Source organism: Aythya fuligula, chromosome 13 (genome assembly GCF_009819795.1).
Source record: "Aythya fuligula isolate bAytFul2 chromosome 13, bAytFul2.pri, whole genome shotgun sequence".
Taxonomy (NCBI): Eukaryota; Metazoa; Chordata; class Aves; order Anseriformes; family Anatidae; genus Aythya; species Aythya fuligula.
Genome location: NC_045571.1, coordinates 14880121 through 15023352, shown reverse-complemented (window position 1 = coordinate 15023352; position 143232 = coordinate 14880121). Strand labels below are relative to the sequence as shown.

General features: G+C 50.4%; 2 protein-coding genes across 3 annotated transcripts; one reads left to right on the top strand and one right to left on the bottom strand.

The window, feature by feature from the left end:
* Positions 1-49892: 49892 nt before the first annotated feature.
* On the bottom strand, positions 49893-112640 carry PCDH19 (protocadherin 19). 2 transcript variants are annotated; one of them, XM_032196379.1, is made up of 5 exons: positions 110500-112640; positions 107136-107463; positions 87243-87301; positions 83854-84026; positions 49893-53009 (listed from the first exon to the last, which is right to left on the bottom strand). In XM_032196379.1, the coding sequence occupies exons 1-5, from the start codon at positions 112638-112640 to the stop codon at positions 52438-52440; spliced, it is 3273 nt and encodes a 1090-aa protein (XP_032052270.1). In that variant the 3' UTR covers positions 49893-52437. The 2 variants fall into 2 exon arrangements, with proteins under 2 accessions (XP_032052270.1, XP_032052271.1); XM_032196380.1 differs by having other exon boundaries at positions 83854-84023.
* A 22253-nt stretch (positions 112641-134893) lies between these two features.
* On the top strand, positions 134894-142908 carry TNMD (tenomodulin). Its single transcript, XM_032196194.1, has 7 exons — positions 134894-135024; positions 135164-135298; positions 138169-138309; positions 139234-139335; positions 141284-141437; positions 142174-142346; positions 142442-142908. The coding sequence occupies exons 1-7, from the start codon at positions 134977-134979 to the stop codon at positions 142649-142651; spliced, it is 963 nt and encodes a 320-aa protein (XP_032052085.1). The 5' UTR covers positions 134894-134976; the 3' UTR covers positions 142652-142908.
* The last annotated feature ends 324 nt before the right edge of the window (positions 142909-143232 follow it).

Genomic DNA, 143232 nt, shown 5'->3' with positions numbered 1-143232 from the left:
TCGTCTTCTTGACAATTTATTAACTAGGGTCAAACAGTCTTAGGGTTCCTTGGATGGGTCTGTGGGTGGTTTGTATCCATGTCCCCATTCACCTCAGTGCACTGGGGGCAGACCCCACACCATGGTTGCTCTCCACATCACCTGAACCACTGCACGTTGCAGGATCAGCCTGGCCTTGACTGCTCTGCTCCTCCTCATCCCAGAATCTCTGCACGAGGCCAGCCCAGCTTTACAGGGCACAGCAGAAAGCTGCCAGGTATGCTGCTGGGAACTGTCCTCTTGTGCTCAAATGTAGTCAGCCCCAGGCTCTTGCTAAATTATCCATTTCCTGCAGTTACGGTGAAGTTCTCGGTCAGCCCCCTGACAGATCACCCTGCTTGGCCTGGCCTCCCAGCCTGGGGGCTTCCTTCTTCCACCCCACACCAAGCCTTCAGGGCACACTTGGCTGCAGATTTCTGTTGAGGCTCACTCCTTCTCCTCTGCTCCTGTCCACTGCTTTGCAGGAAGCTCCTACAGAAGGGATATTAGCTCAATCCCCTGGTGCCTCTTTTCCAATGCTTATGCGGGGAATGATGCTAATTACTATGTTACATCCTGCAGCTTGAAAGGAATTCACAATGAAGCTGACAGAATTGGACTGAAAGCTGCGTAAGAAAGTGAAATTTGACTGTCAGCAAGGCTGTGAAGATGCTATAGGACATAATTTAGCCAAATGTACCTGCCACACTGGGTTCTTTGCCCCACAGTAAAGGAAATTAAGATTTAGTGGTAAGCTGTAGCCTTACACTGGTAGCAAAAAATACAGCTCCTCCTGGCTGTAAGGGGCTACTGAGGCTGAACCATAAAGGCTTCTACTAAATTACACATGGACAGGTCTCAACCGGGATTATATCTTTCCTTCTATACTCTGTACAAAAGAAAGACTCTCTTACAAAGCCGGAATAGGAAGAAATGCTTCCTCCTTTCAAGTTGCACACAGTCACTAAAGCTTTGTTGTTCCCTTAAATACCTAACATCAAAAATTTTGAAATCAGAAGCATTATCATTTCCCAAAGCTCTCAGGGCTGTTCTACAGGGGTAAATTGCTGGCTGAAGCAAAGAAAGCCAGCAAACCTCAAACCCATTTTAATAGATTCTTCTTCTTTTCCTGCAGCCTTGTAACGTGCATTTAGGGATTAGTATCCAGGGCACCTATCATGGCAGTCTTTAAACAGGATCAATAGAAGGAGAAATGTATAATCAATATATCGATGAGAACAACTTGACCTTTCCACAAGAACTGCAGGGACAAGGAAGCATTCAAAGAAAGTTTTTGTAAGTTTTCACAGAACAAATCTGAAATTTGCAGAAAGTTCTCAGCTATATATAGGTCGGGATGGCAGCACAGACATCAAAAAACTACATATGCAAAGGGCCTCTGGCCAGGTTCTGGTCCAACCTCACCACGCAGCCCTTGTCCCAGCTTATTTGCATGGTAGCCTAAGGTGAAAGATACAAGATTGGAGCAGGGAGAGGGGAAGCTGCCACTGCAGATGCAGAGAGCTGTCTTCAGGCACATCAAACCCCTTGCTGACATAGCGGGGTGGGCAGCACACTCACATGAGATGGGGCAGCTCCATTCCAGCACGCCGCCCTACCTCTGGAGAGAGAGCCCAGGAGGTGCTCCTGCCTCCTTAATGGAGGAAAATGCAGAAATGGAGGCAAAGCTCTGCCCCGGCAGCACTGGAGCTGCTATAGCAGCAGAAAGGCAGGGCTGACCCCGATGTTTCGAGAAGGCGTGCTATCACTGCAGTGCCCAGGGCATCAGCAGAGTAACTCCCTCAGAAAAGTACACAGCTAATTAATTCCCCACTTACTGCACTGCTGAGCAGCCACCATTGCAACCAGAAATTTGTTCAAGAGTAAATATGATCAAGTAGTCAGGAGCACACCCATCTTTTGGTGACCCTCAGCTACTCACCATCACAGCAACACAAGCCTTGATGAGAATTTATGACAAGCCACCAGCCAGGGAACCTCACCTGGTCTGGACAGCACACCAGATACCATGACTTGGACTTTTCCTCGGCTGAGAGAACAGTCGTGCATTTGGCTTTTCTGGGCAAAACCCACATAGGAGTGGAGCCAGAATTCTGGTGGTCTTTATGACAGTAGGTGATGACCTGTGTGAAGCACATTACATCAACCTGGCTACAGTCAGGGGCTTGTGCAGCCGTCTGAAAGGCTTTCCAGGAGATCTAACTGCAACAGCAATCAGAGCGAGGAACTGTATAATCTTCCCCTATGGGTGATTCTGCAAGAAATGATATAATTACTGCTTTCAAGATTGGCATAAAAGTACCATAAAACTGTGCCAAACTGAGCTCAGGACATAAAAACATTTGGAAACCTTTGAGACAGACAAGAGGTGGGATAGGCGTATATCTACTGTGCTGGAAGGAGACTCAGTGACAGAGGTTCAACTTTTTATGCTGCTTCAAATTGCCTGGATGGTAGAAAATATATAATTTTCCCCTGTCTCCAAAACAAGAATATCTTTTTTTTTTAATATTAATTTGCAGCTGCTTGAAGCTGCTGTGCACTGTCCAGTACAACAGGATGTCTAGATATTATAATAAAAACCTCAGCACTAATAAGCATTTTCAATGTGGTACTTGTATGACAGACTCAGACTTTGAAAAATTCCTAACAAATTCAGCAAAGTCTGAGGCTCTGTCTTGCACTGACAGCACATTTGGTTTAAATCTATTATAGATAGATAAATAGATATTATAAAGTATACATTATGTATACATACATGCATATACACAGTTTTTCTTAAAAAAGAAACATAAGAGAGATGCTTTAAAGTGCAATTGCTTTCCTGTGCAAATTCAAACCCAGAACCAGGTATTTTAAAGCAAGGAAATTATGACCAAAGATATAAATACATCTCAGCATAGCCCTGACTGACAACATGAGCTTCATTTTCACGCTTTATAACACTACCTGAATCACTAAATATATTTCTGTTCTTGCAAGACAACATTCCACATAACTTTTATTTGTGAATAAAAGGCAGAAAGATGCATGCACAGTGCTGGAATCAGGAATAAATTATTTTGGCAGAGTCCATTACTCTGGAAAGCAGCCTGAATATCAAGCCTGGGACATAAATACAGACTGAAACAAACGTTATTTCATCACAGGCATTTGCAACACTCAGGTTCCCAAGTTACTCCTCCTGAGCCCAAGTCAAAGCAGCATCAGCGCAATCCTCTCAGTGCCCAGTGGACCACAGACCCTGGGTCCAGCACCCAGGGGCTCCTGCTGCTGCCATGTGCCGAGCAACAGCCTTGCAGCTAGGTCTCAGCCCACCAGCCATTGCCACAAGGCAATGCAGCTGCATGCAGAGTTAGCTAACACCCAACAGACTGCAGTGCCAGCACTCTCTCTACATTACTGGGCACACAGAATCCCTCAGACACCTCAACAGGTGGCACCAGGGAGGGCTGAGATCCCACTGAGATGTAAAAGGCATTTTTCATCACCAGATGCAACTGGGAGTATTATTTAAAAAATCCTAAATAACTATCAAGAGAAGCACCAAAACAATGTTTAGTACTTTTCCTTCCCATCTCTTCTTACTCAGGCCAAGGCTCCCACTGAGCAGAAGTCACCATGTGTGCCACCCAGGTGTGAGAGTTCCCGGCCAGCTCCAGAGCAGCACAGACCATGCAGCAGCTGTGTTCAGACCACAGGACAGCCTCTCTGGCCAGGCTGCCTCCATCTCTTCCCTGAGATTTGGTGTCAGTGCATGGACTGAGCCTGACCCAATAGCTCCTTCCAGCCCCAGGAATACCGTGGACCCCCTCCAGCTTTGATCCTTGTTGAGAGCATCCGGCTTGCATGGGTGTCAGGCACAAAACAGATGATGTATCCAAGCAGTGCCCAACATCGATTAATGACAATGATGTATGGAGTCACATCCTCGCTGTTACACCTGCATTGTAATCTACAGTCATGTTTCATTGCACATGAGAACAAACCTGTCTGACCCACACGTATCATACCAAAGGCGAATGTGGAATGATTTCAGTTTGGTGTCAGCCCTGTTACAGCCAGACACTGAAGGTCAAAAAGGCTACAGGCAATATGTACAGGAGTGCCACCTGAGTTTAAAGAACCTAAGTCCTCTTGTCGGAGGTACTTGCGATCATTTATTTCAAATGCAGTTCTGGTCTTGAGGACTACATAAATAATCATAGCAACTATGTCTGTTCTGTCTACCCACTACTAAATGCATTTTTCACTCCAGTCTCCCCATCAGCAGAGGATACCTTCAGGGTATCCTCGTATTTCTAAATATTCCAGAAACTGCAGATGATTTACTCTCACAGTACTAATGTAGCTCAATCCATTCTCATTTTCTATTCATGACAGCAGTAGTTTGCTAAAGAACATCGGCTCCTATCAGTTCATATCGTTCATGACAACTTTACAGTATCTGATATAATTTCTAATTTTTGTGCCTCGAATGGCAATGCGCGTCCCAGCAGCTGCGTGTTCCAGGGAAGCGCGAAGGCACAGCCTGCATCCTGCCACCAGATGGTACTCCATATGGACACAGCCGAGGAGGACATACTGGTGCTGCATCACCAGTGGCAATCCAGGCCCTTCCCCCCTCACCATATTCTCTCTAGAGCCTGTACATGGTGTTGGGAATCACATAGTCTAGTTCTCTGTTCATTCTGAATGCAACATAGACTCCAAGTGTGATAGAGGCCACTACATGTGGCATTTTTCTGTTTCAGGACCTCGCAGGGGAATGGGGCAACTATATTTGTGCACACCCAAGCTGGTTTTCTGAACTTGTGCCATTTCCACTTCATCTGTAATCTCCTGAGCACCGTCAGTATAGTTGTAAACTCCATGTGGAGATGGATGGCATTTCTCCAGGGACACACGTGTCCCTGTATGGCTTGGAGGCCACAGACTGGCTGCCATTTGGATGGTGCAGAAAACCAAAGCCCTGCCTGCTGCAAGCCAGAAGAAATCCCAGCCCTGCACATTCTGTGAGTGCAGAAAAAGGAATCCCAAAGTATTAGCAAGTTCCCAATTTCTGTAATTACTTATTGACTTAAGTGTCTCCACTCATACCTTTAGGTGGAAAATCTGTCAGCATTCTAGAGCAGAACCATCCAGACAGAGTGATGGGACTGTCACCAAGGAGGTTATTTTTCAGTGAAGTAACATACCCATCCCCACATGGGCTATGGATTTCATGCCTTTTACTGGAAGATGCTCAGTATACTTCCTCAATGGTTACTCACTTCCACAGACAGAAACCAGATTAGTTTTTGACTTTCCTACACAGAGACCAAGACTTGTGTGCCTGGGTTTCTTACAGACCTTGTGCTAAAAAGCACATCCTGCAGCCTTCTTTCTCTGCTTTCCTGCAGCTGATGACACTAAACACAAAGGAATATTGACCTTGTACATTGGTTGGAGACTGGGCTCAGGACAGGGGCATGTCTACTTTTTTTTGTCTCACCTTCAGGAGAGGTCTTGTGAGCCAACAAAAATAGCAACCTGTAAACCACCTCAGGTGAGGAATGGCCCAGGGCTAAATAGCCAAGGTAAGGATGACCTCAAGTGCAAATTTGGGTACCACAGCAGGGTGCACTGTTGTCTTCCCTAGGACATGACGCTGGACCAGTGCCTTTAGCCATCGCTAGCACAAGCATGCCTGGATTACTGCCAAGAATCTCCCCTGCTGGGGGAACTGTTGAGACTTCGGTACCATTGTCCGAAATCTCACCAGGCAGCAAAATGGCCCTATGACTCAGGACAGCTTCCCTGTGAAAAGCAGCTCCCAGCACTGGGTCCTGAGACACCCCCTGCCCATGAAGTGAGCCATCCAGACATCAAATCCCCTTTGATCTTTTCCAAAAAGGAAGGCTAAACAAGAACAGATTGTTTTCCTTGAATGCAGGGGGGAAGAAGAGAGGGTGACAAAGGGGGAAATTGGCCTGCTAGGTTCGTCTCAACCATACAAAAAAGTCCTTTTAACTTCTCTTAATGAGGACTACTTTTTCCAGATACTACCTAATTATTGCAAATTGCTTCATCTTTTAATTGTTACTGCAAGGCAACTAAACATTGTTACGTTGATTGCTCAAGAGTGGATTGTTAATGGCTTTAATCATTTGATAATCCAGTAATACAATCAATGTAACTCTGCACCTTGTAGGAATAATTTTTGGATCCACATGGTAAGGCAGTATATGTTTCCTAGCATATGTCAGCTTTTGCGGGCCGGATTCTGCCACTCTTTCTCAGTTGCAGCTGTACTCCCGCTACAACCAAGATAGGCAGGGGACCCTCTTCCAGGGGCATACAGCTCCAGAGATCAATCATCATAAGTGCCAGATATACTACTTGAACAGCAAGGCAAAATGTTAGGTGGGAGCTGTGTTTCTTACCTTCATGCCTCTGCTCTCACTGTTGGTCAGGACCAGCATGTGATCCTGGCAGATGGGGTCTGATGTAAGCAGATCTAGAGCATCCAGCAGCATCATTCAAAAGCACTGGGATCACTGCTGTATTCTGTAGGGAGTCCCATAGAAGAAAATCAGAGTATGAAGAGACTGCTCTTACACAATGTAAAAATAACAGCATTTGGCTCATTAATAGTATTTAGCCCTTAACAAATCCCTCTGGCTTTTACTTCCTTCATTGTTTTACTGGTAGGAGCCATTGGTTCCCTGAAGCATGGCTGCCCCAGAGGAGGTGGGCTGGTGCAGCCAATTTGTTTGGGCCCTTCGTCATCTCCACCAGTCTGTGTTTCTGGGCCCACTAACTACTTGTCTGTGGGGAAAGCTGAACCCAGCCATCAATACAAGGGGCACAGACAGGAGGCAACGTGCCCCATCCAGAGAGATGCTGAACCATTCAGATGAGCACAGGCACAAGGGACATGCAGAAGATGCCAGCGACAGCATAAGCCAGGAGGAGATCTGCCTGGAGGTCGTGGGGAGAGGTACTTCTGCCCAGCAGACCAGACTTTGTCCAAGCACTTTTGGAAACCGTTGTCCACCAGCAATGCAGGACAGGATGGGACAGGACAACACAGGCCACCCATTCCCCTCCCCTGGGCTGATCCCTGCCAGCTCTTCATGCAAACAGGAGCAAATCTCACTGCGGACCACACAGTCCCCCTAAAAGCAATTTTGAGGAAAAAAAAAAAAAAAAAAAAAAAAAGCATCACAGAAGGGTGAATTCCTCCAGAGCCACTCACAGAGAGTGGAGGAGGAACATCACCTGACACGCTCAGTCACAAAAAGTCAGTTCTGACAGACAGCGAAGAGACTAATAAACTAAAGGGTTGCTTTGATTTAGTCTTTCAGGAAAAGGAGACAATTAAGAGGCTTGTGTAATTCAATAACAGTTAACAGGAAAAGCAGCTGTCATAGGCAGAGGAAAGCACACCGGTGTGCAGAGAACCCACAGATAAGCAAATACCCAGCACAGCCGTGCTCACCAGCAGGGACAGGGAGAACATTATGGCGCAAGAGACCCCCACGGCAGTCCCCAGGACCTCAGAGAGGGAATTAGAAAGGGTACAGGGAAATCAGGGTAATCACATATCAGCTGCCATTTATTATCAACATTTGATGAAATTAAAGGGCATTTAATGCAGCACACATGGGAAGTATCCACCAAAAAAAAAAAGATGGCATGGCATGGTATGGTTTAGCCAAACCCCACCCAGGACAAAGTTTGCCACTGAAATTCAGCCCCATCTTATCTAAAATGCCCTCAGATCAGTAGGGTTCCTTTTTATTAGAGCTTTTCTCCTGCATTATGAACGTTTACCCGTCAGCGGTCATCGGACTGGCTGATGTTTTCCAGCCAGGAACCTGTAATGTCAGTCAGAACCAAAACTGAGGGGTCCCCCCCCAGCAAGCATCAGCCTTAGGGACCTCTCTCAGCATGGAAAATTTAGCAGCACGCAGAGCTGGCAAGCAGCAATCACCTAAAGCAGCAGTGTGAAACATACAGGCTGGGTCTGGCCATCAGAAGCATGCAAATGAATAAGTGAGATTTTTTTTTCCTCCATCACCTCTCCTTTTTCTTAAAAGCAACTTCTATCACTGACAGGGTGAGGAAAAGCTGCTAAACATAAGCTTTTTTTGAGGGGCAGAGTGTCTGGATGCAAAGCGAGACTACAGAGGCGCTGGAACAGCCAGAGGAAGGGTGAGATGTGCCACCCACCCAGGGTGGGGACCTCGTCCATCAGGTTATCCCCTGGCTCTAGGAACCAGCCTTGTCAGCAAATGCAGACTTTGCACAGCCTTGGCAAGCTGCCCACTTGCACACACAGCCAGCCTAGGATGCCATGGGGAGGGCCAGGCAGAGCCCGAGGAATACCTGGATTTTATTCCCCCCCCTCCAAGAAACTACCCTTCAGTGCCTTCCAGCTCTGCGCTCATGATTGATCCAAGTCAGGACTCTGAGTAAGTCGTGTGCTGATACTCCTCCCTGGGGCTGCCAAACACAACCACAATTTCACTCATCAAAGCCCCCAGCCTGCCCAGGGCAGTGGGTGGGAGAACTCTGGGGAAGGGGGGGGTCTTGTTACAGGATCCAGGCCTTGGAGGGGTTTTTTGACTGATATGTTATTTTAACTTCGGTCTTCACACAAATCCTACCCACTGGTATCGGCAGCTCATCTACAGACAAGGGCTCAGAGACCATCGTGTCAGATACCATATCTATCACTGGGCAGATCCTCAGGCAGATGGCTGGAGCTACACGGATCATCATTTTTATTAATCAAAACATCATGCGGCCCTTTACATAGCATAAATAAGATGAAATACAAGAACAAAGACGTGCAGCTGATTAAAAATAGATGCATGCATACCTCAACAGTTCAGGGCCCGGTGGATAGAAATGTTAAGTGGGGTCCTACAGAGTGCCCTGCAAGGTCAATACAATTCAATAGTTTTATTAACAACTTGGAGACTGGACCAGGAGTATGCTAATCAAATCTGAACATTTTACCAAGGTGGGAGGGTGGCAAATAATGCGCAGGACAGAAATAAAATACAATACGAGCTTGATAAATTAAAGAAGTGGCCTGCAATCAATACGAAGAGATTCAGCAGGACAAATGCAGAAGATTAACACATAGGAAGGAATAAACAAAAGGACACAGGCTGTATGGAGATATCTGGCCAAACAGCTATACAACAGAGAGTGGTCTGGGGGGATGATCGATTGAACAGAAGTCAATAACATCAGGCTGCTGCAGCCCAGCAAGGTAATTATTCCACTCTTCACAGCACTCGTCAGGCTGCTGTTTGGAGCAGCATGCCCAGATCTGGACATCACGTCGTAACAAAGACAGACAAGTTGGAAGGAGTTCAAAGAACAACAAAAATGCCAGAAGACTTGAAAAACAAAATCTTTGTGTACGTGTGAAAAATGAACCGCAAGCGTGAGACCTGATGCTGCTTTTGTTCAGTCTCATTCCCAGGGGTCTGCCGAGGCCAGAGGAGTTGCAGCCCTGAGAAATGAGGTTGGTCAGAGGAGACTCAGACAGCACAGGCTAGAGGAATGCAGCGGGGGGAGAGATGTGCTAAATAACAGGAGGCTACAGATAGGCAAAAGGGATGCTACATAGATGCAGGGATTAATTGGGGTTTATTTTGCCCTTGGTGAAATTGCAGGATTGGCCCAAAGCTCCAGCAGAGAAAATTTAGGGGAAAATTGACTCTGTAGTGTTTCTGAAAATTCAGGCAAAGAAAAGCATCTTGGGTGGGAGCTGAGGCCAACAATAACACCAATGAAAAAAAAGGTAGATAAAGAAGAACAGATAGAGTCCAGTGAAGTCTGTAAAACCAGTCCCATTAGAAATACATTACTTAACGCACATTAGGAACAAGCTCTGTCACACTCACCTCCCACAGACCCCTCTGGAAGAGCAAGCAGTGCATCCCATGCTGCAGAAAGCTCAAGACACCCATGAGCTGAGCTGAGCTGAGCTCCCTTCTCTTCCCTTAAAACTCCAAACCAAGTCTCAACCACCTCCCTGCAGAAATAGTGCTGTGCTTACACATGTGCAGCTCCCACTGCAATCAAACCTGGCTACAATTAAAGCAAAAACGAGCTCTCCACCCTTTGGTGATAGCTTAGAAGTGACAGAAATCAAAGCTCCTTGGCTGCAGCTGGAGGAAGGAGCCACAGGAGCTCCCTCTGCCCCAGACAGCTCTCCCAGCACCCAGAGCTGGAGGAAGGCACTGCCTGGAGAGGAGCCAGAGCATCACTCAGTGCTCCAGTGTGGAGACAGAGGTCTGCAACTCCGCAGCACAGTGTACGTTCTCCTGCCAAAAGCCCAATTGCACCATCTGCCAAATTAATATTTCCTATTTTTAATATCTCGTTTAAAGGAAAGAATTAAAGGGAGAAAGGAGAGAAAAATAGAATGCCACCTCACTGATTAGATTTCTAAGCTCTGAAAGGAATTGCACCAGACATTGGGACTGCTTCTTTCCTGTCCTCCTGAGATCAGTCCTCTCTCCAGAGGTGTGCAGGGCTGCTGGGCTGAATGCAAGGAAATGCACCACTGCACACCATGCTGCTGCTGCCACTACCACTTAGCAAGGAGTGGAGAGCAGGGAGGCTGGAGAAGATGAATCAACATGGTTCATTTCTTTGTGAGAAGCTCTTTCCCCATCCTATTTCCAGCCTGGAATCAGCCCCTGCCACCTTGTTTCTCCTGGAAGGCATGTAGTAGGGTAGTAAGGATTTGCATCCTTAAAGTGAAAGAGAAAGGGGTGAAAGCAGAGGAGAGAGGGAAAATCACCCCCCACAAACAGCAATGAAGCGCAGATGCAGTGCTTTGGAAAGGAGGCAGCCCATAGAGCAGGCAGCAGCGTTTGATGCTGAATTAGCATGGGACTGTGAGCAAAAGGCAGATGCTGTGAGCTGCAGCCACAGCGTAGGGACTGCTGCTGGCTGAGGAGCTGGGCAGGGCTCTCTGGCCCCTGGCCAGCTGCGGGGTCCCCTTCCAAAAATGGCACCTCCTGAGGCTCATCCAAGCAGCTCCTGGGCTGAACGGCGGCCACGGCTGCTGATGCTAATGGAATTAAACATTAATATGCTAAACAGAATGAAGACAGAGGGGCTTGGATTTGTCTAGGTAGCAGACATGTCTGAGGTTAATGCCTGCCAATTCTTATTTGCTCTGCGATGTCAAAATCCATGTCCTTATTAGCCATCCCATTAGTCCCCTGAGGCTAGTAGCCCATTAGTCCTGTCCTGGCCCTTGCCAGCACTTAGTGCTTTCAAAGAGCCTTGATGCTGCCACAGGGCAGAGCGATACAACCGTCCAGGTTCCCACCTGGCATCCCCCCGGTCTGTTTTGGGATCAGCTGGTCTTCCTGAGGTGGTGCCGGGCGTTAGGAAGCTGGCCTGCAGCAAGGAGATAAGGGAGAGCAGCCTTCACCTCCGCCACCCTGCTCTGGTGGTGAGTGGGGTCATCCCACCAGGTTCTTGGTGCTCAGAAAGGCGAGATGGGCCTCCTGCCCTTCCTCTTCCTCCCTCTGCTTCCCTCGGTTTCTTCATCCTCCAGAACATGTTGGGCCTGCTCTGATTCTCTCATCATTGACTTTAGGTTATGAGTCCTATGGGAGAGGAAACTTGTCTTCTGTTTGCCTATAAAACACCACTCCATACATAATTAATACTAATAATTAGCGGGCGTCACTATTAGAGACAAAAGACTACCAAAGCACAGCAGACTGCTAGTCCATTAAGCACAGCATCTGTTGCACGTACAGCGGTGGCCCAGTGAGGGACCTCGAGCTGTGGCTCCAGCTGACCGAGTGGCAGCTGTGGCAGCTCAGGGCTCTGTGCGTCTGGCACTTTGCACCAGTGAGAAGTTTCGCTGGCGAGGTTCCCCTTGGCCTGGCCGGGATTTTAGCTTTCCCAGCAGCAAACCTTGTTTCTCTCCCCTACAAAGCACCCTGGAGATGCCTGAACATTTGCCACACAAAGCTGAGGGCCAGGCTCCCAGGCAGAGCAGCTGAGACCCAAGTTACAAGACTCGAGCCTCTTTCTACTGCTTCCCAACGTGAAACAACAACCTGTATAACCACACTTACCACTATAAACAGGGACTTGCTGTCAACAGGTTGTGCAGCACTCTGCTAGTGAGACCTGTATCATCATCCCCACTTTAGAGATGGGGAAACTGGGGCGTGAAGGATATGCAGGGAGTCAAGCAAAGGTACTGGACCAAGGTCAGTCAGCAAGCTGGGAGCATAATTCAGCTTTTCTGCAGCACTCCTATTTCCCAGCTTTAAATTAATCCTAATATAAGATTAAAAGAGTGGAGAGTGCCTTCTTCACCTTCCCCCAAGAGGGCAGTTACTCACTTTTGTAGTTTTCTTACATTTACATACCAGGCCACAGCAGTGAAATAAATTTTCTCTTCCTGCAACTACCAGAGTAAACGGTCCAAGCTCAATTTGGAGCCACGTGTTCAGTGTGGATAACTTCTCAAAGAAAGATTGCTGCAGACATCAGGATGTAGAGAGGAAATTTCCCTTGGATTGCTTCTTCTACCTCTGGAGTAAATATTTCCCCAGAAGTTTCCCCCTTCACAGGCAAGATCCTTCCATTTATTTCTATTCCCAGACCTCAGATTTAGCAGAGCACTGAAGCAGGTACTTACCTTTAATCAAGCACATTAGTCGCCCCATTGAAGTCAATGGGACTTCTCAGGTGCTTAAAGTTAAGAATGTGCTCAGAGTGTGCTGCTAAGCCAAGGAAAGTGGTGGTTGATGAAGACAGAGAAAAAGCAGCCAACAAATGAACCAGAACCATCTGCAAATGACTCCCAACTGGGCAGGCTCCCTTGTATCTCCTTACACTGCTTTGCTTGCTGAAGAATTTTTCATTATGAATACAGAGCTCCTGCTGCTGCTACTGCTTTTAAATGGTGCTTAGCAATGCTAGACCCCGGTGGTACGCCGCAGTTCCAGCCAGGGCCTCCAGCTCGCTGCTGGGGCACTTCCAGCCCTGGTGCGGTGGCTGCAGCAGGAGGGAGGTCAAAGCATGGCTCTGCCTTGGCCTGGCAGGGAAATAATCCCATAGCTGGTGCAGGTGTTGTAAGAGGAAAGCACTGATGGAAACACTCCTACTGGAGTTACACTAGCCCAAAACTGCTTCCAAACCTGCAGGTGATGGTCTCCAGGACTGCAGCTATTTACATTACAGGGCAAACACCGTGCAGTGTTGCATCCCACAACATTATCCCATGTTTGCTCATCCCTGGTAGAGTTGTAGCCCATGTGAGGGCACCTTGAGAAACGCTTCCCACACAGCATTTTCTGAAAAATTCTTCCCCATCCATCATATGTGCTCAAATGAGTAGATTCCTCCTTGCTAAAAACAAATCAACAATTCAGGACCAATGTGTGGTCAGTGGGATTTGTTAGGCAGAATGTTAACTGGAGTTAAAATTCATGTTTTGGGTACAGCTGCAGGAAGATGGTTGTGGACATCTGATATTGTGGCTTTGCAATAGCAGGTGAGCTTGCCCAGCGCCAGTGCTGTGCCTTGCTCAGCTACCCGTAACCCTTAGAATGAGCACCTGCTCTAAACGGTTCTTCCTAAAAGCTCAAAATTCATGTTTTACAAATAAGCCCTTAAAAATTCACCGTTTTCTGCCAGCAAAGAACTATAAAATATTCACAACATTCAAAATGGAGCTAGATGCAAAACAATTCTTTCTTTTTTCAGGTGATAAGTTACAGAAGACATTACCCCCAGCTCCAGTCCTGGGAGGCACAGTTGTTCAGAGTAGCTTGTGTATGTTCTCTATTGCTTTTTAAAGACATTATAGGTGGCAGATTGATTTTTATTAATTATTTCTATTGCAGCAACACCTAAGGCTGATCTGTTGTTGCTCTTATATTGTGTAGGAGTAGCAAATAATGAGATTATCAGATTGTGTACTGCCTCTGAAAGTGCCTTGTTTGGGACTTGTATCATTTGTTGCAATGTACCCTGTAGACAGTATTTATCAGAGCAACACAAGAAGAATCCATAATATTCATCTGGCTGTTGCCACCTCCATGGTAAAATGATGATGGCAGTTCAGATGACAGTTGAAAAAGTTTCAGTGTACTCTGCATAAGGATTGCTTGTAATGACCACCACAGACAGTAAAAAATAGCTATCAGCCTGCTTCAGAATGCTTCCTTGATTGGAGCCATAATTTATGGGCACGCCCTGCTTTGTGAGCGGCTGTCCCCATGGCTGGCTGGAGGCAGCCTCCTCCAGAGGCCATCCTGCTTCAGCGCCAAGTCATCCATCACGGCTCCCAGGGCCAGTGGGGATGGCAAGAGCAAAGGTGACTGCACCAAACCATGACTCCAGACACATCAAACAGCTGGGAAGCAACAGGCCCAGTATCATCTTCAATTGCTTTAGCCAGATACTTGCCCTTATTATCACAGATGCACACGTGCCTGATAAGAGAGAGATATCTGCTCAAGAATAGGATGCACTATGCATAAAGGGAGAGAACTGCTGACAGGGAGAATGTAGCTTACTATTTAAATCCCACTTTAAAAAAAAATGTCTTTTTTAATAAAATTTCCTTAGAAGAGTCTCTCTTGTGTACACAAAGCCATGGGGAAATTTCCCAACGGGTACAGAGGAGATTACAAGATACAGCTTAGGCTGGAACATCAGGGGGTGGATGCTTTGAACTCAGGGGGTTTCTAAAAGCACAGGGGAAATTCTTCCAGAGTCAGAGTATTTCACAGTGTTTTAATAGGGGACAAATTACTCTTTTTTTTTCTGCCCTCTGCAGATCTGCCCAAAGAATCACAAACATTTTTCCTCCTTCAAATCATTCTCTGGTGAGAGTGATAACAATACACCCCTGATAGTCTAACACCACCGGTAGATCTCAAAGCACTTGATAAAGTTGCACAGGTTTCATGAGAGCTATTTTTCAGGGGCAGAGAGAGGTGAAGTGACTTCACTAAAGAGCTAACCTAAGTAGTTGAATCAAAAAAGACCTTATTATAGTAACACAAAAGCGTCGTTTGAGATACTACGATTTGACATCATCCCAAAAAATATAATGCTTTAGGGCATGACTCCATAGCCATTAACGTTTGTGTAAGGCTTTCCATTGACATCGGTGGAAGCTGGGTCTGCCTTTTAAAAGCTATCCCTTCATCCACTCAGACAAGCATTTTTTTTTTCATTCCCATTTGCAGCTGATGTTCTCCAGGCTGTTTTCTGGAAAGCGACAACTTTTCCATTTTCACATAGAGCAACGTTATTTCCATGGTACGCCAGTCTGCTTGGGATGTCATGGTGTGGCTCGCAGCAAACACTAACGTGACATGACAGGCAGATGCAACTCGCTGAGCTCTGCCTTGGCAGGACAAGCCGGGGAAGAAGTTTAAAACAGCTTTTTCCAAGGAAACATGATGGAGAGGGAAGGGAGCACCAAATATCACCTTTCTGCTTCTGGAAGCAGAGCCCCCAGTGTTACAGCCCGGCGTCACTGTGGGCATGGCACTGCTGAGGTGCCACCACCACTAAGAGCCAACAGGGATGGCAAGGGCACCCTCGGCCAACTGTGGTGACCCCAGTGTCCCAAGCTGGGGTGACGTGTCTCTCTGCATGACTGCCCAGCTTGCAGTCACACCACTGAGCTGTGTACAAGCTCAGTTTTGCCTCTCAAAACAGCCAGGAGACATCCTTTAGCAGAGGTTCAAAAAGAATAGATCACGTAGCCTACCCAGACTGTAATACCTTGGAGTTAAGCCAAGGCACCAAGGTACAAATGCAAGTAGCAGAAAGAAGAAAATGTCCCATGTCTTCGATGGCGCAGAGCAGCTTCAGGATGTATGGAAGAGAGAACTCATCACTCAGCTGGGCTAAGCCAGCAGGAGAATCTGCACCACATCCCCAGGGACCCATCTGGAGGCTCGATCACAGCAGGAGCTCAGGGCCTCCTCACCTCCCTGTGCTGCTAGGTGAGGAGCAGGATCTGGCCAGCCCTGGGCAGGTACGAGCAGCCCTCGGTGTACACCAGTGGGGACAGACCTGCTGCTGTGTTCTGGCAAGGGGCTGCTTCAGCAGAGTGCTGCAGCCCAGACCTTGACTCTGATGGTGCAGCAGCCACCGGGAATATTCCTTCCCAGCTCCATCACTTCCTTGTCCTCCTGGGGGTGCTTCCCTGCTGCCCTGAGCCAAGCCTGGAAAACTTCCGGCAAGAGCAAGCATTGCATCAGGAATGAAACAGCACAGTGCAAATTTGGACTAGAGCCTGCTTTCGCAAGGTGTTGTATTCCAGCCACACACCAGACACCGTCATTTGTTGGATGGGGTGAGTATTTATGATGACCCCAGAGCCTGCATTAATTCATTTACCGTGATCCAACGACTGGAAGACATCCCTTTAGCTTCAATAGGATATTGGCTCAAGCCCACATACATCAAATCTATATCTGCAACATCCAAGCTGTCCCCATCTGTTACCCTGACTGTGAAGTTTACAGATGAGAAGCAGGAAAAGTTATAAAATGCAATGTGCAAGCCCTCGTCTTGTGCAGACATATGAGGCATGCTTAACTTCTCACACAGAGTGTAATCTCAGATGTCCCCGCGGACAGCCAATGACGCAGAGACATCAGCACACATGCCAGGCTTTCTGCACGCATTGCTCAGAGCGCAAGCATAATTAAGGGCAGCTCACACCTTGCCAAGCCCCAAACATGTACTTCCAGGAGCTTCAAGCAGGTTGAGGCAATTAATATCAATGGCTAATAATGTCCACTAATATCCACTCTGTAGCCATAGAATGAAATTGCAGAAACTCAAGGAGGCTCTCTCAGCTCTGCCTCGCAAGGCAGGATTGCTTTCTGCCATGCCCTGTGAAGGACTGCTTCTCTGCAGCCCAGGCTCTGGCAGCACCACGTGCCGCGCTGTCCTCTCGCCCCTCCACCTTGACCTCCAAATCTCCCAGGGCAGAGGCTGCCTCAGTGAGATTGATGACTCCACTTGGCTACACGAAGAGCCTCTGATGAGCCTTGGTGGTTTTCGGCTCTTACTGCAGTGGCATTTCCGAGCCTTTTTGACCTCCAGCAGCATGAGCACCCAAGACTGCAGCCTCTGTGGTGCAACCTCCATAGCACAGCCTCTGCAGCACAGCCCTGAAGCCTGCGTGGCAGCGGGGCAACACGTGCCTCCCGAGCAGGGCTGGTGTCGGGATGAACAATGCCAGCACAGCGGCACTGGGAAGCGGCACAGCAGACTTTCAGCACAGAAATTACTCTAGGCATAAAGAAAACACCAACAAAGATCACACTTGACAAAAAGAGGCAGGAATTTCACAGAAAAAGAGAAGAATAGAGACTTTAAAAGCTGCTTTCATTTCACTCCACAGCTCTGTACATGGATAGTCAAGCACCAGAAACGTTAGGGCTCGGGGCACACTGCAGGTCACTAGGATTTCCTCATTTATTGCTTATTTCTTATATAAACTCACTACAAACACAGGAGTCCTCTTCCTCTTTGTATTGTTTGGAAACAGTGAGACTGAATAGAATCGTTTCTTTTTCACTCCTCTTCCTCTTAAGGGCTGCAATAATGAGCTGAGGATATAGTTCACTTCTCTGAGAGGAGGCTATTAGAGCTGGTGCTAAACACCTACATCAGAGAGGCTGCAAAGCAGCAGCTCCGTCCTCTCCTCCTCCGGGAAGTCGCAGCTCCACTCAGGAAGGACAAGGAGGCAGGCACTAGTGGAGGACACTGCGGAAAGGATTAACTCCTGATCCCCAGCACGAGCAGAGCCACTTCACGTGGGAAGCCCACATTTCTCTGCAGGCAGAGGGGTCCCCAGGCAAGCAGGAGCTCTCCAGGAGCACGCCAGCCACCCCCCAGTTTCTCTGCCAAGTGTGGGGTGCCACCAGGGGATGGGCATTGGGTGAGCGCAGAGGCACAGCTGGTGGAAAGGGGCAGCTCTGGGGAGCAGGGCCAAGGGGAAGAGCTGTCTCTGGCAGATGTTGGCACCTGGCCGGATGCCTCCCAACCCTGGGCAGCTCAGGCTCAGGAAATGTTTGTCATGAGGCAAGGCTGAGATCAGGTGCCCCCAGCCTGCTGTGACCCTAAAGTGATTATCGCTTTAAAGTAGGTTAGTGTGTTAATAAATTAATTATGCACCAGGGTAGTCAGTTGTCTGAGGAGAGAAAGATTAAATTACCTCCTAGATAAATTAGGAACAGGATGGCCTGGGGGGAAGAAGGGAAGATCTGAACTTGAAGGAGTCCCACAGGAAACCCCAAGAAAAGACTGGAGATGAAGCCCATCCCGTGTTGGCCATCAACAGACCGTGAGGCTTTGTGTTGGGGAGCTGCCCTGGAGGAGACCTCCCCAGTGTATGATAATGGCCAGGAGCAGCCCCCTGGCACACAGCAGGGTGGAGAACACCTCGGCCCAGGGCAGGTGGGCCACTAGCTGAAGCTCCAAGGCCAGGCAGCACCACCACCGCCTGGGAAATACATTTCATGGGCAGCAACAGATAGCAAAGAAGATGCCGACTCACAGCTAGAGCTGCCACAAATCCAGGGCCTGTCACCAGACTATCAGTGGGATGAGATAAATGTTCCAGAAGTTCCTCTTCCCCTCCTCCCCCAAGCAGGCAGTGATTACTGAGGACATTTCCATGAGCAGTGTATGATCTTTATTTTTTTCATGCACAATGACCTTTAAAAGTACTGGCTAAGCTATTTGCATTGCCTAGCCCAGAGTTTCAACAGACAGCAGGAAGACGAGCATTAACCTTAATGGCTAAATCACTTCATGCCACGCCGAAGACAGAAGACTCCCATGAGTAGGCAAAGAACCATTTTCGTTTGATTATTACATATTTAAACAGCAACAAGCACCTCTCGAGGCTCAAAGTTACATACCTGCCAATGTTCCCCTAGTTTTGGGGGGGCAGCCTAGCAAAACACCCAGCCCAGGGCTCGATCAGTGCCTTGAGATGCTTCACAGAAGAGGTCAGGAGCCTCTGCTGGGCCCATGCTGCCAAGGAGCTGTGAATTCAGAGCTGACCCCAAAGCACCCTGCAGTACTTACCAAGGGCTCACGTTGCCTTGGTGCTGGGATCTCACACTTCTTTTTTTTTTTCTTTTTTTTTTCAGAGAAAAAGGATTTTGTAACGTGTAAGTTTTATTTATACCAACAGTAAAGAGGCAGCATAAAGAACATGTAAATAAAATCACAGCCCCTTCAGCACGCTGTTTAGGTGAAAATACCTGCTTTGGAGTGGGTTTATTTGTACATTCATAAACATGAAGCCCAAAAGGAGTGAGCACTGATGAAACAAATTCCTAGAAAAATGCAATGCTTATGGCAAAGCGCTTTGTGTTATTTAGCCAGCTCTGATAATTAAAACCTCACATCCAGCTGAGGTCAAAATATAGCTCTCTTTCAATGTGTATTTACTTCCATGGAAAGGTTTGCATCGATCCTGGGAGATTCCCCCAAAAGACCACTTCACTCTCCCTCCCGCAGGCTTGCAGGCACCTCTGATAATACAGCTGTTTCCTAACAATTTGCAGTTTTACCAGGCAAGAATTTTGGACAGAACAAGAGGGTGAATGCCACCACACCCAAACTGCAAGTTGTGCAGAAGCCCTCTGGCACAACCGGGGCACCTGCTTGAGCCTCTCCCCCTTTGTCGTGTCAGCATTGATGACTTGAAAATCTGGCCCTTGCACAGCCATGGCCAGCGCTTTAATTTGGATTCAGGGCACTGTTATTAAGCCACCAAAGTCACTTCTCACAGTGGGTGCTTTGCAGTCCACCCAAGCACCAGGCGTGTTCTGCTCCAACAGCCAGGCGCGACGGAGCAGCACCTCTATCTCCGTCTGTCTGTACGTGTAAAGAGAGAACACGCTGCCTGCCCATGTGCAAAACAGCATTTCTCACCCGGCCCCGGCTGCCGGCTGCTTGCTACTCCCACCCATCTTCCTAAGCCTGGGCTATTTCTAGCACAGCAACACTGCAGGCTGCACAAACCCGCAGGCTCATGCTCCGGCCTCAGGGATTTGGGGTTTTACCTGCCCCAGCCCAAACACGGTTTGTTTTGTAAACACGAAGCCAGCCCCCGCGGAAGCTGGGACATGGGGGGGACGAGTGGGGCACTGGGGGAGCCAGGAGCCCCCAGGCCTCGGCCATGAGGATGGGGGCTGCTGGCAGAAGGCACGGGGACACCAGTAACATCGCCAGCTGCTGTGGGAAGGTTTGACAGGGGACATCTGTCAAAGCCCTCCTACTACAAACTACTCGAGAGGAAGCATGTGATGGTATTATTGGAGCTTGTATTGTGCTGCTGAGCAGCGCTATTCTTCATGTCTCTTTGTCGTTTGAGAGAGACTTTTGTGACAGAATTTGCCTATCGCTTGTAATTCCGTGCAGGTTGGTGAAGTGCCCTGTTTTAAAAAAACATCATACATTAGATTCTCCCGTTCTCATTTTTCTTGATGTACAATGCTGTCTAAATCAGTTTAAGATCAGGCCTGTACATCATCTCTGGAAATGAATACAAATACCTCTTACTCCAAGTCAAATTAAATAATCAGGAGATACATTGGCCACTCGCATATTTAATACAAGGAGATGCAAAGCCTAGAGCTTCCTGCTGCTGTAGGAGCGCCCACACCACAGCATCTCCATCCCCGGCATGGCCACACTGGGCAGTGCCAGCACTGACATTGTTCCCACCAGGCAAAGAACCGTGGGGACGGCACCGGCCCCATGCCCACGGCCGCATCCAGCACACCCTGTGCAGTCACAACCCGAGCAGGAGCCAGCATCGTGGCACAGGCACGCTGGGCAAAGGCATCACTGCCTGCCCCCACGTGTCCCCCAGCACCAGGCTCTGCTTCCCAGCCCTGGTTCTGGCATGGCCATGAGCTCCCCACCCATGCCCTGCACACCCAGCTGTGCCTCCTGCCACTGGTGCTGGCCTACTCCTCGGCTGCTGCAGCGTGATTTTGTTTGGGTGATGGGATCTGAGTGCAGCAGTCAAGGCTGACACATAACACTGATTGATATATTGGCGCATAAGAGTTTTATGTTACTGGCAAGTGACTATCGGGAGGTATGACTGGCTGAACACCACTTCACAACTTGCCAGCAGGAGAAAAAAAAAAAAAAAAAAAAAAAAAAAAAGCAGTGGTGAATACAGCACGAATGCTAAAGGAGGAAGCTGCCCTGATGGCAGGCTCTGTGACAGCGAGCTTCCTCAGGAGCAGCTGCAGTGGCCAGAATTCCGTTTACAAAGGGGAAACAGGACCCCAGATAAAGGAGGTGCTGAAATTTGTGTTTGGGATGAAGAGAGTCACAGGGGCTCAGAGCCGCTAGCATCCTGCCCCCCTCCCCTGAAGATGTATCTGGGGAAGGTCAAGTGCGTGCAAGTCCCCTTGTTCTCCCTAAGAAGGTCCTGGGGCATCCTCATCGGATACCTTGGCCTAATTCTGTGCTGGTGCTGAGCCCACCATCACACATTCCCTCAGAACAGCAGGTTTGGCAGGGAAAAAGCAGTTGTTGATCCACCCTCCATCGCCCAACTTCCAGCCAGGATTATTCACGCCTGAGTCAGAGTCCAAGGCAGCGAGTGAGGGAAGTGGACTTGAGCATGGGACTTGAGTAGCAGCTTTTATGAGCTTTACACAAAAAAAATTATGCCTTTATAAAAGCTTAACAGCAGGTAGGCATAAGGCCATGAGAAACAGGGAGGTGGTAATGGTCTTTTGAAAGTAATTCCTTTCAACCATAAAACCAAGACTTGATGAAAATGATAAGCCATGGGATGTGGCTGCCTGATAGTGTATTAACATAAATGCTTCGAGTAGCAGCTGCAGTGGCCTCACGAGTCAGGAGGAACGGGGGGAGTTAGCAGCCTCGTCAGCCAGCATGGGGAGCTGCTGCACAAAGAGCCCCGCGAGGGAAGCAGCCGCGATAATTAATTGTTGGGCTGGAAATTGGCCCACCTGCGTGCACTGCCTCTCCCGCCCCACAGCCCCTGGCAGGGACAGGGCAGCAAGTGGGCGCTGGGGAGCAAAGCATTTTCACACACACCCCCATCTCATCCCACCCGCCCCGTCCCATCCGTTCCAGGCAAAACACTCCGTCACCGCCCGGTGCTTGCTATGCAGAAGAAGGGAACTCGTTTCCACCTCATTTGCCATTTTTGCATTTTCTTCCCTGATTCTCCCTGGCAGATAAGCAGATATCCCCTGCAGAACAGGCTCTCGGGAGACCTGTTCCTAAATTCAAGTCACCGTTCCCCCAGGAAGATGTTTGCCTGTACCTGGCTGCAGTGCAGACAGGCAGAGGGAGCACTGTCCCTGCCCTCCCTGCACCTGCCCACTGCCCTTAATGGACTGATAGTCACAAACACAACTTCTGACAAATGAATTTGCAGAATTCAAATTTCCCCTTGCAAAACTAATATTCCAGTTCACTGGTGTCCCTGCTAGGAGGATGCGATTTGGTTGCACAGTCTATTATGTTCCAGAACGTGAAAGGTCAGGCTTAAATGGGATTTTTCATTGTAAAAGTCACCTACATGAATGACACACAGTACCACCAAAAGGCATTTGTAAAGCAGAATCCAGGATTACGGATGCACCATTTACTTCTGTTTATCTCTCGAACAGAAAACTGGAAAATGTTTGTCTTTCCCAAGCCTTCAGCTTAAGAAATTTCCTGGAGTTTTGTTGCCCTTTGGTTAGGTTGGGATTCATCCTAGTAGGTGTGAGGATGCTCTTTGGTGCTGGCAACGTGGGCTGTTACCCACAGCCAAGTGCTGCAGGCACCGGGACACCAGCATGCCCAGCCAGGTACTCACCATGATGGTGGGGCTTGGTGCTGTGCCTCAAGCCACGCATGAGGAACAGACCCAGGAAACATGCCAAGAGTGATCAAAACACGAGCACAAAGGGTAACGAGCTCCCCAGTGCATTGGTGTGTGGGTCCCTCTTGCCTCTTGGCAGCATCCTGCCCGGGCATGACCCAGCTCTCCCCCAGTTCTCATCCCCATCTCTCTGCATCATCTCTCAGATTTCTCTTCATGTTTCTGATTTTTACTACCAGGATAAAAGGAGTTTGTACGCAGCCTCCTCCTAGGACTGAGGAAAAAAAGGATCAAGATATGAGAGTCAGGCTGCGAGGGGAAAGGTTTTGGGGACAAAAGAGAACAGAGCTTCTTTGCACTTTCCGGATCACACATCCTGTTCTGGCTTACTGCAGAAGATCCAGAAGAAAGGGAGAGCCCTTTCAGCAGGGAAAGGCGCAGAAAGGTTCAGCACAGAGAGCAGCAGGAGCGAGAGCAGCACCATTATCTGACAGAACTTGAAATAAGACTGGGGGAAAGAATGACTTAAAAATAAAAGGAACATTAAAACCAATGTTTCCAGGAGCATACGTGTGTGCATTTCTTTCCATGAGGAGGGCATTTGGAGGGATAAGCAGGGTTAAAGAGCCTCATTCATCTTCCCCTTACAACTGTGCTGACTCAGAACCTGGTCAAACAAGTTTAATCTTTTTAGCAGCAACAAAGAAAAGTGGAAGGAGGGTGGAAAGAAGCCAGCCTGGACGGGCAGAGAGGCAGAAAAGGAAAGCATGAAAGAAAACTTCCTATCCATGACTTTCAATTATTCGTTCCACTACAGAAATCTGTCTTGATGGGTTTAAGGGAAAAAACAAAGTCATTAGATGTGTGACTCTGCATTTATCCTCTTCGTCCACGCAGTCCTAGCAGGACATCTGGGACCCCAGGAGGTGTCTCCCTGGTGGAGACACCCCATGCTACAGCCCTGGGGAGGAGTTCCTTAGGACATAGGGAGCCACTTGCTGACAGCCCATGAAAACACCCCTTGAAAAACAAACCAGCATCCCCATCTCTGCCTGGTCCCTCAGCCCTAAATGTCTTTGAGCTCCCTAGGCTGAAAGAGTATCAGGGTGGGGTGAAAAAACAGATTCTTTCCCTTTTGGAGACAACAGCATGAAGACTCTGCCACTTCATCTCGCTTGAAAGGGAGCCATTCTTTAGTGGCACTGCTCTGTAATGAAAATGGCCATCACCTATGAGAGAGAGAATACTTTAAAAAACCAACCACACTGTACAAAATAATCCTACACTGGCTGGAAGATGAGGTCTTTTTCATCCTTAATTTCTGTAATTCCCAGTCATGCTGAGTATGATGCATCCTCATTTATAATGTAAGAGTTAAGGTTGGGGCAACAATTATTTTCAGGATCCTATAATCTCAACTGTAAAATTTCACCCCAGGCTGAAAATGAAAGAGCAAATCCTTCACTTTGGCATGAGCTGTATAAGACACAAAGCAGTTCCACTGCTAGCGAGTTACGCAAATATAAATGCACATTAGATTCCCCACTCAACATTTTTTTTCTGATCTTGAGCCAAAAATAAGATCTGAACTGAAATATGAATTTTTCATTGCATGTTTCTGATCCAAGATGTAAAAACAGACTTCCGAGGCTGCAAGCATCTACCTGCTCTCGCCCACCTCCAGAGCCCTGGAGATAGGTTTGCTGAGCACACACCCTGCAGACAGCCGTATTGGCTGGCTGTGCTACCGGCTGCAGTAAAACCTCTCCAAAATGGCTCACTCCAGTCCTGCTCCAGACCTGTACCTGGATGCACACTGCCAGGGAGCTCCAGAAATTAAAGGAAGGAATCCTGACTAAATACAACAATATTAGTAAATGCTGCAAAACACAGACCTGCTTCAAAAGGTTTGCTCACAACAACGGCATGCACAAAAATATCATCCCAGCTCAGCAGCCGGTGTGTAGAGCAGCATCTGTACCCAACAGGCCTGCCTGCAGCTCCCTGCTGATTCCTCTTTTCTGTGCTCCGAGGAGCTCCTCTCACCAAGCCACAGCACTTTGTGGAGACCTGGCTGATGAGAGGAGATATTTTGATGGGAAAATTCGTGCTCTGCTCTGTCTCCTCCCTGCTCACACCTCAACAGGGCCTTTTTGGTCAGAAAGGGGATGTTCTGACATGACTGCATTTTGCAAATGCAGCCACGTGAGCCCTGCAAAGCACAGCAAACACACACCAAAGCCGTGAGAACCGTGGGAGCGGGGTCTGACCCTGGGTGGCTCTAACGGAGCTCCCGCCTGGGGCCTGATCCTGCTCTTTTTTGCAGCACCGGCTGCTGGGAGTGACAGTGCTGGGAAGGTGAATGAGGGGTGTGCTGAACCCTGCAGCAAGTCCCTGCCCTGCTCACCAGCTCTGCACAGGATTTTTGCAAAAAGGAAGAGTGTTTGCAGGGCATCACCCATTCTGCAGCCTCTCCATGTGCCAGGCCCCCAGAGTGCTCCAGCAGGAGCCCCATGTGCACAGATGCTGACAGCCACTCCTCTGCACCCACCTCTGGAAAATGCCCACATGCAGGAAAATCTCCCTGAGGTGCCATGCAGGCTCTGCTCCTTTGGTTTGGTTTGTTGTTGTTTTTTTTTTTTTTTTTTTGCTTCTGTAAGGAAGAGTGGTGCTCCCTGCCAGCCAGCCAGGCACCGTGCAGCAGAGCACTGTCGTCCTGCCTGAGTGCGGAGGCACGGGAGAGGAGACTGAGGAGGCCACGGGGCTGAAGCACTTCTTTCAGTCATAAAACTTGACGGTGTTATGACAGGCTGGGGAAGCATTAATTACCGTTATTGTTGTTTCAGCCATTAAAAGGAGAAATGGTCCCTGCTCTAGAGAGGTCTGCACTGGTCTGATTTGGGAAAGCATCCCAGGACAGCCCTTACATTACTGCTTAAAATTCATCTCATGTTGAAGCACTACCCTAATTTGGGCCAGAGTAAGCAAGTGCTTAAGTGATTTTTTTTTTTTTTTTTCTCCAAGCAGAGCCAGGCTAAGGCTCTGAGGAAGCACAACAAAAGAGGCTTTTCCCTTTCAAACCACTGTGCTGCTCTGAAAACCACGGCAGGGCTGCGTCTGCAGGAGGGGACGGGAGGCAGTGGATGCACTCAGAAGCCGCGGGGTAGAGGGGAGCACCACGGTGCTGAGGGCTGCGGGCAGCTGTGGGTGCCGCTGGGCGGGGGACAAAGCCCCCCTCATTCCTCATCGCCACCCCCGTCCTGCTGGCAGAGCAGTGCAGGCAAGCGTGCCCAAAACAGGCTTCAGGCAAAATCCCTCGTCTTCAGCTAAAGAGCTTAAACTGCTGGTCTTGGCCAGCCCTGCTCATTTACCTGAAGGGAACTGTGACAGGGACTGCTCCGTCTACAGACAGCGAGTGCTGAGGTGGGACGTGCTGAGGGGCTGGGACCCCCTCACCTGGTAGCCTGCAGCAGCCCCACAAAGACCACGCCGACTTTAGCTGGTGCAAGAGGAAAGCGGGAGCACCGATTTTAAACCTGACTATGGTATTTACACAAACATACATAAGGCTGAGAGATGACAGAATTATATAATTTGCTTGGTAAAGATTTGCTGCTCAATTTTGCAAAATGTAGCGTGTGATGCAGATTGCTATGAGTGTTTGTTTTTAAATACCAGATTAAATGGGCACATAAAATTACCGTAGCCTTGAGCTGATCCATTGCTCTATGACATTTAACGTTGGGTTGCATCAGTCATGCCATGTTGCGTTGCATCACATAATGTAATGTGACATGACTGATGAATCCAGACCTCCTGCTTCACCACCAGGGAAGCCTCACCAGCCTGAGAGCCATCGCTCAGACCGCTGGCGCAGCTGGTGCTGCCGCGCTGCTGCTCCTCCCTGGGCTTGCCGTCCAGGGCCCTCCAGGATGCACGGGCACGAGGGAGGGACCAGCAGGGTCACTGGAGCCTAAACGTGCCTCAACAGGGTGTTCCACGGTTGTTTTTTTTTTTTTAAGCTCGCTTCCCTGGCTCTGAATGCAGTGCCTGTGCAGTGCCTGTGCACCCGTGGGTGAATTTGGTGTGGGATGCCTCCCAGCTGGCACCTGCACCCTGCGACTGGACTGTGGGCTTCTCAAGCTGGCCCTGGAGTCACAGAGCTGTGCAAGGATTGGGTGCACAGAGGAACACTGAACTACCAATGCTTTCAGCTCCCCTTCTGGTGCAAAAGCCCCCAGGCTAGCTGCCGCTGGGTGCAATTCCTCCCCGCCATTGCAAAGTGCTCTGCAACCCAACACCACCAGGCAGCTTGCATGGCTGAAATGCCTCCAGGCTGGCAGAGGGCTGCACCCCTAAGTGGGCTGACTAGATGGGGATGAAAATCCACGCTAAGCTTCAGGGAAGCAAAATGGATTGGAGAGAGCATTAGCTAAATCCCACGGTGAAAGGAGCAAGGGGGCTTTCTCTGCCTCTTATTCTGCGTTTGAAGCATGGGAAATAATGCTTCTCCTTGGGCTGGGAACCTTATGCCTGCTGGCTGGAGGTGAAGGAGTGTGGACAGGTGCTAAACATGCACACAGAGCTGCGAAATGGCCCCTGCACCTCCTGCCTGTCCTAAACCTGCTCCAAGAAGGAAACAAAGAAAATCATAGAAAAATCACAGCTTTTCCCAACCCCACCAAGCGTCGACAGATCGCTTTGCAGCATCAAGTCCACCTCCACAGGCCCAGCCACACCGTGGTGATGCAGCTCCTCACCCTGCGTGAGCTGGGACTGCTTTGCCCGCACCCACCCTGCTGCTGCCCCTGCAACGCACCTGCCCGTGGCTCTTCATGGGCACGGCCTGGAAATCAGATCGAGGAAATGATCTGGGCTAAAAATAACCCAGATATAATCCTTTAAACAGCCGGAGAGGCAATCAAAATTGCGATATTTACGGATTTGCATGCAGTAACTAAACAAAGATTATGGTATTTAAATTAGATGGGGAAGGGAGGGCTTCCCGGCAGGGACAGAGCATCAGCCGGGTCCGCACAAGTGCTAGCAGTGATGGAGCTGCACTCTCTGCCGTGCACCCCGTCAGGAGCAGCCTCTTTACCCCAGCACCAACACCCAGCCTGTGCTGGATCCCCTGCCTGACACCCACAGCCCGGCAGAGAGGCAGTTAATTGCAGAGAAACTGGAGCGAACAAAGGGAGCCAAATTGGCATTTAGTACTTGGAACTAGCGCTATCCCCGACAGAGCGTACATGAGCGCCTTCCAGAGAATGGAGAGTCACAGGCATCCCGGGGACATTCCCTAAGCCAGTACTAAATAAGCATGATTTATTCATCTACTACCGCTCAGATATTTTTTACAACTCATTATTCCCTATATGTGCCACACTTTGCAGCAGAGGCGCTGGGCAGAGGATGATGTGTTCTGCCCCGCATGCTCACAGCAGAGCAGTGCTACAGCCAAACGCACCCAGTGGGCACCTCGCCACATCCTCTGGGTGCTTGCTTCATGGCCCGGGGTATAAGGCCCTGAGACCCACAGGTTTGGGGCACCAAAATGCATGGAATTTAAGCATTTAAACCCCTCAATGCAGTCTGGGTCCTGGGAGCAGAGCAGCTGTCACCTGCATGCATCCCAAACCAGGTGGTACTGGTAGAAATTGCCCATGAAACAGCAAAAACTGAACCAGGAAACTTCACTAAGCACAACACGGGGTTAAGCTTTGGGATATCTTGCCACAGGACTCTGCAGATGATAAAAATTTCCTTGAATTCAAGACCAGAAAGGAAATGAGCAGAAGACAATTCCCGCGTGGGCTGGGACCATCCCATCCCGCCTAGCTCCAGCAGCTCCCAGCCCCACCGTGGTGTCTGGGGGTGGGAGAGTGCTTGGGGAGTCCCGGGGTGGTTTTGCCTCTTCCTACGCTCTTCCCAAGGCCTGGGCCAAAGGCCCCTCCTTGGGACAGCAGATCAGGCTGGATGGACCTTTGCTATGACCTGTTATGACTGCTCTTAAATCCTTAAAACAGCTTAGTTTAAATGTCAGTGAAAGATCACAGAGTAAGAGCACATACATACTCGGCTATCATGGTTCAGCTGACAGGAGGTAATTTGTTATGCTGCTGTAACTTGATCCTATCTCCACCAAGCCCTCCGATGCTAACATGAGTCCCAGAAATGGGGCACGAGCAGTTCAGACACGTGAGGCTTTTAGAAAACTTGCTCACAGCCAGGAGAGAGACACCACCAACAACCTCCCTTAAAACATAAACTCCCTCCTGGCCGTCTGTTGTCAGCAATGGAGAGGTTGGCCACCCCTCTATGCTCCTATATGCCCATCCCCGTGGTATTTAGTGACCGATGCGAGCACCTGCAGGTTCCTGCAGTGCTGGTGGGCAGCAGGCAGGGAGCTGGCAGTGCACACTGCAGAGCTGGGCATGGCCCTGCTCGCCTCTTCTGTGATTCTCTAGACAGCATAAGTAAAATCCATTTCTAAGGTCTCAAACCAATGAATTTTCCCTGCGGATCTTTACGAAGTTATTTAGTTCAAGTGTCTTCGTAATTGTGATAGATTGAGTCAATTCGTACCAGCTGTAGAGCGGGCAGCAGGAGAAAGCAGGGACAAACATGGGTGTTGGCTCAAGACCCCCTAATGGATGTTAGTTGCACCTGGTACATTTGTCAGGGCAAAGCAGCACCGTCTGTCCTGAGCTGGGGGTGACACAGGGGCACAGCCCTGGGAACAAGCTCGTGCTGCACAGTGGCTGGGGCCATCAGCCTTCCCCTCTGGGCAGCCTGCAGGCCTCGCACATCAAAGCCTCTGGTCCCCCAGCTGCTGTCACGATTCAAAAGCAGAGACCAGACTCCCAAATCCAGCCCTTTAAGGAACAGGATGGAAAACTGTAGCAGCACCAGGAAAAACAAGTAGGTAAGGCACCCCATTTCCTGAGAGCCAGCCAGCCAGCAGGAGCAGCAAGGGACCTGCAGTAGCACGATCTATGGTAAGCTTTTGTGCTAAAAGAAAAAAGAATTAAATGTATAATTTTACACAGCACTTAAAAAAAATCTATTTTCACTTTCAAAGATTGGATTTCCTGCCTGTCCTTCTCCCAGGTCATTTTCTCTGTACTTGGCCTTACCCTGGTGATTTCTCATCGCACTTCCAGCAAGTGTGAATGGTGTGCCGCTTTGCAAACTCTGTTCCCTCTAGACTTAGATTATTATTCGCTATTGATTCATTGCATCCATCCACAAAGATGCATGTTGCAAAATATCCAGGAGCAGTACAAGAAAAGCAATACAAAATACCATTAAAAATGTAAAGAACCAGCCATCCAGACAAGAGGCAGGATATGAGGTATGGCAGGCTCATCAGGCTGTGGCATCCGTTCCCAGCTTCCCTTCAACAAACCCTACGGAATTTGAGGCAGAAGAAAAAGAAAAAAAGAAAAAAAAAAAAAAAAAAAAAGCTGTCTAATCCTGGCATTATCTGCCAGTTTTGCATAGGAGTAAGGCAGCAGCCCTGGCAGGAGGTGGCAAGAGCAGTCCAGTCAGCAGTCTGGGACAGGGTAGGATACTGCTGGCATTTCAAGCATCATAGTAGCAGAGACAGATTCCAAGCCTCTAAAAGACCAGACTCAGGTAATACATGTTTTTTGGTTTTGTTTTATATTTTTGTGATCGAGAGAGAAAAAAAAAAAAAAAACATGCTGTGCAACCCCATACACCATCCATAGCTGCCCAAAACAACGAATGATAGAAGTTCCTCCCAGGCGACAGCACCAAAGGGTCTGGATTTCCCATCTCCCTTTCCCTGGCCTCTCCCTGCAGGGCTCACACTGCTTCTCCTCTTACCCTGGGCATATACAGAATGAAGGAGAAGGGAAGGGGAAAAATATGTAGCTCACTGTATTCTCCAAGCAGAAAAAGCTCTGTACACACGGAGCACACAAATCATCTAATTCAGGGCTTTGTTTGCAGGAATTTAATATTCATAATGCACCTATTTTTATTTTAGTGCTACCCATGAATATAACTGAATAATTGCAGCTGATTAAAAGCAAAAAAGAAAAGAAATGTTAACACTGAGACAAACAAACACTAGCTGTGTGGTAAATAGAAACACTCAAGGATTTAATTCCCTGAATAAAAGAAGGGTGGGGGCAGTGCAAGCCAGGAGCTCCTGCCATTGCATTCCTCAGAACTGTCTGCAGCTAGTGTTTCTGGCTATAGTTTCCTGAAATTGATTTACAGTGCTAATGTAGTTTTTGCTTTACAAATAGTTGTCCAGTGTAATACTGGAAGTTTTTCTTTTCCTATCAAATGCAAGACTAAATACATGTCTATCCTCCCATGCCGGGCATTGCTGCCTTGTGTTGTTTCCACTGGTGGCTCACACCCAGCTGTTCCAGGCAGGCTGGGAGCTCTGCGACAGGGCAAGGGCAAAGCAGTGCCCTGGAGTGGGCACTGAACATCTCTCTCCCTCCACCTTCCACGCATTTGGCCCTTGGTCCTTGAACCCTCAGTACCTTGGTAGAGAGAAGAACTACCAGTGCTAGGAGATGCACTGTGTCCTGCCACATCCCTCACCCCTGCATCCTTGGGCCCTTGGTCTCCATGGCACCAAAATAAAAGCCTTTTCATCAAGCACTAATCTTGAAAAAAAAAAATGCAACGGATATTCAGAAGGAATGTTCACCTGGTACATACTTCTGGTCAGATTTTCCACCAAATTTAACACCCTTCATGTCATGCTGGAAATACAGGCTCTAAGAGCGTAAGACATTTATTGTTAAGGTTTACTTTATTATACAATATTACAGCCATTCGAGATAGATTGTATCCCCTGGCAGTTTCAGGGAAGTTTTTCCCTTGTATTCATTAGAAGGAAAATAAAGTGCTTGCAAAAACTGGGAAATCCCCAATTTCAGTTAAATTGAGAGCATTTCAGGGACTTCACCTTCAAGAAGGCAGCAAGATAATTTACATTCTGACCTAGATTTCTAACCCAAATGTATTTGCCTGAATGAGAAATGACATTTCATTTGCTGAAGGGTTCTATTTATTTATTTAATTATTGAAGAAAAGGAGGGGGAAGGTCCTCTAGTTCAGATCCTACCAAAAGGAATTGGGAAGAAGAGAGTTTAATTCTCTGCATAAGTCATGCATAAGTGAGGGAAGAGTAGTCCCTGAGAGGTCCCTGTGCCTACATATATGCTCCATGTGCTGTGCAGGTCCAAAAGCTGTGCTGCAGCTCAAGGCTAGCTTCAGTAAGAGCTTTTGCCCAGTACCTCAGTGGTACCTCAGTGGTACCCTGTGCACTGGTCCTTGTGGCATCAGGAGCTAAGGTGCTAGTGGGAAAGCCCAAATATATTTGGGATCATACAAGACATTTCACAAAGATTTCCAGCAACCTGGAGATCCAAATAATGTAAAATCAAGATTTTTGCACAGAGGAAAAATATTATCTTCATTTATGGGAGAGTCCATGAAATAGCTCTGAAAGACCTTCGACCATGGAACAGTTTACCCTTAAAGTCGGAAGCTTCTGGGCTTTGTCCCCAGCTAATTGAGTCCTGCTAACTCAGCATGTAGCTCTGAGGAGGGCCAATAGCTGCTGTTTACCAGGCTGGAGGAGAGCAGCAGGCAGCAGAACAGGCAGCGAGGAGAGTCCTGGTGAACCCCTGCCTCCAACAGGCACCTCCACACCTCCTCCTGAACTTTTGCTTCCACGCTCCTCCAACTCAGGGCATTGCCACCGCCCATGTAAACATCTAGTCTCACTACAAACAGCTCCATATGTTGTTTGCAAACTAGTTTCATATGACAATCCTTCCCTGAATCTCTTCTCTTTCTGCACATTTCTGGTGAAGTTGTAACTTATTGGGTGGCTTCCTGCTCCAGAAGGAACAAGGGCAGCCGCAGACCTCTGTCAGGCAGTGTCAGGACCCTCCAGAAGGCCCTTTGCAGCTCCCCACCTCACAGATTCTGTAAAAGACACCTAAGGAGGAAGAAAGGGCCTTAATGTTGCACCTCAGAGCTAATCATCATAGTGAGAAGCCTTTGCACATTGTGAAGTGCAGGTCAAAGCAGCTCAGCTCAAGTGCAGTCAACAGCCCCTTGTTCTGACACAAACAGATGCTCATCACAGAGAGACAATTGAACGGAAAAAGCTGGGGAAAATGACATAATCACAGAGTAGCACCTTTGAATATGAGTGTGCTAAGATAAAACTTACCCCTGCCCTCCATCCACTTACCAGCAGGTCCCCAGAATAGTTATGCCTCGTACATGACAAGAATTTAGTCATTAGCTCTGCATTTGCTGGCAGCCAATGCCTGACCTGCTGAATTTGTCTGGCTCGGGGTTTCTTTTCCTCTACTTTATTCCTGACAGTGTCATCTTTCAAAAGGCACACATTTCTCTGTCCTAAAAGAATTTTAGCATGGTTCCTCTGAGGATGAGAGAAGCTTGGAAAGACTGCTAAGTATAACGCCTGCAGTGCACCTTGACTCCTCTGGCTGGGGACCTGCACACGTCCACCAACACCATCCAAACCCATCACAAGACAAAAACTCCCTTCGGTGACCATGGGGTGTCCCTGAGGAGCCCCTGCCTTAGCTCCTGGCTTTGCTGCTGAGCTTCTGAACATGGGTTTTATCCCCATCATTGCAGCCTGCAGCTTTCTTTGTCTGCTGCTGGAGATGTCCCCACCGAAGCCGTGCCGTGGCTGTCCCTGCACGTGCTCCTGCAGCCTGGCCAGGAGGACCTTGTCCCTGGGTATGTACAGGCTGGTGATCACCCCCAGGTTTCATGCCCTGAGGACTAGGCAGACCTCGTTCTTTAGCCCCACTAATTAAGACTCTGTTTTGATTCTGGAGATCCACTGCTCAGTCCCTCAGTATGATTCATCTGGGCTATGGGTGGATAATGAGAGGGGCAAGCGTTTGTGCTCCAAAGAGCTCCCATTGTTCTCTGGTTCTTTGTGTTCCTGCCCGATGCTCCCTGGCCACCTGCCTCCCTCACAGCCTTTTGAAGAGGGATTCTCTGCTCCCTTTGTTGTTCTCCCTGTCCCAAGCTGCCCACGCAGAGGCAAGGCGGGCTCAGACCTCTGAAATCAGCCGACAAAGAGGCAGGAAGGCAGCCACATGGCCAGAGGAGCAAAGTAGTATGGGCTGGGGGCTCCCACAGCCTGTGCTGTTGCAAAATTAGCTGGCAGGCATCCTGATAAAACCTAACAAAATAAAAGTAGCAGAAAGAAAGTGTGAAAGTGAGCCTGCCGCTCATCATGGGAAATAGCCCTGTACCTGAGACTCCTCGTAAATTATACTGGAGTTTATTGAAGAGCCAGGCAGGAGGCTGGCAAATACACCTTCTCCACCAGCATCTGCGCCCGCCTCCTTCTCTGCCACCGTCCTGCCATGAACAGGGGACATGGATTCAATATGGCTTATGCATCATCCAGAGCCATTAGTGGCTGTACCAAATCCGGTGCTGCTTCTTCCTGCCCCCTCCAGCCAAGGGGAGCTGGGCTGCAGGCGCTTGGGTTTTGCCACAGCCCCAGGCCCGGGTATCTCCCTGACTGTGGAGCCTCTGTGCTCCCTGTGCAGCTCTGCAGCCTGCCATGTCCCCACAAAAAACCTCCCCTCCTGCCTGCAGCGAGGTGTTCCTAGGTGGGGGTTCTCACATCTGCACAAGCTCTGATGTCCACAGAGTCCTGTACAAACCACAGGCAGCACCCTTCTGCTCCCCCTTCCCCACGAGTGATGAAGTCATCCCCTGCCACTCGGGAAGTGGCAGCGGGTGGCACATCCACATGTCCAACCCCCCCCCACTGTGGGCTCAGCTCGCTCTGCCCGGCACAAACCACGTGTTCGCACACTGATCTATGCTCAGGACAGAAGACAGTCTCTCCATGGGCATAAAAACAGCACACTTAAATGAATAACTATCCATTCAAGTCTGCAGACTATGAATACTAAGGGAATAAATTGCTCCCAGCTACCTTCAGCCCTCCTGGCCCCAGCCCACTAACTTGTTTATGCGAATGCCTGCAGGTCACAGGCTCATTCACTGCGCCTCACCTGATGCATCCAGAAATACCAACCCCCCGCAGGCTAAAATCACAGAGCCAAATTAACTATGGTAATCAGCTCCACACAGTTCTCCCACCAAGCCCAGGCGCAGGGCTCCTGCAGCCTGCAGAGCCAGGCTCCTCACCGAGGCTGCACTTACCGCTGCCGCTCCTGCCCAGGCTGCAGCTGCCATTGCAACGCATCCCCTTCCCACCCCAGAAAGCCTGTGTAGATGTAGTATTGCCGTAGGAGATAACTGCTGCTGGGAAGCTGCTTTGCACTACAAGGAGCACTTGCATACAAAAAGGCTTACAAAAAGCTGGTATAAGGAAGCTACTTATTGCTGTAGCTCCAACCGAGTATAACACGTACCAGTTCCACAGCACAGATCTGGTAAGACCTGCCAGTGTAAGGTTATTTTTTACCTAAGTTATTTCTTCACCTCCCTCTGGTCCTCACTTTACCCTGCATGGGAAGCTTTGTACACTCTGAAGAGCCTTGGAGTCTGCAAAATGCTTTTCCAGAGAGTGCAAGAGAAGGGCAAAACGTTCAGCAGAGATAAACACCCACCCAAACCTGCGTGTGCTCACTGTACCAACTCGTGCTGCTCTGAGGGCTGCAGGCAGCTGGTGTGAGGCTGTGGGAAGGGCTGTGGGCAGCAGGAGAGATGCAGGGCTGCACAGGGTGGTCCCACAAGCGGCTTCAAGCTGCAGTGCTGGGGGGCTGCTGACTGGGAGACGGAGCTTAGGGAGACACATGGCTTGTCTGCCTTGGCCAGGCAGAGGTGGCTAGTTGGAGCCCAGGGAGCTGCAGCTCGCCCCTGTCTGCAGCCAGGGCAGGAGCTGGCGGTCTTGGGCCCAGCAGAGGCTGCCTGCTGGGGTGGGGAGGACAGCGAGGCCAAGTCTCCTCGAGGATTTTGGCAGGCGCTTCCCACCACGGCTAGCCGTGACACAGCTGTGGTGGTGGGAATTTGTCTGCGGAAATTCCCCTGTGTCAGCAAGGCTGTGCACAGAGCAGGGAAGGGGAGCAAGGCATGGGGCCTCTCCCCCAGCCAAGCCCCTCCGACGAGCACGTACCCATTTCTCCCATTCCCACACTGTGTGCTCTGTGTTGTCCTCTGCACCGCATCCCAGCGCCTCGTTAAGCTGCCGGCATTTGCGAGCACGCTAACCCTATTCAAACCAGAGAGCTGCTGCACAAAGAAATGGGAGCAAAATCCAAACCCTCTTTCAGCGTCCGCCCAGACACTTGGCTCTGCTTGATCAAAGCACTTCCAAGGAGCGGGAGCTGCTCGTAAGCGAGAACAGCGCAGACAGCTTCTCTGGGAAGGCCTGATGCAACCACCAACATGCATGGGTTTAGCCCAGTTTCCTCAGGAAATGAGGCTGGTTGAGTCACAACTATTAGTCACAGTGCCTAATAAATGCTGAGCCCTTTGGCCAATTTCAGACAAAAATCGACAAAAGGAGAGCCCTTGAGGCATCGCGTTCCTAGGCAATCCTGCAGCCAGTGTCCCTGTGGCACCTATTTGAGGGTGTGGGAACTGGACATCACCCACTGGAGTGACCTAAACTGTGAGCCCCCAGGGGTGACCCCACATCACCCTGGTCAAACACCCAGCGTCTCAATGTCCTCCTGGTGCCAGCAGGACGGGACATATCCTGCTGGAGGGGCTACCAGCAGGAGCAGCCAGCCGTGCCCGTCGAGAGCTCGCTCTGCTGCAGCCTTCAGTTTGCTGATTTATGTTTAAAACACAGACAATTAAATTACATGGGAGCTGATGCTGCTTAATGCATAAAGGCACTGAAATGCCAGGCCTCATCGGGTTGCCATGTAAATCACCATGGTTAACTGGGTAAGTGAGAGCACAAAATAGCACGGGCTGAGCATGCGTCACCCAAAACCCTGCCACTGCAGAGCCGGGAGGTGTTCCATGAGGATGAGGGGCTGCTGGAGGGGAGCAGCCCCCCTGGACCCCACAGCCGCTTGTTTTGGGGGTTTCACCCCAACTCAGACAGGCAAGACAGAAGGGAGAGACGGACTCCAGCAATTTACACACTGAATGCTTCAGGTTCCAGTGAACTAAAATCAATACAAATAAAGGAATAATAAGAAGAGATGATGCGAAGACGGATGGGAAAGAAATAGCTAAGCAGCCTACTAGGAAAACAGCACAGGTCCTGCTGAGCTCCAGGCAGGTCCCTGCAGGGCAGGTGGGGGAGGAGGAGCCGTTCCATTCCCCCAAATCGCTTGGTCTGTCCCGGTCCCCAGCGTGCCTGGCTGGTGCTGGGCTGGGCCAAGTGGCTGATCCAGCAGACAAAGTCACCCCCACAAACCAGTCAGCTCCCACGCTGGTGCCAGCATGCGAGGAGAGCCTGCAGCTGGCTGGGGACAGCCCTGGCCACCGGGCTGGCAAGTGACAGAGCAGATCCCAGGCACCAGCCCAGAAGCCACCCAAGGGACCAGTGCTTTCCTTTGCTTGACCTTTCTTAACCGCTCCATTTCTGGGCTCTGGACTTTACTGCTCGTTAATTAACCCCTTCTGCCAAAGCAGCTTTCCTGTCACATGTCACAGAAGAGGAACTGTGAGTGGCACGGCACAGGGACAAGGCCAGTAACTGCTCTCACGAGGTTTAGGATGTGTGGACTTTGGGGATTTCACAGGAAACATTAGCACTGTCAGAGGTCATCCGTTCCTGTGAGAGCTCCGCAACTCAAACAAGCAGCCTTTGCAAGCCAATTAGCAACAAATGTGACAGATCTGGATTTTATTTACTTAGCATTTAGCCAACAAACCAGATTTCAGCTGTGGTCTAAGAGGGACAGAGAAGCTAGCAGGGTCCTCCCAGCCTGCTCCATGCTCACAGCACAATCCCATGGGGGTGCAGATGGTAGCCAAAAGGGGCGAAGAAAACCCTATCAGTTACCAACAGTGCCACGAACACATTCCCAGCCCACTGTTGGGCGTATGAAGTTATTTGATAGTAAATTGAAGCTGAAGAGGAGGAAACTCTCTTTTCCAGACAGAATGCAATTACATGGTACAGCTTATTACCACCTGATGTGGTAGCCAAGAGCACAAAGCTGCTTCAAAAGAGACCAGGAGTATAAGTGTGGGAGCAGATCAGCTGTTCTGCTGCTGGACACAGGGAAGCTCTGCCACAAGACAGCTCCCAGGCACATCCCTTGTTTCTGAGGCTTTTTTCCTCAGCGTCTGCTGCTGGCTGGAGTTGGAAGCAGAGCAGAGAGCTGAGCCCTGAGCCACACTGACCCAGCACAGCCACACTCACACTCTCCTCACAGGTGGGAAGGTGCCAAAGAGCAAGCTGAGAGTCAACAGTGCCCTGGCAGGAGGCTGCAAGTGAGCCAGCTGCGTGCTGTGAGGCAGGCCTTTGAGTAAGCAAGGGTTTAGATCCAGCCATCAGCCAAACCTTCCTAGCTGGGGTAATGACCTTCACAGGGTGTGGGGCTTTTTCTGAAATCAGTGAAATGTGCAACAACTCAGCCCATCTTTACAGCTGGGAAGAGCCCATGTTCATCTCTGACACTGCAGCAGAACCTCGGGATGAATTTCCCAGCTCGTGGGCACATGGCCAGGCCGGCACTGCTGGGCATCGAGGGTTCAGACTGGAAGCCCCTCCTGGGGCCCATTGCCAACAGCCCGGGTGGGCACCTCCTCTTGCACCACAGCAGGGAAAGTGGCTGTACAGCTAGGACTGTGCTCCTCCACACCTAAGGGCTAGGAAAACTATTAAATTCCCTTCACCACAAACATAAGCCCAGCGCACTGCTGCTTTGTCCACACAGAGTCGTTCAACAGAAAAAGCACGTGGTGCAGTTGGATTAATCACTGCCAGTCACTGGTGTGGTTCACACACACATCAACACAGCAGGAGTAGTACTGAGCTTTGTCACCACAGAAGTACTTTTCAAATATACATATAACAAACCTAACATCAAAGATCCTGAAAGAGAAACTTCTTTCAGATGATATCCCAGGCTCAGCCTCTACAGAGCACAAACAGAAGGGATGAATGATGCTGGAAACAACAAAGAGAAGTAAATTGTCTCCTCTGGATGAACTCAAGCTTAAAATCTAAAAAAGGAACTTGTCTTGCTTTTGTCTCCACTGAAAATCCACCTCCTGCCTGGACAATGCACCACTGTTCAGGAGGCAAGAGGCAGCCAGGGAGCTGGGCTTCAGCATGGTCAAGCTCTATTGACAACCCCCCGATTGCCAGGGAAACAATGCAAACAGAGCATTTGCTTTGATCAGCCCATTCAGACCTCCATCACAATGATGTAATATGCTAATTAATAGTAATAGTTTGCATTTCTGGGGCACCCAATTATTTAACCATCTCAGGACAGCTCTACCGGTGCTCACTCACAACCTTGGGCAGCACACTGAGCAGGGGGCTCACTGCTCCCTTCCAGGGGATTAAGCAGAGGATGAGAAGACGTGAGCTGCAAACCATCCAGAGATGATGAGGAACCTGCAGAGCCAGGATAGGCGTCGTGTGCCCCACACAAGCCCCATAAGATGCTCACCCCTCAGAAAGCCTTCCTCTGGTTCCCACAGACAAACACGGAACACCAACAGGCCAAAGCAGCTGGGGCTCCAAGCTCCCTGCTACCAGCCCCTTGCACTGCAGTTGGCAGCATGATGAGCTTGGCATGGCTCCTGCTCAGAGCATCAGTGCCTGCCCCAGGACAGGGGACAGAGGCAGCATCCACCTCAGAAAACAGTAGTGAACTACAGAAACATGGGGCAGCACTCAGCAACTGTGTGTCACTTAAGAAGAGGCATCCCCAGCCATTATATAAATTGCTGCTTCTCCATTTAACAAGTGATCATTAATATTTATTGCAGCATGTTCACAATTGTAAAGATCTTCATTTAAAATGTTTTGTGCCTCACACCCTGTCAGTAGGGAAAGCACTATAAGGCAGAAAGCATGCTTGCAGGCTCTAATGCAAAGTGATGGCTCCAACTTCAGAAGGGAAGCCTATTTCCAGCAGGAACATCTGCTCTCGGCGTGGAAGCCGAGTACCTAGTCATGAAGGCTGGTAGCAGATGGAACGGGAAAGTTTCTCCTGCTCTTGCTGCAAAGCTGCGGAGAGAGAGGTTCACCACCTTACCAGATTGCTTGCTGGGTGGTGCAGGCTTCCCAGCCTAGATCTCTGCACTTTCTTATCCTCTTATTGCAAAGCAAGCAGAGAGAAAAATGCATTTTAATCGTTTTGTGTGGCAAGAGAAAACCCAGTTTAGCTCTGGTGCCAGAAGACATGCTGCTGGTGGTGGTGACGCAGGTTTCCATCGCTAGGAATCACAGTTCGTCTGCTGCAAAGAGGTTTGCGTGGTCTGAGTCACAGACGTCAGGCAGCAGTGAAGGCGATAACTGCCTGCAAGTCAGGGGAAGGAAGCAGGAGAGGTGGCCAGGTGAGGGGAACCAGGCAAGTGAAAGGTGAGAGCACTGTGAAGCAAAATAAAAATTAAGGTGGAAAAGTGAGAAGAACTTAATGCTAAGATCTGTTAAACCTCCATCTTGCAAAGCCTTATGCAGGTGCTTAACTTTGCAGACTGAGTAATCCAATTAAAGTTGTTAAATCCCGCAGAGGCTTAAATTCAGGGGAATTAATGATAGCGCGCAAAGTTAAGCGCACTCTTACTGGGTGAAATAGCGTGAAGAAGAGAGACTCCTTTGGAGAGAGCTTCATGACTTGGAACTTTTAGAAATGGAAAAAACACCATCAAATGTCTCAGGAAATAATCTTGCACTGGGCTGGAAGAAGCATTTGATGTGACCTAAAAGTCTCCTTCATCTTCAACTTCTATTAGTCCGTGACAAGACTTAAAAGGTCATCTAGTCCACCCCTTTGCTAATGCAGGATTATTCCCAACAGCACACTGCCTGTTACTTTGTCCAGTCTAGTTTTAAATGAAAAGCCTTGCAAAATTTCCTCTTACCAAGGACCATTATCCTTCCAATTCTAATGTGTTTCTTTTTGTCAATAGTTCTGTCAGTATAATGAAATCCTTACTGTGCTAAATTGCTAAAAAAGATCTAAAAGTCGAATCTTCTTCTAATATGACATGAAAGTGCTAGTATAAAAATAGGATTGTATTAGCGATTCTCCACTGTATTGTATTAACATCCTATTTCACTTAAGAGAGGCAGGACTGAATTATCTGCGGATTCTTCCAGCCACTACTTCTACAAAGCTGTGTATTTGGGGTTCAGATCTGCATGGCTTCCCATTAAAGTGATATAATAAAATTCTATGCAGCATGCAAAATGCTGAGGCAGGAGTTTAGGGCATGTGCCAAGCATGGAGTCTGACCCCCTTCTGCCTTGCAGCAGTGTGAGCACAACATGCTCCCTCAGGCTGCCAGGGATGCTCTGGCCAGGATGCTTGGGGGCGATGGTATCTGGGTGCTCTGGACCCCTGGGTGATGCGTGGCTGATGCTGGGCACAGCTGGGTGGTTAAATCATTGGATGAGGAGGTTTCCCATCTGCCAGAAGTTTTAGCAGTCTCGGCCAGGCTACTTCTCCACTTTATCCCTCCCATTTTCCATCAGAAAAGGGGATAATCATCCTTTGTGTGTCACAGGGTGCGTCCCTCCTGTCTGTCAAAGCCCTAACTTCAGTGCAGATGCTCTTTGCAGCACCTATGCACAAAAGCCTTCCTGACATCAGGGCCCCAAGAGAAGCCACGCAGCTCAAGGCATGCCTTTCATCTTGCCCTTTGTGCAGGATCTGTCGCAGCATTCCTCCCTCTGCTGTTACCCGTGGCTCCTTGCCTGGGGTATCTGGGTAGCCAGGAAGGTGTGGGAAGGCAGACACACAACTAGGGACCCCAGGCGTAGAAAACAGGACAGACAAATCTAAGAGAACAGAAGACTTAATGCCCTTTGTGGAACTGAGGTGTAGGATGGGGAAGAGGAGTCCTGCCTGTGCTGTTCACCTGCCAGGTGAAAACAGGTCAGGTGCCTGGAGAGAGCTGGGAGCAAGGACTGGGTGACCCCAATGAAATGGACGTGGCCAGCCACAGCCACCATGGAGGGCACCTCCAGAGATCCAGCTGCCAGGAGGAGGGCTGATGTTCAAAGCACACCTTGGGAGGTGAAGCTCCTGGCATCACTTGGGGGCCAGCTGGGAATGCAGACAAGCAGTGGAAGGGACCGGCATCAGCAGCAGAGCAGTGCCTGGGCAGGGCCCCAGAGAGCAGAGGCCGTATTCTGCACTCCCTGCACTGCCATCAGCATGGCCCTGACCCCAGCTCATCGGCAGTTTGTGCCGAGCATTCGTCTGCTGCTTGGTGGCAGCTACAGGTCCCTGCCGATTGCACTGTGGCTTCCAGCAAGCATTTAAACAAGAAATTCTACACAGCCCTGCCTGACCAGAATTCATCGGAGTTTGATACATTTTTCACATTATATCGTAATAAAACCCAGCACTAACACAGCGCCCTTTTTCTTTCCTAAAAAAAGTCTGGATTCTTTGAAGGTCCCTGAGCTTCACTGAAGCTGTAGCACCACGTTTACCAGGAATCCAGAAAAAAAACAGTTTCATCTTGTTTCAGCCCTTTTCTCGTCACCATTCCCAGCATGTTCTGCAGCCGTGCCCTCCCTGGGATTTACAGGGCTTATTTTTGCAACACATGCTCTGTCATTGCCATTCTTTTTCTTTTGCTTTTTTCTTTTCCTTTTTTTTTTTTTTTTTTTTAAAACTGCATAGCAGAAAGCTATTGAGCAGAAAGCCAGTGGGAAGCCACAGCTATTGTATCTCAGGTTTAGTTCCTTATCTGCTGAGGGGTCCTTTTGTGATTGTGTTGAGGAAGGACACGCAGACAACGCCTTTTATCACCAGCACGGCATCTCCTGCATGAAAGGAGAGGCAGCGGGAATGCAGATGTGACGTTAAAGTATAAAAATCCACCATATGGTAAAGATTACTTCAGCTACAGTCTGGTCAAGATGTTGACACTTTGGTTATGAAAAGCAATATGTATCTCTCTCTTGGTGGTTTCTGTTCAAATTAAATGTTTTGTATCAGGCAGAGAACTAATAACGAGCCAGGTTTTCCCTTGACAGAGGAGTAGTAACAAATACGGAGTAATGTGAAAGCTGACTTGAAAATTACTATTCCCAAAGATGCAATAAATGTAGAGATAAGATTTGCTTAGAGGACTTGAATGAGATAAATGCTAAAGGTGCTGCTGGTGGGAAGAGTCCAAGGGGAACAGGCAAAAGCAAAAAAAAAAAAAAAAAAAAGTAGCATTTAAAAAACACAGGCTGACCTGTCAACATTTCTGTTAACACAGAATACCTCCTGGCCACTGGGCACCGCTTCCCTCTCCAGCAAAACACCCCGCCACGCTGATGTATTGCTAGTGTGCAGCTTGGGCAGCACAGCGATGCCTTCGCCTCACAAAAACAGCCTCCAACCAATTACATTCTGGAGGAGCAGCAATTCCGGCCTGGCTCAGACTAAAATAAACTTTGCACATCAAATATTTAAAGCCCCAAAGCCTCTCCCCGAGGCTGCACCCCGCAGCAGGGCTCCCCGCTGCCCCGCGCAGACGCACTCCCAGCCCAGCGCGCCGAGATGCGCGCGCCTCGCCCTGCGCACCGAGATGCCTTCTGCTGCTTAATGCGAGTTAACAGCAGTCTCGATGACTTATTTAAGAGCAGATCAAGAAATATCTCAGCTCTCTTTGGAGACTTCAAAAGCAGCTGAATGCTACTGGTATCTTCTGATAAAGACGCAGCTTTGCTGCACCGTCTACCTCAGGGGACCCAGTAGATGGAGGAGGGAAGGTGCAGACAGGCAGGAGAAAAGGCCAGAGCTCACGGAGCCCAGCTCCTCTCCGGCCAGCAGCACACCGCACGTTCACTCCCTGAACACCTTCACAGGAGAGATGGCTCCCAGGTGGGATAAGGCTTGGGGAAGTAATTCACAGGTGCATTGGAGGATTTCAGCTGAAGTTTAGAGCAGGAGACTTCAGCCCTTGCCTCAATTGCCAACGCACCCAGCTGGGGCTGGGACAAGAGGACAGCAGACGTGACACACTGTAACACAGACCTTGGGAATAGCTTCCTAGCTAAGGCTGCAAATGTCCTCCATCAACAGATGACATTTCCCACTGGGAGCTGGGTAGCCAAAGCTCCACAGCCAAAAACTCCACCCCAGGCTGATGTTGATAGGAGATTTGATATTGATTCACTGGGGCCAGGATTTCATCCTGTGATTTAAACCTAACTCCTCCAAAGAGAATAAGATCAATTTTACAGAGAATCAAATAGATAAAGAACAGCCTTTGAGCCTGTGTGGAGAAGAAGCAGAGAGGGGAGTTTAGAGAAAAAAAAAAAAAAAAAAAAAAAAAAAAAAAAAAAAAAAAAAAGGTTTTCCTTATCTGGAAAGTTAAAAAAAGAAAAAGATAGAAAAGAACCTGGAGAATGTTGTTTGCTCATTTTTTCCTTTTTCCAGTCAAAACAACCCCGCCTCTGTCTGCTCTCTGCATGGGTACTGAGGGAGCAGAGCAGCAAGAGGGCTTCTCTGCACTGCTCAGAGTGGGGCCAGGGACACCCCCACATACACACACACACCCCTTTCCCCCTCCCCCAGCCCAGCATCCAGGCAGGCTGCCTTCAGCACTGCAGTCACAGGGCCAGTGCAGTGGGGCAGCATCTGCATGGCCCAGCACAGGCAGTGAAGATAGAGAAATGCCCTGGCACTGCAGCCAGCACAGCCAGAGAGCTGCCTTGGGAGGGAGGCAGAGATTTGGGGCTGGAAAGGGGAAAGCCTTGCACCATCCTTCTCTCCCAGAGGTTTCATTATCATAATTTTTTTATTTTGGTCTTGAAAGACAATCCATCACCCCCAGGCAACACAGAGCAGTTCCACCAAGGCTGCTGCTCTGCTCCCACACTGCCTCCCCCCACTTCCAAGGGAAGCCTGAATTCCCTCTACTGACTCCCAGAGCTTCACCAGGGGTGGCTCTCGTGTGTTTGTCCCTGCTTCCCCCAGCCACTACGCTGGCTCCATAGAGCCAACCCTGCTCAGGCAGAGCCCCACTTGCATTCAACAGCGACCCGCAGGCCATTTTTCTTGGGAAAAGTTTAAGCTTGATCAGTGATGGGGTTGATCTTGTTTGCCACATTTCTCCATTTTTTATCTGTGGTAATGGGAAGCGTCACAGCAGGATTTTCCACAACAGTGCTAGAGTTTTGTTTTGTATTTTCAAGCGACGGCTCACACAGCTGCTTCCACACTTGTTCCCAGGGATGCTGCCCTCACCCCCACCAGCAGCGTGACATGCACCCTAATGCCCAGAGTTTGTCCCCAAAGAGCCACCCTTCCTCCTCCAGCCCATCCTCAGCAGCCACGGAAGCAAGGAGGGAGCAGTGCGGGCTGTAGCACCGCAGAGGTGAGCTCTGTAATTGTACACCTGCTTGTGTTTGTTCTCCTGTGGCTCTTTGGGGATTCCGGGTTGCATCATTTTCAAAAAGAAAAGGACAACAACAAAACAAAACAAAACCAGATGCAAGTTAAACAAGTGGAAGGCCCACTGGGGCCGCTAGTAAAGTTTTACTCTAGTTTGAGCCCAGGGCAAGCAACAATCAGCAGTAAACCCCAAGCCTTTCCCTGCCAGTGCATAATCAGGGTCCAGCACGCAGAACTGCAGGAGCCAAGGGTGACCACGGGAGTAACACCCAATTCCCTGTCCCCATCCTGCTGCCTTGGCTGCAGCTGGACACCTGCTGGGTGCGTTGTCACCCCCTCACACCCAGGGAGCAAGGCAGAGGCACCCACACCCCATGTGAGGGGCAACTGCATTTGGGGAACAACAGAAAAACAGGATGGGGCCTTCTCCCCTTCCCACAATACTCCGCCTTTGTGGAGCCATGCTTCAAGCAGCGCTATACATAGATGCTCTGTGCTTTCAGAGCTTTGATCCTTCCAATTTATTTGTTCTTGTCTTTGTGGGCTTAGTAGTCGAAGTGTATGATAATTCATTGCTTGTTAATCCAATTTGGCTCTATTTAGATATTCTAGTTTAACATCAAATATAATATAAAATAATGTCCAGAAGAAACAGAAATGAGATCTGCGTCTATGAACCAGCTCTGAACCTTGGCCGTTGAGGGCTGCCTGCTTTGCGTGCTAATTTATTCTCTCTCCAGCTTCACTGAGCCAGTCTCTGTGGCCAAGCTCAGCTCCCCCGTCACAGGGTGCACAGCAGTGTGGGGCTCCCATCCCGGGTGCAGCACAGCACCTGTAGGAGCTCTGTCCCACAGGGAGCAGGGGCAAACTCAGCTGCTGATGCATTGCCAGTGCCCCAGGGAGCTTTTCCTGGGGATGCTGGGGAGCCCAGGGGACCACAGGTAGGTCCCCCCATCCCCAGGAGGGTGGCAGCTCCCTGGGGAGCTGGGTGCCAGCAGCCCCAGCCCAAAGTTCCCACAGAGCTGGGCTACGAGGAGAGGAATGCAGCAAGCTCTCAGTACCGAGCACTGGCAGGTCCCAGCTGTGCATGGCACAGACCAAAGCTGCCAGCCCAGCAGCACCAGGCAGAGACCCGCCTGCCAAAAGCCAGACAAGCCCCAGGGGCTCAGGATCTGTCCCGCTCTGCTTCTCTGCAAGGAAACCATCCGAGCAATAAAATCGAGCACAACCTTGCACATGGGCAGCACTTCCAGATAGACACACTCAAAAGAAGAATCCTTTTTTTTTCTTCCCTCTGCAGAGGACTCTAAATCACCCTCCTTCCCACTGTCCACCTCGGCCCTTTCCTGGCACTGTTATTTATGCAAACCCGGGCGCAGCCGTTATTGGCTGCTGTCTCAGCAGATGAGACGCTGCGGCTCTTTGAGGTACGCCAGCGGGGACAGAGGACGGCGACAGCTGGCCGGGGAGCACAGCGGGGACGTGTCACCGACCTGACATCTCGGAGCCCCCAGCTCGCTGCCAGCAGGAGCCCGGCAGCTGGTGCAGCGAGCGGAGTGCCGTTAGAGGAGGCTGATTAAATCACAGCCAAATCCGGCACCCGTGGGGCCCCAGCAGGTTGTGCCAGTGAGTTGGGCAAGGGCTGGTCCGGGATGCTTCGAGGGGAACGTCCTCAGCCTCCCAGTGCTGCTCAAAGGCAGCTCCTGAGGGCCATTCCCCCAGAAGGCTTCGGTCCTACCTGCATGATGAGCCCACAGTGCCGGCACAGCACCAGTGCCAGGCCCTCCCATCACAGGAGCATTTTTCCACCTCCTACAACAGCCCAGAGACTGCAAGCCATGAATTACTGTGCCTGCACAGCCTGCCTTTATCTCCTTAATGCCTCCGCTCACCCACCTGCCCAATGACTCACTGACAAGGGTGCAACCAGCCCCAGGTGGCTGCTGTTGTTACAACCTGTTACCTCTGCTGTGTCTTCCAAGGTAAAGCTGTCCAGATACATCATTTTTTAACTCATTACTTTTATTGTCATTTGAACATGCTCCAGGTTCCCACCTGCACACGGAGAAGCCCCCCTGCCCTGCAGGGGCTCCCTCCCAGTCCACTGCTTCTGTCCCCGTGCCACCTTCACGTCTCCTTGGCCGAGCCACTGAGCAGAGGCCGTTAGGGGAGGGCGTTCATCTCTACTCTCCGCAAAGCACTCAGACACTCATGGAAGAGCGGTCTATTAATAGGCCATTAATTCAGAGCAAGTGGATGCTCCTCACCATCTCCCCAGAGCCTCCAAAGTGCCCTCCTGAAATCCGGGGAAAATAGCTCTTTTCCTCTCTACTGTGCCTCAGTGGAAAGAAATGTGCGTGTTGGCGGTGTTTCCTACCCGTGCCTGCCCCTCTGCCTGGCTTCATGGAAAGTGACCAGGGGAGAGCAGAGAGGCTCTGCCATGGCAGGAGCTCCATGGAGCTCAGGTCCTGCCCACCCCAGGCACCCCTGGGGTCAGAGGGGACAACCCCTCCTAGGGGTCAGGAAAGCTCTGCCCGCGGTTTGCAGCCTCATGGATGCAAAAGCCAGAAAGCCCTGAGAGAACCACAAGGGGAAAGGGCTGTGCTAGCACCCTTGGACCACACAGCCATCTGGGCTTGTTCTGACTTCTGCAAGACCAGCACCTTCAGCCCATCAAAGCAAACCCACTTAGGCGTATTTAACCAAACACTTACTTTCCGTTTTATTCAATAATTGCTTTAATACTAAAATGCATTAGATGCTCAAAGCAGAGAAAAGAAAGTCACATTTAGGTGGAAAACAAAGTTCTCATCAGCTAAAAAAAAAAAAAACAATGTGGCAGGTACACCATTTTGAAACAGAATCGTAATAATTTAATAAAGCTGCTTTATCATCTTCATAAAATAGACAGAATGGTGGTTCTTTTTTTTTTTTTTTTCCATTTTGTTGTTTACAATGATTCAATCACTGTGAAAATGTACATAACATACATATCAGCATATACAACAATTTATTTCTTCATATAATCAGCAACGGAGACACCATGATGAGACGTACCGCACTAAGTCCCACTGCAGCCCTGCCGTCTGCGGGCAGGCGCGCAGTGACGGTGCCACCAGCTGCTCCTCCTGCTGTGGGAAATGCGCCGCTGGCAGGTGCGACACCTGCAACTCACTTCGTTCACGTTGGAATAGTGCAAGGAGGTATTGGTTGCTGAAAAGCAGTTTGCGTTAGGTCAGCTCTTTGTGTTTAAAGATTATATCCCAGCTTAGATCAGCTGAACATCAGCTGATGCTGATAGAGGATCCATCTCAGCAGTGCTCGCAGTGGAGTCGGCCGGGCTTCTCTCCCAAGGTAAGCGCAGCTCCTAGGTTGGGTAAAAGATTACCTATAGCTGCGAAAGCAGCAGTAGCAACAAGATCATCAATTCTCCCCAATGACAGACAAATGTGTTTCCATTCATAATTAGATTTTTTTTTTTTTCCCCAAGAATAATTTCAACATATTAATCAGACATTGTGTTCTTTACAAAAGCAACTTGTTTCCTATTTGAAAAAAGAAAAAAAAAATTCACTTCTGCACGACATGTGATCCACAGGCCACCTCCAGCTTCACGACAAACAGGGAACGGCAACAGCCTCGTCGGGACAATGTGCCAGGCACTCAGGGATTGTTTTTTCAGCCATCAACCACCCCCCAGCCCCCTGCTGCTCCTCCACACAGCTGCGTGCCCTCGCAGGGAAGGGACACTCAGGCCATCAGAAGGTGACGTGAGGGGCCATGGGGACATCGCATGGGCTGCACCAGACCAGGTCCTCGTCATGCTCGGTAGAAAATCATAAATGGGTGCTGCTCCCCTGAAGAAACAGGGGAGCAGAGCAAGTTTGCCTGAAGGAAACCAACAGATCCAAGCGCATTTTCCTAAACCAAATCTGAGGACAGGTTTGAGTTATTAAAAAAGCACTAATTAGGTCTGGACCCCCCCCCAAAAATCGCCCACCCTGCAGCCTTTATGTTTTTGCATGGCCAGTTTTGATGCAACTATTAAAAAACCAAGATAGGCTGTGATTTGCCCAGCAGCCCTGAGCTCATCTCAAGTGACACAGAGGAACAGTGACAGAAATAGCAAAATATTCAGAAGAGGGAAGGGGAGGTGGAGCGGAGGTGCCTCGTCCTGCGCAGCAAGGACGTGTCAGGGAAGGGCCCCTCGCTTGGTGTCCCCAGCTGCAGCATGGGTCAGCCCAGGCAAAACTGTTGTTTAAACGATTTTCTTGGAGGCATAAGGGCTTACTGACCTCTTTAATGCCCCCTTTTAATACAGAATTATTTCGCATCCCTTCTCGGCTGTGCTTTTATTCAGAGTGGCAAGGAACGTTTCCTCTGGGTAAATTAGAGAAATGTTTCTGTTTTTTTTTTTCTTTTTCTTCCTTTTCAGTTAGCATCTATTTTTCATCCAAAATCGCTGGGCTGGTGGTGGCAGCTCCGCAGGCAGAGGGCAAGGCTCAGCACAAATTAACGGCCAGCGCTTTTCAGGAGCTGGAGGCAGGTGGGGAGAATGATGGGGTGAATGGGGTGGAGGGGACTGCGCTCCCTGTCCCTGTGCCTGTGATGGGGGCTGGGGTTAGCTGGGGGCACCGGTCCCATCCTGCTCCTAGATGGAGGTGTGGGGTCTCTCCGTGGCCCCATAGGGTGACTGGGGGGACAATGACTGAAGGTGGGGGACAGTTTCTACAGAAGGGACAGATGGGTGTCAAGTAGGTGTTTTTGCTCAGCAAAATCATACATGGATTTTCCCCAAAGAAAGTCCAGCAGAGCTGACAAAAACAGGTAATATCAGAATAAATCCAGCCTAACAGTTACAGAAAATCCAGTAGCTTTAACAGCCCCAAGCTAGCCCATTTCTTCTGCTGCTTGTGTTATAATAACACGCACATTTGTAAAAAACAATAATAATAACAATAAAAAAAGACAGCAGTACAGTACGCAGGCAGGAAACAACAAAATAACATATCCCTTAAAAATGGGCTCAAACTCCAGAACAGAGAGGAAAATCCCTGGTTCACTTTTAGGAGGGATACAGGACATCACATTAATGCACAGGATTTGATCTGAATGAGGTAGTAATAACACGAGAGGGAAGCATCACAAATTTCATTAGATGACCTTTTTTTGTTGGTTCCTTCCAAATTCCTGGCCCTATCGAGTGGCATGGGGAATACACTGACTGCAGACCTATCTCAGAATTGCTAAAATTTCAGGCAGTATCAATTCACCCTGAAGAAACAAATTACTTGAGCTTATTTTATTTTGAGGACAATAATGACTGGAGCTTGTTTTCTTGTTGACGTTTTTAATTTAAATAAATCAAAGTAACAAATATTTTATCATGATATGTAGACCTAGAAAGACTATTTCTCTAGAAACCACTAATTTCAACTTGCTGGTACAGCAAACATTGGCAAGAGCTATATATTTTCCCTCCCATAATCAATTTTAAATTCTATGAAATATTATTTAGGGTAGGAAAATCTGTCAAGTGAAGGGTTAATAACAATAATACACTAACTGAAATCCTCCTACCTTACTCATACCTCACTGAGGAATTATCACTGCAAGAGAGCAGAGAGCTGTGAAACCCTTTCTCTCTTTCCCTTCTACAAAATGGCTATTAAAGTAGCTCAATTTTTAAATCAATTTTATATGAGTAAATTTGTACCCACACAAAAAAAGTCCTTAATTATGAGAAAAAAATAATGAATTGCTTTAATTTTTTCTCCATTAAGAAGGCACATTAATTGAATTAGTAGTGTTGTTACATATCACCTGTCTGCCCCTAAATTAACATTGCTATTGCTCACTCCATACTTATTCATGATGCAGGGATAAAAAGAAATCAGAACAGTCTAAAATCCATGCCATGATGACATACATACACACACACTTAGCATAATCACAACTGGGAAATGCTGACTTGGAAGTGTGTGTCTAATTGAGAAGGTAATTTAGATCTCTTAAATAATTCCATCACTTTGACTTTGAAATGACTAGAGACAGGGCATGTCTAAATCTGGGAACTAAAATAAAGAAACTTCTGGAAAAAAACTTTCCATGCATTGCTTGGAAGTTATGCAAAAGAAATAGATAAGGGATAAAGTTCAGCACAGTGCATCTGACAGTTGCAATTCAGGCAGGATTTTCCCCAGAATGCCTTCCTGTAACATCCTGCCCTGAGAGAGCAGGTGGAAGCTGCAGGGGATGGATGGTGGGGACTGAAAAAAGCACTTGCTCCACTGGGTCTGGAAACTGCAGGTTCCCCAAGGTTTCGGTATGACGACTGTGATTGTTTGCTTGTTTTTTTTTTTAAACTTGAAAGCCTTTTGCCATCACTAGACATACAGTAATTTGCAATATCAAATACGATAATAGTACAGATAAGCATGTGACAGCAAAAGGATTCATAAATGCAGGGGTGTCCATAGCAAAATAGCAACATCTTCAGATAGAAGCAGCCTTGTGTGGGGTGAATATTAAAACTCACTGACCTGTAATTTTCAAGTCATATGCGAGAAATGGCCATTGCTTTGCCTAGACTACAAAATGGTGACTGAATAAAGAATTTGGAATTGGGTTCTTAAGCAGAATGGAGATTTGTGTTAGTTCTGAGGTACAAAAATATATAAACCCAAGAGCAGTGACGCCTAGCATTGCCGCGGGCAGACTGGGCCTCACCTCTGCCCCTGCCCTCTGCCACCTCCCGGCGAAAGGAAAACGCGCTAAGTCGCCCTGCTGAACACCCCTGCCGCCTGTTGAAACAAGTGGGATTGTCACATTAACAACAGCTTCATTTATAAACAATACATTTAGGGAAAGCTTTTAAATACAGCGATCTGTGAACCATTGGTAAGCGATAAAAACAACCCACGCCGGGCATGCTGCCTGGCTCCTCCGGCAGCCGGGCGCTGCTCAGAGGACGATGTCCCTCAGTCTCCTGGCCGCCGGCGAGTCCTTCTCCCTGCGGTCCTGCAGCAGCGGGTTGCCCTCCTGCAGGCCGCCCTCGCTGTCCGCCCCCCTGGGCTCTGCCTCCGCGGGCCGGGCAGGGCCAGTGTTCGCCGGGGGCTGTGGCCCGCGGCCGGCGGGGCAGGGCAGGCCGCCGTAGGCTGCGGGGCTCTTCAGGTGCAGGGGCGAGGTGACGGGGCTGGCGGCCTCGCAGCCATTGCCCGCCTCGCGGACGGCGCCGCTCACCTTGGGGCTGCCGGCGGCCGGCTCCACCGTTCTTTTGCCTTTGGGGTTGCCGGCCCGTTCCTCGGCCGGCGGCTCGCCGCCCTCCTTGCCGAAGGTGGCGAAGGTCCTTTTGGCGCTACAGTCTGCGTAAGGCTCCGCGTCCACTGCCGTCGCCTCTATGGAGAGGGCGATGACGTTCCTGCCGTGCTCGGGGGACTTGGCGCGGCTGGGCACGGCGCTGCGGGGCATCCAGCACCGGTCCGAGTGGCCCAGGATGCGGCACTCTTCCCTGCAATGAAATCCTTCGCTCTGATCTGCGTGGAGAAAACACAAGGCTGTATGAAGCGGGCGAGCACGGCCCCCAGCCCCGTGTGTCCCGGTGCCACCACCGCTCCCGGCACTGCCCACGGCTCCTGCCTAAACATTCGCCATTTTACAGCAAATAGCCATCATGTTTAAAGTGGTGCTGGGAAGAGGGATTTTTCCTGCCATTTCTTTGCTGCTCTGAAGACCGGAGTTCAATTTCCAACAGGTTGTGTGTCATCTGCTGCCGCTGCCAGACCTGAAACCTGGGGGAAGCGAGTTACGGCGGCAGATAAATTAAAACGGGTTTGTGCCACATGTCGGGCTGCGCGCTGTCAGCAGTTTCTGGTTTTAGTAACCGACGCTAAAACCCACTGTGCTTTAAGTGCAGTTTGACATGACATTTAAGCTTGGCTTGTTGGAGAGGGGGGAAGCGAGCGGAGGGAAGGGGGTGCTTTCTTTCTTGTGTGTGTTTGTGCGTTTTAACTTTTTGCTTAATCCCCGCTGGCCTCCCACACAACAGAGCCTTTATAAATCTACAAGACTGCCCACTCCACTGAAGATTAAATGTGTCATTCCAGCGCTGGGTCTTTATTCATACGAGAGTAATAAAGATCCCTTCTCTCGACTTAGGGCTGTCCCAACACCACTTTATAGGGCTGAAATATGGAATAGTATTTCACTCTTTCCAAGGACCTCTCCTGCCCTGGTCTGAGAGCAGCCAAGCACGGCTCTCAGCAGCAGGAGATGCAAAGCCTCATGCCCCACGTTGTCCCTGCCACAGGTGGCCAGCTGTCCCCAGAGTACTGCCCCATCCCCTGCCGGCTTGGGAGGTGCTGTGCTCCATCACGGATGGACAGACAGACCCAGAGAAACAGAGGGGCTCGACCAAGTGCAACGCTGAAAATCAAATCCAGGAGTTTCAACTTCCCAAGCCTTTGCTGAGCACTAGACCGTGGCTGCCACCAAACATTGTGCACTGCTGGCTCCTTTTCAATCTCAGCTTACGACTTCAGCTTTCCCTTCACTCGATAAGAACTTGTAATTGCAGATAGCCCTCATAAAGCACAAGCTTCTCACAGGCAAAGATGCAGCTCCTTCCTGTCGTAATCTATATACGCGTAAAGCAGCAAAGCAGTGCTGAAGAATTAATGCTATTAACAACACAAGAACGCACCCAGTTGGTGTCGGTTTGATAGATTGAGCCCTGTGAAGGTGCAGACTCAGCCTTGGTCTGCTTCCTGTCCGTCTGAAAACAGTTCATTTCGATGCTTTGTACATCTGTGTGTATAACCTCAGCTCCTCAGACACATTGGTATTTCCACCACATTCTAGCACTAGGGCGGCTGATAAAAATTCTCAGCACATAACACAATGCACCAAAATATGAGCAGCTTAACACTTACAGAGAATAAACGAGTAAAAGGCAGACCTCAAAAAAAGGGATTTTTTTTTAAAGGAGAAGAAGCCAATTAATTGGAAATCTATGGGCAAAACATTAGCTCTTTCTCTACATCAGAGCAGCTACCCGGTGGTGCGAAGCGCAGTGCCGGGTGGCTGTGCAGGAGGTCTGGGTCTCGGTAGTCTCCTTTACAGCAGCTTTAGAGAAAGGTGCTCTGAGCCTTACATGCAGAACAACCTGCACCAAGATCTGAAAGCCAACGCTCTTATACTTTGATTCTGTTACTTTCAAGTACTTGAGCAAAATAAAAAAAGAAAATTGCCCAGAAAGTGTTGCTGTCTGCCTATTTATCCACAGCTTAACTTCAAAAGGGTGCTACAGGCATACAAAGTTGTGTAGTCTGGCTGTGATAGCAGAGGACTTGGTAATGGCTGGAGGGGGTACAGAAATATCTTGGGTTCTCATCCCAGATGAGACACTGATTTATTGTGCTGTGTGACCTTGGGCGCGGTGCTGGAGCACACATCACTTCAGTTTCTCTGCTACTATAAAATGCTGGATTGGGGCACATGCTGGGCTGCCTGGTCCAGCACGGGAACGCATGGGGCGAGCCAGTGGTTCTCACCTCCCTGGCCCATCACAGCTCAGCTCCACATGTACACGCAGACACCACGATGAAGGCAAACCTCACCCTGGGCAGAGTGCAAGTGGGTTTGTTTTGCCTTGAGCCATTTATTCTAAGCTGACACATTTTACAGTTAAAAAGAAACCAAGAGCTTCACCAGTTGCTTCACTTCAAGTAGATATTCCTCAAATCCAACAAAGTGACCTGAGCTTTAAGGGTGGTTTTACTAAAGACTGTTGGTGCAGTGAGTATCTGCCTGGGAGACGAACTGCTCTGGACACCAAGAAGCTTGTCTGCTAGTTGCACCAGCAGCAGTTGGTGCACGCTGGGCTGGCAGGCAGAGGAACACAGGTCACCACCCATTCAAAGACATGAAGACAAGTAGCTCCACAGCACATTTTGCCTCCCCACGTCTGTCCCCATTACACGCCTCAGCTTCATTCTGCAGAGACCCCATCCCAGAGCCTGAAACCTCTCTGCTCCCAGGGACAACGTATGTTTGGGCTCCCCAGACCAGCCCTGAGCTGGCAGCAGATGCCAGGGACCAGCGCAGGGCTCTAAGCAGCAGCTGCTTCTCCCTAGCTGAAAGAGGACCTTCACTTACCCCCGGATTTCCTTGTTAACCCTGTAGTTCATATAAAATACTATTTGTATGCCATAAGCATGCCCTATAAGCTATAAGCATGCCCTGTCAATCCATGTAACCACTGCACCACTCTTCTGCTATCACGGCTCCAAAGAAGGCAGCTCGGAGAGGTTTGGACTCCTCTGGCATCTGTCTCCAGCAGCTGCAGGACACGCACTGGAGAGCAAGAGCAGCTGCTGCCCCAGGCATGGGCAGGCACAAAGCTGCTGGGCAGGGCCCCTCAGGCTGCCCTTTGCAGCCAGGTCTGACTCACCCAGCCATAACGGCACCCAGGACACCTGTACGCATTCACAGGCTCTTTATTGCTCTATTCTTTCTTTTTCTTCTTTAACAATCGGAAATAGGAGGACAGGAAATTCTTCTACAGCTCTAAACCTGCCCTAGTCAATACGACTGTTATTGTCTGCACTAAAAAAATGTTCCTAATGCAAGGAGCAAAGCCCAGGTAATAACCACCGCATCACGCACTACATGACAAATGGCAGGCAGCCAGAACTGGCAGCTTCCCACATCCGTGCCGGACGCAGGATGGCAGAGGGCTTAGCAAGCTGGCATGAATATTGCCCCTGGGGCACGGCAGGAGGAAACAATGGGTGCACTCAGGGCTTGAGTGCTGGTTGCCTGAAGCCAGGGCTGGACTTGCTAAGGAGCTGAGTACGAGATGTGCATGCCGGGAGGGGAGTCTTACTCTAAATCAGGCTGCGTGGATGCTCTGTTGTGTGCAGGCTGGACAGGTCAACCAGGCACAGCACCACGGGCAAGTGCCATCTCATGGGTGGTGGCTGTGTCTGGTTTGTGTCAGCTGCAGGTCCTGCAGCAGCAAGGCAGGACAGTGTCCATTTCTCAGCAACTCTTGCCTTCACCTAGAGCAAATCCACAAACTCAAGTCACATCACCTTGGGGCAGGGCTGCTTTTAAAATGATTCCCCGGGTGCAAAACATCCTGACAGAAGCCTTGCCATAAGGTGAGCAGTTATCTTGAAGCCAGACTTGGCAGAGAAGATGTATCATTGCTAAACACAAGCTCTCACACAGCAAATATGAAATAAAACAAAACCAACTGCCACCTCTGGAATTAATACGCTCCTCAACAAGTACAGCAAAACCCGTGTTGAGCTCCAGATTTCAAACCATCTCTGCCAGTGCCTCAGGGGACCTGCACCAAGGCAAGGAGCGATGTGCAGCAGCTAACCCGGTGCTGCCAGCGGGTCAGAGCTGGGCAGCAGCTGCAGAAGGACGCAGTGGGACAGCTGCCACCCGCAGCTTGCCCACGGGCAGCCCAGGGGACCCAGGGCCAGCGGATTCCAGCAGTGCCTGAGGGACAGAGGACAGGGCTGTGCATGTGCAGGCAGCAGCACAGCTTCCAGCCCCTCCGGGCACGGGGCCTCTCGCAGTTCAAAGGAAGGGTTAATGAACATCCTGCATCTACAAATGCTTTCAGTCTCCTATTCAAAGGCTCTGTACCTGAACTCGCTCCACGGCCTGCAACATGAAACCGGTTTGAAAGGAGCCCATTCAGCTCTCAGAGCAATTGAATTATCTGCAGAGGAATCTCAGCGCTGGCCAAAGAGACAAAGTTAAATCGTACTGAGGTGCAAGTGCCTGGGAATGTAATATTCCTGATAAATGGCCAGATGACATGTGCTGTTATACAATCTAAGGTGCAATTTGGGCGATGACAATAGTCCCTGGAGTTTCCATTTTCAAACAGACGCTCAGTTCAATCCAATCCATGTCAGAGCAGGTTTGCAGAGGTGAGTAAGCGGAGCTCATTTGTGCTATTACATGGGGAGCAAGGAAAAGCAGCGGAGGAGTTGCTTGAAAACGAAAAATAAGAAAGATCGCGTGGCAGAAGAGCGGGACCTGCTTGTGCTGTGCGAGGCGGGGAGGCAGAGGGGGAGCCCAGCCTGGGCTGAGCAGCCCCAAACCACAACCCAGGTGTAAGGAGATGGGAGCAGCAGCCACAGACGGGCCCCTGCGCTGCCGTGGCCATGACCAGCATTACCCTGCCACGGACACATGGCTTTATCTCTGCATTTCGGTGCGTCTTCAGCAACCGTATGATTATACTGTAATCACGATGACACTGCTTCTGGGTACAGCAAACAGCACGATCATTAAAAAATTCATTTCAAAATCTTCCTGGAAGCTAATAAATTTTACAGCAGTTTCAATCCTTTCTCATTGCAACAAAGAAAAGCTTAGTTCCAGACAAATTAAAAGTAAATTGATTGCCTTAGGGGAATCTATTCAAATATCACTTTTCCATGTTAGAAATCTCTTCCTGAAACGAGAAGAGCCAGGGAGAGTAAGCATGGGAACTATGTGGAAAAGCAAATCATTAAATCTCAGTTCACAAAACTAGGGAAAAAAAAAACACAAAATAAAATGCAAATGTCTCACTGGGGTGCAGGCCTAACATTTGTGACGGAATTTATGAATAATAAATATGAATAAATAGTAAACATGAAGGGATCAAACATTGCTGTTGATGTTTACTCACGGTTAGCCATCTTTCATGGACAATGCGCAACTGCATTATTTAACACCCATCTCCCATTTACTTTGGGGTTTCTTTTCAACTCTGGCACCTTCATTTTCTCTGAGCGGCATGCCACGAAGCGCGAGCCCTGCCCACGGCGCTGCGCTGCAGCTCGCTGCCTCTCTCGGGAAGCTGCGTGCCGCAGGAAAGCCCGCTGTTTGCAGCTGCCCTGCCCTGCACAGCTGTGCGAGGGGCAGCTGACAGGCAGGGATGCAGCTCGAGCTCCTCTCCCATGCAGAGAACATGGGGCACGAGCCCAGGCACTGCCCGCAGCACGGTGCGAGCACCGTGCCCCAGCCCCACCACTAATAAGCTCAAGCAATATGCAAACAGTCCCCAGCCAGGGTTCATCATTTGCTTGTAAATTAAGACTCTGCACCTCTCCCTTATCTCTTGTAATAGCATAATATCAAGAAACAAGAGGTGGGGAATAGTGTATTGTGTTTTTGACCTGTGGGCTTTTACCAGGCTTTCTTCGCCTTTCCTAATAAGAAACCTCCAGTCTATGCAGAAATGTAATCCTGTCGCGGCTTCCCTTGTACAATGCTCAGAGGATACTAATAACTAGGGACAGTGACAAATGCTCTTTACCGCAACGAGGAGCCTTTCTTTTTCTATCTTTCACCATTACTTGGGATTTATGTGAACTAAAAAAATGTATTTTTAATCCTGGATTGTCTGTCCCGGCATTGGAGGTCAATGGTGCTTGGACAAAGATAATGCCGTGAGGAATTATTTTAATGAAACAAGGGATACGAAATAGATTAATTCATTATGCAACTGCTGATAAGAACGCACAACTGAATGGGGTTCCTGGGCAGCATCTGTGTAATGGCCCACAGAGACATAACGGGGCTCCCTCCTACCTGCTGCAGGTGGATACAGCCCCAGTGTCCTGGTTTCAGTTAGAACAGAATTAATTTTCTTCCTAGTAGCTGGTGGAATGCTGTGTTTTGGCTTAGAATGAGAAGAGTGCTGATAACACCCCGATGTTTTCATTGTTGCAGAGCAGTGCTTATACCAAGCCAAGGACACCTCAGACTTTTGCTCTGTCCTGCCAACAGGCAGGCTGGGGGTGCAGTAAGAGCTGGGAGGGGACAGACCCAGGACAGGTGACCCGAACTAGCCAAAGGGGTATTCCATACCATCTGACGTCATGCTAAACAATATATAGGGGTGGCTAGCCGGGGGGAGGGGGCCGGACTGCTCGGGGTTAAGCTGGGCATCGGTCAGCGGGTGGTGAGCAATTGCATTGTGCATCACTTGTTTGTACATATTATTATTAGTAGTACTATTATCATCATTGTATTATTATTATTATTATTATTATTATTATTATTTTCCTGTCTTATTAAACTGTCTTTATCTCAACTCACGGGCTTCACTTTCCATTTCTCTCCCCCGTCCCAGAGAGGGAGGGGGGAGGGTGAGCGAACGGCTGCGTGGTGTTTAGCTGCCAGCCGGGTTAAACCACGACAGTCTTTTTGGCGCCCAACGTGGGGCTCGAAAGGTTGAGATAACGGCAGATCTGACCAGAGTGTGTTAAACTAAAATTGGTATAAGTATTAGACCTGCTTAATAGTCACTTGTCATAATGCTGATTGCTTTAATCTCAACTGTGCTGCGCCTGTTTTCCAAATTGAGTATTATAGCACGTTATTTTCCGTATGTGCTCTCTGTCATGTTGTTTATCCTCTCCGGGCCCTGGTTTCAGACCATTATGGTACTGTGTGTTGTATCAGTGGCTTATGAGATGATGAAATATCTGGCCATGACTCTAACCTGGTATTTGTACTCAGTAACATCTTCGATTCTATACTTTGGAAACTGTATTTTGGAAACTATTAGCAATTGTATCTGTTGCCTTTTTTCATTAGGGAGTCAATCTGTGGAGGGGAAAGGGGAAGATAATTTTTCTTACTGGATCACTCTCCCTTTCTCCTTCACCACCCCTGTACCCTCCTTGATCACTCTCCCTTCCTCCTTCACCACCCTCTTATCCTCCGAGTTTATTACAATAGCTCTCCAAGATATTGAATATCCTTGGGATACTCAGACCAGCATAGTCTTGTTGTTCTGCCTCCTGAATGCACTTCAGGTTCTGCTTAAAGTTAAACAACTACTTAGGAAGCTCATCCGGAGATCTGCCCGGAGGCAGTATAGTTGTGGGTGGCAGGGAGTATGGGAGGATATGGGCAGGCATCTAGACCAGTTGGCACCCCCAGTGTTTTGGAAATTCACCCCTGAACAAGTGCAAAATCCTCAAAAACTGGCAGAATGCTTGAATAAAAGGTGTCGCGATTCTGGCAGTTCCAAAGTAACACAAATCATTGTAACATGCTGGGGACTGGCTTACGCCTATCGAGCTGCCATGGATACTGCTATCAACTTAGTGACAGACCCTGCGGCCACTCCAAGTCCCGTGACAGATCCAACGGCCACTGTGACCCCTACGGTGGATTCTGCAGCCGCTCCAGTCCCAGCTCCTGCAGCCGCTCCAGTCCCAGCTCCTGCAGCCGCTCCAGTCCCAGCTCCTGCAGCCGCTCCAGTCCCAGCTCCTGCAGCCGCTCCAGTCCCAGCTCCTGCAGCCGCTCCAGTCCCAGCTCCTGCAGCCGCTCCAGTCCCAGCTCCTGCAGCCGCTCCAGTCCCAGCTCCTGCAGCCGCTCCAGCTCCAGCTCCTGCAGCTGCTCCAGTCCCAGCTCCTGCAGCTGCTCCAGTCCCAGTTCCTGCAGTCGCTCCAGTTCCAGCTCCGGCCGCTACTCCAGTCCCAGTTCCTGCAACTGCTCCAGTCCCAGCTCCTGAAGCCGCTCCAGCTCCAGCTCCTGAAGCCGCTCCAGCTCCAGCTCCTGAAGCCGCTCCAGCTCCAGCTCCTACTGCTGCTCCAGTCCCAGCTCCTGCAACTGCTCCAGCTCCAGCTCCAGCTCCTGCAGCTGCTCCAGTCCCAGTTCCTGCAGTCGCTCCAGTTCCAGCTCCGGCCGCTACTCCAGTCCCAGTTCCTGCAACTGCTCCAGTCCCAGCTCCTGAAGTCGCTCCAGCTCCAGCTCCTGAAGCCGCTCCAGCTCCAGCTCCTACTGCTGCTCCAGTCCCAGCTCCTGCAACTGCTCCAGCTCCAACTCCAGCTCCTGTAGCCGCTACAGCTCCGGTTCCTGCAACTGCTCCAGCTCCTGTAGCCGCTCCAGCTCCTGTGGCCGTGTCAGAGAAACGAGCTGTAGCAGTGCAAGTTGACCCTGCAGAGGGCATTCCAACCCCTGTGGCAGACCCTGTAACAAAGTCAGAGAAACGAGCAGTAGCAGTGCAAGCTGCCCCTGTAGAGAAGGTGAAAATATGGTATAGAAATTCAAGTCGTTTAGAACGCAGAGAGTCTTCTGCCAATCCAGGTAAGGCTTCTGCCAAAACTAAGTATAGAGATGACGAAGATGATGACGACGCTGGGCCGTCAAGGATTCAGGAGGAGGAAGATGAGGATGCCGAAAGAGCAACAGTAACTACCCGAAGCCTAAACGAGCGCGAGCTACGAGATGTGCGAAAAGATTTTGGTCGCTGTATAGGTGAGCAGCTTGTCACCTGGCTGCTCCGGTGCTGGGACTCTGGAGCCAATTGTGTGGAATTAGACGGCAGGGAAGCCAAGCGGCTGGGATCCCTTGCTCGAGACGCCGGCATTGACAAAGCAATTGCAGATGGAGCACGACCCACCAGCCTCTGGAGGCGTCTCCTCTCAGCTGTGAGGGAAAGGTATCCCTTCAAGGAAGATATTTTATGTCTACCAGGCAAGTGGACCACTATGGAGAAGGGAATCCAGTACCTGAGGGAATTAGCTGTACGGGAAGTGATTTATGAGGATCCAGACCTCAAACAAACATCCACAGATCCAGATGAAGTCAAGTGTACACGACCCATGTGGCGGAAGTTTGTACGGAGTGCACCATCATCATATGCCAGCTCATTGGCAATAATGGCCTGGAAGGAGGATGAGGAACCCACAGTGGGTGAAGCGGCTAAACAACTCCGGCAGTACGAAGAAAGTCTCTCCTCTTCCTTACAGGCCTGCGTCTCAGCTGTGGAGAAACTTTCTGAAAAGGTTCACCAACTTGAAGAGAATCTATTATCCTCCCCACCTGAACCAACCAGTGCCCACCGACCAAAGGAGAACACTTGGGAGAAACTTTCTGAAAAGGTTCACCAACTTGAAGAGAGATTATTCTCCTTCGCACCTGTACAAAGCAGTGTCTCAGCTGTCAGGGGTAGGCGTTCACCCACACAAGGAAGACGATATGGTGGGTACTCACCCCGTGCCACCCTGTGGTTTTACTTACGAGACCATGGAGAGGACATGAGAAAGTGGGATGGAAAATCTACCGCGACCCTAGAGGCACGGGTACGTGAGTTGCAAAAGAAAACAATCAGGAAAAAGGGATTCTCCGAAAAGTTTGCTGCTCCAACTTCCAGCAGACAGTCCTTCAAACACAAAAACGAGGAAGATTCTGACCAGGATTAGGGGGGCCCTGCCTCCAGCCAGGGGGAGGAAAGGGACAATCGAGTTTATTGGACTGTGTGGATTCGATGGCCTGGCACATCACGCGCACAGAAGTATAAGGCTTTAGTAGACACCGGTGCACAATGTACTATAATGCCATCGAGCTATAAAGGACCAGAGCCCATCTATATTTGTGGAGTGACAGGGGGATCTCAGCAGTTGACTGTATTGGAGGCTGAAGTGAGTCTGACTGGGAATGAGTGGGAAAAGCACCGCATTGTGACTGGTCCGGATGCTCCATGTATCCTTGGCATAGACTATCTTAGAAGAGGATACTGCAAGGACCCAAAAGGGTTCCGGTGGGCTTTTGGTATTGCTGCCTTAGAGACAGAGGGCATTAAACAATTATCTACCTTGCCTGGTCTCTCAGAGGACCCCTCTGTTGTGGGGTTGCTGAGGGTCGAAGAACAGCAAGTGCCAATCGCTACCACAACTGTGCACCGGCGGCAATATCGCACTAACCGGGACTCCCTGATTCCCATCCATAAGCTAATTCGTCAATTGGAGAGCCAAGGAGTGATTAGCAAGACTCATTCACCTTTCAATAGTCCCATATGGCCAGTGCGAAAGTCTAATGGCGAGTGGAGACTAACAGTGGACTATCGTGGCCTGAACGAAGTGACGCCACCACTGAGTGCTGCAGTGCCGGACATGCTGGAACTTCAGTACGAACTTGAATCGAAGGCAGCCAAGTGGTACGCCACAATTGATATCGCTAATGCATTTTTCTCCATCCCTCTAGCAGCAGAGTGCAGGCCACAGTTTGCTTTCACTTGGAGGGGAGTCCAATATACTTGGAATCGACTGCCCCAGGGGTGGAAACACAGCCCTACCATTTGCCATGGGCTGATCCAGTCTGCACTGGAGCAGGGGGAAGCTCCTGAACACCTGCAGTACATCGATGACATTATTGTGTGGGGTGACACAGCAGAGGAAGTTTTCGAGAAAGGGAAGAAAATAGTCCAAATCCTTCTGAAAGCTGGTTTTGCCATAAAACAAAACAAAGTCAAAGGACCTGCACGAGAGATCCAGTTTTTAGGAATAAAATGGCAAGATGGACGTCGTCAAATCCCAATGGATGTGATCAACAAAATAACAGCTATGTCTCCACCAACTAACAAAAAAGAAACACAGACTTTCCTAGGTGTTGTGGGGTTTTGGAGAATGCACATCCCAAATTACAGTCTGATTGTAAACCCGCTCTACCAAGTAACCCGTAAGAAGAATGAGTTTGAATGGGGCCCTGAACAACGACAAGCCTTTGAACAAATTAAGCAGGAAATAGTCCATGCAGTAGCCCTTGGGCCAGTTCGAACAGGACCAGATGTAAAGAATGTGCTCTACACTGCAGCCGGGGAGAACGGCCCCACCTGGAGCCTCTGGCAGAAAGAACCTGGGGAAACTCGAGGTCGGCCCCTGGGGTTTTGGAGCCGGGGATACAGAGGGTCTGAGGCCCGCTACACTCCAACTGAAAAGGAGATACTGGCAGCATATGAAGGAGTTCGATCTGCTTCAGAGGTGGTCGGTACTGAAGCGCAGCTCCTCCTAGCACCCCGATTGCCAGTACTAGGCTGGATGTTCAAGGGAAGGGTCTCTTCTACGCATCATGCAACTGATGCTACATGGAGCAAGTGGATTGCACTAATTACTCAGCGGGCTCGAATAGGAAACCCCAGTCGCCCAGGAATATTGGAAGTGATTATGGACTGGCCAGAAGGTAAATACTTTGGGATATCATCAGAGGAGGAGGTGGGTCGTGCTGAAGAAGCCCCACTGTACAACCAGTTACCAGAAAATGAAAAGAAATATGCCCTGTTCACTGATGGGTCCTGTCGTATTGTGGGGAAGCATCGAAGATGGAAGGCTGCTGTATGGAGTCCTACGCGACGAGTTGCAGAAGCTGCTGAGGGAGAAGGTGAATCGAGTCAGTTTGCAGAAGTGAAGGCCATTCAGCTGGCTTTAGACATTGCTGAACGAGAAAAATGGCCAGTTCTCTATCTCTACACCGATTCATGGATGGTAGCAAATGCCCTGTGGGGATGGTTACAGCAATGGAAGCAAAACAACTGGCAGCGTAGGGGCAAACCCATCTGGGCTGCTGCATTGTGGCAAGATATTGCTGCTCGGGTAGAGAACCTGGCTGTGAAAGTACGTCACGTAGATGCTCATGTGCCCAAGAATCGGGCTACTGAAGAACATCAGAACAACCAGCAGGTGGATCAGGCTGCTAAGATTGAAGTAGCTCAGGTGGATCTGGATTGGCAGCATAAAGGTGAATTATTTATAGCCCGATGGGCCCATGACACCTCAGGCCATCAAGGTAGAGATGCAACATACAGATGGGCTCGTGACCGAGGGGTGGACCTGACCATGGACGCTATAGCACAGGTTATTCATGACTGTGAAACATGTGCTGCAATCAAGCAAGCCAAACGGTCAAAGCCTCTTTGGTATGGAGGACGATGGCTGAAATATAAATATGGAGAGGCCTGGCAGATTGATTACATCACACTCCCTCAAACTCGCAATGGCAAGCGCCACGTACTTACAATGGTGGAGGCAACCACCGGATGGCTGGAAACATACCCTGTGCCTCATGCCACCGCCCGGAACACTATCCTGGGCCTTGAAAAGCAAGTCCTATGGCGACATGGTACCCCAGAAAGAATAGAGTCAGACAATGGAACTCATTTCCGAAACAACCTTATAGACACTTGGGCCAAAGAACATGGTATTGAGTGGGTGTATCACATCCCCTATCATGCACCAGCCTCCGGGAAAGTTGAACGATACAATGGACTGTTAAAGACTACATTGAAAGCAATGGGCGCTGGGACATTCAAAAACTGGGATACGCATTTGGCAAAGGCCACCTGGCTAGTCAATACTAGGGGATCTGCCAACCGAGCTGGACCTGCCCAATCAAACCTGTTACGTACTGTAGATGGGGATAAAGTTCCTGTAGTGCATGTAAAAAATATGCTGGGTAAAACAGTCTGGGCTACTCCTGCCTCAGGAAAAGGCAAACCCATTCGTGGAATTGTTTTCGCTCAGGGACCTGGATACACTTGGTGGGTGATGCAAAAGAACGGAGAGGTCCGGTGTGTACCTCAAGGAGATTTAATACTGGGTGAGAATAGCCCATGAACTGAATTGTACCATGTTAATTGCTATATAATACTGTATGTTATCACTACTATGACTACTATAGGTGACTAATTAGAATGTATGGAAAAGAGTGTAACCTGAGCATGACATAAATGGTATGGAATAAGGGGTGGATAGATGTCCTGGTTTCAGTTAGAACAGAATTAATTTTCTTCCTAGTAGCTGGTGGAATGCTGTGTTTTGGCTTAGAATGAGAAGAGTGCTGATAACACCCCGATGTTTTCATTGTTGCAGAGCAGTGCTTATACCAAGCCAAGGACACCTCAGACTTTTGCTCTGTCCTGCCAACAGGCAGGCTGGGGGTGCAGTAAGAGCTGGGAGGGGACAGACCCAGGACAGGTGACCCGAACTAGCCAAAGGGGTATTCCATACCATCTGACGTCATGCTAAACAATATATAGGGGTGGCTAGCCGGGGGGAGGGGGCCGGACTGCTCGGGGTTAAGCTGGGCATCGGTCAGCGGGTGGTGAGCAATTGCATTGTGCATCACTTGTTTGTACATATTATTATTAGTAGTACTATTATCATCATTGTATTATTATTATTATTATTATTATTATTATTATTTTCCTGTCTTATTAAACTGTCTTTATCTCAACTCACGGGCTTCACTTTCCATTTCTCTCCCCCGTCCCAGAGAGGGAGGGGGGAGGGTGAGCGAACGGCTGCGTGGTGTTTAGCTGCCAGCCGGGTTAAACCACGACACCCAGGAAGCGCCGAGGGCCCCCCCTGATTTACACCAGTGGGGGGTTGGCCCATCCACCTCCGTCCCCTGCTCCGTGCCACCGTCAGTAATGCCCTGACTTCTGCAGCACGGTGCCTGTGCAATGAATGAAGACTGGCACGCTGGTGCACCTGCGGTGCCTCTCTAACTACATGCTGCATGGCTAATAGATTCGATGCAAAATATTTTCTCCAGAAAACCACCTCCCAGGCTCACTGAAGCCTTTTGGATGCGTACAGTGCTATGGGAAGGAGAGCGCTCACCCAAAGCAAGAGGAGCTATTTTTTGGCCGTGCTACATAGTACAGCAGAGCCAGACCCTTAAGGTATGGGCTAGGATATAATTTAATGCTGGCTGCCCCCCTTCACCCAGGACTGCGGGCCAATCCCCACCTCATTCACACGGTAAAATTAATTCCCGTTCAGAGGGCCGGCAGAACACACCATTTAAACTCCAATTAATCCTTTTCTGGGGACTTAAGTGGTCCACAGAGCTTGTGCTGGCCCCTGAGTGGCAGGGATTTTACCTCTGAAACTCCGCTATTTACGCATCAGCTGGGGTATTCAATACAGGGCTCATTAACATCCTCGCTGAGCCATCAGGCTGCATACGAGAACAGAGCGAGCAGGATCCGGTCCTCAGAGAGGAAAGCACTCCAGGATCCGATAGACCTTTTCCATCTCTAACCATTATGGCTCCGTAATTCATATGCACAGCTCCCATTAATGCTAATGGAAGTTACTGTACTGCGTGCACCGAGTGAAGAATACAACCCTTTGACTTCATTACTGGAATTCAATTTCATTAACACTGGATACAGAGGGATTGTCCTAAATACACTCTTTCTTATATTTTTTTCATGTTAATGTAACCATTTGAGTATATTATACCCTGCAGAGATGGAAACATTTCTAGTCTGTTTAAACACATTTCCCACAATTGGGAGCAAAACTTTGTCTCCATTTATGTCTTTGACACCAGCTGCCTTCCATTTAATGGGACTTTAGTTGCTAAAGCAAATTAATCCAAAGGTTACTTTTCTCTGCTATTGTCAAATCTGAAGCAGACAAATTCAAATAGTCTGTCTCGGGGTAATGCAATACCAGCCACGCATCCAAATTCCAATGGCAACAATGAATCAAATTATTACCGCATCCCATTCAAAATTAGGTGTCGTTCAGAAAATAGCTACTTGACGATTCTGATAAAAATCCAGCAAAACAGAAATTACAGCTGGGGATGATAAGAAGCAATTCCCAGCTGCTTGTACCTGTCGCAGAGCGGGGCCAGCACAAACCCAAGCAGTTTCACTGGCTTCAGTGCAGCTGTACCACTTTGCGCCAGCTGAGAGGCTCCTGGGCAATGGCTATCGTAGCCTTCTCCAGCACCTCTCCAAGCCAGCAGGGAGCCAAACAAGCCACCTGCATCCTCATCCTCATCTGCATCCTCATCCTCATCCTCCCCCTGCACGCACGCAGCTGGGACAAGGCACCTGCTGTTAACACAGGGATGCGCTGGGTGAGTGGTCAGAACCACAGCCCTAAAACCAGGGGGTTCAAATCCCCTCCCCGCTTGGCAGCAGGCACCCAGGGCCGGTGTCACAGCAGCTCGCAGGGCAAGGACCGTGCCTGCCCCTCCTGCTGCACAGCCAGCCCCACGCGGATCTCGCTGCCTTCGGAGGCTTCTGGTACTTCCACGGAACGAGTGAGAAATGAAGGAGCTGAGGTTATAAACGCTGATACATAATTTACTCCTATTATCAAGATTAAACACATCTCTGCATGCTTAGCATAAAACAACTGCCTTTCCCCAGATTTCTCAAGGACATGCATAAACTTCATTATTATCTAAATAATCAAAAGAGGATTTCAATAGAATATTTAACTGTCTGCCTACTGGAAACTCACAGCCTTAATCTAGCACTGATCCTCTGTTGTCCTTCATGTAAATATTGTTGGGACGTCAGCCAAAGCCTAGGGAAGTGAGCTTCATCTTGGTGGATGGGAATCTCTCGTGTCAGATACAGTCAGCCTGACTAATGAGACCTACAGCTTGCCAAAACCTACAGCCTTGCTGTCTGTTCCAGCCATTGAATGCGCTCAGAAACCCAGTGGCACCAGCCCAGCAGTCTACAGATCCCAATCAACTATCAATAGCTTAAGTGTAAGTGATTGTGTATGAAGTATGAGCCAAATGTGTTTCCTTTCTCAGTTTTAGGACCTCCAGTATTGTTATTGCACCAGTAATGCTTGCACAGAATTAATCATATACGTACCCACAAGGCAAAACATTATGAGAAGCTCTTTGTACTTTGTAAAAGTACGCAGCTCTGAGGAGTGGAGCGAGCTGGAAGGCTTCCCAGCACGATGGGGCGTTCCCCACCATCAAGCGAGTAAGGGAATTTATTTTTTTTAAACCAAAAGCGTTGGTTCCTGGCCATTTCTCATCATGACTTTGACCTCTTGCTCCTCCACACTGGAGCTCAGCATTATTCCCTCCCTGGTGTTTAACTGTGATTTTTTTCCGACCAGCAAGAAGCTTTTCCATGTTGCTGGAGTCCTTTGTCTGAAGCACAGGGACAACCCACGATGAGATGCTGGCTGAGGCTTGCGGGTGCACTAGAAAATCCCAAAGACGACCGAAGGGAACTGGGACAACCACGGGGGTGGTTCTGCAAAAGCTGCTCTCAATTGTCCAGCATCCAAGAGCGCCCAAGGGCTGATCCAGCACCGTGACTCACCATGATGCAAGGACACTCCTGTTCCTCTTTGCCTTGATCTCCTCGGAGGGCTCAGGGGAGCGCTGCAGCTCCACACCCACGAAGGATGACTGCGGTGCCAGGGGAACGCAAGCCGGTGGTTAAGCTGGCCTGATGGCCACCACGTGCCTCCAGAACTGATCGCAGCATTGGCAAAGCCTGGGAGTCTGGCCCATCTAATTCAGCAGAAACTTAGTTCTGGCAATTAAATTCACCCTCATTAATTAAGAGAGCTATCATAGTGTATAAATAAACGTATACAATTACTATAAGGTCAACAGCCAAATCCAGAAACTCATAGGCTTATAATATGTCTAGGGAAATTACATTACCTGCGAGTCATGGACTGAGATCAGCTTCCACCAACGCAGGTGGGCTCCTGCCCCATCAGCCCCTGTCTGCGTGGGTGAAACTGAAAATGAGCCTTCTGGTCTGCCTTGTGCTGTAAGCTCAGAGCCGAGGGGAGACGGCTGAACAGCAGGAATGGAAAATAAAGGTATTTTCATAATTTGTGTAAATATTCCAAGGATGCAGGTGGCTCTGTGGTGGGTTTGTCGCAGCCGGCCAGGCAGGTGGTGATGGGGTCCTGCAAGGGTTCTGCCATTTTGCACGCACATGCCAACAGCGCTCTGATGCTGGGAATGCACATGTATTTTAATGTTTCCTCCTTTCTGTCCTTATTTAAGCTTAGGAGAATAAACATCCTCCCTCTTGAGTTTCTCCTCCACCACTGACAGCTGGGGCATGTTGGAGCTGGGGCAACTAAAGGTGATGTGGCAGCATGGGGGCTGAGCTGGCTCCACGCTTTGCTCTCCTGATGCTTTCCCCCTCCCTCCACCTGCACCCCCTTCTCCTCACACACACACGGGCAAACCCTCAGCTCTCCCAGCAGCTGGTACCCAGGTCCGTGCAGTCCTGAGGTCTCTGTCCAGGGCAGGAGGCTGCTGCTGGGGCAGGGTGGGCTCCTGGCTCGCTTGCTGTCTGCGCAGCCTCAAGCAGGCTCTGATTTTGCAATGTCCCTCTCCTCCTAGGCGCGTCTGCAGTGCTGCCACGAGGTCAGGCTGGATCGTGTTCGCTCCTGGCCCCAGTTCACAGGACTGTCAGCTAAATCGCACCGCGGCATCGTTACTCCTGGTGATGGTGTGACAGACAGACAGAGCCCAGCTGGATTTTCAAAACCTAAGCAGTTCGCAACACTGACAGGCGAAGAAAAAAAAAAAAAAAGAAAAGAAAAAAAAAAGAAAAAAACAACACCAAAACCCACAACCCTCAGTCTGAGCAGGTTTTATCTGGAAATAGCAAGAGCTACTAAGTGTAAGGCCTCACAAAGTCACTCCTACTGAGCCACTTTGCTGACCAAACCTTTTAACTGTCACTGGAAAATAAAGAGCGATAGGTACAAGCCCTAACCGTCGTTACCTGATTAGTCTAGTCCCCACCACATCCTTAATGCGGCGTTTCTTCAAAGGAATGAAACAACGCCGAAATGACTGATGTAATTCGGTGCTTTCAGACAGAGCTAGCGAAAGGAGAAGAGTCGAGTTCATTACATCCCAGCTCACCGCAGGGCTGTGGCGGCCGCCCAGACGTGCCGGGTGCCGGTGCAGAGCCGCCGGCCGGGCGCCCGCTTCCGCGGGAGAGGCAGCAGCACCGCGGCCACAGCGCGAGGCACCCCACGAGCTGGTGCTTTCAGTCCCTGCGTGTCCCTGGCCGGTGGGATCAGAGCTGATCTCCCCTCTGAGCACTACAGCAGCGCGGCTTCCAGGCAGGCCGATGCGGTCCTGCAGTAATTCTGCTGGAGCCTCTCTACAGGGATCCACCCTCATGTTTCCTTGCTGTCTGCGGCACGCAGATGTAATGCTGCCTCGCTGCTGCTGCATACTCTGCTCATTTCTAAAACACTTACACATGCAGCATGCATTAGAATTAAAAAACCATTAAACCTCGGAAAGGAAAAACTTTGACAGGATGCGTAATATACTAAGTATAATTAATTAAATTGGATGAGGCACTGGGGGATGAGAGAAGAGTGGATGGAGACTGTTCTTGGAAAAGGGATGGTAATGCACTAGCGTGCAGTGTGTGCCATTAAGTAAGAACAGTCTTGGAAGAGGCGAGGATGAGCAATGGGGGCTTCCAGAGACGGCACCAGCCAGTTGGGCACCTCAGGTGCATAACGAAGAAGGTGGCAGCAGCCAATTAGAGCTCTGAAGATGATAACGAAGGCAGAAAAGGCACCCAAGAGCAGGCAAAGCAAAAAGGTCGCTGAGGTCCCCAAGAAGCGACACACCGCTCTGCCTCCTCCTGCGAGCTCCTCCGTGCCGGGGCTCAGGGTGGCCGACCCCATCCCAGCACCACCACCAGGCACCTCGGAGCCAGCATGGGCACAGGGTAGGCAGGAGGCAGATCCTCCCGGGAGAGCACCTGGCTCCCTGTGGGCTTTTTCTTCAATTATTCCTACTTTCAGGCCCGGCTCCCCAGCGTGGCTTAGCACACTGCTGCATCCCCTCCTGAGGTGGGGTGGGAAGGAGCAATCAAAGCTGAGGACGGGGGGGAAGGATCAAAGCCAGCCCCAGCCAACACAGCAGGCACAACAGGATGAGACAGACTCAGTCTGGTCGTTCAGCAGGACAAAGTTTTAACAGGCTTAACAACAGCATCAGCACTGATCATTAGGCAATTAAAACCGCCGAAAGTTGACAAAGCACCAGGTCCAAATGAATTATCTCCCCAAATCCTGCAGGCAGGAGCATGGAAGTCATTGTCAACAGCTTCTGATAGCTCACCAAACGCAGAAGCAGTAACTAAAAACTAAAGGGCTGCCGGTTGGAGAGATAAAAGGGAAAAGTCTGGGAAATAAGGTCCTTAAAATCACTCTCATCATTTAGGGAGTGGTGGGAGGGAAGGTCCTGGAAACACTGATAGAAGCAGGATTGCTCAGCCATCAGCAAGAAAGGACAGTGCGTTCGGAAAGGGAAGGCGGATTTTGGCTGGGGGAGCTCACTCCTGAATCATCCTGCTGCAGTTACTTGCTCAGCTCTGCGCACTGCTGCGTGGCCAAGGGGACAGTTGTGCTCCTCGAGGAGGTGCCAAAACCCACTCCTCCCACCCCTCCGTGGTCCTGCGCAGCTTTGTCTGCACGGACGCCGGTGACTGTGTGCACCGCTCCCTTGTGCGGCGCGGGGTGCGCAGCTCTGTCACGCTGCCTTGCTCCAGCACAGCCCATCACTTTGAGTGACGAGGCACGCTTTTAGGAAAAACATGCAAATGTGATTTAAAGACTCTAAGTGATACAGAATATATCACCTCCCTTGGGAGCCTGTTCCAGGGGGTAATTATTCTAATTCCTAAAATCATACGTCCCATTTGCAGCTAGAATTTTCCGAGACACGCTCCGCCCTCCAGCAGCAGGCATGCCTTAGCTGCTGAATTAGAGAGCAGCAAACACCTCCTCCCTGAGCACCCTTTGGATGGGGGCTGAGATGACCAGTGTGAAGCCCAGAGCATCTCCCCACAGGTTGCCATCTCTCTTGGGTCCTATTTCAAGCCCAACAGTATCAGCTTAAACTGTCCCACTGGATTCAGCAGGCGTTGAGTCAGGTCCTAAATCTCCAGACAAAATAGGAACCAAATACACATGTTTGGAAACTGAAAGTCAATGCCTTCAACAATTCCCAGAAGTTTCAGTGACTGCTCCTCATGCAGAACAGCCCCCAGAAAGCAAGGGGAGATTTCTGCATGAGGTCCCTCACAGACAAAGCATCTCCTCTGCCCCTGGCTGCCAGGGCTTGGTGGTCTCCGCAAGGCACATCTGCCCAGAGAGGGATTTATAGGGAATTGGCAGAGGAATTTATGGTGAATTAATTGGGCATATCTACCAAATAACAAAGGAGGAAGGCTGATGAAGCAGAGGTCAGGTGATTAGAGAATTGCAGGTGGAATTGCTCATTTTAATTACACGTCTTCATTAACGTGAGGTTCCTGGATCCTACAGCGATGACTACTTCATCTAAATATTTGCATGAGTGGTATTTGCATGAGTGAATACACTTCCACAAAAGGACACGTGGCTGAAGGGTGGAACAAACACAGAGTTTTCTTTGAATTTTACAAGGGTGTTTCTCCCACAAAATTATTTCAGAGAGGAGCAACGCTGTAAATGTAAGATAAAAACATTGCTATGAGGCATAAAAGTGACCAGAAAAAGAACAGCTCAAGGTGGATATAAGTGGCGAATGAAGTAAAACATGGGTTGTACTTGAGCTGTTTGTGTCTCCCTGGCACTTGAATGAGTTTGATACAAGCATCATGGTTACCTGTTCTACTGACAGCCCTGAAAGGAAACAAAAGTTTAGAACAAGCCAAACGCATTCAATCTCCTTGAATAATTTAGGCTGCTGAGTTATCATGTGCTTCATGGACTGTCATCAAGAGAAGCTGTATTGCAGAGGAAAGGTCTGTAAATCAATGCATCTAAGGGACCAAAACTCATCAGAGAGTGGCTGCAAAAGCACTGCATGTCAAAACAGATGCAGAACACGAAAATCAAGCGGTGAGTGTCACAGGGCAGACTGCAGTAGTGCGCTCTCAGGGGCGGACTCAGAGGAACAGCAAGGACAGGAAGATTGGAGCATCAAGAAGACACAGCTTCAGTTGAAACATGCTGGTGAAAAGCAATGTCAGCAGCACAAATAGCTGGTAAACTCAGAGAACGAAAACCAGGAAACAAATGGAAGTGCAGTATATATATAGTGGCCCATCGACAGACCCACCTGGGTGTGCCAGACACTCCCCAAAGCTATTTATACATTCCACTAATGTACCTACAGCTTCCAATAACACTTCTGGCTCTCTGACCTTTCCTTATTTACTGCTATGTATGGTTTTGGCTTCAGATTTCTAGCCAAATTCCCAAACGGTAGATGCCCCGTTGTAGCTTCTCACTGAGCTGTATCTAATCCAGAATCAAGATGACTTGACCGGGGAGAGCCATTCCTCTTCCCCTGCAAACCCGGCGGCTCCTCACCTGGGTCGCAAGCTGTCCACACATCAAGCCAGCTTGCTGGAGAGCACGGCCGAGCAGACATGGCAGCACCTGCTGCTGCTCTCACACTAGCTTCTTCCTCCTGTCCCTTCAGACAAGCAAAACCAGAGGAAAAGGATGGATTTTTAAGGCACCAGTTGACACCTTAATACGGGAAGCACAGTCCTTGTACATGCTGCAGTCGACAAGTGTGATTTGCAGTAGGCCTCCTGAATCTTTACAGAAGTCTGGCTGTCTTTAATGAAGCTGACGTTTCCAAAGCAGCCAGAGGAATCAAATGCCAGGCCTATTTTGGGTTGCAAGTCGTGTGGACACCTGCTTCCTTAGGCTTCTTGCAAAAACTCCAACCAACGCCTCTCACCCTCTTTTGTTTACCACTTAAACGGTGCAAGAACCACCGCAGCATCCACTCTCCCCACCACGCAGCCAGCAGAGCAAAGCCCTGTCCCTAGGAAGGGCCAGGAGCTACTTGCTTTAACTCCCACCACCTGCAGCTTCGGTGCTCAGCACCCTGCAGAAGGAGCTGTCCCCCCCCTCCCTGCCCAGCCCTCCCTTTGCCACAGGAAACCTCCTGTGACCGTCCCCACGCCTCCGTGCCGGTGCCAGGGACGCTTTGTGGCTTACGGTTCTCAAGTGCTTCCGTAAGATGCAAGGTAGCATCTGTGGTGAAATCTCACAAAATGATCCAAGATAGTTTTCTCCAGCTGGGACTGATTGAATATAGCCTGGGCACCGGATGATGTGGGAAATCATTCGTAGCCGAGCACAAATTGCATGCATAGAGGTAATTACTGCAGCACAAGGTTGGTAGCACCACTACCCACATGACAGTATATCTCAGCAATTTTCATTTCCTATCGCTTCAATTCAGACAGGGATTTTTTCATCCTTTTTTCTTTTTTTTTTTTTGGTTCAATTTTCTCCTTTTCCTACAGGGACCCACTTTAACCCAGGATTTCTTCAGGATAAAAGCTCTGCCTTCACAAAAGCTAGTCTTTCCACATACTCAGATTTTCTCCTATTGACAATCCCAGACCCAGGGCACAACCCTTCCTGACCTGACTTCACTTCCACGCCCCGAGCGTGACCATCTCTGCCCGAACATGAAGCGACACAGTGGTGGCAGTCGGTCACCTGCTGCTCCGTGCTGTCACTCGGAGCCGTCTGCGGGTATCAGTAATGAAACACAACATGCGAGTAGCTAATGAAGTTGGTTACAAAGCCAGCCATTCTCCACACTTGAAAGAGGGTGAAAATAAGGAAAATGGAACAAAAGAAATTTTTCTGCCGAAAAATAGAAACACTAACAGAACTAATGCTGAGAATGGGGAGGTTTATCATTGCTACTAGAGATACTCAGCAAAAATGGGGCCACATAATGCTTACTGTGATCATACACATTGTGGCTAGCATATATCTATAATATACTTGCTATGAAGAATTTCTAAATAGACACAGAGGTTTAATGCAGAGATACAGACAAACAAAGGCAACACAAGCACCAGCCTGCGTCTGGCCAGGCTCTGCTTCCCAGCCCAAGACACTCAGCTGCACACCTGCACGTCTGCAGTGAAGAAAAGCTGCAAAACTTTTTAATAATTCTGTGACCTATTTAAAAATATCTACTCTCTTACATTCATATATGCTGTATAAGAAATAAAATATAGCGCTCACCAGCTTTGAGTGGCAGCACTTCCCTTAAGACAGATAAAAGCTGCAAGTTCTCTTTGCTGTTTGGTGCCAATTATTACGGAGTTTTGACTTATACATTATTACATAGATCATTTAGTAAAACAACCTACATACAAACCCTGTGCTACGTCTCCCTTCAGTCGTAATCTGCTGGAGCTAGAGCATTTCAGACACTCACCCATATGCACCTCCTTTCAGAAAATGGTGGGCTCCTTCCCCTGCACCATCCCTATGACACTTTGCACGTGACGCAGTTGTAATCAAGAGAGGTTCAAACGAAGAGGGGACTATGATTTTTCTTTATGGCACACATAAAGTTATTCGCAGCAATTTGATCACTAGCTGGGAAAAAAATACCAACCCAACTTGTATCAAAAGGAGGCAGGCAGCGTGACAGCCCCCATAACTTGCTCCTCATCCCTTGTTGCCTGGCCAAGGCACTGGGGATGGCTTCAAGGAGCTGCTGGAAAAGCCAACAGCCTTTGGCTGACCCAGAGGAAGGAGTGGGGATGCGCTCACCACCCTTCAAGCCCAAAAGGGTGATGGAGGCAAAGACCAGTGCTTTCTCCTCATCACCCCTTCATGACTGGGTGCATGTTGTAATGCACCAGGAGTTATTTAATTTGATAGCAATTGCTTGTGACCAGAACACCACTCTGTAACGATCCATGCTAACGTGATGCCGTGTACCAAAAGCCTGCGGAGGCCGAGGGTCAGCGCACTGTTTGCAGTGATTATTCCTTTAATAAAGGGCCCTGTATTTTCCAGCGGCAGCAAAATTGATGCAGGTTGCCATGGTAAGCACACACTTTCCCATTTACTAGAATAATAGACAGCTTTGTATAATTCACTGATTTCAGATGATTTCTCACCCAAAGAGCAAGTCGCTCGAGTTACATAAGTCACCTGTTGTTTAGTCAATCTGGCAATTTTAATTAGAATAAATTTTTATGATTCCACTTTGCAACACTTAGAGCTGCTCTGCCACCAGAATGTGGAGATGTCTGTAAATTATACAGGCTCCAATCACATCTTTTTCGGTGTTTTAATTACAGTAACATTACAGCATTAATCATGTAAGCCTCTGTTAAACAAGTAACAGCCATCCTCCATCATAATTAAAAAGAAAGGCCAAGCAAACAGGAGCTTTGGATTTTACCATATTTCCTCTGAAAATTGTATTTTAACTTAAGAGTTTCACAAACAGTAGTTCTATTTGGCTGTAATTAGTGTTGTGAAGGAAACACCAAAAGGTTAATAAGAGACGGTTAGTTTGTAATGCAAGTTTCCTGGTGCCAGCCCCAGCAGTTCAGTCTGTTTTCAGAGTCATTAACGATGTAGATTGATTACGGGAGGAGATTGGGAAGTGCTCACTTGCTGCGTTAGCAGAAGGTTAGTTTTTATTCATATACCTTTCCCACTGTTAAATATGATGGCCATTACCTTGACCGTTACTAATCTTAACCGCTGTGAGACAGAAAGAGTTAATGGTTTCCTTAGAGGTTACTGTCAAAGGGAAAAAAAAACCTACATGAGCTTTTTTGGCTTGTTTATAAGGGAAAAGGAAGCTGCAAGCTTCACTGAAATGTTTGTTTATCTTAGCAATATTTGAAAATCTAAGTATAGTGTGATGTTTTTGGAAAAGGATGAGCTGGGAGAGCCAGGGAAGCAGGTTAGCACCGCCTCGTCCTGCAGCTGAACCCTCACACAGAGCTGCCCTTCGAGCCTTTTGCTTGGGTCTAGAGTTTTGGAGTGATTAACAAAACCAAGCCCACACAGAGGTTGAAACTATCCGATCAGAAATATCACTCTCTGCATCTCCTACAAATTGTTCTCCAGTCACCCAGCAAAAATATGGATAAGCAATAACTAAATTGGACAAAATCTCATTAAAGAGTACAATAAAACACTAGAAACCCACCAACTTTCCGGATTGATTGTTCATCCATTGTAAACCTACACAACAGGGCATGGATCCAAGTTTTAATTTTCCTCTCTAAGTTGCCAAAATGTTCACATCTGGTGAGTATTTTCTGTGCTTACACAGAAAGGACTCAAGGATCTAAAGGTTATAACTTCTGTGATGCTGGCTGAGTATCTGCAGTGATGGAGACATTGCAAGAATCATTTTTAATGGAACGAATGTGGAGACTGAAGAAAGAGTGCCAGGAATGTGGGATATATGATAACGCTTCTTATGCAAACAAAGGAGGTTGCACATCTGTTTGTTATTTAGTTCTGTTGCTGTACAAAAGGGATTGGCTTTCATTTATTTCTAAGGATATGACTTCAGTGTCACCCTTGCCCCACCACCAATTTCCAGAGAGGACTCTTCTAAGCTCTACTCAGGCAAACTGCAGAGCTACGGACCTAGAACAGAAGTAATGCAAGGGACCTGTTGGTGCCCGCCACAGCACCAGGGCACAGATTAAACCTCTTTGAGTGACCACTGCCCTGCACAGCGTGGTGATAAGAGCAGCTGGGCCCCTCAACGAGCCAGCCTGGTCCAGTGTCCAGCTCTGAAGGATCTGTAACCACCACACCAGCCAGCCCCGAGCTGCCCCAGCTCCTGTGCTTCTGCAAGGCTTTGGCCAAAGCAGGCTTGGATGCTCAGTAGGCGATCACTTAAAAGTGCAGGACTCATAAGACAATCAACTCCTCTTCTTATCCCAAAGCCCAGATTACCAATTCCCGTAAAAATCCTTCTCTGGGGCTTCAAATTATTTTGAAAAGCTGACTGCTCCCTCTGCGCTGGCCATTGTAGGAGCACCACCGAGCTTACTTAGGCTGTTTTACTGATCTATGCAACAATACACAAATCAGAAGAGCTACTATAACTGACGTTGCCCTGTGAAGAAAGCTTACGGCATTTATCCATCTTAAGGGATGTGCTGTCACTCACATATGAATGTTATACTTTATGTCTTGTGCTGCATATACAAAAATAATAAAGTAGGTATTTTATTCATTTTTATAAACTTCCAGAGAAATGCAGCTCTATTTCCAACTTCCAAAGCTCTAAAATATGTCACTCGGGTCTTCACATTCATACAGCTCTATAGCCTTTCTGCAGAATAAAAGGGAGATGCAGGTGGAATGACTGCTGGAAATTAGCTTCAAAATCAACAGTTCCTAATAACTGTTTGCCTCCAGTTAATACCATTAGTCATGTTCTCAATTCACGACTGTAATGCACCCAGATATTATGGAGATGAGCATAAGAACCAATTGGAATATTCTAGATAAAATCTGATCCACTAAATGATGATGTATCTGAATAATTAGGAAGGCAACCAGCAAGAAAAGTTTCAGTGAATATCATGCTCTTGGCTCTCCTTTACATTCAAGCCTATTTCTATACTATGCGATAGTATAAAGAAGACTTAACACAAGCATTTAAATATAACCCATTTCTACTCAAAGAACCCTTCATCTTGCTGGAGTTTATGAGAGTCAGACACAACTAGACTACCTTTGTGAGCAAAGTTAATCAAACATGTTAATGTATGCAGGATCAGGTCTTTACCCAAGACATTTCATGCCAACCTTTACCACTGATCTGGCACCAGGAAAATTAAAATGATGCTTCTAGAAGCAATTCTTTGAGGAGACACATTACTGACATAAAACTTTGCTTAAACCCCCCCAGACTTTGATTTTAAAGCTATTCACTATTTTACGTCTGAGATGACTATTTCTAACACTGGCTTTTTATGATTAGTACATGTTTATTATTTTTGTATTTTCCTTTGGATTCTATTTTTGTCTTAAGCAGTGAATCACCACTTCATTGGGTCAATAGTTTTCCTTCCACAACTGTTGATAAAAATACTGTCCAGCGCTGGGAATTAAGGTACGCTGCAAATCTGTTGCTTGTAACATTATAAACACATATTTGAAATAGTTCCTTTCTGATTTCTACACTGACAAGAGCTCCTGTGACTTACAGAGTACAAGAATGGTTCTGGCTCAAGGCAAGGTGAAAAAGGTAATAGAAAATATTTAAGCAGATCTGTGTGCCTGTATACGTCCACAAAAAGAAAACAAGCCGAACCTGCATAAATGATATGTTGGGAAGAGGGCAAAGGCATTAAAAAAAAGTCCCAGTACGAACAAAACCAAGGGAGGAATAACTACCTGAATCACAAAACAGAGTATCTAGCCTCAAAGATGCTAATTCAGGTCCTGAGGGATCTAATCAACCTCTTTGTTGAAGTAAAGATAAAACTTTTTGACAGCAAATGCTTTCTGATAAAATGGAATTTTCAATTACCCTGCGAAACATCTGGTCCGTGCTGCCACTTACGGAGAAAAGCACCACCACACTTTGCAGTGCTAGAAAATCCTTCACGCTGAGATTTCCCCACGCTGCTGGGAGGAACGAACGTCAGGAGCTTCAAACCCGACGGCAAAGCTCCCCCGGTGCCGTGTCCCCCAGTGCTGCCCCAGGGAGGCACTGCCAACACCACAGGGCACTTCACCCCAGGCAGGGACTCACAGCATCCTCCAGTCCTCTGATTCAGAATGACACCGAGCCCCAGAGGAAATCCACTACAAACTGCAGAGAAATTGGCCAAGATACATGCAGGGACCCCAGAATTTACCCGCATCCTCTGGCAGCCTTGTCCAGCCAACCTGAAACCTCGCTGACATCCAACAGACACTTCCAAATCTCTCATTCTCAGACAAATCCATTTGAAAGTTCAGCTGAGAGCAACGGCAGGAAAAAAGTGCATAAAAATTCCTAGCAGTGCTTAACACCTTTGCAAATAAACAAACAATTAAGCAGCAGCAAGGCAATTGTGAAAAGTGGAGCAGCGCCCGATGCCCGCATTCCTGAATGTCCCATTTGGTATCAATTAGCAGGGGAAGGAAAACAATCCTGCACGATAATGAACTCCAAATTGGGTACATATCAGAGCAATTAAAGCAATCTTTTCAACTGATGAATTTATAATCAATAATTAAGATCCTGAGGTAAAGAGCAACTGGGCAGAAGTCCTACTTCCAAAACAAGCGACATGGCTGAGCTCCAGGCAGTATTTCTGATGACCTGCTGCTGCCCACTTAAGCTTGACACCCTTCACACAACGGTTTGCCATTTTTCTGGAAATCTAGGTCATTTCCAAAGGAAGAGAAAAGGCTCCTGCCAGACAGAGTGGCACCAAGGCAGTGAAGCCACCTCCAACCAGGGGGTCCTGATGGGCACTGAGGCCACCCACGGGGAGCAGCTCCTGCCTCGTGTAAGGATATTGAGGCATCTTTTGGTCTGGAGACCAGTTGTGCCTGAATAAGCCAGTTTCACAAGAATATAATAAATTAAAATAGCTTCGATTTTTTCCCCCCCTCAAGTCCACAAGAGTTTGATGTTGTCTTGAAAGACCAGGCTCCAAACCCACAGGCCTAGAGATTGATTTTAAGAGCACTAAAGGAGTTTGGACACATCCCTGCCTAAGTCTTTCTGCAGGAAACCCAGCACCTCAGTAAGTGATGACTGTCCAGATGGGTCCACGTTAAACCCTGCACCAGCACTGAGGGACTGTCCTGCATCCCCTCGTGATTAATGTTCTTTATATCAAGATGTCACCGAGCTGCAAGGATTTGTGCCAACCAGTGCCTTGCCTCAGCAGGCCCAGGACTACCCACCAAGCACATAAAAAGACTCCTGAACTAATGGATGAAGCTTCAAAGTTCTCCCCAATGAATCACTGCCCTGAGCAGAGGTCCAAGCTCTGTGGCAGAGCAATCCACCCATGCTCCCCATCAGCCATGGACCAGCACCATGCAGCATGCTCCTACTGGGGCTGCACATACTGTGCGACCCTGCGTTGGGTAGCGGGTTGTTTCCTTCCCGCCCCCATGTCTCTGACCTGAAATTGGGTAAAAATCACAAAGCCGGAGCCATCGCGTGAGAACTCCTGTTATTGCCGTTGTCTGAGTGTCTCAATTTTCCTGATTATTTCATACGGCCCCTGCTCGACAAATCAGCTTAGAAAATACTCTCTTTAACCTTTTCTTCAGCTTCTGTGCCAGCGACTGCCCACCTCTCTGCCTGCAGTGCTCCTCACGATACTACACCAACAGCTCTGTATCCTCCAGCAGGTTCCCCACAGCCCCACACAGAACTGGGGATGCACAGCTTGCCTTTGGAAGCTTCCTCCTGGAAATGATCTTCATTTTTTAGGGGTGTTTTACAGGCAACAAGGAGCTCTTGTGGCAATGGACTGGACTAAATTTATTTCTTGTGTAACTCATTCAACAACCTCTGCCTCCAACTCCTTAACTTATTTGCATTGTTATCTGCTGAGCAACAGAGACAGCCGGCAGAATTATCAGAAATTTAATCTCTGTAAAACCCTATCTGCAGTCCATTGAGATTGTTTTTTTGGTGAAGAAATGTGACAAAAAATTAACAGATGTTGCTCAGACCATTCAGCAGGACAGGAATCAATTATGAACATTTTTGCACCTACAGTTGTCCCTTACTGCAAACGCATCTTAGGAAACCCTCTCCTGATCAAAATGAAAAAGCATTTCTTTGTAATAGAAGAATAATAAATGATAGCTATCAGCCTGCATTCTCTGACACAGCGCTGGTCCTCAGAGAATTAAACTGCCACCGTACAGTTATATAAATGTTTAATTTTTTTCATCTTTGGCCACAGTAGGGTTGTCTGGAAATACATTATCACTGCGGATGCCATCCCTCTCCAATTAGCGTGGCTGGCAGTGTGGAATGGGTAGGTGACCTCTGCATTCCTGTGCTCGCGGAGTCTTACAGGGTTAACTACGGCCATTTAACAGACTCTATCGAGAATTAATACAGCGATCAGCTTCTCTCCAGAAAAAAAAAAAAAAAAAAACATTCGGCAGCGCAGATGGCAAGAACTCTTTCTCCCCCATTTGACTCTTTTATGACAGCAAAACAAAGGCTTTTAATGATGTTTACCATGAATTGAATTAAACAGCTGAAGACCAGTTCATAATCACAGCATTTTGTTTTCATATCCTTAAGTCTTTTAGCAGTGGGGCTTCCATTTGAGCTTCAGCTACAGCTTATCTCAAGATATAGCCAAGCGCCCTGAGGCTTCCCTGTGCTGGAGCACCAAACCGCATTCATACTTCTTAATTGAAAAAGACAGGATGTTTGCATAGGATGTTTGCATCAGTAAGACATTAAAAGCGACATTCATGCCCAAGTACAAATGACGTCTTGGGCTCAGCTGAACTCCTCTGACTCCTCTCCTCTAGCTGACACTAGGCTGGGTTGAGATCAGGGCTTCAATTTCCAGCCACGCACGTGGGGATGCGTAACAGCTGACAGCACGTCACACGCTGTGGGGAAGGGACACAAACCCCTTGCCCACCAGCCTGGGCCAATTTCTGCGGGACCCCTCACTAGTGGCCTGCGCTCCACCAGCCTTTTGGGGAAGCCATTTGGGCATCGCCTGTGGAGGATGAGGGTGCTCTCCATCCGGAGGCACGAGCCCCACACTTGAAGCTGGTAATTCCTGCTCTAATCCCAGCTCCGCCGCTCACGCGCTGTCACACGGGTGCTCGGGGTTTTTCATCTGTGAAATACGGGATAATCCTAAACGCTTACCTACCTGACAGGCGTGGCGCGAAGATTAATTTCTATCTACGCTGCGCTCTGAAGATGCGCAGCCTTATCCCCAGCCCGTGCTAAGCCTCTCCCCGCGCACCCGGGGCGGGGGCTCACCTGGCTCGGGGCCCTGGGACCCCATGGAGGGGACGCTGGTGTTGAGCACGTCGTTGACGGCCGTGTCGCAGTAGAGGCCGCGCTGCACGTCATGCTCGCTGTCGGTCTGGTCACTCTCCTCGTGGCCGCTGTCCTTCAGGCTGTTCCCCTCCAAGTCCTTGAACGTGGAGCTGCTGGGGGAGACATGGCAGTGAGCTGGCCGCCCCGCTGAGCGCCCGCACCCGAAACGCAGCACCCAGCTGTGGGCTGCTTGCGTGCACGGTGCCAGCCCACAGGTCAGGACACGCGGGCATTGAGGAAGCTGTGAGTGAAAAAGGGCTTAAGGACAAAATGGAAAACACACACACATCCAATGAGCTGTTTCTATAACTAGGCTTCCTCATGTTGCATTACCTAATGTTAAAGTTAAAAAGGATCTCAACTTTAGCGCTTTAGGTTACAGGCCAAATCCTAATAGCTTTGTGCCTTAAAATAAAAGCCTTCCGGGAAACAGGAATTTCTTCTCATGATGACGACATGATTCCTATTTTTAAAAACAACCCCATAATTCTGGGTCCAAGTTCGCAGGGACTTGAGGGGAGCTGGCAGCAGTCCAGCTCCCTGACATCCCCTGCAGCTGCAGCTGCCAAGGCCAGCATGAGGGGGATACAAGGGCTGAGCTGCTCCCAAATTCCTCATGTCCCTGTCCTGGAAGCCAGCCCAGAGGGGCAGGAAGCTGCAACTAACGCAAAGGAAGATCTGCATCCTGGGTCAAAAGCGATGTGAGCACATGGATCAACCAGCACATCCCCACAAACAGGACAGTGGGTCAGGGGAGCCTCAGCATGTCACGGGAGGGCTTTCTCATAGCCCTTCTGGGAACAGGATGGAGCGACTGCAATGTGGGGTGTCCCCTTCCCACCACACGCGCTCCCAAGGAGCCAGTGAAGAGCTTCTCTCTGCACAGTAGGTGTCCTTGAGGGTGCAGGAAGCTGGGTGCAGAGGCACTGGCTTGGGGAACAGTGGCATGATGGCCCCAATGAACCGAACACCTTGCTGTGCTGCCCAACATGGATATGGGGACAGGGCACAGAGAACGTGCACCAAGTCACCCGGCTACTGGCACCAGCCCAGGACCAGCTCTCCTCCTGGAGCCTCAGGGGACAAGAGGCTGCCAGTTTGGGCCCAAAGACAGCTGCATGGATGATCCTTCTGCTGCCCGCCAAGCCCTGTGACAAAACGTGCACAAAATGTGCCTTCCCCAGGAGTGCGGACACAGGCCGGAGCAAACGGGAAAGCAGAGGCAGATGCCAGGGGGAAAGGAAAACGTTTGGGAAAGGAGGGCTGCCAGAGAAAGCACCCAAGAAGGGCGGGGAAGGAGCTGTGACACCTTCCCCATGCCCTGCTTTTGGCCCAGCGCCGTGCTGGCACGGCCCTGCTGGCTCCTTCGCTCCTCCACCCCCAGGCAGCCTGCACCCGCTGGGGGCTCTGCTTGCACCAACAGCACCGAACTTCCTCACTGGCTGATCAGGGCCGAAATGTCGGCACAAGGAGCGGCCTGTGCTTCAAAGCACCGAGGAGCTGCAGATTTTCATTACTTTGTGAAGCCCTTTTGCGTCTCCACGGAAACCAAGCAGACCACCTACCAACCGAAGCTTTGCAAGGCACGCGGGGGGGGGGGCTCCGAAATACATATAAATTGGTAAACCTTCAAACATCACCTTTTAAATAAAGATGTCCCTGTTGAAGCCACTGACTTTGATTCCAGGAAACATCAAAGAATTTTAAGTTAAAAAGCACTACAAATCTACAATTCATTTGTGTGTGCGTATGTGAGTGAGAGAGGCAGGCAGACAACACAGCAAAAGTACAAATAGATTAATTAAAGTGCTGGATTTGAGAAGATTCACTCACCAGAGATAGAAGAGCTACAACATCTTCATAAAGGCAAAGGATGAAAATGATGCCACAGTATGCTACAGAAAATATTTTTGTTCTTAGATGTCTGCACAGCATTCCTGGCATCCGTTGTACTTAAGATACAAGACAAAGGTAGAAAGCGAGGGGAAACGCTGTCCTACACGGTGTTGCTGTTCCTAATGTGCAGGCAATCTGTGTTACAATACATTTATCTTTCCCGCAGTGAACCAGACCGTAATGCAGCAGCCACACAACACGTTTCCGTGGCTGACACTTCTCTAAAGGATGGGCAGGTCTCAGGGAATCAGCGGCAGCAGCATTTCCCAAACAATGCCGTGCCGGAGTAAACCCCGCTGTGGCAGGTGGGAGCACTGCTTGCCTTTATGTTAGGTGTGAACAAGGGAAGATTAATAGATTTGGTTTTTTTCAGGGTGCCTGCAGACTGCCTTATGAGGAGCGATGCGGCGCAGGCAAGCCATCTCTCGCAATCACATTAGCATCGTTAAACATCACACGCAATGCAGGCAAATATACCTGCCCCTCGCTAGCTGGACCCAAGTTGCTTAAACAACGCGCTTGCAGCTCCCATAGTCTTTATATTTTTAAGATGTAAACAAATGGGAGCGCAGCCAGGAAGATAATTGGATTTTTTTACTGCTCAGAGCACACCTGAACAAGCCAGGGCTCACTCCTTCTCCTCGCTGCATCTAAGCAGCATCCTGTGGCTGGGGTGAGCTGCCCACCGCGGTACCTGTCCTGGGGTGCCAGGGCCTTCGCAGGCTCCAGAAGAGGCAGTGAGGGAGAGGGCAGGAGGGAGAGCCTCCCGCAGGGTGATGCTGGTCACTTGTTGGTTTGACATAACCTGGAGGAAGTTAGGGGGCTTAAAGCAGGTCAGCGCAGGCGTGAACCCACTGGGGACGACTTCGCCACTGGGAGGACACCAGCAAAGGCAGGATTTTATCCAAAGAGTTGAATTTACCCATGGGTAATTACTAGGTTGCAACTGAACTGATGATTTGCTTTTTTACCCCTGGAAGGGAAATCTTAGCAAAATGCTGTTTTGCCTCAGTATTCAAACTAAAACAGTGAGCATGCATCAAACCCAATTGCCTGCCCCCAAATGAGATTTTTTTTTCCCCGCCTCACATGGCAGGGAGATCTCACCATCCAAATCTATCATTTTATTCTTGTGCATTCAAATAGAATAAAATCTATGAATTTTAAAGTTGTCAGGGTAACAGCACTCTACCTAACTTGCTGTAAGTTCCCAGTGTGAAGGAGCCAAACAGAAGAAAAAAGACTTCCCTTTATTGCAAACCAAGAGCAACGGGACTTAATAGACAGTAAATACCGTTTTTAAAACCAAATGATAACTCTTGAAACATTTTGCATATAAAAAAAGCAAGTAGCATATAGCACAGTGAGAAAGAACATTAAATAATCTGGCTTTGGCTGGGCAAACCAAAGGGCTTTCAAGCCAGCCTACATACCTCTTTATTAAATGAGCTCTGCTGTTCACGTAGTTGGAGTCAAAGGAGTAGTTCTCCGTCTGGAAGGAGGAAAAGAAAAGGGAGAAGTTACCGGCTGCTTGCTGTGGGATCGGGGGCAGGTGGGCACACAGGGCCCTCTGCGTCCTGTACAAAGCAGCAGCCGCCCATGGGGCATCACCCAGCACCTCGGGGAGACCAGCACCTCACCTCATCCCAGCACCTCGCTTCGTCCCAGTACCTCACCTTGTCCCAGCAGGGCCAGCATTGTCCCCAGCATAACACCGGCCCCCATCTGCACAGCAGCCACCGCCAGCAGGCCCCAGCAGCCCTCACACAGCCACGCACCGAAACCCAGGCTGGCTGGTGACCACAGAACAATTTGCGGAGAAGGAACAATGTGACTGCGCTCCGCTACAAAACTAATTGCTTTTAATTCCCTGATGGACTCAGTTCTGTGTGTGTGTCAATTTGACTGAAAGTTCAAAAGGTATTTTTCTTATTAGTGTATAATTAACATGTTAAAATATTTATTGCATGGATATGTAAATGCCAGCAAGGTAATCCCCTGCCGGAGAATTTAATGTGGGCACTCTTCTTTGTTTTAAATCATTTCATTTGCAGAGACAGTGGGCTCTGTTATTAATTAAAAAAAAAAAAAAAAAAAAAAAAAAAAGAAAGACAATGGATGACATGGTTGAAAGTTGGAGGGGAGCAAAAGAGGGGAAGAAAAGTCAATGGATCTGTCATTGTAGGCAAAACTCACTGACAAACTCCATCACTGAAACACCGTCTTTGAACCCGAGATTACACAGCCTGGGCTTTCTGGTTTTCATAGCCAGGATGGGACAAACAGAACTGGTTGAAAAAGAGCAGCCAGAATACGGGGAAGAGAGCAGGGTACGACTGCCCACGAGAGCATGGGGCCACTACCCTGGGCATGGTGGGAGCAGTGTGGGGGGACACGGTGAGAGCCGCGCGTTGGGATACAGGGGGAGCCATGAGCTGGGATGTGCTGGGATCCTCTTGGCTGGGATGTGGTGGGAGCTGCATGGCAGGACATGGTAGGAACTGCGTGGTGGGATGCAGTGGGAGCCGTGTGGTGGGACGTGGTAGGTGTTGTGTGGTGGGACACGATGGGAGCAGCGTCCTGTTAGCCATGTGTTGGGATGGAGCAGGTGGGATGAGCTGGGACATGGTGGGATCGATTCCATGGCCAGAACATGGCAGGAGCCGTGAGGTGGGATGCGGCAGGTTGGAAGCAGCATCCTCTGAGGCCAGGAACGGGGAAGGGCCGCACGCCCCAGCAGCCCCATCCTGCCCTCCCGTGCTGCCCTCAGCTCCTCCTCGCCCCCGCCCCACGGCCACCCCCCCTCCCAGGGAGCCGCTCGGGGATACTATGGCCTGTTTTTATGGCAATTATGAACATGGTAAAAATAAATGCATGCATCTTTAATGTCTCAATAAATAAAGGAAAGCAGAGTCTGCTGCTAACGTAATCACAACGGCAGGATGGAGGGAGCGGGGCCGCTGCAGCAGAGCCGAACGTGAAATCCAATCGTACCCTGGCTGAGGTTATACTGCTGTACCAAGATAATAAAGCAAAGGCAGCGTTGGTTAAGTGTGACCTTTTCTGAAATACAGCACAATATCTAATTTACCAAACAGGAGCCTCCCAGAGAGAAACATGCAAGGATCTGCGAGCCGGGGGAGTTGGCCTAGCACTCAGCACAGCTCAGTTATTACTTTCACATAGTAATTACTGCTGTAGAGTCACGCAGGAGATTTACTGCACAAACTACTGGTCCCTGCAGTTCTTGCATCCTTGTTCCTGCAGTACGACTTTGATTGTTAAAGCGCTCTGCGTCTCCGTAGGAAACATACACATGTATTTTTAAAACACACAACGCCAAAGATTTAAACGCTGCAGAACATTTCTGATCCTGTGTTTGCTCGCCAGTCCTGCCACTGCCAGCCCGGGGGAAGATGCCACCATACCCCGGGATCTCACCATGGCACTCCCCAGAGAGATGAGGTGATTCCCAGAGACCAGGGTTCTGCAAGGGGGCTCTGGCAGCCCTGAGCGATGGAGGGCAGGAGGGATCAGAGGCAGCTCTGGGTAAGCAGAGAGCAAACGTCAGCGCGTGCCCATACATCACAGAGCTTTTAATGCACTCAGCTCACACACAGCGCTCAGCTCCATGCAGACCAACCTTCAGCATCCAAGAGCACCCAGGGCCACCTGCCAGGAAGCTCCAGCTGGTTTCACCAAAACCCCACTGAAACGTCACTAACACCCCACCAAAACACCACCGCTCTCAGTCCTAACAGGCTGGAGGAAACGCTGCGCATGCTGCCATCCATCCCAGCTTCTGCTCCGGCCCAGATCCAGACCTCGCGCTAGATCTGGCCAACATCCCTGGGAGCTTTGTTACTGATTTCTGATAAAGAAAAAATAAAAAGGACAAAACCCTGGGCTGACCAAAATCATTAGCAAAGGAGCAGTCCCCATGCTGTAGTTTGGTTGCCTGCAGTAACGCTCCCCCCATGGGGACGCCCTGCTCCACGCCTCACCTGCTGCTCAGGATGCTCTGCACCACCTTGCTCCGGAGGATGCAACACCAAAGACGTAATGGAGCGGCTCCTGGGGGGCTTTAGTCATGTCCACGGTCTGTCCCCAGACTTCAAACCCAACATGTCACTAAAAGAAGCACTACTAATGCGAATTCCTTCCAGATACCAGGCAGGGCACGGAGCAATATGGCAACAGGGACAGGAGCCGGGTACGCTCCAGGTGCTTTATGAGGCAGCCCAGCAGTTTATGAGGGCTCTCCTCAGCTGTGGGATTATCTGTCAAGGTTATCTCCATGCAGACTACGTGATCAAAACAGGAGAATAAAAAAGGAATGAGATTTTTCATGGAGGAGGGCTGTTTTATAGTTTGCATTATTCAATCGAAGTTCACTTGATTTAAATCTAGTTCATCCTGCAAAGTGCAATCACTTACAAACAGAGGCAAAACGACTGGGAAGAACGTCTCCAACATGTCAACATTTTAATTGGAAAAGAATACGCTCCCTCTCTTAATGAGGCGCCAAGAACAAAGTCAAAGCACGAAAAAGAGGGCCAAGGTAAGGCTCATTTTTGCCGATGAAACAGTGTGCTCTTCATAACATGCATCAGCAAGAGTCCAGCCCGCTTTTTCTTCATTATTTTGGCAAAAGAAAACAAAACGCTACTTTCTTAATGATCAGACCTGCTCCTGTAAAAATCAAAGGGGAGAGGGAGAGAGCCCAGGCTGTGTCAAGGGCCTCCCTCCCAACGCTGCCAATTCTCATCTCCTGCTCGTCTCAGCGTGAATGAAGGATGCTCAGCGCTTGTCAGGATCCAACCCCAAGCTGGTGTGCTAGGAATAAACCATATATTCAAGGCATGAGGAAGCCCTGAACATCCAGCATGGAGTCTGAGGTGTCGGACCACACTTCTAGCTTGCCCTCCCCAGGCAGGCGTGCTCGAGGCAGGGCCACGGGGGCACGGCACTGCTTACCCGGGTCCTATTCAAAAAATGCCTTTAACTGCTGCCTTAGCAACACAAACAGAAACCCAACAACAGACCTAGTCAGAATCAAGCAATCAGCAGGGAAATTTTAAACTTTTTTTTCTTCCCCAGCTGCTGCTGAGGACTGCCATTTCCATTACATTTCAAGAAGATGCACAAGCGCCGGTTCAACTCTTTGGATCACAGAATGGATTCAGGTCTCTTCTGGACCCGGACATCGGGGGGGTGACAGTGACTTTCCCATCAGCAACAGGGACCTGATCTCACCTCTGCTCCCCCTACACCTGAAAAAACAGAAGTGAAAGCCAGAGCATCCCGAGGCAGCTAGGAAGGGAGCTATGAGGGGAGAGGTGGTGCTGACGAAAAGGCCAGCGGGGCCAGGGACCCGGCAGGGAGCCACCACCTCAAAGAGGCTGCAGGGGAAGCTTACAGCTCGGTTCATCAGGAACGTGTTAAGCCGCTATACCTCCTCACCTCAATAATTCAGGGCCTGTTACTTCCTGGGTTTCAGCCGCGATGCAGAAAACATACAAATGAGCATCTCTAAAGGCACCAAGGGGCCTCGGTGCTGGTAGCTCGGGGTTGTCACTTCGGTCCCCAGGCAGCAGGGATGCACAGACACCCAAAGTTCCTCCTGACCCGAGGCAGGGGCACCCGTCCCCCTGTGCTGCTGACCCGCAGTACAAATCTACAGCGTCTCCACATGGGCCGCTGGCTCTTCTTCTCACTTCGGGGTGAAAACATTTCCATCCTTCTACAAATTATTGTAAACCTGCTGCAACCTCCTGCCAAAGCGTGTAGGAACCCTTCACGAAATCAGCTTCATAAAAATGACACGTTTAGCGCCACTTTTTCAGAGTTGCCCCTTGAGCCTTTTTTTTTTCCTACATGCCTTGTTAATAAAGCTTGCATGTCACACTTTATTACTAGAAAACAACGTGGACCTTTCTCCCAGGCTGCAACGTGCGTCTCTTGTTCAGGGTTTCAGAAAATCCTCCCAAAATACACAGCAGCTCCTCCGTGCCAGCCCCCGTCTCTGCATGGGGATGCACGGGGAGCCCAGCTCTCCTGCCGATGCTGCAGGAGGATTCAAGGACCACAGCCACATCGCAAAGCCATCTGTGGCCCCCATCATGGGGAAGGCAGGGCAGGTGATGCTGCTTCTCCTGTCTCCTTTGAGCGTTGGTCCTGCTCTCCACAGGCCAATCAACCACAAACTCCAGCATCTGTAATAAAACTGTTGCTCCCTGATAGGAAATCGCACCGACACTGAGTTCTTACCGTCTGAGCTGTATTGTGAGTAATACGGAATACATGTAAATTAAATAAAAACTCTGGAGCTGCACTTGTGAAACATGGATAATTTCAAAGTAGGGTCCAACGAAACCTTGATCAGTGATGGCTGGAAGTCATTATCAATGAGCAAGCTGCTTATTACCCCATGGGAAATAAATAAGTGGTCTGAGACTCCTTCCCACCAAGAACAGTCGCAGCACAAAACGTTAACCTCAAAGCCGCTGTCACTCAAAGCGCCCAAACAACCAGCCCCAAACAACCAGCTCTGAAAAAAACCAGCCCTGCAGCCCCCAGCTGCTTGCCCAAGGCCGTCCCAGGGAGCAGGGACAGCATCATCCACGCTGCCTCTTACCCAGAGGTTGCTTAACTTCTTCAACTGCTCCGTGCTGGCCTCTGAAGACAGGTAGGAAGGAGGCAGAGGAAGGAAAAGAGGCTTTTAAAAATGCCACCCGTCCATCTGGGTGGTGGTGATGGAGCAACATCCCTTGTGACACCCATGACCATGATCTGGGGAACACCAGCACACACATGAGGGGCAACCAGCACAGCCAAGGATGGTTTCTCGCCTGGTTTCTCTACAAACCGGGACAAGACTAACCAGCTCCTGTGCACCAGGCAAATCCCAAAGATTTCCCCCTGCATGCTGCTGGCTTATATGGAGGACAGCACTGCCTCTGAGCATCAGTCAGAGGTCAGCAGCCACGGTGACAGGACAAAGCAACAGCCCCAAACAAGACCAGGGAGAAATGTGAAGCTATTCGGTTATTATTAAGGAGTATGTAAGAGCCAGTCACCTGGGGAAGCCTGATAAAGGTTAAAAGGATCTGACCTCTGGCATCTCCCTCTGAAGCCATTTCCCTACAGCCTGGCTTACTGCTAAAGCCCGTAACACATGAGATTGCAAACTGTAAACTAGCAATATAGTCTCTGAAAAAGTAAGTGCATTTAGCGTCCGATATCGATGTTTTATAATTAGATATAATACAGCAGATCATTTTCCTGCCCCTGATCAATGAAACCATGGTTGGTTTTGGGGTTGGGCTTTTTTGCAGACACTCTGATTGCTGCCTAAACCAAATGGAGCAGTGCCTCGCTCAGTTCAGCAGGAACAAGCAGAGACGAGGATGTGCACACACAGCAACCATTTAGATTTACTATCCCTGAAATATAAACAGAATATTTATTTCTGACCTTTTAAGTACTAATTCCAAATTTAATGAGGCACAATGAACATTCCTCAGAGCCAGACTCCATGGCTGCTTAACACCACCAACCCTCTAATTACTACTGCAGCTTAAATAAAGAGCGTTTGGTTCTGATGGACATTATTAAACACTGAAGGAACTGAGTCCAGCCTCCATTTTCTCCTGATAAAATAACAAGCATTTCAGAAAAATCACTGGGAGAGTTCAGCCTTTAGCATCACCCTGCTCATCAGAAATGAGCAAAAGTATCAAAACAGATTGCATTACGGCGCTGCCGTACCCACTAATCCGCTCTGAACTCCCGTCCCCTCCCCAAATATACACAGGCTTTCTCATTTTTGTCTGAAAATGGATCGGAGGCAAGAGTAAAGGAGCTGCTGTGATGTGATTTTAAAAAGGGTGTGGGATTAAAAACCCAGATTGAATCCTGAGAGCGATGACACACAATGAAGCCATAATTACACTCCTGAAAGCCACAAATAATATCACCCGTTTGAATTTGTCAACATATCAGAAATCTACAGTATCGTTATGGAGAGCAAAAATGCAATAATAAAACTCCTTCTATTCAGATGGCACCTACAATCCAAAAGCTCTTTAGAGGCCAGCACACACAGGCGCCCCTCCAGCAGCCACCGCCGCGCCGGGGGCCAGCCGTCTGGCACCGGCACCACAAAACCAAAGGAAAAGCAAAATATTGACCCAAAAGAGAGGTATATTTTCTAGGCGAGAGCAAAGAAATGCCTCAGCTGGAATGAGACTGGCCAGCAGGCTGGCGATGCCCTGTCTGCCACCAGAAGACCCCGAGTGGCTTTTGGGGCACAGGAACCCCCAAAAGCAAGGGGCAGGGGGCAACACTCCCCCCCAGACAGGCTGCACGTGCCCTCCCAACGGCCCCATGGGGCACAGCCTGCCACAAGCCGATACCCTGCAGGGATATAACAGCCGATAAACTTAATGGCAGGCTCTTCACATCACCTGGGCCTGCGACTCGCAGCTGTGTAATGGATATATGGATGCAGTTTCCACCGTGGACTGCACCCCTCTCTAAGTAGTGCAAGAAACAATCTGGATCTAATCAGCAGCCCTAGGGTAATGGGGCATGACTTACAGATTTGTTAAAAAACCTTTCAGAACTGTCCTTTGCCTGCCTCCTTCCATTAGGAATGAAAACAAATATAACAGAGGAACCCTTTTTTCAAACGTTCCCATTGCTGGAGCTAAATAAAACTCCCTGTCAGTCACCTTCTGGAGTGGCAGGCCAGAACAGTACCTTGTGTAAGGAACAGGAGAAATCATAGATATGTCACTGCGAAAGAAAAAACAAAAAATCATTGCAGACGAGTTAAAAATACTGAGGGCGTCAGCCGCAGCCGCCAGCTCCGTTTTGGGAGCGCGATCGTTGTGGCAGCCCGGCTTCAGCTGAAATCCCCCGACAACAGAGGATGATAAACCTGAGTTGAACCACACCAGCAGGTGCTTGCATCCTCTCTTTGCGTTTCCCAATGGGAAAGGATCAGCGATGCCCACCCTGGCCAGGGGAGCTCGGCAGGATCCTGCTGGCTGTGCAGAGAGACAAGTCCCCAGCACATCCCACATCGCCTTCCCCATCCCGCTCTGTCCCCACGGAGGGGGAAATACACCCAGCACTACAAACACGCCAGTAAACACAGCCCGTTAGTTATTACAAAGATGCCAAAACCTTACTACTTCTTGTTCCTTCCAGTTAATGTACCATAGCCGAGGATGAATTGCTATTACAAGGAACTAAAAATAAAAATGTTTCAGAGGCCGTAATTGGCTTGTCTTGTTGGGCTTTTTAAGGAGCCAAAGTACCAGTTCCAGGCTATTAGCCCTAAGGTTGTAGGAGAATGGTGTAAAATATTTCTTCATTAAAACCCTACCTTCTATATAGAAGTGTTTTTCTTTGGGATTTTTTCCCTTTCCTTCTTCATTTTTTTAAAAAATTCTTTTATTTTTATAAGATGCATATTAGCAAATAAGCTTTAGTTAAAAGAGGGCTTTGAAAGCCCAGAGGTGATAAAAATAGAGAAGACTCTTTGCAGCTGGAGAACCGCTCAGAGCCTTCAGTCATGGATTCAGGTCATTTTCCTGCAAAGTTTACATAATATTCCTGAATCTCGTCTGTCATCTTGGGTCATTTTTAACAACCAGCACCAAATCCTCCAGGCAAGCAGAGAGCACAGGCTGGGGACCACCACCAGCATGGGACAGGGACCACCACCAGCGTGGGACAGGGTCCTGCTGGCAGCATGAAGGAAGAGTGCAAGGACAGGGAGCCCAGACAGAGGGTGGCCGGTGACACTCAGCTACCTGTGCCTGCCGTTTCCCAGCAGCTGTACTTGCAGCTGCACAAGCTGTGGCACTGCTAATTATAACCACAGCAGCACAAGTCTGAGGAACACCAGAACGTGCTGAACGCTGCCCACCTGCCTGGCAGCTCCCTCCCACCACCCCAGCCAGCAGGAGAATGCCACAGGCTCCTTCCCAAAAACCTCATGGCCTGGCACTAACGCTAACAAAGGCCACACGAGGCAGCCGGTGATGTCCAGGGTGCAATTTATTTACTGGGTGCTCTTTTTTTTTTTTTTTTCCTTTTCAGGCTTTTTGCTGCCACTTCATTACCAGCAGCGCTGGTTACTGCCATCACTTGGTATCAGCAACAACAATGACAAAACCAAAATCATTTATTCAGCAAAACACTTGTTTTGAAAGAAACAGATGCTGTGCCTGCGCGAGAACTTGGAGATTTGGCACGAGACAGCCATCCTGATGAGGCATAAGTGACACACGAGCAAAACAACAATAATTCACGGTCATTTAAAATGGCTTTAAAACTGGCTGCGAGTTCTGCCACTTAGAGCCTGCTCTGATGGCTGCTGGGTCAGAGCACCTCGGTGCTGCCCTCTCCGTCCACAAAAGCATTTGTCTGCACGGAACCGAAATCAATAATAATAGTAATACCAATAATGACGCTGACCAAGCTGCACGCAGCACCACGCAGCACTGGAAGCTCAGCAGAAGGATTACAATGCACCCTTTCGCTCTCTTGTTTTGCACACTTTTCCTTCCAAAATGACAGCCCAAGATATTTACTTGTTTGGTTTTGTGATTTGAAGGTTGCTGCTAGAAGAATACATCTGCTAGGTACAATTGCTATTTTTTGATAGTGTCTAGGCAATACCTTGTTAAAAAGGGCAAAACAACAGTTATTAATTACCCTAATTAACCCAATTCATAAGACACATTTGTGTAGCTGTCATGACAACTGCTTTGACTAACTTGCCAAGAATAGCTTAGCTGTCCATTCAAATAAATCCCTGATAATTGCTAGTCTAGTTTACTGGGCTTCTGTGATAATAATAATTAGTGCTACTGTACAAAAGGTCGCGCTAAACAGTTTATGAATGATGCGTTTCGCATGGTGATTACATGAGTCACCGGCGCCCAGCGAACGTACACAGCCACGCTTCCTACGTGGCCAGACGTGATGGGGCGGCAGCACGCACAGCAGGCAGAGGGGAGCGGGCTAAAGTGACGGGGTCAGAGGCAATTTTAGGGCCCTACTGCCAAAATGGCAGAAGTATCCGATACGGATGGGGTAAGGACAGAGGCAGCGAGCTCATGGATAATGCAGGATAGATGTCAGCTCCACGGAGATCTGTGAAATCACCCCCTTTGGGAAAAATTCTGATTAAATGCCACCTACGAGCTTTATCGACTATCCCTTGTTACCTACCTCAAGGGACACGTGCATGCAAAGAGGGTCTTCATCTTCAAGTGTTTGCCCGCTTCAGCACCATCCTCCTACATGAACTCGTGGGCACCAGAGGAGAGCACCGTGCACACACCTCAAAGCCGCCGCCGCGCTCACTGCCACCATCAGCGGGGCGAGCGATCGCCCTGTCACACGTGGCAGGTTATGCCTCCAGACTGCAGGCAGCAAGGCCAGGCGAGCGCTTAAAGTGCCGTTATGGTGTGAAAAGCAAATATGCAGAAATGACACCTCGGCTCTCAACAAATCTGTTCCCTGAGCATCTCCAAGCGCTGCATGGGTTTTCATCGCGTTAACCCCAGGAGCCAGCACAGCCCAGGGGAGAGGGGCCGAGTCCTCGCCTGCCAAACTGAAGCCCAGTTAGCACGTCTTCCTTTTGGGGGAGGACAGAAGTCGGGTCCCCAGAAGGATCTTGGTGCTACAGGCTGTGGCCCGGCTCGCTGCGCTCATCACTCGCAGCCAAAAGCACGTGCTAGAAAACAAGGGGCTTTTGTCAGAGTGACGAGGAGAAATTACAGAAACCTGATGCTGAGCAGAACCTTCCCTGAGTTTTCCCATGTGAAGTCTGCAGCTTGGTTCAATATGTTAGTGCCTAATGAAGGTTTCCCCCATATTCTGCAGGGTATAATCATTCTCCTCCTAACGAGCATGTGTTAATGGCATATTAATGCTGACAACATCTAACTGTGGAGAACAAGAGAAGAACATACTCCAAAACTCGTTTCAAACACAGGACTTCATTGCGGGCTATGCGGGCCGCAGCCCAGGGGCGCACCTCAGCCAAAATGCCCTATTACCCCCCAAAGGTAGGACACCACCAGTGCAGGGCAAGAAGGCAACAGGACCGGAGAGGAACCATCTGCAAACTCTTGGAAAAGCCTTTTGCTGGGCAGGCAGCTCTGGATGCTGGTTTTGAGCCAACAGCCATGCGATTTTGTTTAGTAAATGTCACCGAAGCTGGGTCCATGGAGAGCATCCAGATGTGAATCTGACGACAACGAGCTGGGGAGGGAGCAGGTGAGTGGAGGCAGGTGAGTCCCAAACCCGGGAGGCTGACAGCCTCCCACCCACCGGGGTGCCGGGTTTGCCAGACAGAGTTTGCACGAGCTCTGATGCATGAAAAGAACATGCATAAAATGGGTGCTTCTCTGGCTTTTCTCCTTCATTAGTGTTTCATCCCCATTCAGAAGAGCAACATCCGAGCGCTGCAACACCAGCCTGGTTATTTTCCATGAGACTGTCCAGCGCTGCTCAACATCCACACACCACCTATATCATCCAGGCATGCAAGCCGCTGGGCCCTATACATCACCGCAAAACACAGACAGCTCCCAAAAAGTGCCATTAATCTGCTCTGCCGGTGTGCTGCCGGCACCAAACGCTGCAGGAAGAGGCAAAAACCTAATTCTGCAATTGTTAAACTCCTGTGTGCTCACACCACTGCATACATTTAGATTTCCAGATCGATAATCGATGCTGGAATCAATAGCAGGGAATTTAGCTACATTATAAAAACAGTAAAATCAGCCAATAGTGAGAAATGACTATTGAGTCCTGTGTTTTCTGTACTCACTTAGTCTAATAATGGTGAATGATATTTTCCAAGTACATTATTCAGCAATAAAAACGCAGAATTATTTGATCTCTTTCTAACCTTTATGATTCTAAGCACTCCTTTTGACCCAGATTGAATGAGGCAACATCTGCAGAGCCTTTCACAAAATTGTACTCTGCATGCACTATTGTAGGTCCGCTGCCAAAGATAAATGTTATTATTTTAAAACCATCATCCTACTAATAGATGAGCAAACGCACAACATTAGCATAGCCCGCAGATCTCTAGCACTGGTGAGAAAATGCCAGAGGGTTTTTGCTTAATGGAATTTTACATACCTGACTTAGTATGGGTTAATGCAATCCACCAACACAGGAATTTTAAAACCTGCCCTGTGGCATACACCTGCCTTTACAAAAGATGGTGTAATCCGACAAGCTCCACATCCCCGTGAGAACGACGAAGGATTCCCGTCCAGATCTCCTGTGGCCAACGGGACGTGGAGACAAAGACCTGGTCTGCGCAGCTCCGGCAGACACAGCCTGCTCTCGACGCCAGGCAGTATTTATCGTGCTTAATGAGGGAGCCTTGCTGGGGATCACCTCGCCGTGCTGAGCGCTTCCATCGGAGGGCGCGGGGCGAGCCGTCGAGCACAGGGAGCGCGACACGGGATGCGTGCGGCTCCACGGCTGCTTCAGAGCCTTTGCCAGCCTGTGGAGGGGATGGGAACCAGCTGCGATGCTGGGTTAAACAGGGACTCACTTCCAGGCTAGGTAATAATCACTTGTCCAGCTGACACAAGCCATTACTTCACTCCAAATTTAGACTGGAAGCCAGACTGAGACACTGAAGTGATGACACCGCAGCCTCCTCTCCAGCTTATCTTCCAACCAGTGCCACATGCAAGCGTTGCCCAAACAGGAACAGCAAAATTTGGCCCAAAGTGTGGCTGGGGACGTCGACTTCAGTGTCTCCTTGCTGAGGCCTGGAGATGCTCCTGGGGAAGGCAGGAGGCTGGCTGGGAGCTGGCACCAGAAGGGATTGAGGACATGGTCTGTGCCCAGCAGCCCTGCACTCTGTCGGTGAGGGCAGCGCTTCGTGGAGAGCACCCCGCACACCACGAATGCCGAGCACGCTTTAATTTGAATTATAATTACACTTATAAGCACACAGATTACAACTATTTATGCTACAAATAAGACCATCCTGTATTTTAATTAACAGAAAATGATTGGAACTCAACTATAGCCTCTGCTGGGAACAATATCTAATCATTTATTTAAGCGAGGCTGTGCACAGCCCCATATGCAACCTGGCCGGGCAGCAGTAGCTGGCACGGCTGCTGACACCCTGTACTTTATATATATAAAAATATAGATATGAACCTTTAAGGGCAGCACCAATGCCTCCAGGAGAAGGCAGGAAGAAAGAAAGGGAGGGTTGGAAGGTGGAAAAGCACTTTTGCCACTGGGATGCTCCATTGTATTGAAAGCAGCTCCATCCCAACATGACACTGACAATGCGATGCTCGGGGGCCTGAGATGCGTTGTGCTGCAAGTTGTTGTGTCACAGTAAGGGGCAAAGGGAATCGCAAGACCTACGACATCGCCGAGCAGCATCGCCGGCCCTGCAGCGAAGCAACATTTCAGCAACATTTCGCCCTTTGGGTTTGGAAGGCAAAGCAGGCAGCACCGGAGTGAATTCCCAAGCCGAAATACATTGGCTGATCATCAGGACAAATCGGAAGGGCAGAAACCACTACTGACCGTCCCCGTGCAACCGCGGAATAATTTCCCAGAGGAGAAGCCTCATCCCTGGAGGGGCTCAGAGCTGTGTCTGGGCAGTTCCCAGGGGAGGCAGGAGGCACGGCCCTGCAGCAGCGGGGCAGGAGAAGGGAGCCCTCCGGGGACAAGCCCAGCTCCGTACATCCAGGGCACATCTGGCTGAAGGCAGGAGAGAGGGCCTGGAAGGGCACCTGGCTGAGGGCTTTCTGCAACTCCAGCCCCTCAGGAGGGGCTTCAGGAGGTGGCAGCTGACAAATACAGCTCTTCAAGGAGCCGAGCAGATGTGCGTGAGGTTACCCAAAGGAGATGCGCGCCTGGCCTCAAATATTCCTTTGCATGCATGTGCTTTATGCAAAATAAATTACAGAAAGAAACCACAGAGTTCATGTCGCTCGATACAACAAGAGCTAATTTGGAAGCTACTATACATAAGGCTATAAATAGCGTGCAAGACCACCCTTTCGATATAATTACTTACTGTAAGTCTTTTCTAATTTAAGGGAAAAGTCTTATCTACCATGTAAGTATACTCACAGGACCTTTTTTTACAGACTCAACAAGTAAAAGTTATGCATCAGAAATATGCAGCCAATTCAAAATTACTAGCAGCCAAACGAGCTGAGCTGCTATACTTTTGGTAAAAGTGAATCATAACACCCAAACAAATAGCATAGCAAAAAATGGTGTATATATATATATAGCTATATGACAAAATAGATAGTTATTTACATAATTATGTACAATATTTAAATCTGTACACTTCACATACTTACACAGATACATAGCGTATAGCACCTAAGATAAAACAAACCATCTCTAGTATGGAAATACGATGACAAAAGCACTTCCATTCTGAGCGCTCTGGGTCCTGGCATCAGAGGAGAGGAGCTTGGCTTTCACACACAGCTGCTGGCACCACACCATGCCCTGACCCCATTTCCCCATGGACCCCACGGCAAATGCCCCCAGTCCCATGCGGTGCCCCCAGTGCAGGAGCAGAGCCATGCTGAAGCCAATGCTTGCTGGAGACCTGGTGCGGGAAGCGTGCAGCCAGTGCAAGCCCTTGTTCAACATGAATGGGAGCTGGGGTATTTATCTCTGTTGCAAGGTATTCAGGCAAATTTTTCAACACGGAGAGCTGGAAGCGATTACGGAAGATGCATAATTCGGATCGGCTGACCTCAGAGCGGAATAAGACTCCGCTCGTTTCCACTGCATCACCCCTGAGCTGTGAGAGGTCAGGGAGCGCCGATGACGCACGGTGTCCACGACACCCCTACACCTCCCTGGTGGCCACCACGAGCTCTTGGGAGCCTCTGGGTGCCCATCCGAAGGTGCCATGGGGGTGGTGGCACTGGGTGCCCCCACATCATGGCACTGCGGAGACCCGGCGGGGACAGCCGTGGGTGCCACCAGCCACCCGCCACCTGCCCCGCCACCACCTGCAAGGATCGCCAGAGCTGTCCTGCAGTTTCTTGGTGAAACCCGGGCAGCTCTTGGCTACCCCCAGCACCAGAGAGGGGAAAAAGAGCGGCAGGCTCAAGCTGAAAGCATCCCCGGCCTTCACCGGGCTCCCGGAGAAGAAAGGCTGCCGTTAGCTACCAGACAGAGATGCTCACGCGCGAGAAGGCAGACGCGCTAATTAGAGACGTGACCCGTGCTTGCACATCTCGGTGCAAATCAGAGACCAAAAAAAGTGCTGAGTTACAGTGACCTCCCAAGGAGAAAACAAGACTGGCAACGTTTGCTGCGAAGGCAGTCTTCCGACTAGTTGAACATCATTGCTGATAATGCTTTAATTATTATCTCTACTTAAAATAAGCCTTATTTCAACAGTCTGGCATGTCTCAACGCTGCAAACTTTCTCCGGGTCGGAAATTATCTCTTTTTTTTCTTTCGTTCTACACACAGTATTACTGAGAAGCAAGCCAAATCCCTTCCAATTATGTATCATGACGTTTCCCTAGTGTTACACTAAAGCAAGGCCCTTCACTTATAAATGGCATGGTTTATAACAAATTGTCTGTTATACCAGACAGAAACTGATTTCCTCAAACCGAGCATATTAAAGTGAGTACATTCATTCTGGTTGTAACACACAAAATGTGATTATAACAGACACTTTTGGGGCTTTTTAAGGCTAGCAGAGAAGAGGAGGATAAGCTGGAGGGGAAGAAAGAATTGACAAGTAGAGAAATGACAGAGAAAGAGGAACAGCCACGCTGATTTCATTTCTTACAAAACAAAAATCTTTGTATGTTGTCGAAATGTGCTTTAGTTAACACTGCGAGATAGCCAGAGCAAAAACTGCCTGTGCTGCCTGAAACGAAAATTGCTCTATTGTGCTTAGAAAACCATTTCCTATGGTGAGGAGAACGCTTTCCAGGTAGTAAAAAGCATATCTGAAACCACCGGGGCCTTATCCTGCAACTGTTGCTCACTCAAATAATCCCTACTGCTACAGGGAGCCCGGGCGAAATCAGTGTGAGTGAGGATTATGCAGGAGTGTATCGAGGTTGGGGGATTAGGCCAGGATTACCACTAAAACCAGTAATTCCCCATCTTACTGCCGGTGGCTGCCAGCGCAGGAGGCAGTGGTTGCAACCTGGCGGCACCCACACACCAAAGGGCATTTGCGACCCCCAGGGGACCACGTGGAGCAGGGGGATCACGCCGTGCCTGTGGGATGCTCCCTGCACCCATGGGATGCTCCCCAACCTGGGGCAGCCCCCGACACTAGGGTGGTGTTTCCCGAAGCGGTGCCCTCCGAGAGAAAAGTGGGGTGTGAGACCGGCTGCGGCAGCACGGTGCAGCTGTTGCACACACACCGCTTTCTTTTCAAGTCGAAATCTGGGCATGCAAGTGTTACCCAAGGGTGGCCGTTCTGCATGCAAATTGTGTCCCGGGGATCCTAAAACGCTCTGCATTCAGACCGCTCGCCGCACCACCCCAATGCAACGTGCATTTTTATCGAGGAAGCCGCCTAATGGCTCCTATTAATTTTGATTTTTAATCTCCTGGTATACAACTCCCAGCAATATGCATGCAAAAGCCGACAACAAGCCCTTTCGGTTTCAAAGCTGACTTCTCCTCGGGCTCAGCGGGAAGAGAAAAACACTCAGCAGCAGCAAAAGCCCTGCCCGGCAGTGCCCTCTCAGCTCCCCGCCTGCTGCTCTCCGTGCTGCAGCAAAAAATGAGACACAAACCGGGGCCAAGACCCGTGCTGCCAGCCGTGCTCTGGGGAGCACTCGGTGCCTCCACCACCGCCTGTGGTCGAGGAGATGCTCAAGCACCTTGTCCAGCCCCAGCCGAGCCCACGTAGGGCTGCTGGCACCGGGACGTCCCACGCCAGCTCCTCACATCCTCCTGGCAGCCCTGGCACTGCGCAGCCCAAAAGGGGAAAGCTGTTCGAGGGTCATCCCGTGCTTTTTTGTGTCCTCGGAGCCAGGCCGAAATCCGCGGCTGTTTAATCCTTTCTGGATTCAGAGGAGGAACACGGGAGCAGAGACGAATCCAATTATCACTGGCACGGTGTGGCCACGGCCCTGCCACCGCGCGTCCCGCTGCCACGGCGCAGGAGACGTCTCCCGAAGAGCAGCTCGCTCCGCAAACAGCCCGTCCTCGGGGACTTTTATTTCAAGGTTCCTGACTGTTAAAGTAAATGAGCCTCACATTAAAGACCAGCTACATATCAAGCCAACGCAAAGCCAGCCTCTGCGAGGACGGTGCTCGTTTTCAGAGGCAATCACTTACTTGCAGACACGAGCATCATATGCTAACTGACACCGCCAGCTACATGTTTACCTCTGTATTTTATCTTTTATCAAGCGATGCTTTGCCTTCCCATCAGCACGGGAGGAGAAGTCACTCCTAGGTGGAGCGTCAGCGCTATCTCCCTGACACTGACACCTATTAAAGGCTCCCGGGGGATGCGGCGGCCGCCTCGTCACCGGAGGCACTTCCAACCAGCCCCGACAAAGTCCTACCGAAGGCGCTGCGGGGAACGACTTGGCTCTGACGGGGGAAGCTAATCGCTTGCTGCCTTCCTGGAGGCTCTGGAAACTCTGCACTCGGGCCGGCTTTGTATTTATTAAATCATCTACACCTGGAGGTGTGCACCACTAGCAGACTTCCCAAGGATATCATTACAGTGAGTAGCAACCGCTACCCAAATGACAGAGCGGTGTGGACGCATGGAGGCAATGCTCCAACGGCAGAAGCAGGAGGATTTGGGTGGTGGGATTGCGGGAAGGTGCCCGAGGACCCAGGCCAGCTCCTGCAGAGGAGGTGGACGCGTGCTTTGGGCACACCTGAGCAGGTGAAGCAAGCCTGGAGGAGCCTCTGCAGGCTGCACCCGAGATGGAGGTGGTGCACAACAGCCTCCATCTGCCTTTGGGGCTACCTTTGGCAGTTTTTGTGTCACCCTGCATGGTGGGACAGGGTGGTCACTGTGCTCACTGCTGAGCCTCCCAAGGCTGCCCTGGGCACCAGGCAGCCTCACCCTCAGGGGGCACTCGGGTTTCTAGGAGCCAGTTGCATCCACAACACCAACGGGATAACTGCCCTTGCAACAGCTGGAAAACCACAGGGGATTTCCAAACAAAAAAAATTAAAGCAAATAATAATCCTTCCCTGAAATAAACATCCCATCAGCTTCCACTTGGGATTTCTCTTCCCCTCACCCCAACCCTGCCCTTTTGTACAGCATCCCCAGAGCGAGCCCATGGCCCCAACATGCCATCTCGCAGGAGGCTGCCGTGCCCCAGATTGGCTTCACACCATCAGAGCCACGGGAACCCCTCTCTGTTATCCACCGGGGCTGGGACCAGGCTCCACAAGAGCACCCAGTGTGGAGGGAGCCAGTCTTTGGGCCGAGCTGGGAGGCCTTCAGCTGCCCTCCTGTGTGCTCGCAGAGCTGCCGGAGGGCACATTTTTAGCTGACACTCCAGGGCAGCAAAGCGAGGCACTCGTTAGGAGAGACGAATTCATTTCTCCAGGCCAGGTATCAGCACTTCACATCCTGCCTCAAATGGGCTGGGAGAAGGAAGGGGCAAGCTGGAGGCAGAGGGAAAGGGAAGCGTTCCCCTCCACAAGTGCCCTGGCCCTGCATTCGGGGCGTGCACAGGGCAGGGGCTCTGGAGCACCACATCCCCCTGGCTCATCATCCCAGCGGCAGCACATCCCGAACCCAAGGCATCGCTCAGCAAGAAGCACACCGGAGCATCGGTGGGAATCCCCAAACGATGGTTCCCAGGGAGCAGGTGGCTCCGGGAGCAGCTCTTCTGCTGCGTTTGGCCAGAGACACGCTTAACCCAAACCGCTCCGATTTGTGTGCAAGTCCCTGCCTCTCCCCACCACAGCCTGCTAAGGTCTATGGCTGGGTACTCTCAGGTAGAATCTGCAAGCTCTTATATCCAGGCCATTTCCATCCAGTTATTGCTAGGAAACTCTATCACAGCTTCTGTACCAAGACCAGGAGTCAAAACAGTCTTGAGCCCCCCACACCAGCACCCTGTCACCACCACTGACCCCGAAGGCACACGGGGGCTCACCCACGGGTGCTGGCTCCATGCTCAGACACTGGTCCAGGTGCTGGCTCAGCCAGCCCCAAGCTGCAGCCTTGTAACACAGCAAATAGCCCAAAATGCTGGGACAGGAGAGGTTCAGGGCATGGGAGCGAGCTGAAGCCCACCAGCTGCCACGAGGAGCCAGGCAGCCGCCTCCCTGCCGCCGGGGAATTAAAAGCTGCACCTCTGCCTTGAACTGCCGATGCCAACACCGCTGTGTGACCGCTCAGGAGCTGCCTCTGCAGCCTTAGTGGAGGCTAAAATACCAGGGTTTGGGGAGGATTTCGGCACTACGTATGCTGCAAAATCAGGCCTGCCGGCACCGACCGCTTCCAGCAGCCCTGCAGACTCTCGCAGCAGGCCGGGCTCTGCTCTCTATAGCGCAAGGATAAATCTGAAGCAGCTCCACTGTCTTCAGGAGCATCATTTTGCATTTACACCAGCACAGCGAACGCAAAACAGTGCAAGCCATAAATATTTTAGGTGTTTTTTTCAGCTTTGTTATTCTGTTCAAAGAAGGAAACATGACAAACCTTTGATTGTTTTGCTTAATACCAAACAATAATTCAAAGAGAGACAAACAAGCAACATTAAATGATGCCTGTGATGTACAGGAAAGCCGATGAATTAGAAGAACCTGATGAGGACAGCGTGGATCACAGCAGCACCCGCACCTGCCTTCATCAGGTACCACACATCCCTAGCACACCAACGCTGGTGTGCATGGTGAGGGGACACAGCTGGGCACACGCCTGCATCCCCAGCGTGACGTGCTGCTGGGATGAGTGATGGCCACCAACGAGACTTCTAAAGACCTCTTGAAAAACTCCTGACCACGTAACAGTCAACACACTCAGAATCCACTCACAGAGCAACCAAGCCCAGCCTGCTCGAGCTCACAGAGAGCCGTGCCATGCCAGCATCAACCACCCCAACACCACTGCTGACTTCTGCAGTGTCCAGGGGGTGAAACACCCGCCCGCGACCACCTATCAGGACCAGGCAAACTCGCAAGAAGTGCTCACCCACTCACCCATCCCTCCCACCCGAGCCCCCCGCTCAGCACCCCGTTGCTCACGCACAGCCCGGCCGGGACGGCGGCGCCGGCACACGCGAGGCCAGGCGGGCGCTCACCTCAGGCAGCGGCATCCCGTTGATGATGAGGTCGGGCTGCTGGGGGCTCTGCCCCGCGAAGGTGTGGTGGTAGATGTGGTTGGAGCCGGCGTTCCTGTTGTTCTGGCTCTCCACGTTGAGGAAGGTGCTCTCGGAGCGGCGGCAGCCCAGCGGCAGGGTCTGCTGGTGGTAGTCGAAGTAGTTGAGGGATGAGGTGAGAGAGGAGCAGCTCACAACGTTCATTTTATCCGTCTCTTCCACATCCCGCGGTACCAGGCGGATATCGTTCTTGCTGATTTTCTTCTTCTTGCTTGATTTCTTCTGATGCCCGTAGGAGTACTCTGCGATTCTAAGGGACAGAAGCAAATGGAACAGCTGAGAGCATCCCAAACTCTGCCCCTGAAAAAAAAACAACACTCAGAAACCCAGAGGGCTTGGCCCCATCTCCATGTAGGTTTCTTAGTCATGCACGTTACGTCACGTTTGGGATCTCGTGGCACGGAATGGTCTTTAGCTTATTTTCATATGTGTAATGTTTTTAGGTCAAACGTGAAAAATAAAGGGAAGGGGAAATGCCTCTGCTTTTCTCTAGTGTTTATAATTGCTGATATTTAGTTACTAGAAGTAAAGTCCAGCCTGCAGAAGAGAAAAATGGAGATGTTAAAATCCATGAACTGAAAAGGGTACCTGCATTCATTTCCATGCGTAATAAGGATTTTAAAAGTGATTTAATTTGGTCCCCGTAATGAAAATTCAAAATGAATAGCGGATTTTTTCCCAGTTCATTTTCCATAGCAGTAAATAAACCAAACCCAGAGCAGCCCTAGCTGGCAAGCTCTACTTTCTCACACTCCAAAGGCTGTTTGTTTATTAATGTTTTATCCAAAGTGCTCGTATTTTGACTATCTCTTGATAATACCTGATAACTTGAAATCTTTTTTCCAACTGTAACCTATTCCTCATTCACCCCCTGACATACACACACCCTTCTGCTGGGAAAGGCTTTCGTCTTCTAGAAATCCGAGAACAACAACTGTGTTTTGCAAAGAGAAATGATCCTTTTTGACCTGTTTTTTTTTTTTTTTTTTTTTTTACTGCAAGCTTGTTTTTCTCTGCCTTTCTTCCCCTCTTTGCTTTCCACCTGCCAAAAGAATCAACTGATGAAGTGCCTTGTTTGCCTTCTACAAAACACAGGAGGAAAAAAAGTTACCATAAAACACCAGAGAGAACATAACGAAAAAATATGACTGCACCTTCCGTTAACTCTGCATGCTCAGCTCAAAGTGACTGTGGCTGCTTTCCATAGGGGCCAATGCAACCCAGCGAATGCCCCACTGATGCATCTGTGCACGCGCAGCGCTAGGCAGCTCAGTATTTCCCAGGGAAGCTGTACCCACAGTCAGAAACACAATTGAAAGCTGGGAGTTTGCCCCTCTTCTTATTATGATAACAGCATTAAATAAAAAAAAAAATAAAAATGGAGAGAGAGAAAGAAAAAGAAATCCAATAGCTGCAAAAGAAATAACAGGATGAATAAATAATACCGTTTATCTAGAAAGGCAAATATTGGACAAATATTCTTGTTCCACAAAGCTAATTGTCTGAGCATGAAAATGCCACCAAGTCGAACAGCTCTCTCATATAATCTTATGTGCTTCATAAATTAACACGTTTTATGAAGACTCTCCAGCAGCTGTTGTGAAGAACGTTTAAAATAAGGAAATGGTAAGTCTAAATGCACACACAGAACATGGGGAGAGGGTGCCTGACGGCCACAAGGACTGCTGTCTATTACTTCTTTACCTCTGCAGCTGACTTCTCCTGATGAGAATCACGCTGATAACAGCCCGTGCATTCCCCCGAGTGCGTAAATAAATCAGAGGAAGACAGGGATTTCTGTTGTGCCAACAATCTATATGCTGCTGAGTCGTCTAACAATGCTTGATGAAGCTTTAATTGTTTTGTTTACCTAAATGTTTAAGTTTGGCAATGTGAGATCCCAATTATTTCCTGCAGGCATTCATTTTGCTGTCCTTTCTCTATTGACCAATTATTTAATTAAACTGCACTTCATTAATCCCTAAACCATCACAGTAAACCCAGCGCTTATACATATGCGTGAAGCTGTGAGGGGCACCACCACAACTTGATTTTTATACATTCAGCTTCTATTCTTGTTTAATGGGCCGAGCTGGCAAAAAATCTGGTATATTATCTTTCATTTAAAGCTAGGCATCCCATAATACAGCACAGAGCAAGCTTTATTTGCAGATGATTTTTCCCCCATCATGCAAAAAGGCTTATAAACACACTTTATGTTGTGAAAATGTGGAACTCTTCAGCATTATTTCTGTGTAAATAAAACTTTAAAGACTGCACATCCCCCTGCACTACGAAATTGCCAGGGGCGACGATACGTTTCAAAGGTAGAGCAAAATTAATTTCCATTCCTCCCATCTGAAATGACTCAGTGCTGAAGGAATGGAGAAGTCATGGCTATTTCACTAGTAACAGGATTAAACCATTTATGAGGCATTGCAGCTGCTCTTTTATGGCATCTGATTGATATTCATGTGTGGTTAGCATTTGTCTACTAACTTGTGTAACACAGAGAATAGTAAAAGAGAGACAATAATCGCGGGGCTGTTACATATTCAGGGGCTCCATTTCACATCTTCGCCTTTCATCACCGCCCGGCTCCGGGCGCAGGGATGACCTGCCCTCCTGCATTTCGGACCGGGAGCCCACAGTCGGCCAGGGCAAAATAACGCAGCGCCGTAAAAATAATTGCTAAAGCCACCGCTCAGAGCCAAACCGGCCGTGCCGTTTCCACCAGCGTCGCGTCCAAGGGAGATGGCAGATTTGGGGGAGTGTTTATTCCCTCGGCCCCCATTCTCAGCTGTGGCCGAGAGCCGCATCCGCGCCACGGATGCACAATGGCTCTTTTGAGGGGAGGAGAAGGGCCGTGGGTCCCCGCTGCTCGCCCCGTGACAGCCGTGCTCCCACTGGGGCCGCCGGGACGTGGGTCCCACAGCCACCCCCGGTCCGCAGGGAACGGGTGTCCCTGGTCCTCCTGCACGGAGCAAGGGGAGCCGGCCCCACGCTCGTCTCTCCAGACACAGCGTGCAGGAGCTAACGCCTGCTGCAACAGATTGTCACGGAGAGAGATCGCAGCCGTCTGCACCTCGGGTGGGTCTCCGTCCGTCTCCCGGAGAAGGACGTTTTAAAGCCTCTCAGTAGCTTTCCCGAGAGGGACAAGTGCCTCACTTCTGTTCCTAAAGCAAATTTAAGCCCCCCAGTACACAACAGCAAATGGAAAAGCAACTGTGCTTGCAAAAATCAAAGCAGACACTGGCAGGCACAGAGAAATAAAGATGTTCTTTACCTGCAGTTATAGGTCCTGATTTCCTTGTTATCCCTTTTGCACTTTACTGCCACGAAGATCATGGTGACAAAAAGAATGGCCGCAATAGACCCCAGGGCAATAATGAAAATGAGGGAGAGGTTAACAGATCCTATGGACTCCTGGGCATCGAGGGCCGGAGACAGGTATATCAAAATCAAGGCTGAAGCCGACAGAGATGTTTTTCCATGGTCATGAGCCACCACAATCAGCTCGTAGGCTGTCTTTGCATTCTCCCCAAAGGCTCTGGTGGTCCTTATTTCTCCATTGACCTGGTCTATCTCAAAAAATCCTCTGTCTCCTTCCACCATTTCGTAGGAAAGTCTGCCATTTTCACCCTCATCATAGTCATCAGCCTTGACCACTGTTACCAAGTAGCCGACCCCCGCGTTCCTGGGGATGTACACCTCCGCAGTCCCGTTGACCAGAGGTGGGGCCGTGATCACGGGCGTGTTGTCATTGACATCCAGGACAATCACCCTGACGGTGGCATTGCTCTGCAGAGAGGGATTACCTCCATCCTTTGCCAAGACCTTGAACTCAAAGGCCTTTGTCTGTTCATGATTGAAGGACCTCAGAGCATAGATATCTCCAGAGTTGGGGTTGATGGAGACATAGGTGAAGACAGGCATGTCCCTGACTTGGGAGGGCACAATCTGATAGGAGACGCTGCCGTTGAGGCCCAGGTCAGGGTCCCTTGCAGAGACTGAGAGGAGGTAGGCCCCTGGGGTGTTGTTCTCCTGCACGATGACCTGGTAATAGGGCTTGGAGAAGTGGGGATGGTTGTCGTTCTCATCGGTGATCTTGACGGTGAAGGACTTGGTGGCCTGTAGAGAGGGTACACCATTGTCCTTGGCCTGGATGGTGAGGTTGTACTGGTCCCTCTGCTCCCGGTCTAGCCGCCCGTCCACCAGGATGGTGGAGAAGCTCTCGTACTCCTGGAGCCGGAAAGGCACGTTGCCCAGGAGCTTGCATTGCACCCGCCCGTTGGCCCCGGAGTCACGATCCGAGACCCGCACCAGGGCGATGACGTACCCCGGCGGGGCGTTCTCGCTCACCTCCACCAGCTCGCTGTTGACAGAGAGCAGGTTGATGAGGGGCGGGTTGTCATTTGCATCCTGCACGCTGATGGTCACTTTGCAATGGGCAGGGATGGAGTTAGGCCCCAAGTCCTTGGCCTGCACATCCAGCTCGTAGACATGACCCTCCTCGTAGTCAATGGCACCGCTGACCGTGATGAGACCGCTCTGGGGGTCGATCTGGAAGAGCTCCCGGGCTCGCTCAGAGACGTAGCTGTGGAAAGAGTAGAGTACCTGGCCGTTGGTGCCCTCATCCGGGTCAGAGGCGTTGAGGCGGATGACCGGCGTACCCAGCGGGGCGTTTTCGGGCACACTGACGGTGTAGGCCGGCTCCTCAAAGAGCGGGTTGTTGTCATTGGAGTCAATGACGCGGATGCTGAGCTCCACCGTGCCGAAGTTGGGCGGGTCACCACCGTCCAGTGCCGTGATCACATAGCTGTAGTGGGACTGGGTCTCGCGGTCCAGGCTCTTCTCCACCACCAGCTCGGCAAAGCGGGACCCATCTCCCCGCGTCTTGGTCTCCAGCCCAAAGAGGTCGTTGGGGGTGATCTCGTAGCTCTGCACACCAAAGCTGCCCGAGTCCGGGTCGTAGGCACTCTCCAGCGGCACCCGGGTGCCGGGGCTGGCAGTCTCGGAGATTTCCAGCTCGATCTGGTCGGTGGGGAAGCTGGGCGCGTTGTCGTTGAGGTCCTTGATCTCCAGCTTGATCACGCAGATCTCCATGGAGCTGGACATCACCTCCAGCGAGATGACGCACTTGGGGCTCTGCCGGCACAGCAGGTCCCGGTCGATCTTCTGCTTGGTCACCAGCAGCCCGGACCCGGGGCTGATGTCCACCAGGTGGGGGGCCGAGTTGGAGACCACCCGGAAAGCGGTGGGCTGCCGGGGGTCTATCACGAAACCGGCGTCCCGGGCGTCCTTGGCGACGTTGGCGATCACGGTGCCGGCCCGCTGCTCCTCCTCCACCGAGTACTTGAGGTTGACGAGGGCCCCGGCGCCGGCCCACAGCAAGGCGGCCCCCAGCAGCGCCGGGAGAGCCCCCATCGCCGCGCCCACCCCCGACGGCCGCCGCGCCGCGCCCCGACGGCCGCTGGCTTCAGGGGCCCGCCGCCCTCATGCGGGCAGCGCCCGCCGGGCCGGGCTGGAGCGGAGCGGAGCAGAGCGGAGCGGGGCGGGCAGCGGAGGCGGCGGTACCCCCGCGCCCACGCTCAACGCCGCCCGCTTAAAGCCTCCGAGCCGGCGGCGCCGCGGATGGACCGGGCATGGCGAGGGGCAGCGGGAGCCGGCGAGCGAGCGGGAGCTGTGCCGAGCCGTGCCGAGCCGTGCTGAGCCGTGCCGTGCCGTGCTGAGCCGAGCCGAGCAGCGCCGAGCCCGCTCCCGCCGGCGCTCGCTGCGGCGGCCGCACGCCACTGCCCGCAGTCCGGAGCGCCGGCGGGCGGCGCGGGGGCGGGCGGCGCGGGGGCGGGCGGCGGCGCGCCGCAGCCAATGAGAGCGAGGGGGCGGGGCTTGCGCGGCGCGCCGCCACCAATGAGAGCGCGCCGAGCCGCGCCGCCGGCCGGAGGGGCGGGGCTAAGGGCGGGGCCCGCGGAGCGGCGCGGCCGGGAGCGGAGCGGGGCCGGGGCCGGGGCCCCGCGGCTCCGCGCCCGCCGGCTGCGAGGCTGCGGCCACCGCCGGTGCCCCCCTCGGCATCAGGAGCGCCCGGCGGGCACCGGGCCGGGCACGGGGCACCCCGCGCACCGCCGAGGCCGGGGCAGCCCGAGCGGGGAGCGGGGCAGCGCCGCCCCGTCCCGCCGGCACGGCCCCCGGGAGCGCTGCGGGGGGGACCCGGCGGCTGTGGCACGGGCAGCGCCCCGCGAGGTGGTTTTTGCAATTCACCGGGGATCGCGGAGTCCCGCTGCGCGGTGCCGCTTCACCGGCACGGACTCAGCCCCGAAGCTTTTAGAGGCGAACTCGCAGCCGAGCCGAGCCCCGCGGGGGAGGGGGGGAGGGTGTAAAAAAAATAAAATAATAATAATAAAAGGTTGGGGGGAGGCCGGGTGCCGGCGCTGCCCTGCGGCAAACCGCCTCGGGAGCCCGCGGGTCGATGGCGGCGAGCTAGCGCCCGGCCGGGCAGCGGGGCCGCCGGCCCGTCGGGGCAGCCGCCTCCCCGCGGGGCAGCCCCTGCGGCCGCGCCGTCGGGCCCCGCCGCCCTTCCCAGGCACAAGGGCGCCATCTGGCGGGCGGCGCCGGCAGGAGGCACCCCCTGGTGGGCGCGCCGCGACACCACCCCCAGGGACATCACCAGGGACATCATCCCTTGGGACACCACCCCTTGGGACATCAACCCTAGGGACATCATCACCAGGGACACCACCCCCTGGGACACCACCCCCAGGACACCACCCCCAGAGACACCACCCCTAGGGACATCATCCCTTGGGACACCACCCCCAGGGACATCATCACCAGGGACACCACCCCCTGGGACATCATCCCCAGGGACACCACCCCCTGGGACATCATCCCTTGGGACACTACCCCCAGGATATCATCCCCAGGGACACCACCCCCTGGGACACCATCCCCGGGGCACCCGAGGTGGGACTTCCCAGTGGGCTCCCCCCCATGCATGTCGCCAAGGGTTCCCGCAGCCCCCCGGGAGGCAGCAGTGGGGGTCCTGCAGGCAGAAGGGACGCAGCAGGTGGTGGGCACTGGGCAGCTGGTGAAAGCTCCGCTACCACGCTTGCGACGTCTTCCTCGGAAAAATTAATTCTGATGACTTGAACTGTGCCGTGCAGATTGAAAAGCTGGCTGAAGGATCATAAACAAAGGGTAATTAGAAACAGGGGGAGGTGTTTATGGGGTACTGCAGGGATCTAGGTTAGGTCTGCGCTCATTTAATACCCTCATTAATGACCTGGAAAGAGGGAGTAAACTGCACATTAATGAATTTGGCAGATGATGCTATACTGGGAGGTGCTGTGAGCTCCAGCAAGCATAGAAAATTAACACAAAAGGGCCTAGTGAGATTAGAAACATGGGAAGGAAACAGCAGAAGGAGCTGGGCCCCGGAAAAATGCAAGTGAGGGCATCTGGGAGGAAGAGGTGATGTTTGCCCAGAGCAGGATGATGACACTGCCCCGCACCACAGCAGCACCAGAGTCGTGCCCCAAGCATGAAGGGGTTGGAGCTGGGTCAGCAAGGGGAGCCCACGAGGCTGCTGAGCATGAGGACAGGAGGGGAGGATCGGCCTCCCAAGGGTGGTGTGGAAGCGCTGGGATGCTCAGGACGTGGAGCTGCCTCCGTGTGCACGTGTTGGCGGCAGTGCGGAGGAAGGCCAAGCAAATGATCAAAGGCACGGAGAGTCTGATATCTGAAGGAAGATTAAAAGGCTTAAATATATATATTGGTTGGCTAAGAGCTGTCTGTGGGGAGACAAACTAAGAGCCTTACAGATCTGGATGGTGTAAATAGAGAGGGAGGGAAGGAATTATTTAATACAGTACAAGGGGCATCACCAGAAGGGGTGACAGGAAATGAAGAAATGGAGCATTTAGGTTGAATGTCACAGGGGAAAAAATCCCCTCTGCTGACAGTGAAAATTATGAGGCTGCGACGTGGTTCCCTGGAGGGAGAAAGTTCTGCGGCTTGAGATATTTAAAACCAGACAGGATCAGGCTGAATATAAAAGCACCAGGATCAGCCACTGACAGGGGATGCACGGAGGAGCCGGAGCTGGGCAGGGACACACCTCATTTTCCAGCTCTTTTTCTAGTGAAGTATTTTTTTATTAAATCACACATACAAAAGGCCTGCAATGTTTATTTATGGCATGCATGTCCTTCTGCGACTGCGATAAAGGAGATCACCGGTGTGATGAATACTGAGCCGGGCGCCTTGTAGCCAGTCAGGCAGACAAGGGCCCTGAAAACCTGCACCCACACATGGCAGTGGAGAGGGGTTAGAGGTGGGCTGAGGGGGCCCCTGGCCGACCCATGTGCTGTACAACGTGCCTGGAGCCTCCTGCAGGTTTGGCTTCTGCACAGCACCACATCTCAGCCACTTTCTGCAGCACTCGCCAGGCCTCGCTGCCCAGCACCCACAGCCTTGGCCAGCGCTCCGGCCTCTCACCCTGGGTTAACATTCAGTATCCAGCTTGCCAGAGGCTGCGACAGGATCCCCGTGGAGTAAAACAGGCATTGATTCCCACCCCTCCACATCTCCTGCCTCACCGGAGGTCTGAGTGCTGTCAACAAAATGGATTAATAGTCCCATTATCAGTTCAGATGGATGGCCGGGGTGAGGAGAAAACATCGCGTCCCAGGGAACTCAAGTAGGCACATTAATAAAGATGCCACATGTTGGCTCTGAAATCTAAAAGCTTCGCTCCGCTCCTTGCAGCAGAATTAGCCTGCCCTAAGCCCAACGCTCCCATCATGATGCACCTGATGTCCCCAGCACCAGCCCACGGTGGCCTGGCAGAGAGGGACTGGGGGAACAGCACTGACTACCCCACCTGCTGCCCTTGTACCCCTGGTAGGACCACCAGGGAGCTGCCTTGGCCCCCTCACCACGAACACCCCAATAAGTCCTGACCCCCAGGCTCTGCCCCATTGCAGCCCCCTCCTCTCCTGGCATCAGCCTGGGGGGCTGCACGGCCAGCCCAGGCCCCTCACAGACGGTGCAGAGCTGGAGCCTGTCGTGCTGCTGACTCCTTGATAGGTATGGGCAGCGTGTAATGGAGATATTGGTTCTGGTTCTGCCCACGCTGTAAAATAAGGAAAGCTTTTAATTAAAAGCGAGCGGTGCAGCTTGCAGCCCTTTGTTTGAGCACTAATGCGAATGAGTTCTTCCCAGCCCAGCGTTTAAAGCTGTCTCTCTCATACCTGTCAAAAAGTAAATCTCAGGATCTAAACCATGTATATTGAAAGCTATGGTATCAGCAGGCTGTCAAGCTGGGGATTTTTTTCATTAAAACTTCCTTGCGCAGAGGGAGAAGGCCAGGCATGGGGTAAGGCTGTGGCAGCAAGGGGGGGGGGACCAGGAGGGCAGCAGCCTCTGCCACCAGCAGCCTTGCCCCTAGGGGCCTCCTACTGTCCTCCATGACGCACCAAGTAAAAGCTGGGAGGCTTTTCGGGCACCCACCTCAGTGCCCTGGGACACCGAGCCACCAAGAGGGCCCCTGCTGCAGCACAGGGCAGGCACAGCCCCCCCAGTCCATCTCGCTGCCTGCGATGCGGAAACGGAGACCCTGCGCAAGACATATTTTAAAATTTTAAAATTCATTTTAAACATCAAAGAAGAACTTTATCTTTTTAATTTTTTTTTGAACCATTCTTATGATTCTGCATGTAGCATTTCTGAACAGTTGTTTTTCCCCTTTCTGGCACCTTTTCCTTTTAGCTACTAAGTGAAGGAAAATAAATGATGTAGGTTTATTTCTTCCTTTCTTTGCTTATCCAGTTCTGCACAACTTGAAAGCTTTTCAAAGCATCTGGGTGTCAGGAGTTACGGTTTAGGTTTGTGCTTTTTTTTTTCCCCTAGCAATGTTTCTAATATTACAGCAAACTAGAAAAACTATAGCATATAAAAATGAAATGAAGAAAAAGGAAAACTCAGAGCAAAATGCCTAGACTGTTCAGGCATCAGCCATGCGTGGAGAAAGGGGAGACCTAAAAAGGAGAAAAATACATTTTATATTTGTTGGGGGTTGTTTGGAAAGTAAGACAAAATATTTAGCTTACAATTAAACACTTTGTTGCCTATCATATGGAAGTTCAGTGCATGTCCACTCTCAAGAGGTTTTGGAGTGAGGACAGCCTGAGCAGCGCTGCCTGTCAGCCCTCTAAGAGCCAAACTTTATTGAGCACTCGGACATCTGCGGTACTTGCAGACATCCATCCCAGTAACTCTGCTAGCTGTTTGCACATAGCACAGATAAGGGACCGCAGCTGTGAAATATTGAGTCTTTAGACCATAAAAAACTGTCTTTGTAAGCTGAAATCTAACTTTATTTGTACTCCTGCAATTCCCCCAAAGTCAGCAGGGTTTTCTGGCTGTTAGCAAGGGCAGCGTCTGGCACGCTCCTTCTGCAGGAGAGGTTAAAGTGCCAAAGACAGGACAGCATCACTCCGAGGAATTCGATAAACTCCTATCACTCAATAGTTTAATTCACTTTTACTGATGCAGCATCTTTTATCAAAGATTACATAATGCTGAATAATCATGAAGCACATAATACAGAGCCAGACAGGCAGTTATAATCAGATTTAAAGCCTATATTAAAAAAGTGGCAGGTGCAGGGCTAATTCTCCGCTCTCGTGCTGGTGTCGGTCCAGACAAAGCACACTGGACCCGCTGCCAGCGTACACAGCCTGCCTGCAGCAAGCCGTGGTGCTGCAGATGAAATAAAGGTCTCGGGGGGACACCTGCACAGCCGGAGGCCCCAGGGCAGCTCTGGTGTGCTCAGTGACGGGCAGCTTCACAGGCAGAAGGCCAGCTGCCCCCACCAGCCACTTCAATTTTGGGAGGATGCAATCAGTTCCAGCAGGCTGACCAGTGGGACCGAGCTCAAAACTGGGTCCAGCAGACCCAGCGAGGATGCATGTGGTATGAGCAGTGCCGAGAAGCCGTGCTGCACCTGGCACCTCTGTGTCTGCCAGCCCAAACACGGGCAGCCAAGGGGCTCAATAGGCATTTGCCCTCAGCAGCAGGCATGGGGCAATATTAATGAGAGGGCAGCCTGTGTGATTAACCGCTCTGCTTCCAATATGGTCTATTAAGGATAGAAACGAAGAAACGCTGTGCAATTTAGGGGGCCACAGAGGGCAACGCAGCCTTTCACCTCTGCCTCGCTGGCCCATGCTCAGCTGCTGGTACCCAGCGTTTATCACCTGATGGCTGCTCAGTGGCCCGTGTAAAACAGCCATCACTGCTTCCCAGGCCAGCTCCCAGAGGACACGTTATGAAAAGCTACCGCCGTAATGGGCATCTGTGCAGGCTGTGTCAGCAAAGCAGCCGTGACTGAGTAGGGTGCAGAGGTGTCCCATGGGCACCCCTTGCCCCTGTGCCAGCACACTGCAAAGGCAGTGAAAGAGAACCCGTGCCCTGCTCCAGCTGCAAGCCCACAGCACACGGCTGCCTGGCCCCAGCGTGGGGGCTGAGCAGGGCCACCAGAGTCACCGGTCAGCCCCGAGTCACTCCCCTGTCCCCTCTGGCATCGGGGCACAGCGGCACACCTGCACCTGCAGCCTGCAGGGAAGCAGGCGTTCCAGCCGCGCCGGCTAAATATTTCCCATGCAATCAATTCCAGCGTATAAAACCATCAAACAGGATAACCTTGTGATCAAACGGCCAACAGAGAAAAGTGCTTAATATTATCCACTCCAGATAATGAGCTGTATTTCCAGCTCAGGCCCCAAACACACATCACTGCGCACTAACTGCCATGCAATTGCCTGCACAACAAGTTAAGCAAAGATTAAAAGCAAGGAGGAGAGATGAGGGAGGGCAGAAAACTAAGCCCAATGAAATTGCAATCTGCACCCTCAGCCTGAGTGCAGGAGCGCAGCCGGGGGAGTGCTGCAGTGCAGCCTGGTGCTCCATCGCGTGCCGGGCCTTCAGGATCGCTCCTTGGATGCCTGCCTGACTTACAGACCGTGCACATGGTTACCCACGCAGGTGAAGAACAGACGGCCTTAGGTTTACAAGGCAGCGATGCCATGGATGAATTAAGAGGCAACCAAACTTCCCTCTGCTGGAGATCTGCCTGCCAATGAAGGTTATCCGAGGTGATGGGAGAATCGCTGCTTTCTACTTCGCTCACAAACAGCATCTCTTATTCAGTCTCCAGGTCCTTGAATGGACAAAAACATCGTGAAGGTTGGGGGAATAGAGGCACCTGAGGAAGGAGAATGATTTAGAGAAACTGCGCAGTGTAATATCTCCAGTCTGCACTGCTACATGACTAGCGCAGAGGCTAGCAAACTGCACAGCAGCTCCAGCAGCAGCCATGCCACCTTTCAGAATTGTTGCAAACATAACTAAATCCCTTATTCTACATTTTTCTTTCTTCTTTTCTCCTCCCTTTGTTGGAGCACACTATTTACTCTGCTGATGACCCCGCGGGATGGGAAATAGACTGCGATGCTCCCTTCTTCCAGCAGAAATTAAATACCTGGCACCGGCAGAGAGCTGACAGCTCCCAAATGTTCTCTTGCTTTTACCTGGAGACAGTCCCAAGCCACAACACGCTTGCCCAGCATGCCAACAGGCAGGAGAGAGCATTTCTGGGACAGCACCTCCTGCCACCGCAGCGCTGAAAGCCAAGAGGGAGATTTCAGAAGCGCTCCTCAGCTGGTACGCTTTGTCCCGGCTCCGGAGAAGGCGATGGAAACACGCAGCACCAGCTGAGGAGCAGACCCCAGCTCCATCCCACCAGGGTGCCCATATCAGGGAATTTGGCTGTGGTTCCTCACTGGTATTGACTTAGCAGCATCCCGCGGTTCGGCATTTCCAGCCCTGCCTGCCTGTATCCTACAACCGTCAATTAGCAGCCCAGGCACCAGTCCCAGCGCTTCCCTCTCCCCCTCCCACCCCCTCCTGCCACTTCTGCAAATGCAGATGTATGAAAATGACACAAAACTCCAGCTTTTCCTCCCCGCATTGTTGCATGCATCATTTTTCCCCACAAAACTGAGATTTGCACCCTTCCCACAGTGAGCCTGCCGTTCCCACCCAGTAACGCAGCAGGGCTACTGGCCATGCCCAGGAGAGCACGTGGGGACGTGCACAGCAGGGAAAGCATTTTGTCAAGTAACGGTACCTACAAGAGAAGGGAGAAGAGGCTAGGAAAAACGCCTAACAATTGCTGTAATTACGGCCTTTTCAAACAGCTACACGATGTCAGACACAGTGTGGGGGAAAGGGCTGGCATAGCTCACCGTGCTGAACCTGGGGTGGATGCTGTTCCAAGCCAATGATTAATAGTCTGCTAGGATTTATTTTGGCATTGCAAAAAACCGAGCACGGTGTCTCAGAAAGATGCCAGATGGACAGCGTGGAGCAGAGGCCCCAGCCTGGGGTACCAGTAGCAGCACTTGCTCCTTAGCTGTGGGACAACAGCATCCCAGCAGGGGCCAGCTCCTGCCCAGGACTCCCCGAGCCGATGTTAGCAGCCTTGGCACCCAACCTGTGCCATGCAAAACACTCAACGTGTCTGATCTGAGCACCAGTGTGCACGCAGGATTGCTGGCTCCTGTCCTGCTGAGGCAAAGGCACACCGCAGCAGCCTTGTCTCCATCCTTGTCTCAGGTGCATCCTCACAACAAATTCCTGGACTCATTTCTAGCAGGAATGCCAGGACAAACTGCTCCTCCGGCAGCCCAGCCCGCTCTCCCACTCCCCTTCCCATGGACTGCATCTGCTCCCGCTCCTGCTGGCAACAGGACGTCACCTCTGGCACCTGTGGGCTGAACACAGGAAAACACAGTCCCTGGACAGGACACCCTTCATGCTGTAGGGCAAGTGTCCGGGGTGCCTGATGCAGGACAGAGCTGCCCCATCAGCTCTGTCCTTCAGAGGACACAGCAGGGAGGTGGCAGCAGCGCCTGAGCCCATCCAACCGCTCACCTCACTTGTCCCCTTGGACAATAAGAAGAAGATCTTGGCTGCCCACGTGGTCAGGTACAAATGTCTCCCTCTGTTAATGCCAACCTATCTTCCAACATGAAGCTAAAGATAGAAGGGAGTCCAGCTGGGCCACAGGATACATTGTTTGGATCAGGCTGAGAATTACTTATGCAGTGTTTTATTAACCATAATGGATAGCTGTGCCTGGTAAAATGAGCAATAATCTTGTTCAAGGGATCCGCACTGTTATTGCCAATGCTGCAACCTCTCCTTGCTGGTCTGCTGGCCAAAACCCTTTCTGGAGAAAGGGGTGACCAGGACAGAAGAGCACAAATCAGATAGGAACCGCTCCCTCCCCTCTCCTCCCCTCAAAAAGAACTGGAGATAACGTGGCAGGTAGAGTCCTCCATCCCACAGCCCCTGTGATTTCCACACTTCCCCTCGTCTCAGTCCATCAGGAGCACTACCTTACACAGCACTTACATCGCCTGCAGCTCCACATCCAGCTCGGACGCTTCCCAGGGACAGAGCTCTGCCAGGGTAAATGGTCCCTGGCTAATGGAAGGAAATAGAGGAAAAAGTAATTTACATCACAGCTATATTTATTCTGTACACTGCTATTTTGTGATCATCTATAATTTTAACCTATTAACAGTAAGAGATGCATCTGTTCTCCAAGTTTGTCTTGTTTATAGGTAATATGATCCCAAGGGGATCATTCGAGGGCATTTGCAGAAAATTGGTATTTCCACAATTGTGAGCCACCCCTGAAAGCAAGGGGGGAGGCACCTGGGGAGATGTGGCACCACACCTGACAGAGGAGCTGCCTTTTAAGCAGGACTGGCTCTGGTGCGTTGCATGCCAAGGAGCAGCAAAGCACGCCCCATGGATGCTGCTGGGCAGCTTCCACAAGGACAAGACACCGCTGCCATCACCATTGCCCTGATTAGAGTAGCGAGATGCAGAGCACAGACACTGCCACAGTGGCCAGGATCCTCTCATGTCAGATGTCTGCAAGGGAAGGAGCAGAAATCCTTCTTCACCTGAGGGCAAAGCACTGCCCACCTCCACTTGTTTCCCATATGACCCATATGGTTTTCTGCAAGAGCTGTCTGATGGGAGAGTAACTTCAGCTGCCTCCCTCCATGCATTTCTCCAGCCCCTTCAAGTCCCAAACACTCTTCACTGCGAGGCTCTACGTTTGCCATCGGTTTGGGTGGAGATCCTAGAGAACGTGGTACCACAGCTTGGTACTTCATGCACCTGAAGCATCCCCTCCTGGGCCTGCTCTCCACCCCGCTCCAACAGCCCTCACACAGCAGGCGTGGAGACCGTGATTCAGCCCAGTGAGCTCTGCTGCAGCCCCGTAATAAATAATCATTAAAGCTAAGGCAAGTACCACGTTCAAAGGGAAAAGCAGCAATTACAGACCAGAGCGTGTGGCGGAGTTATGTGAAACGCTACATGAAAATACACTCAGATTTAAAATGCACCCCAACTCTACCATCATAATTTACTTTAATTATCTACCTAATTAGCTCAGCAGTCAAACTGGGGGGGGACACGGAGCCAGGACTGCCACTGGGTCACAGCTGAGGCTCCCGGGGGAGGAAGCCACCAGCACAACCCATTGCCTGTGGGGGCTCCGTGGACCCTCAGGGGACATCCCTAAGCCCGTATCTGACCCAGGAAGGGTGCAGGGACTGGAGCAGGGCAGCGAGGTCTGATGCATCCTGCTGCAGCCATCCATGGGGACAGACAGAGCGACCAGTCCCTGCCAAGATCAGGTTTGAAGCCCTGAATAATGGAAATGCAGCTCGCTGAAATTCCGCCTGCCTCTGCAAACAAAGCCTCGTCTGGGCTCTGCTCAGGGTGCCCGGCTGTGCCAGCGAGGCTGGCGGTACAAGATCCCTGCAGGCACTCCCAGCCACCACCGCTGTGCCTTTGCGTGGTGCCCCAGACCCAAGGACCTTGCTTATCTGAACAGGCACCAGCAATGCTGCTGCTCAGCCTCCTGTAAACAGCAGGCAAGGGGAAATAAATAAATAGGTATCTCACAATGCACACAAGTGCCACGGGGACCATCCTCTTTAATGCGTGCCATTTTGCCCCCGGGAGCAGCACTCAAAAAGCTCTCCTTTGAACTGTTTTCTTCCAAGCCCAGGACTGTACCCTTGCTTTCCCTGCCGTGCACAAGCAAGGCTGGCAGCAGGCACCAGCCCCCCACACCAGCCCCCCTGCCACTCTCCCCAAGGGGGTCATTCTTGCCTGCACAGTGTGCAAGTGCAAGGCACTGGCTCAGATTCTGATGAGCAGCCACCTATCTCCAGAAATCACAGCCACCCCCAGCAGCTCTGCCCGCCAGGAGCTGGCTGCTGCCATCACGAATGTGGGGAGATTTTCACAGCTTAGGGCACTTGCAGAAACGTGAGCTCCAGAGGCCAGAGTTATGCTTGGTATTCTGTGTGTTTGCAGCAAACAGTTTATTGGAAACATTTAGCCCTCTTTCTGTTCATTAATAAAGTTCAAACATACTTTGGTTTTCTTCATATTTGCTCATTATTTGAAATTGCACGGGGATGCTTTAATGGGGACGTTTTGGCACAGAGACTGCCTGCCACTGCTCGCAGCAGCCAGAGACACAGCTCGTCCCCGTTCCGGCCCCGGCGCTCTGCGGGATGGAAACCTGGCAAGGATTCAGGCTCCTACTGCCGCCCCCAAGACCTCCTCTTTCTGCAGGCTTTTCTGCAAGCCGGCTTTTCTGCAGATGCAGAAGCGCTTGCTGAGAGCAATTTAAAAGGGTTTGCAAACACCAGCATGGTTCTTATTGAAACAAATATCCACCAATCTGCACTGCGCTCAGAGAGCACAAGCTCTGAGAAAAACCACATCCCCCCAGCTGCTTGGGACACGGTGCCATGGCAGAAGTGTCAGAGCAGGAACAGCCGCCTGGCCGCAGCCAGCGCTGCCCGAGCCCCCTGTGCTGTGGGGCAGGCACCCAGCCACGTCCCCCAGCACGGGGGTTTCCAGGTGAGGAGCTGGCACCTGCAGCAGAAGGCTGGTGGGGATGCTCCCAGCCTTTGCCAAAATTTCCCACAGACTGGGTATTCCAGACCTGCTGTAGTATTTGGGTACTTCAGATATATTGCAGAAGCCCAGTTATTTCAGGAACTATATGGTGATGGATAGCTAGATGCAAGGAAAGGCCATTATAGGCTGTAAAAAGCTGCAGTCTTCCTGCTTGCTCCTTGCTCTGTGACAAACCATCTGCTTTGCCTGCACCTCCCTTTGTTTATCCTGCTCAGCTCAGCTGAAATTAAAATTGACAAAAGCAATTTCTCCCGATCAAGTTGGAAAGATAAGGAGAGCGGCTGCCGCGCGCACTGCCATAGAAACCTGGGCTGCTCCAGCGTTCAGCCTCCTCCTCGTGCAGCAGCGAAGTCTGGGAAGGGAAGTGCCCAGCTGCAGGGGAAGGTCCCCCTGCTAACGCCGAGAAGGAATGCAGATGGATTCGGCCACGGGAGAGCCATCTCGCCAACACAGCGCTGAGAAGGAGGTCTGTTTATTTGGGCTCCAGCCCCCTCCCTTGGATTCAGGAGCACAAAGTAGCCCATTTGATTAGAAAAGCACACTTGGATGGATTTGGAATTATTTCCTGTTTGAGGGGAGGGAGGGGGGGACAGCCTGCTTTCTGTGAGAACACTTCTGGAGGATTTGAGAACCTCCCAGGCTATATTTACTCCACCAAAGCACTTTCCAGCTCAGAGCACTCTGCAGGACACAGGTCCAGGCTGCAGCTGTAGCCTTCCATGGCACAAAGCCACCAGGATCCAGTCCCCACCGCCACCCGTTACCCAAGCGCAGCCCCCCACGGCATAGGGCAGGGACCCTCGGAGCTCCATCCTGCTGTGACAGCACCACGACCACCAGCACCACGGCAAAGCCCAGCAGGGGCAGGATGCTCACACCAGGATGAGCCCCACGCGCAGCCACATCCCTCTGTGTCGCAGGGCCACAGGCTCAGGGATGGGCTTGCTGGAGGCAGGGGACCATCATATTTCTACTTCCAATTTCTGTAGACATATTAATAGCACGAGGCCTCTTTTCTCCAAGATGCAGGAGCAGCTGCTTGAGTCTCCACTGAATTAAGCTAAGGACAAGTTTTACGTTTTGAAGAGTGATCTTTGGGGTCTGGTATTTTTTATTTTATTTTTTTTAAACCTGAGAGCAAAGAAAGACATCAGAAAAACATCAAGCTGTGAGACATGCCATTTTCCCTGTGCTGGTATAACTCAGGAATAGCTGAATAAAACTGCAGTACTAGTTCCTGACAAATTCCCCAGTGAGCTAAGTAAAGGTTGGAGAAATTCTGCCCAGAAGGTAATTGCTTTTTTTTTTTTTTTCTTCCTCCCTGAAGTTATTAGAGTTGCAAGAGGGCCCTGCAGCAGAAGGCCCTTGACTTGCACGCAGGTTTGCTGCTCCTCCCTCTGGAGGAGCCCAAGCCACTGTCACAGGCTGTGTGCGAGGCCAGCAGGCTGCAATGACCAGCTTTTCAGGGCAAGGTGGCAAAGCAGGGAGACAGATGTCACAGCCCTTCTCCCCACTGAAGGCATGGGCAGAGGACAAAGGAGACTTCCACAGCCTGAGAGGAGACCAAGGAGCACTCCAGATGTGCACAGAAGCCTTATCTACAGAGTACACCTCCTCTAGCCACGCAGAGCTCCATCGCAGCTCTGTGATATCAGGATTACACACAGAAATCCCACTGCTCCACAGCTGGAGCAAGGCACTGCAGTCTCTGGAAGGAGCCACCAGTCACTAATGACTGGAAATTAATCAGGATGACCGGTTCAATTGCCTTACACATCAAGGGGCAGATAACACAGATAAACCCCTTCAAAGGGAGGAGGAACTGGAGCGATGACACGAGGACATCGATCGAGCTATTCTGGATTTGCACAGGATATGTTACATTAGAATCTGGATCTGCTCCTGGGTTTGCCCAGGATCAGCAAGATTAGATCTGGATCAATTCTGGGCTTACCAGGGCTGAGCAAGATTAGACCACAGATCAGCCTCCGTATCGATCCTGTAATTTGTCACTACTGTGCTTGGGAGAGAAATCCCTCGTGCAGCTAGCGGAGGCTGCGCTGGCGTGACGGAGGGGAGGTGTCAGCCCTGCTCCCCGCACAGCACTCGTTAGGCTTGTCATTCACACGGCACGGGCACTGGGTCCTGTAACAACGCACTTATGATGCAGCAGCATGCTCTGCCCCACATCTAGATGAGATCAGATCTACTCCCAGACATATTATGCATTAAAATGGCATTTTAGGAGTCAGAGGGAAGAATTCACCTGACTCCTCATCTGTCTGCAGCTAATGAGGCTCCACAAATCACGACCACAACGACAGGGGCCATCCCCAGCCACCAGCAGGTGGAAGAGCCAGCAGGGCCACCCCTGGGAGGCTGGCACAGCAGAAAGAGCAAGAGCAGCACAAGGTCTGTGTAGGGAACTGAGGAGGAGAAGGTGCATCTGAGGGAGCTGTGCACACAGAATTGGAAGTGACGCTCAGCACCACCAATAACCACTGCCAGCACTGGCCAACGTGCTATGACATTTTGGTGTCTGCTATGGGGATGCGTCTTCACCTAGACCTTGCTGAATGTCCCTGAGATTTTGGAAGGGCTTGATGACAAGAACCGGTTGTGTTTGTGTGAGCTGTTTTACAGACACCCCTCCCTGCAAGAGCTCAGGAGGACACGAGACACAGCCAGCCTGCTGGCAGCCGTGGGGCTCACAGCTGCTTGCTGCACAGGGCAGGGGGAAGCGCTTTTGCCAGCATTTCGGGTCCACTCCTCCCTGGGAGCCGCGAGCAGGGACTTCTGCAATATTGCAACCATATCAGCAAAGACGGGGATGACACGAGATTAATGAAATAGCAGCGCTCAGAGGTGGAGCAGGGCAGGATATTGCCCTGACAATATTCTTGGCAGGTAGCTGAGCACAACCACATACACTGGCCTCATGCCTCTGATTTCTTGCTTCCAGCAGCAAGGATTTCTTCTGTCTGCATCTTTTCTGTGCTGTTGTTCCCTCCTAGGCAAGTTTTAGGTGCACGAACACTAGATCCACAGCTTGTTTTTTTGTTAGTGCTACTAGTACAGCGCTTGCTACATGTTTATCCAGCCATCTCCAATACTTCTCTGCACGCTTTCTTGAGGTGCCCACGTCTGCTGCTTATCAGCACACTACTGAAGATGTCATCCGCTGGAGACCGAGCGCCCTCACTGCAGGGCAGATAGCACTGACAAATACATCACCGGGTCTCGCTCAGGCACCTTGTACAGGCACAGGTTTCTGCAGACAGCCCCTGAGCACGATCTCCCCCCCACCCCCAGCTTATTCCACTAAATATGTTCCAGTTAATGCAATTTGGTCTCACATCGAGTAGCGTCAAACACAGCAGCTGCCAACCAAATATGAAAGATACAAAAAAAAAAAAAATAAAGCAGCTCAAGTCCCTCAGTGGTGGTTTGGGAGAGGCAGCACCATGCCTGCAGCACCTGTGCATTGCAGAGGGCAAGCAATTCCCTCAGCCCCACGGGACGCAGATGGGGCATGCTTGCAACTGGGAGCAAATAACACAGGGGTAGAGGGCTAAATCACATTTGTACAACCTCCTCCCCCGTGTTTCTCTGCATTATTTAAGAGAAAATGTGTTCTCTTCTAGTCTTTATTCTTTCCCTTCTGCACTCGATTCCAGCTGGTGGGTGAATTAAATCAAACCACCCAAACCCAGGCTCTGAAGCTGCGTGAAACCATGCTCCAGGTCTGATCCACACCTAGCAAGTCACCCCAATTTCTGCGCTGACCAGACATGGAGCAGCCCAAAGCTGGGCTCAGCAGAGCTGACAGCTGTAACGCATGGACTGAAAGCCTGGAGCCAAGCACTTGTAGCTTTGAAACACAGATGCAGATCCACACTGGGAGACTTTGGGAAGCAGCAGAGCTTTATGCTGCCTGGAGATCACACACTTGTGATTGCATTTGATAGCACAACCACTCAGGGCTTCCTAAACACCCCCAGCCAGCCCATAACTGCCCCACACCATCACCTTTCCGGAGCAGCATCCCTTTCCCCAGGGAAGGAGCTCCTCAGCTGTATGGGCAGGGGATAAGGGTGGCCATAGGGCAGCCCCATACAGGGCCAGGCACAGACTGGGGGACACAGGGCAGGAAGGGGATGCTGCTCCCACAGCAGGGCACGGGTAAGGGCAGGAGGTGAGAGCAGGCACCAGCATGCTAACGTGCATCTCTATTGGAAAGCCTGCCCCTGCAGAGCTCAATTGATTTTTTTTTAAATTAATCTATTTACAGCAGTTTGAGTTGAGCTAGCTTTAGGTGCTGTTTAAGCTGCTTTCCTCATGCCTTGCGTTCAGTGCTTGCATGCTGCAATTAAGGAAATCGGGGGAGCTGGAGCAGGGAGAGGAGCACCCCTGGGTGTTGCTGGCCTGCGTCTGGGTGCCCATAGCAGGGCCCAGGCCTGGCAGGAGCCATCCCTTCCCACAGCCCTCCCTCCTGGGTACCTGGAGCACCCCCCAGGAGGAGGGGGGCACTTGAAAGCCAACCCCAGAGCTTTGGGGTGCAGCACTGGGAGCCCTGCAGGACCCCAGCAGCCTCCTCCAGAGATCCTTCATGCTCTGGAAAGAGCTTAGCGGGGAGCATTTCTCCTGTCTTTCATTAGCCTGACATAATGTCTTTCCTGCTGGCAGCTTTCAAGCTCAGCAGGTTTGTTATAAAATTCATTACCAGATATTGCAATCACAGTCACCTTTATTGGGCTCTGCATTTACAATAATTAGGCCAATAAACACTGATTTATAAAAATGACAAACAGGAACTCCCAGTAAGCAAGAAAAATGTGCTTTCTTTAGCGAGCAGTTTCTCAGAGGGCGAAAAATGCAAGAACTCAAACCAACGGCTGCTGCAGAGCCAGCAGCAATCTCCCAGGAATTCCCACCCGCTGGCTGAGGCCTCTCCAGGGAAGGACCCAGCACACAAAGCCCAGGCCAACCACTGCCAGAGCACAGGCACACAGCCCAGGTGCCGTTCCCCCTATGGGAACAGGAACAGGTAACACAGCACTGCAGTAACCCCATCCAGGCAGCAGCCAGCACAGCTCCCGCCTCACCCCCAGGCACCACGGCTTCCTCCGTTTCCTACCTTTTCTCTGCATTTCTCCCAGTTTCCTCTTGCTGATCCTTGCTTCTCAGCACCCTGCAAGCCTGGACACACTGAGGCCTGGACACACTGAGCCCTACAGCCCCCTCCTGTCCAGCCAGGAGCCAGCAGCCCCACAGCCCAAACCTCCTTGCTCCCAGAAACAACCTAGCCAAGACCCCTAATAACCCCATGGAGCTGCCACCCCATCCCCTATATACCCACCCAAGTGGAGGCAGCTGTGCAGCATTGGCTCCAGAGACCTTCAGGCTCCACTGATGGCAGCAGCTGGTGCCCCAGGTGTCTGTGTGCCCCCCCCCAAAGCACCCACAGGGCCCCCTGGCAAGCACCCAGATAGGAACCAACCCTCAGCAGCCACAGCTCCACGTTTTTGCTAAATGAACCCCAACACTGATCTCCAGAGCTTTCCCCAGCTTCGTCCTGTTTGGGACAGAGATGGGCAATCGTGTTGATCTTGTTTCACTTTATTTGTGTTATTGATTTTTAAAATAGCCGTTTGTTTTTTTTTTGCTAAAAGGCCCCTGAAGCTGTGCACGGCTTGGCTGTACATAGTGCAGAGCCAGTGGTTCAGGGAAGCAGAGCTGTGTGGAGACATTACAAGAAAGGACCAGGCAAAAACCCCATCCTCGGAGCCGCAGGAACTCAGTAAAAACCTCGACGCACCCGAGAGACCAGGACACCATCCTCCCTTCCCCGCAACACTGAGCCTGCCAAACATGTGTGCTCTCCGAGGACAAGGGAAAATGATGCACCACTGCAGCGCGATTAATTGCAAAGACTATCAGTGGAAGATTTGATGACAATCAAAGAAAAATTAGCTGTGTCAAAATTCTTCAGCTTAATGGATTCCTTCCTGATTAGTCACATTCAACTTTGCCTTTACTTGCTTTAGGAAGTAAACAACGTTAATGCACATATCAGATGGCAGCGTAAAGCAATGCAAGAGGCCCATGCGACTCTAAACTCAATTGATTCGGATGGAAATTTTTAACATGTTAACACTTTAAGTTTACTAAGCGATGATAATGATCTGTCTAGGCCCTTCGCACAGTCTCAGCACAATGCAGCAATCTTCACCAAAGTTGCCTTCTGCCTGCAGGTTTCCCACTGCAGAGCTCCCAACTGGTGCCGTTCGGGCTCTGCTGTCCCCAGAGGGAAACCCCACACTGTGCCCACAGCACGGGCTTGACCTCATCCACTCCTTCCTGCCAAGCTCAGAAATCACAAACATACCTGCCTCTAACTAGGCACGCAGAAATTAACTGCTGGCAGGGGAATGCCCGCGTTACCCTGAGCAGCCACCCAGTGCCACAAGCACAGAATCCAGCGCTAGCACCTGTACGGCAGCTCCGAGTGACACGTGTTTTTATCTCAGATAAAAATACGCTTTTTGACAGGACGGGTGTGTGGCTCGATCACCCCGGGGCTACTGGTGTGGCTGTGACAGAGGGGCAGGCTTGGCAGCAGCGAGGGTGGGGGCGCCGACCGCTCGCTTCCGACGTTACGGCTCTGCTGTTTCCTTGCGCGCACGTCGGAGAGGAGCTCTGGAATATTACTTTGGATCTTAACAACCCTTTCAGCCTTAAACTATTTTTAATAAAATGGTTTTCTGTGCGACACCAACACACGCGTAGCTTTCAATTACATTTTAGCACTCCCAGTAGGAAGTAGCTCTTTATTGGGAGAAGTGACTTATGATAGTGGAGGATTATGGCTTCGGTCTTTGCATCAAGGATATTCAAAGCTGGGCGAAAAAAGCGGTTCGGCACATACTCTGTGGATGAGGTAAACCTCGTGCACGGGGAAGCGTTTCTGAAGAAGTTAAGTATTTGAAATAAAACCGTGCAGTCATCTAGTAGAACACAGACATGAAATTGTTATTTATCAAGATGAAACCGGCATTTGGATAAAATTCTCCGGCTCCGTTAATAACTTCTGTTGACGAGGGAGCCACAACGGCAGCAATGAGGTAGCTGTCCCCCGAGCCAGCCGCGCAGCTCTGAGAAGCAGGATTTTTCATAGGCTGTGAACAAGGAGAAGCGTGTCGTCGGTAATCACTTTCTGAGAGGCTCCTTCAGAATGGCCACCGCAAATTCATCTTTTGTATTGTTTCCGAAAGGTTTGTCAGCTCTGCATAATCTGCTGCAGCTAGCGGCTGCGAGAGCGCCACGTGCCACGTGCACCTCAAACGTGAAGTCCAATTCCCGGAGCAGTTTTATCACAATGATTAAGTTTCTTAACTTACATCAAGTATGTCTCTGGAGTTTTCTACCGCGCTGTGAACTTAAGATAAACAGCAAATGATGAGTAGGCTGATTACTGGAATCTCCTTTCAACAGGGGTCATACGTGGCTAATTGATAAGAGGAGATAACGCAGCCGCTCATCTGCCAAAAGTTGCAGAAAATGGGAGAGATTGAAGCAGAAATGGCTCTAAGTAATCAGCCCAGGGGCTAACCAGCTCAGTTTATAGGGGATAGCTCCCTTTCGCCGTTTGCTGGCTGGGACGCTGGAAGCAGCAGTTGGGCAGCTGGGAGCAGACACATTGCTCAGTAGGGGAGCACCCAGGAGAGCAGCACGAGAGGCGCGTCCCCGCAGCGAGACCCCCAGCAGCACACAAGTGGGGGTGAAGGTGGTCAGGGGGCCAGGGTCACCGGTGCTGCTGCCCTGCGGTGAGAGCCACGAGACGCCCCATCCCACACTAAACGGTGTGATTTACTTACTGCCTATGGAATTGCCCAATTAATTCACTATCCACATTAATATTATGGCTCATTTTTAACTTTACTGTCTCCATCGTTCCAATTTAGTGCTGCTCAGAGATGCTGCCACTGACCTTAATGGGTTTTTCATTAGAACAAAGAGCACCCTATTAATCACGGTTCGTTTTCGGCTAGAGGTTGCTGTCCAAGCCGCGCTGCTTTGGGGAGCTGCTTCAGTGGTTCGGGGCCTATTTTATTTCTGCTGGGCTTCTCGCCCCTGCTCACGTTGCGCACAAACCTCCGCACTGTCCAGGAGGAATTTCTTGGTATAACATTTCCAGACACAGAGATTTTATGCAGCACTCAAGCTACACTGCAGACATGATAGATTTTTTTCTGGGCAAATTGAAGCAGGAAAGGAAAGGATGCACCGATCATAGGCAATGAGCCTCTTACTGTCCTGTGCAAAAATCAAAAGCCTTTTAATAATTTCAAATGTTCTTCTGGGTATCAATTAGTCACACATTAATATCAGCATTGCTTCTCTTCCTCACTTCACATCAGATTAAATTCTCCCTTGTCATATGGACTTGCACTTGTTAGCTTCAAGGAAAATTAGTAATTGTTACCTCTTCATTGGCACTGATGGGAGATTTTCATCAGAAATGCTTATTTTTTACAGAGAACCTAATTGTGGTCTTAAAGCAATTGATTTTTTTTTCCCCTGGAATTGTTGCCTTTTCATGGAAAAAACAGATTATTCTCTGAAAACCTCTATGCTGAGCCTGAGATCCCTCCATGCACCCCGAAGGAGCAGGACCTGAAGGGGCTGCACTGACCTGCGGACTGCGGCCACTGCAGCCTCTGCAAGTGTCAGAGCAGCTGACAGCAAGGACAGTTTTGTTCAGATGGGGTTTTCCTCTTGCCAAACCCATAGCTCGAGGCTGAGTATTTGTAAAGCTCCCTACAGAGAGCAGTGGTGCACAGGGGTCTCATCCTGCTCCCTGCACAGCGTGGGTGCTGGGGGCAAGCGGGGAGTGGGGGGTGATTATATTTATTGAGTTTTATTAACTTCCAGCCCTGGGAGGTTCTCACCTCTTCGAGCTAATTCAGCTGCCTGACTCCTGCCGGAGTTACAGTGATTGCCATTAAAAAACTTGACATTTACCTTACAACAGTAATAAAATAATAATGCCTAATTTGGTTTATGAGTGGTATTTGCAGTGTTTCCTGTGCCTGGAGTGGGGGATATTGTGAAGATGGCTGCTATGTTGATCAATTATGTCTGGTTAACAACGCTGCTGTAATTCTTTCCTGTAATCATAACCGTCTTTCAGTAGAGCAGCTCCAAAGTTCTTCTCTGAAGCAGTAATTTTGACAGGAAAAAAAAATAAAAATGTTTTCAGTCCAAAACAGATACTTCAGTTTTCAGTGAAGAACAAAAGCTTTAGAGGTGAAACTTTCTGTTGAAAAGAAAAGTGCAGAAATATAAATGCGGTGGCTGCACGTATTTGCTGCACTCAGATTTCCAAAATATTTTAGATGTTTTTGAAGGCTGACTGCGATTGCTTTCCATTAAAAAGTTATTTTTCTCCTCCAAATAACCTTCTGTCTCTCACTTGTCAATACGACTCCCTTCTGCTTTTGGCCTCTCAAATATTAAAGCCCTGAGTATTTGCATTCCTGTGGGCTTGCTGCAGCTTCAGTGGGGAGGGGCAGCTCTGGTGCATGCCTGCCCAGGGCCCACAGCACCAGCACCAGACCTGGCCTCACTGTGCCATCCCCATTGCTGCCATTTCTTCCTCTGTTTCTCACCCAGAACAAAACTCAATGCGGATTTTCATCCTTTCGGTGCAGTTTTAATTAGCGCATGATGCTCTCAGGGCTTTTATTAGCACAAAGAGCTCAAAAAAACAGTGCATGCCAGCTCCTCCGCACCAGGGAGCCTCCTTCCTGTTCAGACCAGAAACTTAACACTGGAGTACTGAAGCTTGTCTTAGAATGGGTTTATTTCCATGAAGAAATGGGACGATTTCAACAAATGGAAATTGTTTCCATACAAAACTATTTAGTCAGGAAATTCCTGACTAGGCTGACTTTGGGGCAACGCAGGAGCTGCACAAAGTGAGTGTGGGGTGCCAGACCCCTCCGTGGGGAGAGCTCAGACTTCCCACTGTGCTGCTGAAGGGGTGCTCACACATGCACGCACACACACGGATGTTTGTGCACGCCTGTGCATGCAAGCAAATGCACATACCCAGATACACACACCCATGCAACACATGCCCATGCACACACATGCAGGCACACAAACATGAGCACATGCCCACGTACACCCCTGCACCCCTGCTGTGCCCACAGATCCCTGCCCTGCAGGGACCCATGGCCCCAGAGCCCCCAAGAGCCCCCTTGCACAGCCCAGGTGCATCCAGCAGGTCGGTGCAGGGCTGGGAGCAGAAGCAGGAGCAGAACTTAAAGGAAAAGCCCCGAAGCCCCAGCTGGGACCCCGGACAGGGCTGATGGACACCAGACAGTGGAGGTGAGCGCGGGTGCACCTCCAAAACGGTGCAAATCGCTTGCACCCTGCAAGCTGCAGATGCTCCCTCTCGCCCGCCCGTGTGCCCAGCCGCAGCCCCGGGAGCCAGGAGGGCCTCCAGCGTGGTGCAGGGGCTGGGGCAGGCAGCCTGCGGGGGAAAGCTGGCTGCAGCCGTCATCGGAGCCGCAGAAACCCAGCCTTCCCCTTGCATGTGCAGCCCAGAGCCTCTGTAACTCCACCTCGGAGCCGGCTCATCCTCGCGCGCAGGGAGCAGCCAGCCGCGGAGATCATGGGAGGGACGTCGCGGCTCGGCCCCGAGGAGTGCCGCTTTCTGGACGTAAGTTCACGGCGTGCTTCGCCACGGGGCAGCTCGCGACCCGGTGTTGGCGAGCGCGATAAGTGTCTGATGTGCGTGTACTCGCCCCTCCGTGAACGGGTAGCAGCCCTCTGGAGATCGCTCTTTTGTAATTAATCAGGCAGAAGCATCCAAGACCCGAAAGAAGACCTGCAGCAGGTACAAGATCTGTGGACTGCTCTTCAGCGTGCTGGTCATTTCTCTGATTCTCATTTTTTTCGGTGTCAAATACCTCTGGAACCCAACACCCAGAAAAGTAAGTACGACCTCTCGGGTCCAGCGTCTCAGAGCTCCGCTTTCCCCAGCTGGGGCTCTTCCCCTACTCGCTTCACTTTTAACTACACCCTGAAATCCAGGCAAGTTTGCAGAATGGCTTTGCTTACACCGTCGGTATTTGTGGGAACTTTTTAAAATCCTTGTATTATTCATAACTAGCTTTTACTTTCTCTGGGCTGGCTTTTTTCTCTGTCCCCACATTCCTTCCCTAACTGACAATTAAAGGGTACGGGAGCTGTGCCATGAAGAGTTAAAGTTACTCTATTTCACCGGCAGCAAATTTTATGACAAGTAAGAAAATATTTTCCATTTCATTTCAATTATCTTGCCAGAAACCGGTGGAAAAGTCATTATGCCACCGCATAAAGAGGAGAGAAAGCCAGGACGCAGTGGTGATTGATTGTCATGGATTATATTTCTTACTTTAATGTGTCTGCAATGCGAGGGGACGGTGAGACGGATTAGCTTTTGGAGAGGGAGCTCCTGCTAACTGGATTGTGCTCCTCTATTCCCCGCTCCCAACACGCACGCTGCTAGTCGGGCTCTGCGTGCCCAGGGTCAGTCAGGAGGCCCTGGGATGCACCTCACTTTGGGATTTTTTGCTGAGTCCCAAGAGCGGCGACATCCCCAAAACCCCCATGCGCATCCCCTGTCCCACAGCAGCATCCCCTCTCTCCTTGCTGCCCTGTGGGCCCTCAGGCGCCAGAAGCTTTGTCTTTTTATCAGCAAGAAGAACAAAATACCGAAAATCAAAGCAATAAAAGCCATATGTGCGGCCAGGCTCCTGCCAAGACGTTTATAAAGTCTCTACTGTTCCTCGAAAAGCACGGTGCGTGCCAACTGGGGGGAGGCTCCTAACCCCAGCCCCGGGCAGCAGCGGTGCGGGGGCGCTGGCCGGACATCAAGGGAACATCGGGGGGTCGGGGCAGAGGGGTGAGGCACAAGGAAACCCCAGCGCTGGCCAAACGCAGCGTGGTTGAAACCAGCAGGGACGGGGCTGTTGTTAACAAGCGGTGAAGGGGAGGGACCACCCAGGGCTCACGAATGGTCATTTACCCTTTCGAAAAGAAGCCGTTTAAGGGAAATGTTCCTGGCGGCAAGGAGAGGATGCTTTTGCATCGAAATGACCACGGGGAGTAAGAAAAGTTACTTTCAGGCTCTGCCTGTGCTAGCTTGGCAAGGAAAGAGACGCTGGGGGGAGTCCTGCTCCCAGCAGCCGAAATGCCAGCCCTGGGCTCCCATGACCTCGCCAGTGACTCTGGAGAAGGACGGAGGGGTTTCATTGTTTCTGAAAGCTTTTCTGCACCAGCCCTGATGGGTGGGCAAGGGAAGGGGCAGGCAGGACAGCAGTTCCACCAACCGGTCCTTATTCTGCCAGGAAATCAGGATGGGGAGGCTCAACATCACGAACCAAAGGGAATTGAACTCTTTAAAGAACAAAAAGCCCTTTGAGCTCCCTTCAAACATACAAAGAGAGGAGAAAAAAAAAAAAAAAGTCTTAAAGAATATTTCCTCCAATATTTCCTTGGCCTGGTGCTGCCCTCTGCACGGCAGCATCCCCTTGGCAGTGCTGCCGCGTGCGGAGGCGGCGAGCCTGCTAGCAAGGGCCTCGTCGTGTCCTCGCAGGGGGACATATTTCAAGGACTGGCAAGCAAGAGTAATTTTTAGGCCTATAAACCATCTCTCCAAGCAGCAGGGAGCTAGCCAAGCCCAAATGGGTTAGTTGGCCACAGTGCTGGCACGAATAATTCTTTGTAAATGGAGAGGAACTTGAGAGTAAGGTGCCACCCGGGATCATACCCTCCTATAACTGATTTATGGCACCGTGTGCAGTTTGTCAGTCAAAATGGGCAGCCTTCCAGCCATTTTAGGCTTTGCACTACTTCTTCCATACCATAAAATCTATTGACATATATATATCTTTATAAAAGCCTCCTGCTGACTAACAGGAGATGCTCACGACTGCCAAGGAACATATCATTCTTCAGATTTTTACCAGGGGCAAAGGTACCCCGGTAGTTACTGCATTGCACAGCTGGGTCCTGCACCAAGCCTTCTTCCAGCAGTCGCAAAATGGGGGATGCTGACCCTGAGAAGGGTTTTGCACAGGCCCTTTGCTTCCGCATGCCACTGTTTGATTCAGGAAAGGAGACTCCCGTAAGCCCTCCAGCTCTCGCTGTGCCAGCAGGATCATTTCTGTGCTTCAAACAGCACCTGCCACTACTCATCCTTTAAGGGTCGGACATCCGCAGAGACAGGAGGGCTTCCAGGCTTGCTGAGCATGGTGAGCACCTGCGAGGAGGAGAGGGCTGCTCCCTGCAGCTCCCGGTGGGGACGAGCATGCCGGGAAGCAGGCTGCTACACCCTGCAGCTCTTCATCAGCCCTCGAGGAGGGCTTTGATCCGCAGGCGATCCCTGACCTCCTTGAGGCAGAGGGAAGCGCTTCCCAGGGAAAGCAGAGGGCACAGAGCAAGAGCCATGAGATGGGGGTGCAGTGATGGAGCACGCAAGCCAGGGGTACGATGATGGAGTAAGTGAGTGAGGGACAGGGGAAGGCAAAGTCCCTTGGTCAGGGCTTCAATCCAGCCTGTGTTGTAAATGGGTGTGGGATGAGCACCTTCTCCCAGCCTCATGTCTGCCCGCTCCTATTCAGGTGCCCCATGGCCAAGCATAGGTCTGGGTGTTCAAGCTGCAGCCACACACACCTGGCCCCATGCTGCCCTTCTTCCCTGGGAGCTGCCTCTCCTTGCAATATCCAGAAAATTGTCCTGGCTCCCTTTGGGAGCCCGGGTGCAGGGAAGGCCGTGAAAACTAGTGGGGGCTCAGCCAGCAGGTTTTTGTCCCTCACAGGTCTACGACGTGGAGCACACCTTCTTCAGCCATGGTGAGAAGAAGAAGATTGTGATGGAGATTGACCCGCTGGCCAGGACAGAGACCTTCAGGAGTGGAAATGGCAGTGAGGAAATCCTGGAGATTCACGACTTCAAGAACGTGAGTGCAGCAGCATTTGTGGTGGGAGCCCTGCCAAGACCCCAGCCCCTTGCTAGAGAGCCCTTGGGGATGCTCAGTGGGACCGGGCCTGGCACCCCACCAGGAGGGGACCCAGCTGGGGCCACATCGGTGCTTAAAAACACAACGTGCTTAATAGCCCAGCTGCAAGAGGAGTGACAGGATCCCTTAGGATGCTGCGGTGTCGCTGGAGCAGGCCCCAGGACGGTTTTGTTCTGCATCAGGGAGAGCAATTCCTATCTGCAGGCTGTCTGGGCACCCTCTCAAAGGAAAGGAGCTGTGTGCCTACGTAAGCTTTCACAAGTATTTAATAGCAGCGTGGTTCAGTTCCAATGAAATACATTTTAAAAGCAAGACCTAGTTATTGGATTTACCCTTGCAAAGGAATGCAATCATCATAAATCTATCCAAATCCAGTACATTTGTCTGTCTGGAGAGCATTAAAACATTGTGACAATGTTGTAGGCTCTCTCTGAAACCTAATTAAAATTTGTAGGGAAATACCCTGTGCAGTGACATATGGCAAAATTTTCATCTAATAGCCTAGCAGGAACTGAGGGCTGAATGTTCATATAACCATAATGGTCAAACACTATTCTGCATATTTTTATTTATGTAACTAGAGCTCATGATAGTAATAAGGAGAAGGGGAGCAAAGTAGAGTTTTATGACTATCCGCCTGAAAATATTTGTAAAAAGCCCAATTCTCCCAAACCATAAAATGCAATATCCCTTAGGAGAACCTGTTAGTACATCTTAGCTCTGCTGCTGAACAGAGTTTGCACAAAAACATCAACAGGAAAAATATGACTAAACTCTGATCCAGCTGCACTCCCTGTAGGATCCTTTTATTTACCCTCCTGCTTTGCCGTGACTGCTTGCCTGCTCTTTGTTTTGATGCTGCAGGGAATAACTGGCATCTTCTTTGTGGGGCTTCAAAAATGCTTCATCAAAACTCAGACTAAAGTCATACCTGAGACTACAGAGGCCAAGATCCCTGAACTCGAGGTACGTGAGTAGAACAGCACGCGGATCTGCCAGGCACCCCGGCAAGGCCAGCGCTCCCCCTGCAGCCCCATCCGCGCCAGCCTGCCTGGAGAATCCACAATAAAGAAATAACGAGCTGTGATCGCTTCATAAAATTATCTTATTTCAGAGGATTGCTTCTGAAAACAACAAGTCGAAAGAAACGGGATTAGGCAGCCAACAGACAAAAACCTCTCAGCACAATACTGAAGATCAAGAACAATAATCCTGTTGTAGTCAAAAGGTCGCAAGACAGCTCAGGATTAGCAGACACCAAAAAGTCAATCAAATTGTTTTCTCCAAGAGCTGAGCCTCCTGTTCTCAAGCAGAATGAGGCAGAAGTAATGAATTTAAAAGAGCAGCCGCATTGAAGAAATGCAATTTGGGAAAGCGTTTCGCCACTTGCATACAGCCCAGCCGAGCGCTGCCACCACCGTGCTTGCAGAAAGCCCTTCTGCGCCAGGGAGAGCCCCAGCCCTGCTGCAGCAAGGTGCACGCTTTGTGCGTGGCATGGAAAAAGTGTGTGTGGCATGGAAAAAAAAAAAATCCATATTTTAGCCCCATTCTGCCAGTGCAGGCTGACATGCTGGCTCGCTCCCCGGTGCATGGGGCAGGAGCTGTTCGGGCCCCCTCACCGAGGCTGTGGTGGTGGCACAGCCCCACCTGCCTGCTCCCAGGATGAAGGCCGATGCCATTCCCCCTCCCCAGGAAGCCACTGTACATGAAATGCCGGCAGAACGTGTGTTTAAAACAAAGCGCGTGCAGGAACATTTCCCTGAATCATGACCCAAATTCCGAGACACAGATTCTTTGATTATGCCATAAGAAGCTAATAGATCTTTTCTGCTCCCATCACAAAACGGATATGACTGTTCAATCTTTAGCAGAACATTGCCCCAGGTAGAGAGCTGAGATGTAAAACCCAGTGAGATAAATGTAGATTTAGGAAGTTCCATTTCTTCCGGGGAGCCTGGCTGCCTTTGGAGAAATTGGGAAGCACGTGCTCGGTATCTTCAGCAGCAATCTCTGCTCTCTTCCCTCCCCTGGCTCTCTGCAGTTTTGAGGAGGAAGCACAAAAGGAGGCAAACCCCTCCACATGAATTGGGAAAACATACCGGTGCTGGAGCCCCAGCGCTGCCAGCTCTTTTAGGCCACCTTGCCAACGGGACGGCTTTCAGCAAAGATGCTGAAAACGACTCAGAATCGGTCAGGTGTTGCTGGCTCTTGACTAAGACTTCCCAAAGCCATAAGGGAAAATTCTATAAAAGAGAAATGCAGCTCCAGACACCTTCTGGAGAGAAAAATGCCATTTGCCAGCTTGCTCTATGGGCTACCGCCACCAACATCCACCGCGTTGCCTTGGCAGATAGCTCAGCGCAGACCCATCCAATAATCTTTATATATCTCCCTCCCCAAGTGCCTGCCAAAGCACACCATGGAATAACGCACTGGCAGAGACATGTGGTATAAATTACAGAATATGGCCATGCGAAGAATTTTTGTGAGGAATAAATTAAAGCGTTCGATCACAAAATCAGTAGCAGAAGGAGAGGCAAATTAAGTAGTAAGAGCAAAGCAGAGAGATGTTTTAATCTTTGGTTTTAAATGAGCTGGGGAGCTACAGAAGGCTGTTCCAGATGGTGGGGACTGCAAAGGAGAAGGCTCCTGCAGCACAGTGAGCGGAGCGAGGGGAGAGCAGGGCGGTGCTGGCCAAGTGTGGGCAGCAGGACAAGGCCCATGGCAGGGCTTCTCCACGGGGACCAGCAGGTATTGCACACCCAGCCGGTGAGCACCCTGACCTAGGGGCTGAGGCAGACAAATCTAGCTGCTTGGAGGGGAGGGCTGCACTGGGGAACGGAGGAGAAGAGGGGCACAGCGGTGCAGAGAGGGCGTCTCACCACGCCGGGGTGAAATCTCACTCTTCTTCCAGGGAGAAGAAATCACCACCACCTACTTTGAACAGTCCATGGTCTGGGTGCCCGGCGAAAAGCCCATTCAGAACAAGGAATTCCTGAAGAGCTCCAAGATTTTTGACATCTGCAGAAATGTGACCATCTACTGGATCCACCCAACGCCAATAGCAGGTACAAGGAGCCATCTCCTCCCTGAAGTGCCACACAGGTGCCTCGGGACCACCCCCCCGTGTCCCCTTTCTCCCTATCCCTGCTCCGACATGGTGGGAACCCATTTGCTGTAAATCTCAGACATGAGCTCAGTGCTCGCCACAACCATGAGAGAACACGTCCAATGTAATAACAGTGTGGGCTGACGTTTCTCTCTGAGAAGAGTTTGTCTGTATCGGCTCCCTGCCGCCCCGTGCTTTGCAGAGTGGCCACCCTCCTCGTAATGAGGCAGAAAACCCCTTTGTACCTGCAAGGAAGGCAGCGCTGCTGGAAACTGGGCCGCCTAAATTCTTGTCACCGCATGAACATCAGAGCAGGAGCAGACATCCGCATCTCAATCACACAACGGGGTTGCCACCTCCAGCTGCTCACCACACATCCCTCGCAGAGGTTGTGGCCTCTGAGATCCACCGCCGTAATTACCCGCTCTCTCTAGCCGGCTTCTATCAGAACGAGCTAGTTTAAAACCCCTACCAAGAAAACTCTGCTCAGCAGAGGCACAGCGCCCCATCCTGGGCGGGTACCAGCCAGCTCATAAGAGCAGGAGGCAACGGAGTTAGATCCGGGTTGCTGGTGGAGCCATTCAGATCAGGGTACTTTCTTCCTCTTCTTATGGTACCAAATTTTGGCAGAGCCTGCTGTCTTTTGTCCCCCTGCTCCCTGACTATTGACAACAGCACTTGAGCTCTTCCCACAGCTCCTGAGCTGGCCGACCTTGAAGGGGCAGAAGAAGAAGACCCTGAGCTGCTCGTGGACAACCAGAGCTGGCTGGACGGCGGGGGTGAGCAGGAGGTGGAGAAGGGCGCACAGCCTGCACCCAAGCGCCGGGCACGGCAGCTCACCGAGGAGGACCTGCCCGTCAACGACTACGTGAGTGTGGGGAAATGCATGTCGGGGTGTCCTGTTTGTACTCCTGGGGTGCCCACGGACACCCTGGCCACGCTGATGCTGGCTCTTCCCGGCAGACGGAGAACGGGCTGGAGTTCCACCCCCTGTGGGACGAGCGAGGCTACTGCTGCGCCCAGTGCCGCCGCGCCAACCGCTACTGCCGGCGGGTGTGCGAGCCCCTCCTGGGCTACTACCCCTACCCCTACTGCTACCAGGGCGGCAGGGTGATCTGCCGGATCATCATGCCCTGCAACTGGTGGATCGCGCGCATGCTGGGCAGGGTGTAGCACCCAGCACCCGCCTGCCTCCCCGCGAGCCACCCCACTGTGCCCTGATGTAGTTGGCACGCTGGTGGGCACCTGCTCGAGTACCACAAGCACGTGAGCCACCGGCCACTGGCCACGGCACCCTCCCCGAGCAGCCAGCCTGTCCCTCTGCGTCCTGCACGGCTCCCGAGGGGTGGGGAAGGCTGCGCTCGAGCGCGTCGTCGCCACGCTGAGCGGCAAGAGGCAAACAATAAACGTCTTGTATGAGCGATTGCAGAGAAAATGGAAAGTCGTTTAGTCTCAGTCTGTGATGCTTAATGGGTCTGAGAAATGATCTAATTGCTCGGCTGCCTCGTCACGAGCATCTGTAACTCAGGTACTGGGACTGCCAGTGCTTGCCTCGCTGGGAACGTGCTGAGGGCCCTGCCGTGCTCCTGGCAGTGCCGGCAGCTGTTCAGCACACACTGCTGAGGCTCTGATGCGCTGGGGTGTCTGGCAGTCACTGGTGACAGTTCCCAGGTGCCGCCAGCCCTCAGGGAGCACCAGGCAGTGTAGCAGGGCAGGCAGACCCTCCGAAAACAGAGCCAGCAAGGAAACGGGTG

What these genes read in the sequence shown, in the direction of transcription:
- PCDH19 (XM_032196379.1), bottom strand. Translation starts at nt 112,640, where the DNA reads ATGGGGGCTCTCCCGGCGCTGCTGGGGGCCGCCTTGCTGTGGGCCGGC. An exon ending in ATCAGGACCTATAACTGCAG is followed by an intron (nt 107,464 to 110,499) that starts GTAAAGAACATC and finishes TCTGTCCCTTAG; the next exon opens with AATCGCAGAGTACTCCTACG. An exon ending in ACGGGATGCCGCTGCCTGAG is followed by an intron (nt 87,302 to 107,135) that starts GTGAGCGCCCGC and finishes TCCTCCTTCCAG; the next exon opens with ACGGAGAACTACTCCTTTGA.
- TNMD (XM_032196194.1), top strand. Translation starts at nt 134,977, where the DNA reads ATGGGAGGGACGTCGCGGCTCGGCCCCGAGGAGTGCCGCTTTCTGGAC. An exon ending in AGATTCACGACTTCAAGAAC is followed by an intron (nt 138,310 to 139,233) that starts GTGAGTGCAGCA and finishes TTGATGCTGCAG; the next exon opens with GGAATAACTGGCATCTTCTT. An exon ending in CCACCCAACGCCAATAGCAG is followed by an intron (nt 141,438 to 142,173) that starts GTACAAGGAGCC and finishes CTCTTCCCACAG; the next exon opens with CTCCTGAGCTGGCCGACCTT.